Consider the following 144,179-nt stretch of genomic DNA (forward strand, 5'->3'; position numbering starts at 1 on the left):
TACTTTTCCACACATTTTCAACATCAACTGAAGCAGGGGATGACGTCAGAAAAGCACTCATTTTAGAGTAGGCGCATCCCACAGTGTCTGCACTTTGCTTGTAGGTTTCCACTGCACCCCTCCACAAACCTCCTGCACTGGAGGCAGGAACCCATCTTCTCCACAGCCAAGAGTTCTCCTGCTCCACCTTGTGCTGGGGGCATTCTAAACATGGGCATTTTTCAGGGGCATTGCCTGTAGATGGAAAAAGGGGTAAGGAGGACAATTCAGTGAACTAAAATGTCAGATTCTGATATTCTCATTATAGCACCTGGTCATTTAAGGGTTTATTTGGACCCGATCCAGCAACCCTATTGTTGTATTGTATTTATTAAGGCTATTGTGCACTAAATAGCTGGAAGATTAATAAAAACATCTTTGTTTCCAAAAGAAAAAGGAAAATTTCAGTTTTTCAGCAGCCTTGAGGCCCTACAATTAATGTTCTCCAATTCAAATGCAGCCTTTACTCATCTGTCCTTTACTGTAAAAAATTATAATAGAAATAGTTGGATATTCTTCAGCTGCTTCCCACTCCAATTTGCTTTTTAATTAGCAAATGATTCCAGGAAATTATGTGACTATATTTCTCAATACTGTATGCTTTTATGAGATGTGACATTATACAATGACATGATCAACAAATGCCCCGTTCTGGCCCTGGAATACTGCACCCACATCCTTCATGCTTCCTTTCCACCAACAAATGCAATTAAAAAATGAGTAATCCTATTCCTATCCTAGTCATGTCTGTGGCCACAGATGAGGCACGGAATCTAATGATGAAGTTTAAATGAGATTCTATATGACTCCAAATAACTTGGTCAAAATCTGAATAAAGTTCGCTGTGTTCTCAGACATTGTCCATTTATAGAAGTTTAGTTCCATTCAGATGTTTGCCTTGTTATCCTCTTACCCTTTCTTACCTGCTAAAGAACTCCCCAGCAGTTCTTCAAGGTCTTGAAATTGTGCCCAAGCTTTAATATGGTGAAAGTCAAGAGAATTTTACAAATTTGAACTCGACTCTGCTTTAATCCTCGAGCATTTTCAATCCGCTTTTACAAAAAACTCTCTAGTTTTTTTCCCTCTTCCTTTCACACATACTGAAATGACTGTCCACTGGTCTAGAAGAAAGTGTCTAGATGTTAAGAAGCTCTAGAGGTAAGACATGACTCACAGCCATCCAGCTGTCTCTGGACTCCAGAAGCAGGGAGGGTGTTTCCCTCTGACCCATCCCTGTGCTAATTCCCTTATCTCCACAATGACTTGTGTTACACAGCCCAATAGCTCAGAACATGACAGTGTATAAGATGCAGGCCTTTCAGACTTTCAGTGGCTATTTAGTTAGGAATAATAATTCCTTTTGAATGACAATGCACACAGAGATGGTGAGGATTTATTGAGTATAACCTACTGTAGTCGATCCATCAAAGTGACACTCAGTCACTTGCAGAGTTCTTGCTCTTACCATACTTAATGAACACTTCACAAATTTCTGCAGTATTATTTTTGCCTAACAGAAAAGTCTCTCGTGTAATTCTTAGGGCAAAGATCTTCCCTAAGGAGTAAAGGGATCTGCCTAAGCCCTTGGCAATCACAGCACATGCTGATATTTGATCGATGTTGCTCATTTATCATTTCCCACTTGCTCTTTCCACAGCACACTACACACACTTTAGAATTAACATTTCCATGGCTATTTTGCCGTGCAATCTCATTACACATTTCGGAGTAACAGGGGAACACAATCCACTGTCCTTTTGACTGCCAGCTTCTCTTGAGCGGGCATCTGAAGAATAATTCCTGTTTTGCTTGAAATGTGAATGACAGTAATGATTTAATCCTTCTTTCTAGGGGATGAAACCAGTGTCTTGTCATTTTCAGCCATGTCTTTATCAACAGTCCTATAAATAAACAATAAGTAATACTTCCCCTGGAATCAGACAGAGACAAAAAGCAAGAAACTGCTTGTCTTCCCTTAATCTTTTTCTGCATTCCCTTGAAGATGTCTCCCATCTTCCCTTTATTATTCTTCAAGTTCTGCCATCACATACTTGTCTACAGTTTTCCTCTGAATGAATGAGTCTGTGACCACCTGTTCTCCCTCTGAGCTCTGTCATAAAGCAGAGATCAATCCTTTTGCTCTTCCTTACTCTTATGCTTGGCCACCTCTTGTTTTCATTATTAGCAAAAGCAAATGCCAGGCCAAGTCAAAAATTCTCCTACCTACAAGTCCTGAAACCAAATGTCCATGCCACTTTTTTCTCAAACTTATTCTAAACATGCAGTTATTGAGACTTGTGCCAGCTTCAAAAAGTCCCTATTCAAACTCTAGCAATCCCCTAGCAGAACCATGCTGTGTCTGCCCCAACAAGGGACAGTGATCCTGGGAAAACATGGACAATACCAGAGTTCAGAGACACTTGGAGGAGAAATTCCCATTTCATCTGAAGCACATACATCCCCAAACACCTGGAGAGGAGTGGTCACCTACCACAGTGCTGATTATTCCCAGAGATTGGCAAACTCCTTTATCCTCCCCAATATCTTACAAGCTCAAAGACAAACCCAAATTCTCCCACCACAGTCAAAATGCCATTCTCCTGAGGAAGGAAAATAAGCCTCTTAGGTTTAAAAACTTCTCCTTTTTCCAAAGTTTTAACAAATCACAACAGTTTTCCTGCCTGTTTAGTAAGACAAAGGTTTGAGTGGCACAGATCACCTGAGAAAACAGGTCTATGGCCCTGCTCACACAGCTTAGTAATTTACACTTGCTGAAGATGTCTCAGCAGCTTCTCTCTGTTAAATGCAGAGCACAGGCTTTGACAAAGTTGTTCTAGTGAAGGGACTAATTACTGCTCATGTTTCTCTGGCATGTGTAAAAAGCAGCGCAGCTTCAACAGGGATGTTTCTTCCAGACTGCCCAGTGGCCTCTAATCTAAACCAGGGAAACGTGATTCCACCTCTCTCCTGTGTCCCCAAGTGTCTCTGCCTGCTCTGGTGAAACAAGAGCACACGCTGCCACAATTATTGCCCTTCTCTGAATGGCATCTCTCTCCTAAGGCATTCTCTTTTAAAATAAACATTTTTTGTATTTGATGAATTAAACTAAAGGTTTTTTTGCCTGGTTTCTACACATGAACATGGTGTTTTCCAGTAAAAAATCCACTAAAAAATAACCCATCCAAGCAGCTTCCAAATCCTCTCCCTAGTCAAGAAACAGGGGAGGTAACACCTTTGTCTGCAGAGAAAGGTGTGGGTCACTCAAGTCACATAAAAGATGCCAGCTAGAAAAAGAATGTGCGTGTCCTGGAAATACTTGTATGTAGGTCAGAGTGTCTTTAAATATGCATTGAAACCATATTAATGTCACTGACCTGTCTGATCACAAGTGCAGCTGCTGCCTTAAACCATCTCAGGATTGTTTCTTCTGAGAGCAAGTACCTGCTGCTCCCCCGGACCCTTCCTTTATCTGTAGATGGGTGGAGGGAAATTATTTACTATCAGATGTTCGGTTCTATTTACTGATTTTAATAAAAAAAGGGAAGTTGATAAAGGACATTTCATTTCCAGTTAATGGCCTGCAAAGGTTTATCATTGGAGACATTTGGCACCAGAGCTGAGGGGAAGTTTGTATTGCTGCTGTTCAGCTGTGCTTTGCCTCAGGTTAACTCATATTTTCTGTTCTGGTGCAGCTAATCTCTTTTTTTTCCCCACGAGCATGAAATAGTTGTTTTCCTTGGGAAAAAATAATAATAAAGACAAAAAAAAAACCAGCAAAAAGCCCCATATGTACAGAGACAACAAGGATTACTTGTAACTGCCATAATTTAAGGGCAAAAAGAATCCTCTTATCTCACCGGCAGAGTGGATTTAAAAAATGAGAGCAGGAAGAGAAATGACTTGCTGAAAGGAAGTGTTGGAGGGCATTATTAGGGTCCAAAAACAGATTTATGTAGCCTCCATGCTATACTCTGATATCTTTCATGAACTTTGGCTTAGACAGATACTGAAAACGAAGTGGAGCAGATACAATTTCATCACTGACACACATTCTGTCATGACGTCTCTGTTACATGTTTAGTCACTACTAGGTAAAATAGTAACTTCTCTCCTGATTAGGGTCCTAATGTACAGCAAACACACTAGGAAGTTATTTATATGAATATTTGCAGCAGGGAGGAAGTGTCCACATGTCTGTCTGTCTATGCCCTGTGCTGGCAGAAAGCATGCTGCAAAGGAGAGGGCCTGTCTCCCCCTTCCCAGCATCATCAGTCCTTTGCTTCTGTGCCAGAGAAGAGAAAATGCACTTGTTCAGGAATGGTGGTGTTTTATGTGGGACTGTTCACCTCAGTATCTCCAGGTACTGTTGTCTCTGTGCTAAACTCCTTCTCAAGGGCATAAACCAGCCTGCTCAATGCAAAGATGCCAGTTCCATGACACTGCTAGTGGTGCAGGCACACGAGATCAGCTGCATTGGGTGCACACGATCTGTAAAGAAGATATCCCACAAGAGCAAAATCACATCAAAGCCACTATGTAAAGAGTTTCTGCTGGTGAAATGAACTTGTGCTTACACACACACACACTCTTGTATATGGGCTGTGGCAGAGCAGAACAATTTTACCTCCAAATATCCCCGGAAGAGTCAAGCAAAACCACCTTTGTTCTTGTTCCTAATCCTTCCTCAGGAAAATTCCAGGCTACTATATCCGTATGCAAATAAGGAAGGTGGCAATCCTGCTCATCTAACTGTTCAATTAAGATAATGTCATTTTATATTTTCACTTCTTAAAATACTTTGAGATCCTCAGAAGGAAAGCTCTGTCCCACTGCAAAGCATTTATACCTTCATCTGTGGAGCAGATGGCATGTGGTAGACTCCTTTGTGTGTGAGCCCTGTTGTCAATGCTGTTGTAATTAGTTAAGAACCATCCTTTCCACTGTTTGACAATGCTTGGTAGGGACTGGCATTTCCACAGGAGCAACTATGTCTTGGTGGAATGTACTTAGAGTATTCCATCACTTTTGAAGCTGTATAACTATATTTTGAAAAGTATTGAAAAGCCCCTATAGGGCTGAAACACAGCACAGCAAAGGTGTGCATCAACTAATGAAGACTAGAGGAGACATGGAAAGGCAACCTTGTCCCTTGCTCTGCACAGAGCAGGGTGAAGTACTCCTAAGCATTTCCCAACCAGTTTTTCTAATCTGCTTTAAAGACTGTCAGTGATAGAAGCCCATATCTTCCTAAAGAAGCATTAGTTTGTACTGCATAAGAGGTTATCTAACATCCAGTCTCAAATCCCCTTGGGCAAATACATGCCCATTATTTCTAGTCTTCTTCCATCAATAATGTTTTCCAGCCAAGGCCCTTACTCTTTTCAGCTATCTTCGTATACTTGCAGATTATTGTATATGTTACACTGTATTTTTTCATTGTGCTGAGGGATATGCAAAGAATGTACCTCTCCACTTCATCCATCTTTCCACTGCAAGCCCATGGCTGAATAAAAGGAACTCTGGAAAAGAAAAAGAAAATTTTAAAAAGCACAGGAACTATCTTTCAAAGTAATTGCTGTTCAGTGGACCAAGGCTGGAAAACAAGCATAAATGTGTTCTAATAATATCTGTCCCTGAGTTTTGTTTTGGGTTTATTCATATGAATGGGAGTTACAGTGATTCTGCCTTTGCCAACAGGAATAAAGCACCTTGAAACAGGCATGGATAGATCTAGCTAAATGAAGGTAAATATATTACTGATGCTGACTGTTGGTAATCCACGAATAAATGCAAAAGAGAGAATTTGAAATATATTTGAGTAGCTCATGTAAACATCATCACATGCAAAGCCAAGGAAGAGAGTCAGCTGCAGTTCTCTCATGGCACAATGCATCCATGCAAAACACTCAGGATTTCTTTTGCATCTTGGGGCACCCATACCCTGTAATTAACTTCTAAATTATGGAGATTTTTCTATATTTGAATTGTTCTCAGCCTCACTTACAGGAATGTTACCTGTATTTGTAATTCACATTCTATGGTTGCATTAATTACTTCTCTCCTAGAAGAAGCAGTGACTAAGACAAAGGAGAAGTGGCAGGGCTTTGCTCTGCTCTGTGCTCTACTGGATTCCTACAAAGGAAATTAATTGCTGGGCTGAATCACACAATAAATCTGTCATGCTCCTACCTTTTTTCTGACAGGTACCAACAGCAGGTGCTTCAAATCCTTATAGACAGTCAGACAGTAATGTCCCCATAGAGGATGTGTCTTCCAAAACCAAGGTGCTTAAGACTAGTTTATGTCTTGAAGCAGAAGGGGTCGAATCTTCAATATTTTATTTCATCCCAGCTACTGCAACTATAGACATTGACTTGAGTGGAATCCCCTGCAGTCAAATTCAAAACCTCAGTAGTAATGTTCAAAAAAGTGAGTTTTGTAAGTTAAAAAAAGGCAGCAAAAAAGAAAAAAATCAGATAAGTTCATAGTACCATTCTCTATTTTACCAAGTTATCTTAATCTCTGAAATAACAATAAATGGTAGAGAGGTTCAAATTACACCTTTAAATATTTATTTACTTTATATACTTTTATTTTTCAATACAATCCATTTGATCAAGTCCTAAAGATTTCTGCGATTTCCTTAAGATATTTTACATCTTAAGTGGAACCTCTGTAAAGAGCTAGTCTTACTATCTTGTGGGTAATTTACTAGAACAATTTAACCAAGCATCAAGACCTCAGGAAACCCTCCAATCTATCTTCTAGCCAAGTACAGACCAAGTTAACCAAACCCGCTCTTTGTTTATTTGTTTCTAAAACTTTTAGGAAGCAGAATGTGAGAAGGTCTATGGATAGACCATGCCGGTGCTGACCTGCTGGAAAGCTTGTCACAGTGTTTATCCTAAATTTCCCTTGCTGCAATGCAAATCTATCCAGATTTTCCCTATTAGTGTGTGATTACATACCTGCAGCACAAACCAGATTGCCTTCGACATCCTTGTCCTGAGTATTTTGCCTATTGAGTGGTTTCAAATGACCATTACAAGTGGAGTGAGCAGTACAGAGAGAGAATTGCATGCCCACAAGCTCAATGTTGGCAGTGATGCCACAACTACAGGCTTAAATATGCACAATGATCTGACCTACATCCAAGTGCAATTTTGTGCACCAGATCCATCTCCCAAGATGATCTCCAGAGAGCCACACCCACTGGTTAGTGTGAGGGCCAAACCCAGGCTCTTCAGTCCTATCCAGTGGAAACCCAGTGCCATTGACCAGAGCAATGAAACAAATACAAGAGTATCATGCTTGCCTGAATTGTTCTCAACATATAATATACATATATACATAGACACATATATAGAGAGAAAGATATACAGATACATATGTATACATATAGTGCATCTAATGGGGAAAAAAATTATCACAAGGCAAAAATAATTCTTTCAGGATGGTGTTAAAAAGGCTTATTCTATTTTAAGTTTTCTATCTCTTCAACTCCTCCTTATTTTTCTAAATAGATATATCAAAGTGCCAAAAAAGAAGTTGCTTGGGACTAAAAGATAGCATCTTCTTTCAAGAAACAACATATTCCTTAGAGAATATCAAAAGAAAGTACTTGGGCTTTCTCAAAGTTTTCTTCAGAAATACAAATGTATGACAGAATGGTCACAAAAAGAAGATCCTTTGTCACCTAACATATTTAGAAACAGCATTTGGCAGAAAACGTGTGATAGGAAATAAGTCTGTCAAGTTTTCACACTCTGGCTCAGGCTACCTGCTCACACTAAGCAGGTGACAGTTCTCTCTACAACACCTAGATCACCATTTAGCAAGAGGAAAGTACCACAAAGACACAGTCACTTACCAGCCACAGCCACTGCTTTACTGGAATGTTTTGGTATCCATGTAGGCATGTCTTGGCCTAGGTGACATTCCCATGTTGATCTTCGAGCCCAGTGTAGTTAACTGGCCCTACACAAGTTCTCCACCCTTTTGAGTTTTCTTTCTCTCCCATGTGGAGTAGATAGTCCCCTAAGAGGCTTTAACCATCACCCAAAGCAAAGCAAGGGTTGATGTCTGCCCAATAGCAGCAGTGCTTTGAAATGTGCTGTATTGTTATTTATGTATGTACATACCACAGAACAGTTTGTGTTGGAAGGGACTTTGAAGCTCATCTAGTTCCAACCCCTTGCCATGACAGGGACCCCTTCCCTTCCTTGCTCAAAGCCCCATCCTGGCCTGGAACTCTTCCAGGAATGGGGCATCCACAACTACTCTGTGCAAGCTCTTTCAGTGCCTCACCACACTTGCAATAAAGAAATTTTTTTCTGATATCTGATCTAAACCTACCCTCCTACAGTTTAATTTATGTGTTATTGGCAATTTTATGGGAGAGATGAGAACAGATCAGAACAGGGAAGAAAATGAGATTATGCTGTCCTCCTGGGAAACTCTGAAAGTCTTCAGAAGAAAGACGTTACAGTACACCATAATATCATTAATTTTTCAACATATTCCCAATAGAAGTGAGACATTGTCAAACACCTGAAAAGGCCTTGACAATTATAAAGCTCCTTAAATATTCATGTGAATTGAGTGGGTCATTTTATTTTTTTTGCTTAGCAATATTTTACCTTCTATTACTTTGAGAGTACTCAAACATGGAAACAGGAGCAGGATGCACTGTCAAATGGCTAAAGTGCCAGAGAGAGCAATATGAAGAACAAATTGGAATCCAAATCTCATACACAAATTATTATTAGCACTAATTTCCACATATTATAAAGCAGCTTCTTTGCATGTATGACATTGCCTTTTGCACCCAAACATGACTTTAATTAAGACCTAACTTATTCATGACTATAATTCAGATCTTACTGCTACTCTAGTCAAATGAGTATAATTAGTCCCAGAGGGTAGATCTAAGAGAACTAGGCTTTCCTTTTTATTCTACATTTAGGCAGCACAATAGATGTTGGAGGATCCATGCAGAAACCTGGAAATGTAAAGACTTTTACAGGGCTAGTAGGGAAACTCTAAACAAAAATGTTGTTAAAAAAGACTTTCATAAAGGCTCATTTAGTTTAATCTATTCTTGCTGACTACACAATAGAAGTGAAACAATAGAGGTGATTAACCAAAGTAAAGCTGATAAACTTTTTGTAATGATTTCTTTGTTTCTTAAGAAATAGAATCACAGAAGTTTGTTTAGCCCATCCACACATAATTTTTAAAGGGATTAATGAGGTGGGTATTCATTTTTATTCTTTTCCTGCACAGAATACAAATCAAAAAACCTCCTGCATAAATTGTCACTGGCATAACCAAAAGTCCTAACAGATACTCTAAAATCAAGCATTCAAATATCTCAGTGTCCCCACTCACAGCATACTCCATCCGGAAGGCAAAACAATGAACACAATACAGTCCATATGATTTGTTCTTTCTTCTAGTATGTCAATCCCTACAGCTGCTTTGCTTTTCACCAAACTCCTCCTCCCCACATGCTTTCTAGCACCTTTGTCCCTTGTCCGCTGTCCTGGTTTGTAGTACAGGATGTATTCTATCACCATCTCCATGACCTGATGAATCCAATTGTTGGAGCAGTGTCTTCCCAGGCCCCCTCCCTCTGGGGTGCCTTCTGTTCATGGCCCATCAATGCCTTGCCATGACTCACAGATAACTCCCTCCAGGAGCTATCTCTCTTTAATGGGCCGTCAAGGAGCCCCTGTGTGACACATCCCACTGTGAGATGCTCCGCCCAGGGGGAGGAGCCAAGCATTCTCACCTGGATATAAGCAGGGATTTGAGACAGTAGAAGCAGCCCTCACCCACTGGATTCCCCGAGGACCAGAGCTCCCAGACCTTTCTATGGGATCACTGCTTCAGGAAGACCACCTCACCTGGACTGCTTCCATCACTCTGCTCAGCTTGTATTCTGACTCAGCAGTCTTTTTGCATTATTGCATTTATTTTATTTTACCTTTTTTTCCCTTTTCTTCTCATTAAATTGTATTTCTGACTTGGAGCCTCTCAGTTGTTTTATTTTCAAGCCACTACATCCGCAAGGCACTAACTTCCCTTTTCCCTGCCAAAGTAGTCCTCATCCAGTTCCGCTATCCTGAAAGAAAGCTGATAAAAACTGGTTTTGCAGCAAGGACCACCTCATTTCCCAGATGCCCCAATGTCAAGTCAGCTTCTAAAACAAGATATTACTGCTGAGGCCCAGCTGAAAATTTTATGTGTTTTGCCATGACACTGTGCTTGGTGACCCAGTGCTTCAGAGAATTATACTTGCATTGTTGTACCCCAAAACTGTCCTCTGGCGTGATGACTGATCACATCTGAACTGCAAGGAGGAGTGTGAGCTTCTACACACTGAACCCTGGTGACTGGTGCTCCCCGACTTTCACAGCTGGCTTTTAATCTCTCTGTAGCTGGGACTCCACAAGGCACATGATGTCTCCAAGCTGTGTTTGAGAAAAAACAGACTCAAGAGACCTTTAGGTGGAAAGCACCATCATGTGACAACCTCTGGTTCAGCCAGAGGACCAAGAGCTGAGGCTCTATTTTGCTGTTCTTACCAGAGATAAAGCAGCAGTTCAGGTGCTAACACGTGCAGTCAGACAACTTTGATTCTCAGAGTGATCAAAGTGGTCATCACTCTTCGCTAATAGCAAATATTTTTCTTCTTACATTCAGTACAGATTAAACTTCACATTTCCCAAGAATAAATCCATAAATTCAGTTCCCAAAGCTCAGACAAGCATTGCTTTTTAGAAACAAGCACATGTTCTTAATATTAATTTAAAGTAAATAGGTCTTGGTACATGCTTAGCTTCTACCTTATGGTAACTGTGTCCATAAAGCAAGGCTTCTTTTAGAATCTGTAAGTAAAACTTGTTTCAAAAGGATTCCCAGAGCAAAGAAAAAGGAAAAAAACAAACAAAAACCCAGTCAGTTTCACAAGGAAAAAGGAAAGTTAAACTCACAGTGTTAGGATGGCAGCTAATGCATAAGGATTGTAAAGCCACTGTACACTGGTGTGGTGCCTTTATGACAAAAGTCAGAGAGTTTCTTTCAAAACTATGTTTCAGAATAAATATACACAAGGAAAAAGAAATGGTTGGTAGCCAATATTTTTGGAGTGAACTCACTTAACCAGGTGATAAAAAACACGGTTTGATTCTGCTCTCAACATGTCTTTCCAACTGTGTGTTTCCATAATTTTCACTAGTTTTCCCCTTGGTATGCAAAAAGATAAACTCTAACAAGTTACCATCTATTTAATTGTTTTCCATTTCTCACAAGGTCTCTCTTAGGAATGACATAAGAATGTTCATTCAGTCACAAACACAAGGCAGTAACTTTTATCTCAATCCCAACCCAGAGAACATCCAAGATTTAAACGGAGATGGAAGATTTGTTTAATTTCCAGAGGCATTTCTGAATTTTTACATTAGACACAACCTCACCAAGTGAAGACAATGTCACTTCAGGAGGAGTAACTGGATTGCCCTTGCTGAATTGGTTTTGACTCAATCAGGTCTTAAGGTGATGTACTGCTTCAAATTACGTAAGTGTTTTTATCTAAGAAATATACTGAACAAAGCATGTGTGAAGTCCTTCACAATAATGGACCCTACACAGTGCTAAAGAAAAGCTAAATTTGAGCCAGGACGCAGAGGCTGAGAGACCAGAAATGCAATTTGCATTGCTTTGCAGCAGGTTCAAGGCCAAACTGTGCTCCATGCACCCTTTACCAGGTGTTGTACCACAGACATGTGCATAGCAGTTAAGCAGTGTTCTGCTGGATATGGAGAACAGCTTGTGCTGCATAATGAAAGACAATGGAGAGTCAGCTCAGAGAGGAAATAAAAACCTATTAGATTGTCTGTTTCGTCCCTTTACCACTATACGACTTCACTGTATAATAATTTCTTACCATTTATTTTATTCTGGTTTCAAGTGCCTGGGGTGAAGAAGCTTCCCCTGAGATATTATTCACAGCTTGATAGATCTCAGCATGTGGAAGTCTTTCCTAATACACAACACTCATGTTTCCCTTTGAAATTTCATCCCATTACTCCTGAGCACCCCCCCTAAATCAATATTTCTTTTTCCTCCTTTATTTGTCACCTTCAAGTGGCAGCAACTCACCCTTTTTGCTCCCATTTAACAATCCTGTAATATGCAAAAGGTTTAATCTATTCTAGGAGCATAGATCAACTCCTCAGCACCTCTGTTACTCTGCCTTCCCCTCACAACATTTCCTACCTGCAGCTGAGGACAGGGTAAGAGGGGCTCTGTGAGGCCGTGGATTCAGTCCTGAATCACAGCCACGGCCTTGGCTGGGCTCAGAGTACTTCACCTTACAAATGCATCCTGCTCCTTTGCACAGTGTGTAAATGCAAGGGCAGAAATCCCTGTGTAAATCCTTGACTGCAGTTTCCTTTTTAAAATGGGTATCTCTGCAATTTGGGCAGTCAAAGAACACTACCATTAGGAATGAAATCCACTTTCTCTTCCCGTGCATTTTGCTCAAAAGCTGGCAGGTGGCAGTGCATCTTTAGGAATTAGCCATAGAAACATGGCCACTGCAGTTGTCATTTATCGTTTGTTTGTTTTCAGTTGGGGGGGTCATCTTTTTTTCTTTTCTCCTTCCTCTTTCACTTCACATTTCTTCTTTTTCATATTTAGTTTGCTTCCTATCTCAAATAATTGTTCTCCCCATCCCTGCTTGGAAATGATTCAATACAATGTGTTTCACGTCCTCTCTCTGTGTGTTCAGGTATGATGACATTTTTGGTTTATTCCTAAAGGTCCTCTATTCTCATGGACATTCAAAAAAGTTAACCTGCCAGGTCAGTAAGAGAGACACTGGAATGAATCAAGCTGTTTTGGGCAAAAGCTGGAAGGCAAAGAAAATCTGAAATAACAATCTTGCTGATGCAAAGGATATCAGCCAGCCAGCTCAGTGTGCCATGAAAATATGCATTGCTGGTCTTTGATAAAAGAGCAAAAACTTATCTGGTTTCTTCAGGAAGCCCAGATGTGACTGAAAACACTGCAGGAGAGGAGAAAAAAGCAACACTGATAGCATTTGTGTGTTGTCTCACCTCAGGCAGAGAGGCCCTTTGTGCTCCAGGTGACGGTAAAGAACGGTGGGACATTCCAGCAGCATCTCCTGCATCATAGACCACTCCCATGTTCCACAGGCTCTGTTCCTGGGCCCCAGTGCTGGATGGTGGGATCAAGAAGAGCTCCTCAGACTATGACCTGAAAGGCACTGTGTGGACAGGGCTGTAGAGCAGGGACACTCCTGCTGCCCTCAATCCAGCCCAGGGGGGCAGGGGGAAAGCAGTGCACTGAGCAGATGCTCAGATGTTTCAGATGCTGCCCCCAGCTCATGTGACTGTACTGAGTTCCAAGAAACTCCCTTTTCAGGTTTAAATCACCTTGCTCTTCATCTTCCCCCTCCTGGTTTAGTGCACAGAGCAACAGCTCCAGCACTGGGCTGGCCCCTAGAGCTAAGAGCAGAAAGATGTGAGGCAGCAGTTTTGGGACAAGACAACACGAGGGTGACTTTCTGGCAATGGAGGAAGCCAGTAGGATCATGCCCAAACAGGAAAATGCTGGAAGAAAGTGAGGCACAAACAAGAGAAAAAGCATACAACTACATGGCAAGAGCAGAGGCATGTCCAGAAGGAGAGGTGAGATCAGAAATTCCTGAGAAAGATGTCAGTCCCCTTCCCCTGACATCTGAATGTCAGACACACGGGCAGACAAGTTAGCACTGCTGGAAATAGCAGCCTAGTGGGGAGGAAGAAGGCAGGACACTCCTGAGGCAGCCCTGTCCTGCAGGCAGTCTCTTCCCATCTCTCATCTGCACAGCCTTTTGCTGAAAGAGAGATTCACAGGGGTCACTCTGGCCTCCAACCCCACAGAAGCCAAACCCCTTGTTTTTCAGGAATGTCACCAGCACTGGCCTAGCCCCATCACCTGTCTTTCCAGACAGAGCTCTTTCCTCGCCATACTCAGGGCAGGAGTGCAGACTGGCTGGCTTCAGGAGCAGAGACAGTCCCCACTGACCCCCTCACCCCAGTCACAACCCTCCCAAAGCTGCTGCCATCCTGCCAGCGCTGCAGACTTCTTTTTACTCCTACCAAACTCCAACAAAAGCAAACCATTGTCACACCACTGTGTCATCTCGTGACCAAACCCTCCCAGCCCTGAGGGAGCCCCATGGCTCCCCATCCTGCCCCACAGCCCTCTCACCCCAGACCCCAGAGGGACCACTGCCAGCTGCACTGCTCCTAGCCCACCACTGCCAAGTTGAGCTCTGCCCAGCCTGCCAAAACGCCTTCAGCCTCCTCCAGCCACAAAAATTACTGTGGCCATTTATTTTTACTGGTTTTAGGTTTATTAGGTAATTGTTGCTGCCTCTTGGTTATGGCTGTGGAAGACCTTTACCCTTCAACTCTTCAATCTTTGCACTGTGATGCAGACTCACATTTCAGCGCTTTAAGTTATGGGCCATTATCTTATTCCCTGGTTCCTTATTATGGTACTGATCCAAAATCAACGGAGGCTTTCCTCTGGCTTCAGCACTTTCTGGATCAGCCTGATAGCCCTGGCACAGCAGCAGCTGGCACATTGATGGCTGTTTTGAGAGCTGGTATCCAAAGAGAGATGAGAAGAAAATGGCCAATAATATTTGGAGGCAAGGGCAGGATGTTACTGAAGAGACTGGCAGTGGGCATTTAGACAGCATCATGAGGTGGAAAGCAACTGCTCCCTGAAGTGGTTCAGAAATCCCTTGCAAGGAGATGCAAGGCTAAAAATATGCTCAGCTTGGCTGAATAAGCACCCAAGTGACAGACCAGGTAAGAACAGAAGGAGAAATGCAATCAAATTTTAGACCAAACACCAAGAAAAAAGTCCCCAGACAGACCTCTGTTTAGCTTCTGGAATACCCTCCAACAGAAAACAATGCCAAGCTATCAAATGGTGTATTTAAATGCAGATTTGACAAAGCACCAATAAATACCCTATTGAGAACAATCTTACAGTGACAAAAGCTATGGATGCTTTTGCAGAGGCTTTTTTCAGCATTAGGCTATGTGATTTTTAGGATACTAACTGGAAAAATGACAATCCTTCCCTCCTTTGAGATAAAAACCAAAGGAGCCGTGCCAAATTACTGTACCATATATGCAAGTGCCTGAATGCAAATTATGTTGTTATCCTTGTGTATACTCCCAAGGAGCCATAGCATCTTTTAAACCCTTTCTTCTTCACATACAGTGGATGCAGCCATCCGTGACAAATTTGTGTTTTCTTTTCTGAGAAGTAATATACTGTATTCCTCAGTGGCAGAGAAGTGAATGGAGCTGCCATGTACAAAATTTAAATGTTTACACCCAGAGGGCAATTAAGTCAGTTTTATATGATAATGTTATAAATGAAATGCTAATAAGTACTGTAAATGGCCATGTAATCACATCCCATCATTTGCCAATTATTAACGGGGTGGGGGAAGAGCTGAAAGCCATCAGTAGAACTGAAGAAGACATACTACTTTAAATGAGAAAAAGCAGGTACTATGTGATGCACAGCCCTGACAGAGGCATTTTTATAACAGAAATTCAAATTTCTAAGCAATGCCTGATTTTGTCTGGTGTTATCATTTCAGCAGTAGTAATAATTTGCTCTGACACTGGCATTTTGTTACAAGTATTGCCAAGGGATTTATAGAGATGAAAATCTGTATTTCAAAGGAAGTGGAGTGCACACCTACTTCAGGAGCTGCACAGTGCCCAGGGGTGGCTTTGCCTGGGCTCCAAGGCTGTAGTACAACATTGTGCTCTGGAAAACTGTTCAGATGCTTTATTGTTCACCTATGTCCCAGTGAGAAGTCCTTAAACAGAACTCATTAGCTCTACCCCTCTGCCAAAATGGTTTCTGGACAATCCCCATTTCTAGCACCTTCAGAGACAATTTTAGCCAGCCCTCAACAGACTAAGCAGGAATTTACTTTCAGTAAGGGCTGAGTCCTGAATGTGAGGGGATGTCAGTAAAACTTTCCTGAACGTCATAGATTGAAGGAACTCAGGCTGTGAACTACTTGGCACATAAAATCTTAAAGACACTGGACTCTGGTCCCAGAAGATCCATCTCATGGAAGAGGGTTTGAAACTCATATCAAACTACTGGAAACTACTGTTGACTCCATTACACACATGACTGAACAGAAAAAGCTCACAAAGACCTCTTCTCAAACCAAGCCTTCTCCCAAAGACTCACGTGGGACCCAGAATTCTGCTCACAGCAGTCAGACGCCACAAAAGCAGCTCATCAGTTTGATGACTGAAGGTCAGAATTTCATCTGTTTCAATGTTTTCCTGGACAGTCTCCCTGGGAGACAATGGGAAGGGAAATTGCTGGGTAACTGAAATGAGAAAAACATAATCAAGATTCACCAAACTAACAATTGAATGAATATACTTCACCGTAACTATTACACCATGAGGCCTTAAGTAGAATAGAAGGTTCCTTGTCTCAGACTTAGGCTTCTCCTATATGAAGGCACCATTCCCCAGAGCAAAGAAACCAGCAGAATGCTGAGGAAAACCCATTCACACTGACACAGGCTTCTTTGGTTCCACAATAGTAGCACACACCCACTTTACACCAAAAATTCAGATTCAAGCGCTTAAGTGTCAAGTCTTTTTGCTAAAGCAGCAGAATCATTGCCTTTTCATCATAAGGGAAGTGTGTCAGGAGCTTTAAGTCTGTAATGCCTTCTTCAAGCCATGAAAAGCCACATCAGATATCAGAAGCAAAACATTTAAATGTAATACCTCTGACATTCATGCTTTCAGCCTTTGAGCCCTTAGAAATCACATTTTCAAAATCCTATCTACCACTAAAAGAGATCAGGAACTTTCTAAACAAAGCCTGAGAATCTCACTTAACCATGCAACTCCAGAAAATGAAACTTTTTTTACAGAAAAAGGAATCAATGGGCATCCAGCAACACAGAGCTGGCCAGACTGTCCCTAGGTAAAGACTAGGAATGAACAGGGAGACTCATGTTCAGAGCCGCCCCAGAGGACAGCGAGTGAAACAGGAATTACAGCACTATCCAAAGAACTATACCAATTTTATAGACTTACGCTATTTCACAACATAAAAGGCCTTCAGACACTCAAGAGAGTTTTGTATCTGAGAACCTAGGACAGGATGACAAAACTCACAATACTACCACGTTATATTTCTCAGTCTGAGCTAAACTGCGGTGCTTCTGACTGGGCTTTGCAGGTCAGACCCTGATTTTTCTACATCCTCTCCTTTAATGGGTATTGATCATAAGCACTGGCCAGAAGACTGCAATAAACATGCATAATAAACAAATATAACTACTGCGTAGGAGAAAATGACTTGACATTGATGGTAATTAGTGGGAAATTTCCACGCTTATATTTGGTTTTAATCAAGACCGTGAGACATTTTTTGTTCTTATTGTGACAGATGAAGCATGACAGACAAAGCAAGCCATGAGCTTCACCTCTGACTCGGTGTAAGAAAAGATGAGATTTCATTTATTATGAGATTTCTGCAGAATACAATTTGCTCTGCAGAGCACAATTTTGTATTTTGTACAACTCAGCAGCTTTGGAGAGTAAGGTACCAAAGGTTCTAAAAAAATCACAGGAAATATAAAGCACGACAGAAGGCTAGTTCTGCCTGCACGACAACATCTAGTAGGACATTAGTACACACAAAGCCTCACTTATTATTTAGCAGTGAAGTAACCAATTCTGCAGCCTTTGCTGTCTGGATGAGTACTAAAAGAGTGAGCAGACCCCTGGCAACATCACCCAAAGCCTGAGGTTGATTTTGAATGTCACCAGCCCTATGAGTGGGGTAAAGTCAGGGGGAAGGTTTAAAGTTGGCTTTTTGCCTGCACGTGTGCAGGATGCCTGGGCACTGTGCTGGCTCTGCTCAGAGTCTTCCTCACACTGACAGGCTGTAGTTTGAGCACACATTTGATCCTTGGAGTCTGCCTTCAACTGCATAAGGGAAAACACTTCTCTCTCCTGAACTCCAGTAATGTAAATGAACTCAAATCTACGAGTACCACTGGAAGGACCACAAGGACTATGTTGAGGTTTTGATTTTCCTTCCAGTTCTCCTCAGCCTGCTCTTCTCCCCATAGAGAGTAAAATAAAAAAAAAAAATTAAAAAATTGGAAAGCTCAGACAAGCATTTAAAAGAGCAGCACCATGTTCATCATCCTTCTATTCATGACCAAGCCAGAAACCAGGACCCATCCATACACTCAACATGCTTTCCACTGACATATTTTGCTTATCTTTATGGCCCAAACTCTGGCCATACTTGTCATGAGGAGCACCATCCTCCACACACAGCCCAGGCTTCTTTAGCTGAGTGCTCCTGGCTGGAGAGGAGCAGCTTTTTTGGAAGGCACTACCTCAATGTTTTCCCTCAGGGCAACTACCAGAAAAGAGCAAGACTGCCAAGGAGAGGAGCACCAGCACACACATCTACACCTCACCATAGCCTGCAGAAATGCCCTGACAGCCAGGAGCTGATGGATTCCCCTGGAGGACTGCCTGCAGTGGGCACAGTAGGGAAAGGTACAGGACAAGGAACTGCAGTGTGTTTGGTCTATTGTGTTTAAAGCATTCTGAAGGTGAAAACCATGAACTGGAAATGGGAATTAGCAGTACCAAAGCTTTCCTTGCACCATGTTTGCTCACTTTGCATTCAGGAGCAGCTTTTTAAATCCTTTCTCCCTCTGGAAAAAGAACTCCACACAGAGGAATTAAAAGAAATCCCTGGCATTTCTCAAACAGTGTCGAGGACCCGTGTTAGACTTGGTGATCGTCTTCCAACTCTGATGATTCTGTGATTACTCTGCCAACATGTGAACCTGTTTGCTACTTGAAACTTTCTGATTTATTGCATGAAACACTAGTCAAGTTACAGAAGGAAACAAATCCCTAGGAGTTGACTGGAGCCGTGCATATTAGGGGAGAAAAAGAAACAACGAACAACATGAAACAGGGAAGCCATAAATCCAGCACGGATATTAAACAATTGATTTTCTTAAGCAACAATAGACAAATGGGAAGAAATTTTAAACAGGTGAAAGAGATGATGAAGATGGGTTTATGGAGTTAGGAAGCATGGCTTAGCACCTCTCTTGCAGATGGGAAAACTAAAATATTATATAAGATTTATGTAAAAGGCATTCATGTCTAAATATGATTCACAAATTAAGCATGACTTGCAAGATGAGAGACTCCCCTTTCACCAGTTTCCCTTTCCCATGGTGAGGAAGGATCTTGAATGCTGAATTCAATGACATTACTTAAACCAACAGTGCAGGGATGGGACAAGGATCTAGCTCCATGTTCAGGAGAGAGTTTTCTGGAACATTAGCTGCAAGTAAAAAGAAATAAAAGTCACAACATTTAGTTTTACTCACAAAAGGATGTAAGTATGTCTCAGTATGCCCAAGGAACAGAACTGTTGCACAGATAAATGCTATTTCTACATATTGCTATTTCTTTCCAAAATGCACATTTTTCATGGAACAATGAGGAATAGCAAGATATGCATAATATGCATTAAATGCATAAGAGGTTCACATTTTCAGTGGTTGAAAAGCCTTTCTAAACTACCTTAATTTCTCCTGAAAACATTTCTGGAATAACTAAAAAATATTCCATGGAATCAGAATACATCTACATGCTTGTAATGCAATCTGCTCTAGGTGTAAGTGTCAGAAGGAGTTGTAAGGTGAGCAATTATAACTGAGCTCCACATAGCCAGTGGCATAAGTACAAAAAAATATGCAAGACTACAGGGGTTTAGAGTGAAAGGAGAAATATATTGTTTTTATTAAAATGCATTAGGATCTCATTTGTCTAATTCCCAGTTTAATGATACAGCCTCTTAGCAGAAAAATAGCTTTGCCATTAGTTAACTTGATTGTGTTGAGGGGGGACCTTTTTTGTAAATAGAAGAGCTTTAACATCAAATTGATTTTTCTCTCTTTTCAAATGAAAAAGCACAAGCAGAAAGATCTTTTTTGAGGATGTGTTTTTACTGGGGAGAGACGTTTTTGTCCGTTTTCTTTTGGGAAAAGATTTTGTGGAATGGATCATCACTAATCTAAGTTACTTCTAATTGTAGCAGCCTATTTTCACTAAATTATTCCTGAGTGAAATGTAATTTCAATGGAAATGCCTCATTTATTCCTATTGATTTGAAAAACAGCCAGAAGATCATTGTTCTGAACCTTTTGCAAATTTGTTACTTTACATAGCAGTAAATTATTGATGTAAACAGCCTCAATATTAACCAACTAGAAAGTTAACTCTAGGAAGGTCTATTAAGAATTACTTGACCAAAAAAAAAAAATAATTAAGTTGGGAGAGTCAAGATACTATATACTTATCTCTTCCTTTTTTAATTTCTCCACAAACTATTTCATATATTATTTCTCTGTTTTGTCAGGTTTAAGAGGAACAAGTACTAGAACCCAGTTTCCATCTAAAAATCAAGAAACTTATTTGAAACTATCAATAGAGGTTCATAGATCCATCTTTACTCAGGGTTTGAAGAAGCAGGGAAGGCATAATGATTACAAGAGAAGTAAAGAAAATTAGGGAGTGGGTTGATGCTGTGAGGATGGGAGGGTAATGCAGGGAGTAGTGAGAGCAGCTTTTCCAAATCAGAGGCAGAAGATGGAGGTGACCAAGCACTGTGAGCAGGATCAACATGCCAAGCCAGAGACACACACAAACTGCCACCACCCCTACACCCTGCTCCAAGGAGAACTTCACTTGCTGTACTGTGGCAGCACTTCTCACATTTTGTAATATCAGTCAGGGCTCACTTTCTGCACCATTTAACTCATTGCAGACTCACTCGTTGGAAAAATCTTTATATTTTGCACATGTTTAGTTAGATACAAAGGGGCAGAAATGAGATTAAAATTCCCACCAAGCAAATGTTTTTGCAAGATGCAGCTGTTCAGAAGCACAACCCATTGTGGAGCTTCTTATCAAGCTGTTACAAGAAGCAGGTCACTGCAGCTTCAGCTATTCAAATGTCACTCTTTCCTTCCAAGAATCAGTCACTGCTAAGTCTTGGCCAATAAAAGGCAAATCTCCAGCAAGGGAAAATTAAAAAAAAAAAAAAAAAAAAAAAATCAGAGAGAATAATTTCCTATAACAGCAATGGCAACTCATGAAATGGGTTTGAATCTGCTGTCAGAAATTGCTGTAAAAAGTCAAAGGAGTGTAACTGGCAAGACATCTGTCTTCAAATGATACTTCAGAGTTTCTCATACATCATTTAACATTGAGGGAGTTTTATTGGCTTGAGCAACCTATCCCTAAGATTTTTTTTTTCCTTTTTGTTGTACAATATCCTCTAGGTTTGTTTCTAGACATAGATTGCTATTGTGCTGAGGCTTTTTGTTCTCCTTTATTTCACCCCTCACTGTCTCACAAATAAACTATATTCCTGTCTTCTCCAATGTGGAGAGGGAGGTTGCTGCCTGCTTTGTGGAGAACATCTGATGATATTAACAGGTCTCCTCTGCACACTGGTTCCCTCCTGCCATTCTCACACAGGACATCAAGAATATGGGAAAAATGTGAAATGCAGTGGGCTCACATGTGTCATCCTTTCTAGCTAGGGCAGACTAACACCAGAAACCAAACCAAACTAGAGACTATTACCCAAAGTCCTGAGGCTTTCTGCTTGTGTTCTGAGGAGCTCAGGGTTTAGCAGTTACTGACTCTGTGTAGTGATGAGTCAGTACTGAGAATTTCTTTGCTACAGCTGTACCTGACACAGGGTGCTCAACTTTCTGTGAGTTGATGCTCTGTGTCAGGGCAGTAACACTTTTCTTTATCAGCTGAAACTTCATCACTCTTCTGCTTCAAGTTTCTGCTCATTCTGGAGGTGCTCTACAGAACACGAGAGACTTGCAGGTTAAAGAGACCAAAGGTAATCTGGGTGGCCCTGAAATCAGTAAATACAAGAGGCAATAAAAAGGAATGCTCTTCTTTCCTTTTCATGTTATCATTGCTTGGCAATGAACTATCTTCCCTATTTCCTCTAAAGTTGAGGGATCTTGGTGGTTATTAAAAAATTTGAAAGATCAGGCCAGTGGCAAGCAAGACTCCTTAAATCTGATCTACAAAGAGTTAACTGAACTTTTGAATGGATACAGAAGTACTAGCTGTTTAAAATGTCAGAACTTTCTTTAACTCTTTTGATACTTTCACACATCCTGAGCTCCAAGAGAACAAATCAGAGAAAAGCAGAGGCAAAAGGTATTTACAGGAATTCCATCTGAAACAGAATGGTCAATGAGCTCCTGATCTGTTAGGCTTCCAGCAGTTTTGGTTTTAACCTACAGCAGAGCAGCAACCTTCAAGAACACCAAGGCAATGGTGGTGCTGCATCCCTCTCACACTCAGGTAGGATCTTACCTGAAAATCCATGGCTGGCCTGAGTTCCAGAAGAGGGCTTCTAGGAAGGTCCACCTGCTTCACTGTGGAACAAGCACAGGACTTTGCCTTGGCCTATAGGGATATTGTAAAGCATGAAATTACAGCCTTTCAATCTATCCATGCAGATGAGAGTGCCGAGCACTGCTTGGGCCTCTCTGCCCTGGAACATCTTCAGGACCACACAAACCTTCTCTGTGGTGCACCATTCATTTACTGCCCCCACCTGCTCCATGCAGAGGGGAGCCGAGCCCTCAGGATTCTGACTAGGATGTCACTTACAGGTATTTGACAATTGTTCTCAACAACTCCAGGTCCAGCAGGGGCTTTTCTGCCTTTCCCCAGAGCCAGGGGATCCCCACCTTGAAAGCAGCTTACTCCAGGGCTAATTTTGGAAGGACAGATCTTAACATGAAGACGATCTTGCTACAGACACGTAAGGATTTTTGTTCAAAACAGTGCTGTACTCTTCAAAACTGCAAGCTGCTTCTTAAGTTCATCTCTTTTTGTGCAAAACCAACACACATTTCTACAGAGAATATTTTTTTTTTAATATAGGAGAACAAATATCTATTTGCATTTTCACCTGGCTTTTTAATTGCTCAGTCAGTACTCCTGAAAAACCCAACTTATTCCTTCCTGCTTCCAAGGAGTTTATTGCACATGCAAAGGGCATCTGTATGGCTTTTGCCCATGAAAAAAAAAAAAAAAAAGGCACTAGACAATAAGAAAAAACAATCTCCTCATATTGCAGTACAACAACAACAAAGTCAAGCGTTATGAAAGCAAAACATGATATTACTCCTCAGCACAAAGTCATTTTCTCAGAACTCATCTGGGTGATGTGAAATGGCCTCGTACAGTACTGTAATGATTGACAGACTTGATATAAAATATCAAGATAGGTAATATGAGCTGCAGGGCTCTGATTTCTGCCACCATTCGTGGGATGACCCAGCAGCAATAGGAAAGAGGTATTGAGCTGTCACCAGAAGCCACAGGACAGAAGCTTCCCATCTCTCAGAAGAGGGCAAAAGATAGTCACGAATTTCAGTTCATTATATACAGGTATATAAAATCCTGGTAAATACCATATATTTATATTTTCAAATGCTGATCTTTATAATCACTGTGTGCCTTCTCTCTACTGGTAAATACAGAGTGTGACAACTGCAAGAGAAGTATTTTTCCCAAATCTATTCCAAGAAACCCTCTGGTATCGCTGGTGCTATCAGCAGTGTTTCTCTGGGCACGTTCTCATCTTACATGACCATCACAGACACTACAGCATTAAGTGTCCTAACCTGAATGGTTCCCATTGGCTCCTCAGTAAATTTACTGACATTACCATAAACTGAGAGCAGCTGCTCATCAGTCCCTCATGCTGCCTTGACTGACTTGGAAATGTGCTAGTTCAAAAACAAAACCTGATCATATCTCTGCATCTATCACACTATTTTCTTATTTTCCAGTGTGATTCCTTAATCCCTGGTCAGTAAAACAACCTTCAAAGCATTTCTGTCCAGGGCTATACTCCATCTAGCTGATGTGTTCATACAGGGAAGGTGCTGCAATACATCCCTAAAACATTTCTAGTCTGGATTTAAGGAACTGATTCAGGCTTGACACATTTTCATTGTTCACCTGCAAAACTTCTTTCATACTTGCTTCTTCATCTTAATTCTGCCTGCTTCCTGCTTTTCCATCGTTATCCAGTGTTAAACATTGGGATAAAAATAAAGATGCTCTACAACATACATAGGTGTTTTTTCAGTATAGCAGGAGATGGGCACTCTGCACTCCAAAAAGCCAGCAGTTGTCCCCCCAGTGCTCCAGGAGGAAGTTACACCCTAATCTGGGCATGGATCTGTGTTTTACTTATCTTTAGGTATTTATCTTCTGGTAGCTGCCCCACATCAGCTGTTTTACCCAGCCCAAAGAGCAGATGAAAGCTGCCCAGGTACCATAACATAGTTCACAAACCACAGCTTTGTACCTCAGCTTTCCTCCCAGTCACTTGCTCAAGACAGATGCTACAATATCAACAAATAATCCCTCATCTGAGGACTGTACAGGCTTGTCTCAACAGAATGGGACCCAGAACACTACCAGATGCCAGATCTCATTGTTGAGGAAATGGACAAGTCCCAGATGACTTTATGTTCACATTCTTCTTGTTTGGATATCAACCAAACCTGCACAATACCACCATGTCCAAACACCTTCTTGCCACCTCAAAATCACAGCTGCCAACTGGATTTATTTTCATTCACCACGACTCTCTGGGCCTCAACATCCAGCCAGATTTTTACCCAGTTAAGAGCACTCCCATCCAAGCCATGAGCCGTCAGTTCCTCCAGGAGAGTTCTGTGGAAGGCAGTGTCAAATGCCTTACTGAAGTCTAGACAGACAACACTCACAGCCTTTCCCTCATCAGGAAATGTCATTTTGTCATGGAAGGAGATCAGGTTGGTCAAACAGGACACGTGATGCTGAGAGGTCTCACAGGAACATCTATCCATTTCCTCAGTTTTACAGGGCCATAGCTCTTCAGAAGAATGAATGGTAACAACTTGTTTTATAAGGTCTCCTCACAACCTTCACAGTTCATGTGTTCTTTCTACATTACTATCCCACATTATGTTTCACTGGAAGAAACCCTGATGAGCCAAGTCACACAGTTACAATTAAAAGCAAATAAAGCATTCTCTATAGCCCAGGAAGACAGAGGAGCTATTTCATCCAAGATGGAAAGATATACAGAATTTTTTCTTTTTCAAATAAAAGCCTACATAAAGGCTACTTTGCTAACCCTGACTTTCATTGCTATTCCTCAGCAAATACTTAACCGAAGGTATCTTGCATAAATCAACTGAGAAATAAATTCAGATTGTTTTTTATTATTTTCCTCTTTAGATATCTTTTCTATTGTCCCTTGTAGCTTTAAAAAGAACAGAGAAACAGAAGTATTATTACTGTAAAAGATACCAATATGTTACAGCAGAAGTCAGAGGGTGAAGGAATATTCCAACAGTGCCAAGGAAGGGATTGAAAAATTACTATTAGGGAAGGAAAGTTTTCAGAGAGCTTCTGAGATTGGGAAACCAAAATTTCAAAGGAAAGGAAACCATGTACAGAAGTAAAAAAAAAAAAAAAAAAATTAGGAAAAGGAAGCATGCAGCTTACACCACAAAATTTACACCTCTCTGTAAAATACACTCATGTCACAGAATCATAGACTTATTTACCAGTGTGACTCCTTAATCCCTGGTCAGTAAAACAACCTTCAAAGCATTTCTGTCCAGGGCTATACTCCATCTAGCTGATGTGTTCATACAGGGAAGGTGCTGCAATACATCCCTAAAACATTTCTAGGCTGGGTAAGGCTGAAAGAGACCACAGTGAATCATCTGGTCCAGCCTCCCTGCTCAAGCAGAGTCATCCCAGAGCACGTGGCACAGGGTTGTGTCCACATGGGTCTGGAACATTTCCAGTGAGGAAGACCCCACAGCCTCTCTGGCCAGTCTGTTCCAATGCTCAGTCACTGTACAGTAGAGAAATTCTTCCCCATATTCAGGCAGAACTTCCGTGCTTCAATTTCTGCTCCTTGCCTCTTGTCCCGTTTCTTGGCATCACCAAGAGGAGCCTGGATCCCTCCTCCTGACGCTCTTCAGGTCCTTGTAGGTACTGACAAGATCCCCTCTCAGCAATCTCTTCTCAAGGCTGGACAGGCCCAGCTGCCTCAGCCTTTCCTTGTAAGAGAGATGCTCCAGTCCATTATTCATTTTCACTGTCCTCCACTGGACCTGCTCCAGGAGCTCCATGTCTCCCTTGTCCTGAAGAGGCCAGAACTGGACACAGCACCCCAGATGTGCCTTGCTAGGGCTGAGTAGAGGGGCAGGATCTCCTCCCTCGACCTGCTGCTCTTCCTCCTGTACCCACTTCAGTGTTTCTTTCAGCAATTCAAACAGGAATTGCTTGTGAGGCAACTCTGTGAGAGGCCAGACTCTTTTTACCAGATTGAATCAGACACAGACACCATTAGCTATTCTATTGTATATTCACAGCCTGGTAATCATTACAAAGGTGTTCCTCACAGAGGGAAGCTGTTTCCAGACAGCAAAACAGCAACAAAATTCAGCTTCTCTACCTGCAGGCAGCCGAGGACAAGTGATCTCCATACCTACCATAAAAGGGATTATTGGTGGTTCCAACACAGCTGGAAGCAGAATTAACCCAGTCAATCATAGAAACAGAAACAAGAAGCAGGATATAGTTCTCTCTCCAGCCTTATTCCATGGCAAAACATATAAAACAATGAGATTGGCAAATAGCCTCTGTATCACCAGAGCAAATCTGTATGAATTGTAAGGAGAAAGAGCTGAGGAAGAACTTAAGAGGGATACCCTCTGAGAACACAAGTGTTTTGCTGCTTTATTTTATTTACTCTAGAATGCTCTCATGCTGTATGCAAATACATGTAAATCAGACTGTAGCAATGACATTTTTTGCACAACTACTCCAGTCCAAAACCAGAATAGACCAAAAATGCTACTGAAGCACATAGATTTCAGTTTATCTTTTAATTATGAGGCGTATTTTCCTCATGTTTTCCTTCCTCTTAATACTGTTAGATCTTCTTTCCAGTATGACAACATCAGTGGACCGTGCTCAATATATTGAGCATCAAAATTTATTTCCTTAAAGTTTACCCAGAGGAACAGTAAGTTTGACATTTACCAAAACAAGAACTCATTTTCTAGACTATTAACCACTGTATGCTTTCATTACTGTAACCAGGAGTATCCTGTGCCCTATCCCAAGTAGATGGAAATTGAAAAAGCAACAGTCACCTAAGAAGAGTTCAGTTTAACCACCTGGAGGAGGGACACTGACACTCAGAGCCAGAAACACCATGGGGTAATGCTTACCTGGCTCCCACATGGTCACAGCTTAGGGCTCAGCTGGGCTGGGCAGGCAGAAGCAGAATTGCATTGAAGGCAGGCTGGGGAAGGCATGAGGGAAGGCAGCACCCACCCCATGGGAGGAACCTGGGAGAGCACAGGGGTCACAGCCCCTGGAAGCCCTAAAGCATCAGGCTTTAGGGAATCAGAATACACACAGTGGTAGAAAACTGCACCAGGAATGATGCCAAGGATCAAGGCTTTGGCTCAGGTACCCTGGATGTCCAGCAAGAGACTGACCCAGGAGAACTGTCCAACTGGGCAAACCAGAATCAACTGAAACTTAACTTCTTTAGTAAAGGAGACAGGGCTCTGCTCATCAGCAAACTCCTTGTCAGACATTGCTTGAAACCACCCTGGTTCACTATTCACCCTGCAGCTAGCGAGCAAAACAAGGTTCCATGGAAAACGTGTGCCTTTCCAAGAAAACACACTATGCCCGAGCATAGATCCTTGGTGCTTTACTTTGTATCATTAGCTTTCTGTCAGGATTGGATTTCTGATGTAATTTCCTGATTAAAAATAAACAATACAACAACCTCTGCTGGGTTGGGACAATCATCATTGTCCCTATCACACAAGATCAGCAGAACATGAAGCTTGAACTGACAGTGACAATCTCTTCCAGCTGTGCAAATGGAGGAAGGATTTACCTCAGTGGGTTGTAGTCCCTGTCTACCTGGGTACCAGCAACAAAAGGAGTACTGTGGAGGTCTACTGGAGATTGTCCTCTTTAATACCTTTATCAATGATCTGGAGAAGGTGACAGAGCAAACTACAGTAAAATTACAGTAAAGTAGACTTTCAGATGCCACAAATTGGGATCTCCACCCAGTACTCTTTAAGGCAGGGCTGCCATTCAGAGGGACCTCACCACGCTGGAGGAATGGGCTGATGCTGTGAAATTCAACAAGTACAGCTGCAGGGTCGTGTCTCTGTGTGGCAGCAGCCCCTGCAGTGGCACAGGCTGGGGGCTGGCAGGTTGGGAGCAGCCCTGGTGAAAAGCAGAGGGGGCTCATGGTGGATGGAAGGCTGCACAGGAGCCAGCAGCAGATGCTGGCAGCAAGGCAGGTCAGCAGTGTCCTGGGCTGTATCAACAGGAGCGTGGCCAGGAGAGGGAAGGGGACTCATTTCCTCCCACTACTCAACACTTTTTACACAAACTAAATATCCTATGTCATTTTCTGATCCCCACATCAGAAGGAAAACATCAATAAACTGGAAGAAGACTGATGGAGGGCAAACAAGATAGTCAGGGGCTAGAACAGCTGCTGAGGGAATGAAGAACCTAACAGGCTTAAAAAATTTGAAGATCTGAAAAATGCTTAGAAAAGACGTCATCATAAACTATCAGCAATTTCCACTCTAAGGATTAAAATTAGGGTAGCAACTAAAACAGGACAATACTCAAAGCATATCTAAGTTTCACATTAGTAGTCAAGGCACAAGTCCCATGCACAGTTCGGGTCTGACAGACCAGAAACACTTTTAATAAGTTAAATTAACTTAGTAGTGGCTCCCATGAAGAAGTTCCTATCTGAGCACAGTACCTGTGCAGTGTTCTTGCAAGTGCTGACAAAAAAGAATTGAGAGCAGCCAAGTGCCACTGAAGCAAAACACATATTGCTGCTGTAGAAGTGATCTGTACAAGAAAGAAGCAGGTGAGTTCTTAAGTTTTCAATCTGAGCACTTATGGTCTTGGTGTATGCTTGGTATCAAAGCAGATTTCCCCAGGATGACACAGTCCTTCCTGCTTTATACCACAGACCTACATTATGCACTAACTGCCCTGGAGTGTACCAGGCCAACCACTGATGTTTAGTTGCCCCTGGACACCATTAACATTAAAAATTCCTGTCACAAAACAGATGGAATAAAGTGCTTCTCTTCCTTGTGGCCTGACATCTCGACAGCCCATTCTGCAGGGGCTGCTGCCCTCACACCTGGGGCCACAGTCCTGACACCTCCCCATCTCCCTGCCCTGCCTTCATTTGTGGAAACAAACATAATTATCCAGAAAGGGGCTTACTCAGTGATTTCCCACTAACTCACACACTTCTCTTTCTGCATTTAACCCGTGTTCCCAGCAGGGCAGGTCTGTGTGGAGCTCTCAAACCTGCTCAGAATACACACCTGCTGTCTGTGCATGGTCCTTTGTGTCATCCAATACAGACCCTACTCTGAATTTTTGCCCTAACAGTCATTTGCAATTACTCTTTGAATTAACAGGATCATTATTTTAACCTGTTAGAGGGCGGAAAGGGAAAAACACAAATCAGGAACATCTGCTGTATAAAGTAGCTTGTGATTGTATTGACTGGTCCAGTTCACTAATTCATCTTCATAAAGTTAAAAAAAAAATAGTTTAAAAAACCACATTAAAATGAGGTCTGTTCCTCAAAACAGTTGCTGAACAGAGAGATATTACTACCTGATAAAAGTAATAAAATTGCCTGAATAGAGCTTGGTTCAAGCTCAGCTTGAATCAAGAGACAAGGGATTACAGCACTGAGGAGAAAACAATCACAAGAGCAGATTCTTCTTTACCCACTCTGAAGAGTGTCTGTAATGGAAATAATTCAGCCTCCCTGTCCTGATGAGAAATAGAGTAGACTGCTGGCAGGAACACTGGACCTCTCCTGGTTCAATCTTCAGTCCAGAAAAAGGGATTGAAAACATGCTGAAGCAAAGCTATTTCTATTTTTCGTTTCATTTATGCAAAACAAGCAAGTTTGATAAACACACTTCAGAGACCTATAGTTTATACACAAGCAGTTCAGGATGTGAACAGAACATTTGATGCCTATTCAGGTGGGGACATTGAATGTCTATACCACCACCATCTTATGACCTCAAAAGAGTGAAGATTTCCCCTTTTAGCAGGGGATTGCAGCAAACATTTCAGCTATGGCTGGATGGTATTATTTGATTATAAAGACAGGGGCAGATCCTGCTTTAGCACAAAATATTTTTCAAGTTACACCCTGAAATCAAAAACGGAGGTTACAAATGTAGTAGCAGCATTTGAAATCTGGCTGGCCAGCATGTTCCTTAGTTTACGAAAAGTAGATTAGTTTATCTTCTTCACAAAGTCATTTAAGCAACTTTTCCACTGTCTATTTTCTATTTCTCTAATCTCAAGGGTGTGTTTCCTAATTGTACAAACATACCTTTTTTTAAAGACCAGGAATGAATCCTTCTAAAACTAATAACAGAAAAATGAATAAGACATTTCAAAAGAGACATTATGGCAGAGTCATGACAGCACTGAAACCATGGGTCCAGCCTGTGCAGAGCTGTCCTCTGATGTCTCTACCACATCCATCCTCTCTCTTTCATCCTGAAAGGCATGGTGGAAGGTCCAAGTGGCATTGAAACAAAACCTGGGAGTAACCTGAGGAAGGATCATTTTGCAACACTTGGAACATTTCCTAGTTCACTACAATATCCCCACCTATGTCTCCTCCAGAGGAAGAGTAGTTTAGTCAGGGCAAATTTGCTTCTTCTGGCCCATTTGTGGAGCCTAAGAGATATCAAGAGTAAGGAAAATCTGTCTGCTGAAAAAAAGTAGGAAATATGATTTACTTCTAGGTTCCTTGGCCAAGGCCTGTTTCTCAAATATCAACTGACTTTATCCCAATCACTGGTATACACAGCTCCAGTTGGATACAACATTTACCTCTTCAAAAGGGGACCTGGAAGTGTTTTCACCCCTTTATAAGTTTATTAAATGCTACTGGATTTAGAACTGAGCTTAAAATTTCAGTTTCTTTTCAGTCTGCTTCACAATCTGGGTTACAGACCTGAGAATATTTCAGTACACTGTGCTTACCTGCAGAAGCCTGACCTCTGTGCAAAAATAACATTAAAGCACACATAACAAGCACCCCTAAAAGAAGTGTTTGAGTTACCAGTGCCACTACTCTTTTAGCAATTCTGTTTCACTTAACACCTGCAAGGCACCAATTTTGTATCAAATCAAAGCTCCTTCATATAAAGTAAAAAGTGTCTTCTTAATTTCAGTGCTTCATTTAAAACTTGGTATTTCGAGTGCCCACTATATGTAATTTATATTTTCAATACATTCCCCATTCCCTCTCAGCTGATGTCCTGCCCTTCAAAAGGTAGAGTGTAACCTTTATGCACATCCACTCAACTTCTTCCTAACCTGTTCCTTGAAACTTCTGAGGTCACAAGTTATGGATTATGGTGTTCATTAGTACCTGTATTATTTCTTTTAAACAAACCAGGATGGGGACATTTTTACAAATTTAGTCGGTCTTCGCCCTCCTAGAAATATTTTGCCAGCCTGGCTCAAGTTTTCAGCTCCTCTAAAATTCATAAATCATTCTCATGTCAGAGCTGTAAATGGATAAGCCTTGGTTTAGGCATCATTTTTCATCTGTGGCTCTCCATGTTTCTTTACCAAGAAGGAACTTGTATTTATCTCTTTTAATGAATTATGGAGACAAATACATTCACAATCCATAGCAAGCTCAGTAATGACTCCTACTGATGGCTGTTGGAACTCTGTCACTCATTCAGGAGGGAGATCATCCCTTGGTACCTAGAGATTTCCACATGTGGAAAAGTTACACAAATACCTTACCTGGTTCTTCACAAAAACAGACCACTCCAGAAATTTTAACAAATAGAAGGATATAATTCTGCATATACATTACTGAGTAGCAACTCCATTTTTGTAATAGGTTACCCAGGCCTCAAAAAATCCGGTCAACAAGACTTTGTTAATTACTATGAAATACATTTCCTTATAGAAAAGCAACAAACTGTCTTCTAGAAACACAGAAAAATCAAATAGGTCAAGTATGCTATTGTATCAGCATCTTTTTTTTACTTCCAAAACCATTCACTTTCTTCTGTGGTTTTAGCCAAACTGTATGGGATTTCTGCTAGAAAAAGGGTCTCTCCCTCTCTCTAGCAGACATAAGCCTGACATTTTATAATGGCTGGTAAATTTAAATGGGCATGTTCACATTAGTAAGTATTTTTAAAAGTACTGAAGATAGCAATTAACTGCTGAAACAACTTTCTAAGGATGATAATGGCTATCTCCATCACTGGAAACTTCCAGCTAAAGCTGCTCCTTACAAAGTAGTAATTACATTAATGGGATTTTTGTGGTTGTCTTTATTAGCAAATTAAAATAGATTATCTGAATTTATTTATCCCCAGGCTGGAATATAAATCTCCAGAGTTTACCACACTCCTTTAAAGGTCAGTAAATCTATAATTATATTAATTTATCCTGTATATTGAAAGCTCTTACCAAAAGAACTTAAGAAAGCAGGTCCTGTTTTCCTCTTTGTAGAATGAGATCCCTGGAAGCATGCACAATACTAACAATTGGACAGAAGGAGTAAAACAGTTCAGACAAAGCACCCACTCTGAAATGTTTAAAATAATTTTATTAAACAATCGTGTTTTACATGTCATCAGACCTAACCCCTGAAGTGCAAAAATGTTTCTGAGGTATTAAGACTGGAGGAAAACAGGCACAGTATTGGTTGTTAGGGATACTGCCCTACAGCACAGTGGAATTTGCAAACAACAGGCCTTTATACAGCATTTGCAGGATCAGAGAAAACTGAGAACAAGACTGTATTTGTCTTTAGCCTTGAGAGCAAAAAAGCCCTGATCATTAGCCAGTTCTGTCACATCGGTGAAGACACAGACATGGTTAACACAGGAGGATGATAAATATCAATGAGGTGTTTCTAGGCCAATATGTACAGTACATAAAAAAATGAAATTTAACTGCTGTATGTGTGACCAAAATCCCAACTGTCTATCCAGTCCAGCTTAATATGTTGTGTCTGTGGTGGCCTCTCTATACCAGCATTTTTGTCTACTCTACACAGCTAACCACTGCCTTGTGCTCCTGTTTGAGGGCACCTGTCACTCACACTCACTTCAGGTAACTCTGGTTTTCATCAGATTATCTAGAGGCCACAGCACAGTCCTGCTTGTAGCCTCTTATCCTTCTAGTTCCCCTCTTCCCCTCATCTGTGCAGTGAACAAATCTAACTCACACAGAAAATCTGCTAAAGAAATAAGCACTGATTGATGACTCTTCGTGTGGGAATGAAAGCTTTATCTGAGAACTGAAAAACTCGTGGGGCAAAACTTGCCCTTAACAATTAGTGTTTCAGTGAGAGTTTTACTCAGTTGCCAAACTGCTCCAAAAAACAGTTTGCTGTGAGGGGAGCTTAGGTGATACTTGATACGTGATGTCTCCACTAGCCAATGGAAGATATATTTAAGAAAATACTTCCAAATTGCAAATAGGTAAAAGTCACTTGTTCCAAGATTCTCTTAGGTTATTTTTAGCCAAGACAGCTGAAAACAAATTCCCCCTGAGACACACTTGTTTTTTTGTGAAAAATGTAATAACAAAAAAGAATCCTTATCCTTACTAGGTGTTTATGAACTTATGAATTTTTCTGAATATGTCAGCCTTTGTATTGAAGTGGCATACTTGGAAAGGGTCCCATCTGCAGCCTCGACAGCTTTTAGACCTTACTGAGCAGATGAAGACATGAGCTCTATTGTCAGCACGTTCATGGGCAAATGTCACACAGTCTGACCGCAAACACAATTGAGATTCTCAACCTTTTCTAGGCTTGTTACCAACGCCGCTGCTGCTTGCCTACACAACATCACTAGCAAATCTACAAATACAGAATAGCTGGAACAGAAGCTGGATACCACTGGAGTGTTGCCTTAATATTACTTTTTAATGGAATCATATTTCACAGCCGAGAAAGGCAACCCCGAACAAAAAGTGCAAACAAATCATCACTTTCAGTTGAAGACTGGGTTCCGGATGCCGCTCAGGACTGAACTGCTGGGCCAGTTTCTGTGCAGGAGGGTTAGAGAACATACCAAAAAGAAAATGCTTGAAATTCCTAGGACCACAATGCCTGAAATCAGGGCACTGGTGACTGTGTTCATCTGGAAAGGAGGTCCGTTTGGGTGAACTGCAAGGAGAAGAAAAATTCTCAGGTAAGATCTGGTTTTATCTCTTGTGAGTGCCAAACATTTCTTGCCTTGACCTTCCAACATTGAATATACTGTATCATTGCAATGAAGGAACTATAACTAACTGTACCTCAGAATGAGCACCTGTCTACTTGGATAAAGCTTACCTAAGTACATTTTGAAAACAGCCATTAATTCTTTCAATATCAATCATGCTGGGAAATAAAGAAATGTGCCTTCTAAGGCATTGTCCCTCATCTGCTAGTGACTGACCTTGACCTGTGTTCTTCAAGGCAAGACTATCATTATCCAAGGACTTATCCAAGGAGGACTATCAAGGTAGATGTATAAGGATTTGTGGACTAATCAAGCTAATAAAAGGATTTCTTCCCCACTATCACTATCTACATTTCAATTCAAAGTTTATATAAATCAGCAGACATGTCTGGCACGGGATATCAGACATTCTGGAAGCTTGTTGCACACCTTCAGAAAGGGTTTCTTAATATGTTTATCAATTCTCAGGTAGAAAAGGTGACATATTTAATACATATTGCAGTTCAGCAAGCTGTTCATGGACCAGTTCTGAGAGAATGGGCCACATACATCCACAGCTGTTACTATGTTTTCCAGCAGGAGGGGATAAAATGAATATTTGCCATTACATGTGGTAGAGAGCGAGGTGAAATGACAACAATCTCCATGTGAGAAAGCAGACTGCTCCTCCCAGAAGCAGCCACCTGCCCTCAACACCATTAATCCTACCCTCCTGACCCAAGCTGAAAGGAAATCTGCAGTGTTGATGTGGTTACCCTGCCCTTCCAACACCGTGCTGCTTTCTGACCACTGCAGCAGGAACCTCACCTCACTCCATCTCTGTGCTCCCCACAGGGGCAGCAACAGGCAAAGGAAAGGCTCTGGATGGAGAGAGAAAGGAGAGGCTGCTGCTTTTGTTGGATGGGAAGGAAAGGTAGCCATTAACACAGCAAACTGTGTGCAGCAAATAAATAATTTGCTTTTTATTATTTTAATTATATCCATGGGTAGGAGCACAACAGGGAGCAATTAATTACTGGGAGGACTCTCTCTGACAGACGAGAACAGTAGCTGCTTTAATATGCTCTAAATTGAGTAAAGAAAGGAACAAACAGTGTTAGATTTCAGAGGACAGGATGGATTCCCTGTTCCACTCAGTCCTGTTATGAAGAAATACAAGGTGGAATGGCCCAATGTACCACCTGATCATCCTTTCGTGGCCATCAGCCACACCTTGTTACCAGCAGAGAACAGTAACAGATAGGCTGAAACAAGTGTTCCAAGTGCCCAAAGGAAAAGTACCCTAAAACTTAAAGAGCTGGTCTCCCCTGCAGCCTATTTCCTTCACTGCTCTAGCAGGGCACAAGTTCTGTCCAAGTTTCTCCACAGGTTCTTTGTGTGGTTAAATGCTAGGAGAACAGGAGCTGAAGCTCTGACTTTCTGGATTTGAGATGTGAACCAAGCCAGACTGCACATTAATAGCAATTTTCCTGCTCTACTTCTGTGTGGCATGGCAAATTTTCCTGCTTAAGTCTGGTTTTGCATCTGGTGGCTATAAGGTACCCTTCACCCCCATATGCTGTAGCATCAGATCTTCAATTTCATCACAGGAATTAGAAGTTTCAGTGTAGATGGTACTGGGTGCACAAATTAAACTGAGAATGCCATACTCACCAATTGCTTTCCTTTCACAGCATGTCGGTATTGACTCATTTAAGCAAAAGAAAAAAAAACAAATCCCAGTGCATAGCTATTAATCAAAAGGGTTCGTCCTCACTTCTGCTTCCCTCATAAACCCTCTCTTATGTTTCTTGGAATTCTGATTAACTTACCAAGCTGTGAATTGTTGGTTGGTGTCTCATCTATATTAAAAAAAAAAAAAAAAAAAAAAAAAAAAAAAAAAAAAAAAAAAGTTATATTTTTAAATACCTCTTCCTACCTCCTCCCCTCTTGCAACACAAAAGCAAATAGTTGTAGCTTTATCTTAAAAATACATCAAATCTACTTGCAACATTGACCAGCAGCTTTTAGCATCTCTGTTAAAATATGGACAACAACATTAATTGCATGTCATTGCTTCATTTTTAATATCAGGAGATCTTAAAATATTAATTAATATTTTAATGTCTTGTGGAAAAACAAACCAACACCACATTTAATCAGGAATCTCTTAATTGAAAAGGCAGCCAGTTCTTTTGTCTCCCTCAGTAACAACACAAGCATATCACAATGTTATACATAAGCCCCTTCACTTAATCATATTAAAAAATAGCTCTACAGGAAAAAACTTGCGTTTTACAAGAAAAAAGTACGTCAACAACCATAAATTATTACAAAAAGGCTCTCTTTGCCATGTTCATTTTCCTCTTGGCAGTTACTAGTGGCTTTATATTCAGGGTAACATTTGTATTTTGTCTTCAGTTATTACTTACTTACCAGTGTCCAGTTCCGAATTACATTTCTTGTCATTGTTTTGGGGATTTTTTGTGCAATGAGTAAGCACAGTTCACATATACATTTGTTTTGAGCAGCTGTCTCCCAAGCTTAAGTGGGACATCCATCAAAACCTACATAATTTTAACTTCACAACCAGGTACCTGCTTTGCTTCCTTACAGAGACTAAAGCATTTTCCTCTGTGTACGTCTCCTGTAATGGCTTGTTTTAGATTAACAAAAAAGAATAAAGTTTCTCTGAAAAGAGGCGAAAGTCAGAAATATGAGTTCAGAAACACACAGGGGAAGGAGCAGCACTCTTGCAGCAGCACTGTTCAGCTCCCACCTGGGACAGCTCCCCCCTAAATGAGGGAAATGTGGGGTTTCTGTGCAATCCTACTACTGCCATGCCGTGGTGAGCCAGGTGCAGCAGGTTTGGTGGGCTCTGGACAAATGTGTGCTAAAGCTAGACCAGAGCTGGCCTTCAAAACAGTGTGAACACTTCCATCAGCATCACATCAGAGCAAGCCAGTGCTACACCCTGATATTCCTCACCCAAAATTTACCTAAAGTTTTAAAAATTTGTCAAAAATTATCCAAAATTATTCATCATCCAGACAGTTTTGGTCAAGTTCTCATGTGACTTTCCCCCTTTTAATTTGTTACCTGTAGTATTCATACACCTCCTGGTTCTTATGAGCTTATTTTCACAATGGGAATTGACAGCAGGACTAATTCCTTCTTTCTGATTCAGAAGAAAAACAGAAATGCAAGTCAGATTGAGGGACTTGCCCAATGCCACTCGTGAAATTTGTGGCAGAGTTTAGAATTGGATCCTGTTTTTTCCAAGTACTTCCCATTAAACCATCCTTCTATCAGCATGGGTGGAATGCTCCAAAAGCACACTATTAAGATGGAGAAATCAAAAAAGCTTTACCCATCCACTTTTAGAATGCACCTAAACAAATATTTTCCTTTTTTCACCCTTATTCATGTTTTCATTTAAACAACCTCAACAGTTGTCATGAAATTATAAAGTTGTTTATCCTTTCTTTGAGACCATTAAACATCCATCAGATCTCTTTGCTTGAAGCTACGCAGTATTTAAACGTAATTGATAAGTATCCCTTTTTTTTTTTTTTTTTAACTGTAAAAATAGCATTCGCAGCATTTGAATCATGAGCTATATTACCTAGCAGAGGCTGCTCATGTAAGAATCTGTATCTAGTTTCCACTCCTTGCCTAAGGCAGCATTACTCCAGCATGCTTGTTTGGCTGAGCAAATCCATCATTCATTTCCCTCGTGTACTCATGCATACAACTTTGAAGTCAGTTCTCCCCACTTTTCCTTGACTAATCAGATGGCAGCAACTCAAATGGGACCATGTATAATGCAAAAAAAAAATCACTCATTTTCATTGCAGAAATGCTGCTCATAATGGAGCCTGTTTGTTCTAGAAATGGTCTCTTGTTAGGTGATTCCCCATTCTGGAGGGTCAGTTGCTCTCTCTGTATACAGGTAGAACTAACTGGCATTTAAAGGATTTAATTCTCAAGTTTTAAGTTAGTTTTGCTAGACCAGGTTCACTCCTATTCCAAGCATCCTAAACCTAAGACTGCTGAAATCAGTTGTTTAACTACAACTACTTATAAATATCTGTAATTTGTAAAACTTAAACAGCAGTCACATAATCTTTTTTTTTTTTTTTCAGAGACTGAAGGTTACATTTAGAGCTGCCTTTTGGTTTTTTTCCTAAAACAATTGGTAATAAAAATGAAAATCATGGAATTTCACCCTCAATTTAAAGCAGTGGATTTTGGCCCACTGTTTAAAATTTACAATGGTTTTGTCTTATTTCATTCTTATAGCTGAATCTAAGAATAGTACGCATTAATTTTAAGCCACATGTAGATAAAAACTCAGAGAGAAGCTGGAAGAAATGGTGAATAGAAAGTGACAATGAACATTCATTATCCATCCAGATTAAATTGCAACACTGAACATAGTACCTTAAATTCTATTATCTCCAGTGAACTCTGACAAAAAAAAGAAGTCAGCCCATGGAGTCTGGACTTTATAATGGTCTTATATGTATAACACATATATCTCACAGTGATTTCATAGGAAAAGTAAGCATTTGAGAGCCAAACAAAAATACTAGCTCAAAATTTCTACCAAAGTAGTAAAAAATACTCAGCAGTAGTAAAAAAATACTCAGTGAACTCACAGGTAATTCACCCTTTAAGTCACCGCAAATTTACGTTAACCTGCAAAACATTTCCCCACGTTTCTGAAATTCCTGCAGTCCATAGAGAAAGATTGTTTATTCTTACCACTCCTCGTAATGATGGGGCCAGCAGAGATGACAGCATTGCCAGATGTGCTCTGAGGGCGCCAAGTTGTCCTTCCACCAGTGTCTCTTCTCTCTCTGTTACTGCAGATCTGAGTGGTCAATCAAAACAACCACAGATTCAGAGTAGAACAGAATTGTGGCCTTTTTGTGCTTCCTGATGTAATGTGAACTCTTTGGTAAGCAATACTACAACTTTGATTTTATTTCTTGGTATGCATTAAATTACTTTGCAATAAAAACATCTGCAATATTGCCTAGAAGTGCATCTTATAAATTCCTTGCTTCCCATTTTATTTTGCCTCGCTTTGTTTACAAAACTGCATTGCTGTTGAGTACAAGATCCATCTTATAGTATATTAAATTTTCAGTTGTTAACTTCCCAAAGCTGTGTTTACGGACAGTTTTCCCCCAAGAAATCCATTTTTGCTTGACAACCCCTGTTCTAGAAAGCTTCTCGAGTGAGAGTTTGCACATCTTCCACAGAGTTCTAAATAACAATGACACATCAAAGCAATCCCCAGCATTCTCATCTGGAATCCACCTTTAACATTTGTGACCTATCATCTACATTAACCTAGGATACTCAAGCTTAAGTTTCAAGCAAGAGAATTTGCTTAGGTTCAGCTTCTTGTGAAAGAACTTTAAGAACATAAATGGAATGCAAAATGAATTACGTAAATGTGCAATATCAAAATATGAAATAACATAAAAAAATTGAGGACTATACTGAACTGACTACACTTTAAAATTCCAGGTGGAAAGTCATTCAGTGGGAAATAATGCTGTGCTCTGAAGACATCACAGAACTTTGTGTTTATATGTTCATTTAAATGTTTCCATTTCCAAAATATATTTGTTATTCCTGATACTCCTAAAATTGGTTAATTTTAAATAGACATAACCTCATGAACTTCAACAAATGAGCACTTTTCAGATGATAAGGGAGATGATAAACTCTAAGGGGCATCGTAATTTCTTTTTCACTATAAGAAACTTTCACAAATTTTTCTTGTCAGTATAACAGTAGTTCCTACAGCTTTAACTTTTCCATAAATTATATCCTAAGATATTTCTCTTCATCCATTGTGATGATGGATGTCTTACTAGTATACTAAGAATATCAACCCAAAAACCATCTCAGAGTTGTTACTTTTAAAACTTAAGGACCAAAGGCAAAGAGGTCATTTCTCATATATTCAATAACGTGTTTTGCAGGTCTAGTATTATTTTATCTCCAGATGACAGCATGCATTTCCATATTCTTCATTCATCAGTTGTTTCACATTCCTTCAGACACAAAAAACATTCTTACTTCAGTCTCTACAAGTCGCTTTCATTCTGTGCCATCCAAACTTCCGTAACACTTGTATGCAGAACACCGTATTTTATACGCAGATAATTACAACTCTTTTATATGCAGACAATTTATTTTATATGCAGATAATTACAACTTACTGGCACAAGAAAGGGACAGTCATCTGCTCTGCACAGCTTCGTCACACAGTGCAGGAAGACTGTGGACATCTTCTGGTTCTTGTGCTTCACAAAGCGGAACACCTCGAAGGAGAACCGGCCCATTTGACTCTTGCCATTCTCAATTATGGTTGTCTGCGGATCCTTGTCACAGCTAGTTTTTGTAGGGAAGAGTGAAACTGGGATGAGAAGCTCTGTTAGTATTTTGAGGCTCTTAGCTGAGAATAAGATAGCTTGAGCAGCCAGTTCAACACTTTAGCTCCTTGGAAAAGAACACAGTGCAAATATCTGCGGACACAATCTGCCTGTTGGGCTGCAACTTGCTCTGCTGAAACACATTCTTACAAAAACACAGCTTTGTTTTGCAGCAGCACAGCTATAACCAAGGTACCTTTTAATTCCAGTGCTCAAAGAAAATTGAGACCTGAAAAAAAAAGCAGCCAGGTATGCTAACCAGAATAGACAGTTAACTCCAAATGAAGACAGTACCTCTCCAATAGATGTCACGGATAAAATTTAATCTGAGATGTTGCCAAGTTGTTTTTCAAATTTTCAATTCAAATAAATGCTATTACTGGGAGTAGATGTAGAAGCATCTATTTATATTTAATCATTTGCATGACTACTTTCCTGGACTGAAGTCTCTGATGTTTTACATCACTGTCATTCACCACATTCCCCTTTGGGGAAATAAAGGCCAGTTTGGCCATTCACTTCAAGTGTTTATGTTATCTCTAGCAGAACTGCTTTGGATATATGCTTTTCTACCTTCATAATTCTTATGACTTATGACCTGATTCTGTGTTTATGTTCCCATACAAAGAAGTTCTGACATGTTATCTATAAGCCTAGCCCTTGGTCCTGCCTACTAATAATGCTTAAACTTTCCAGGCAGTTTAAGAAACCCCTATTGAAGAGATTTATAATTTATTTTTTAAAGAAGTACCAACAAAACACTGGGTTTGCACAGGACCTACCTGAGGAAAAGATCATATCGAATATCATCACTGGGATTGCCAGAGGGGGTGGTGTAACAGTAGTCCATCAAAACATTCCACCTGCACAGGGAGTAAAGGCACAGATGAAGGGAACTGGCAGTGCAAGTGTGGGGAGGTGTGAATGAGGTGAGATAACACGACAGTACTAAAAAGCATATAAACAGTTAATGCAGGCTGTTACAGCAAAACTGAGTTACTGTATTGAACAGGTCACATACAATTCATCCTGTTTCTTCTACTACTTAGAAGATTAAACAGCACAACAGAGCAGCCGAATTTTATAAATCAAATCATTTGGTCCCATGTAGGTCAACCATGACACCAACACACATTGGTGTGTTGCACATCTCTCAGCAATTATGGCCACATAGGACCAAAAATCAAAACCAGCCCACTTTTAAAAGCCCGGGATTTTCTCATGTGGTCCAACAAAGGCCTTTTCCTTTTAAAAAAAAAAATCCTATAGTGCATTTTTTTCCTAAAAAAGCAATATAGGATTTAAAGTATAGTTCAGGAAATCTTTCATAACAAGAACTGCAGCAAAATATGCATTCACTGCCAAGGGCCTGACACCCTCCAGCTGAGAGCAGGGATTATTGAACACCAACCATTATTTTGAAATACAAAAAGCTATGAGGAAAGACAGATGCTTCTAAATCAGATAAGTAACAAGAGCTAAAAAGCAAGCAAGACAAGAAATAACACCCATTATGGTACCTGCCATCAAGGTTGGTTGCTCTTACAGCTGCATATATTTTGGTTTTCAAAGGTAAACCTGTACTTGGAATAAGGAGTTGCTGGCTGTAGGTTGAATCCTGTAAAACAAACATTGCCTCAACTGTAACAGAAATTTCACTCCAACAACCCATCTGCATCCAGACTGAGCTCTCAGCAATTTTTCTGCCCCTTCTGTGTAGAACAATTGTTTACTTTGTCCTCTGTAAGGGAACAAGCAAAAAGCAGTGCCAGAGAATTTGCCTACAAGTTTGTCTAAAAGACTGGCTTTGCCTCATGCAACAATTTGGGAGAATATGTGATTTAATAAGGTGATTGGATCAGTGATTAAAGAAAACATATCACTCGTTGGCCCTTCATCAAGCCTCCCAGAGCTTACAGGCAAACATAGGAAATGCGCTGCTCTGGTTTTCTAACAGAGAAGCTTAACTGGGTAGTCACACTGCACTCTTTCCCAGGAAAGGTTGCTAAGGTTATTTGAATTAGTGGAGATAGCAATGCCATGAGATGTTGTATATTTTTAGCTATAGTCTGCGAGAACAAAGACTTTCTGTGATGCAAAGTGTATTTTCCACGGAAGCTGGCTTGTGGAAAACTACAACAAACATTTTCATTTAAATTCTAGTATTTCAAAAGAGCTGTTTCAAGAAGGCTGTATTCAACATAAAAGTTGGGAATTCCCCATATACTACTACTTAAATATATCTGTTTTATTTGGGCTTTTTGTTCAAAATCTAACCCTCACTTTAGCAACAAAGCCATGAAACAGATCTGTGTGACAGATAATGCATTTTGATGTTCTCAATTGACATCTGGTAAAGTCACTGTGGCAAACACATTGCTAATGCAGGTAGCACAGTGACCCAGCATTTTGAGACCTCTTGTGAAAGGTCAAAACTCTCAAAACACACGAAAAAACCTGGTAAACGGGATTCCAACCAGGTTCGTTGTGGCAAGCGAGGCCATGGCAAGCAGCAGCTGACAGCAACAAGAAGGTTTATGCCAGAGACCCAAGTGATTTTTTTTCAAAGGTAACAATGCCCAAATTAACAGCATGCCCAATATCTAATCTGTGCAATGTCAGAGGCCTTCAGGTAGGTCAGCCTCCTTTCAAATTAATTATACATTTCTATAACACTTAGCTCTGCCACATTTTGCAACTCATTAAAAAGTGTAAGACCCTCACTATTACACTCCACGGTTGCTCTTTTATTCTTTAAGAGTAGTTTTTATTCATTTAGACAGACATTTGCAAAAAGGCATAAAAGCACATAGCCACTAAGGCTCTGTGAAAGCCCATTAAACATTTTGCTATTAAACTCTGAGTCTATTGTAACAGCTGGTCTTATCTTTCCTAACAATGACTTGTACTAGCATCACAAAGTAAATCTAAACAAGACTCTGTGATGGAAGACAGAGGTAAGCTAAGAAGATGAAAAGTCAATATTAAGAAATAACACTGCAGCTAAATTTGGAGAAGGCAGCGGCTTACAGTCAAGAAACACACCTGTACACCTCCCCTCACTGGGGACATGAGGGGAGACATGAGCAAGGGTGTACATGAGCCTTGAGGACCCCCAAAACCAGGACTCTTAACCAGGATCAGGTGAGTCCACAACACAGCAAGAAAAAAAGGGAAAAAATACACTCCCAAAAGAGAAAAATACAGGCAGTGCACAAGCTGTCCATGTATTTATCCAGCCCTGGGAAGCAAAGCAGAGGGGCATATCTACCATTGGAATCTGCCAGCCTTAGCAGTATTATTCATGACAGTGCTGCTCACTAGGGCACATAATGTGACTGCCATCAGGATGAAAAGACACCACTGTTCATGGTCAAGCTTACAGGGGTGGGCAGGACAAAAGCATATTTTGGCATGGGATAACTGAAGAAAAAATTTGCTCAATATGAGCATCAATAACATTTATTCCTGACTGATGAATTGGGCCCTGAAAAGCAGTCAATATGCAGTGGTCAATGCTTGGCTTGACTGAGAAATTTGCCTACCATCACTCAGCCCCATCTTTTTGATCACAGGTTTATTTAAAAATGAGAGAACTATAATCATCATTTTAACAGATTACAGGTTGTTATTTGGAGCTCTGCTCTTTCAAACAAACATGATTTTTTAGACCATGCCATTGAAAAATGTCCTGTTGCAATATTTATAGCTCATTATGTTCAAAGCATAAAGCATTGACTTTTAAATCAGTTGCATGAATTATAACTCAGCAACACGATGGCATGAATAATAATGCAAAAAAAATCGGATTCATAATTTACAGAAATGATGCTTGATAGATTGAAAAATTGATATTTAAATCAGGTATTTAAAATGTATGAGTAAAAATTTTAATCAACACAAAAATATAATTTCAGGGATTAATGTTAAGTAGAGGTCCTTGCATTTTTCATGTTTTAGTGTCAGCAGCCCATTTTACATGTTAAAAGGTTTTACAATAATGCGTATTCAGATTATCTAAAACATAAGGAAGAAGCATTGGATGAAAACTGTTTTAATTATTAACCCTTAAAATCTTTAAAGTCCACACCATAAGGCAACATATGCATCAGGCTATAGATTTGGAACTGATACATCCTTCACAGCATTCACAATGATCAAAACACTCTGATGAGGCTTGAGCATAAAAAAACCCCAGGCAAAGTGATGCAGTTCATTGCTATGGGAATAGGTCTGGAATAATTTTAGGGAATACTACAGAGTAGTCTCTGTTTCAGCACAAAGCACCTATACACACACACAGAGAAACATAATAAATGCAAACAAAATATGCACTCCGGAGTATGATCATTATGGCTACAATTGATTAGTCATGTGGCATTACCAACTGGAAGCCAGAGCTGTAAATTGAGGAACTGTGTAAATACAGGACAAAAAGACTCTGTCTGTCCTCCATGACCAGCATATAAATACAAGAGAGCAGGCACATGCAAACAAAAAGGAAAAAGGAATTCAGAGATGAAAGATGCCTGGAGGAAAGGTTTGGCTCATGGGAGGAGTGGGAAGGAAACAGCAAATTATCTGGAGAGGAATCTATACTTTGGTCTGCTAAAACAGTTTCTATCCACATAGCACAGAGATTAATTTAGTCCAGGTCATACTGTGTTTTATACTCACATTGTAAAGCAACAAATTCAAAGTGCTGATAAATGTTCCATTGTTTTCTCTTACAGAAATAGCAGCTGATGACCTACAACAAAACCAGAAACCAAAAACCATCATGAAGAAAAATTCCTTATTTTTGTTTTTGTATACTTCAGTGGGCTTTATCATTAAAAAAACTCAATGAGTCATATCACGAGGAGTTAATTTATGCATTTGGGTTATAAACCTCAGAAACAGGAATTTATAGTGGAAATACTGACATTTTTAACTATGCAGAAAATAATGGATGCTACTGGTAACATGAATCAGAAAAATAATTAGCAGAGAGGCAAAGTGACAAAAAGGAACTTACTTTACATGATGCACAAGGCTTACTCATAAAAATATTTCCTCTTGCATTCTATATTTACAAGCTTGCAAACTATTTAATAAAGATTTTTTTTCCTTTTTTTCTTTTTTTTTTTTTTTTTCTGCTATAACTTTTCAGGAGAACAGCTGAATTTTAAGGGAAATTTTACATTATCTAAGAGTCTCTCCATAACAGTAGTTCTTCATAAACTATATTATCTCATATAATAATGCTACAGAGTTTTCTTTTTCCTTGCAACACTTCTTCTTTTGGTGCTTCTTCTTGTTCCTTTACTCTTAAACAGCCAAAAATTGCTACGTGGACAATGCTGTTATGGCACGCACATATACATGCTGTCCTGGGTTGTAGTACAGGATGTATTCTATCACCATCTCCATGATCTGATGAATCCAATTGTTGGAGCAGTGTCTTCCCAGGCCGCCTCCCTCTGGGGTGCCTTCTGTTCATGTCCCATCAATGCCTTGCCATGACTCACAGATAACTCCCTCCAGGAGCTATCTCTCTTTAATGGGCCATCAAGGACCCAGCCCTTACCCACTGGATTCCCTGAGGACCAGAGCTACCAGACCTTTTCTACAAGATCACTGCTTCAGGAAGACCACCTCACCTGGACTGCTTCCATCACCCTGCTCAGCTTGTATTCTCATTCTGTCAGTGGTCTTTTTGTATTATTGCATTTATTTTATTTTACCTTTTTTCCCTTTTCTTCTCATTAAATTATATTTCTGACTTGGAGCTCTCACTCATTTTGCTTTCAAAGCACTACACATGCTTACACAGATATGGGGATGAAACACATAGAGATGGAGAAGCACACTTACGAAGCCAGCTGGGTGTTGTTGACCAAGTACTCCAGTGGGTAGCTACAGCTAAATTTGTACAGAAGCCCAGGCAAGTAGCTGATAATCGTTGGTGGGTCTGGTGTGTCAATATAGCCTGAAATATTACCTATCTGTACCACTGAGGTATTTCCATAAGCATTGATACCTCGGGCTGAGGATACCTGTTGAGGAAGACAGAAAATTACTATTAGCTGAAGTTAACAGTGGAACAAAAAAAACCTTAAGGAGACTGATGGCAATTTACCCTGAAATATCTCTACTAAAACCTTCAAAAATTAATTCAGTGTAATATCATCTTCCCTGTGTTCTGTTTTTCACCTCCTTGGAACCACGTGTATGAAATTCACAAGCTGTTTCCCTGTTCTTAGAACAGACTGGAACAACATTTGAAAAGAATTATGAATCTTGGAAACATATTTTTTGTAGGTACTTTTTTTCCTCTACATTCCCAATGAATTAATGCCACTTATTGGGGAAAACAAATGAATTTTTCAATTACAGTTGAAAAATATTACTTTACAATGATCTTTCATATCCAATAGAAAGGCCTATACACAAGCAATTTCATTCACAGAAACAATATACTCTCATCTCTGAGCTTTTGTTTGGACACATCAAAAATAAGGTACTTTATAAGAAGACACAAGTCAAATAGTTGAACTTTGAGTGTGTGGCTTTTGTTTATATTATACATTTCTAAATATTAATTAAAAAACTATAAACTGTCCGAAATTACAGAGCTGAAAAGTAATATGAGCTTATTGCCAGTGCTACCCAAATTGCACGTGTGGGCACGTGCTGTTGTGGATTGCTCAGCTCACAGTATGCACAGAGTCTGCAAAATCACACAGCCCCCAGGAAAACTGAGAGACACTTCCCTCCCAGGATCAACCCAGCCCCACTCCATCTGTAGCTACTGATTTGCATAAAGGAGTGGTTTAAAAACAGCTGAGAAGCAGCACAAATTCCTTTCTCTGCAGGCACATAGACTACAGGGCAAATTAAGAGGGCACTGGACTTCTATTGCAGAGTTTCTCTTGTATAACTCTATTAGCAAAACAGATGTTCTCAGTAGCTTTAAAACACATGGTTTCTCAAAAAAACAACATTCCATTATGGAAGAATCATCCTGAGGTGCACGAGTTGTAACTCTTTTCAGCAAATAGCAAAGAACACACAGGAAGGAATTTTGATTTCTTTGTCTACCAAAAACACACCTAAAAGACAGAAGCAGGCATTCATTTTGCCCACAGTCTACTTAGCAACTTTCTAAATGGCAAAAAAATGTTGAAAATAGAATTTTCCAGGATCTGAGTTTTGCCTAAACAGTACAGGCTAAAGTAGTACAGGAAACTACAGTCAGTTTTGTCATCTTGCTCACCACCCTACCCCCATAAAGTAAAAAGCTGAGCCTGATGTATTACAAAAAGACCTGGGTTTTACACAAATTCTGCCTGAACTGTTCCCTTTCCTTTTCTTTCATTGAAAATTAGCTTGAAGGTCTTTGCTGTGAAACCCTGCCAAGAAACGCAGGGGATTGTAAAACTCCAGTGCAGAGAACATGATAAGAAATGCTCCCTGCTCCTTTTTTGTCTTCATTTGGGGCACAGCACGAATAAACAGAGAGGATAGGGGGAATATTTTTGGTTATATTTTTAGCAGCTGCTATTTCATCTTTGTATTCAGCACAAGCTGGTGGGGGACTTCATGGGGAGCTCCAAACATCTGGATTTATCAGATTGGGGTGGGTCTTTTTGTTTTATTTTTTAAACATCAAGCTCTTGTGATCATGATCAAATAGTAGTTAAGGGAGTTTACAAGGTGACCAGCTACATAGGAACAGGAAGAAGTTGCTTCCTGGAAAATTCTTCTACTGCAGATCATGGAGGTGCTGCAGTTGGAAAAGAGAGTCTTTAATTTGCTGATCTGGCTTTTTGTTTAAATTTGAAATAAAACTCAACCTAAGGCAAAGAGCTCACAGAGCATAACAAGCATTTTATTGCAAAATTATGCAAAATTATTAGTAAAAAGCAGAGGGTTTGTTATAAAAACTGACAGGGATCAAGTACAAATAAGAATTCTGGAGAGAATAAAAGCCTTGAACAGAATGCATTTTTAATTTTGTTTTTTAAAGTCTTTCATAGGTACTTCGATATCACTCAGTGTGGTACACACAAACTGAAACTCTCCACTTCTGCAAAATCTAAGGCACGGTCAGCAAGAGTTTTAGAAACACCTTGGGAAAATCTCATTTCTTCCATTGAAAAAACACTTAAATTAAACTTACACTTTCCTATCAGAGGACAAATGTGTGTCCCACCATATTTTCTCAATAGCAATCAAGATTATAAATTGCCAACTTTCTCTGGTTTTCTTTGATGTATGTAATATATTTCTAATTGGGTAAGACAAAATAAATAATATCTATGAAAGATACAATGCTGTCAAGAGCATTCACTTGATCCTGTGAATCCATAGCCATGCTATAATTTCACTTTCACTTGGTCTTACCACTAAAGTGTTTCCACAAGATTCCAAAGTACTCAGATTGATGATGAAAATGACCACTGCTGGGAAGGTGTTGTTATTGATGAAGCCCCTGCAGTGGGCATCCCCATGTTTCCCATTCAGTGCCAGGTCTGTCTCAGAATAACCAGAAAAAAGAACTGTGCAAAAATTTATCTTCATAGTAATTGTCTGTACTCCACAGAAAACATTGATATCTCGCTCAGCTGCAAGAAAAATACAGGGAAAGACATTGTAAGAAGATTTGAAATAATCATCAGACAACTTTTGTAGCAGTTAGTCTAACCGTGTGACTTCCAATCAAATAAATTTTTAGATTTCATCGCAGCAAAATATTAGAATATAAAGGTAGGAACTGCATTAGCCGGAAGAACAGATTTGACTCTAACACCTCACTAAAGAAAAAAAAAAAAAAAAGAATTGATGTAGTAACATAGTTTAACCAAGCAAGAAATACATTAATCCCACAGCAAATCTTTCAGCAGCGCATTCATAAAATTAAAAACTGCAACAGAGGAGAAAACAGCAAGTGGTTAAATATTTGGAGTCTGATTAAGCAGCCTCCTCTGAAACAGAAATTTCCAGCAATTTGGAGAAATTGAGAAGGCCAAGCTCTGCCTCCTGGCCCACTCTGGCATTTTTTCTGAGTTGTCAGGAATCCACTTCATATGAGATCACAGTCTCAGGCTGTGCAGACTTTGAAGTACAATCAACAGCATAGCAGAGTAATTTATTTTGATCTCTCTAAAGTTGGTTTTTCAGTTTGGGTTGGTTTTGGGTTTTGTTTTGTTTTGTTTTGTTTGTTTGTTTTTTTTAGAACTATCAACTTGAGCTTTAATGAAAAATCAGTTGCCTCTTGAAAGACAATGATCAATAACACAAAGCATCTTGCAATCTTTCATTCTGTGCATTATGACAACATCAAAGACCTAGAAAGCAGCAGCTGTTAAAACTGATCAATTTTTGAACAGCAAAAAAGCCATCTTCAGACAATTTGACCTTTTATTCAAAAGTTCTGAAGATTTTTATGCACTGAATGGAAAAGCATCAGGTTCAGATACAGCTACAAGCAACAGATTGTTTTGCTTTAAAGCTCTAACATTGCTCTTTTTTAAGGTTTTCTTTGCCTGTAGATGGTTGGGGAGCTGTTCTGGTGTTTCCCCCTAGCGCTTTACAAAAATATATATACTGCATTGTGTTTAACACAGACATTACCCCTTTGCAGAACTAATTTATTACACCTGCCTAAAGATTAAGGGCTATTAAAAATTGTAGAACAACTTCGGTCAATACTGTACCATTAAGCCTGCTAAAATGAATTGTTTCACTGCGTAGTCACAGCAGAGAGGAAATGAAATTTCCATTACAATGAACTAGTTCTCCCCACATGGTACAGGAGCACAAGCAGTTTAATTTAGACAGCTTTAATGGTGGCTTTCAAGCCAAAACAATCAAGGGCAGAAAATAACAGGCCAAACTGAGTCCTGAGCTCATGCCATGATAAATGCATCTCGCTGGGTGTAAATCTGGGCAGAAAGGTACTGGAGGAAAGACAGGAGCTGAAGTGATTTGGCCTGAAATTCTCCTGGTTTGTACACAATCATAATCCCACTAATGTGACACACAAAGATCAGGAAGCAGCATGCCTTGGTTTTCACTGCAGGAGGACTATTATGATCCATTTAATGAGTGTACTAAGGTAGAGGGGCCAGTACAAAAAGGGGACTGGCAAAGTGCATTTACGCTTCCTTGGACTGATGCACAAACAGTCAGATTGTAACAAATTGCAGGATGCAACAAAGTAGATCTGTTAATTTTATAACTCACTTCAAGCCTTTTCAAAAAGCAGCATAATAACTCCACCAATTAAGTTACCATTACTGCTTGCAAAATTATCATTTGACACTGTGGGAAATGAGACCGTATGATACAAACTAACTTTTGCATGATACAGAAGGATAAACAACCTTTCCAGACTTAACCTTTTCTGCCCACTACTTCATGAGGAAGTATTGCTGCCAAATTAGTCCATTCTGGAAATAAACATTTTTTGTTCCGAAATTTATGTGAAGCCAGTCCCAAACGGATCTTATGTCTCCCTAGATGTTAAATATCTAGCTCATTTCTTGACAATTTGGGAAGGTAAATATTATTCCTGTACAAGTTAAAAGAAAAAAAATTTGCATTCCTGCATTAAAATTTCTGGTTTTCTGAGTCAGAGGAGTGATGGTTTGAAGGTTAGGGCACCCAAGTGATATAATGGCCTCTCTGTCACAGAGTTTCCACACAGGCAAACCACTTGGTTTCTTTCTGACCCAAACCATGTGAGCTGTCTGCAGCCAGCAGTGCTCATGGACATCTCTTAAGCAAGAGAGTAAAGCTCAAGAGTTACACAAATCCTACAGTGACAGAGACCATCTTGAATTATGGGCAGACTCATGGGGGCAAAAGCTGGCAGCTCCACTGCCCACTTCTGCTCTCTTACCCCTCCACACACTGACAACTCACTCCAGGTCAGGCAGCAAAAAAACCCTCAAGACAAGAGTTTTCCACAGAACACCACTGATAAAAACCATCCCATCAGAAGAGGAATGAAAAGACCTGTGTAGCTCAAAAGCTGTTTCTCCTTATGAGCCTCCTCTTTGATCAAATCACTGCTTTGATATTGAATTACAATGCAAAGTCTTTGTGAAAAACCTTTAAAGTTTCCTCAGTCCCCACTAAGTTCTCAATATGTACTTAAGACAAGAACCTCCTGAATCAAAACTGCATGTCCATACTGGAGACAGACTGCTGTGGCTTTATGCCCCAGAAGCCTTCTAAAAGCTATGCTTTACTGCAAGGCAGAACTGAAGATTTTGCCCTATTTACGCTCACCGAATGATGGCAAGATCTAACCTAATTATATATTCTCAAGAACACATCTAGCTTTTGGTACAAAAAAAATCACTGCCTTTTCAGTCTACTAAAATTGTGACTATTTTTCCTTTATTCCCCATGACTATTGCATACCTGCAGTCAAAAATAAACCTGCAAACCGCAGAAACAAAAGTTCTGTGTGATTTCCATCCTATTTATGCAGCACAATTCCTATGCAAGAAGTCACCTAAGTGATGAATGATAAAAGCACAAACAAATGAAAAATGCATGAGCTCCATGGTACCTCTAGGTAGGCTTCATTTGTCCTCTTTGTTGAGGACAGCTTCTGTTTCTTATCAACATTTAAAGAAGAAGAGGAGATAACTTCAACACCCAATGGTTTCTCTGGTGCCTGCACATCATTCTTGGAATTTCAGCTGAGAGCAATAATGATTCCTTGTCTGGAATAAGGACCAGGAAGAAAATCTATCCATAACCAGGTTCCGTGAGTTGTACCTGGAAGATACTGGGTTTAAAATGTTCTTTCTGACCTCTCTCTCCCCTCTCCTCTTACATTTGAAGCCCAAGGGCCCTGAGGCAGCATTCCCAAACCCACAGCCTGGGCCAAGTGCTGGAGAAGCCAGCAGAGGAACACTGAGCCCCTTCTCCCTGCAGAGGCTCTCTCACCCATCTTCAGCAGCCTCTCAGCTCCACTAGCCCCAGCCCACTACACAGCAGACCCTTCTCCATAGTGAAAATAACACCTGTCAAATTTGGGGGGAAAGGGGTTCCTGGCTTTTACTTCCATCTCAGATGTGCAACTAACAAACAATTCTTTTTCTTTCCTAGCTCTCAAAATCAACAGTAAGACTGTTGATTAAATCCTGGCCTTTCAGTCTTTGCTGCCTTAGATGACAAACAAGAAAAAGGAGGACTCTGCTCTCAGCTCCTATGGCCAGTAAGGGGTGATTAGAATTTACTTTAAAAATCTATTTACTTGTAACCTAAACAGATTTTCTCCCAAGTCAAAGAGATTTGGCAGACATGGAATCTGATATGACTCATTTTTATGAGGCAGAACTGCAAGAGGCCCCTAAATAAAAGTAAGTGAGTAAAAGATTAATTCAATTCACAGGTATCACTTTGCAGATATAGATTGGCTCAGAGTAGGTGCAAAAAATGACCAGAGAAAAAGTTTAACACACAGAAAGAGGAACATAAACTTCCCTCTATCTATTGCAAACTTCTTGAGAAGCCTGAAACAGGGACCAAAAAAGCCATAATTATACAAGAAACTCAAAAGGTAGCTCTGAAGCAGGTGGGCAAAATTCACTCACACTTCAAAGACAAGCCTGTAAAAATCGATGCTAAGAAGGGGAATATATATGCATTTATTTATATATTTATATTTTATATATAAATTTCTATTATATATAATATAATATATAATAGAAGGGGAATATACATATATACACACACAAGTAGCTTGTGATATACCCAGTTAAAATTATTTTCTCAGGAATGGAGACAATATATTTGATCTTCTTTGCAAGTCTTATTTCTCTGTTCTTCATGTTCATATTGATTAAGCGGAAAAGAATCAAACTCACTGTTGGTCCTTATGTCAACAAACCACCTAGCAGTGTGATAGTAACACATGAATCAATGAACAGACTTTCTGCCTTCTGCTGACTTAAATTTAATAAAAGAGCTGACCCTTCCTGGAAAAAAATCAAAACTTTTCTTATTCAGAAAGCAACAACAGGAAAGGTATTACAGTGTAATGCTACACTGAGTGTTCATTATTGAACTATTCAATTCAATCACTATCTCAGAAAAACAAGATGGGAGAGAGACAGTATTCACAGCCTTCTTTTTATTACTATTATTCTGCCCAAGATACAACTGAAGCAGGAAGGATAAACAATGTAATAGAAACTAAAAGGATCCTTTGACTGAGTAAATCCTGATATCATGCCACTAAGACTGACATTTCATTTCTATTTCTCGTTGTATTAACAGCTCTGAACATCCAATGTCCCCAAAATTACTTCATTCCTATTTTCTTAGAGGAAGGAAAATATATCATCCATAGACATAATACCATTACTTCACCTGTCCCTAACCAATGACTTAATGCTGAAGTGAGGCACTAAAATTTTGCTATCAAGTTAATTTTGCTTAAAATAGATACATTTCTTTATTTTACTAAAAAAGATATAATTATATTCTCTTACCCAGGGAAAGAAAGCTATGAAACACAGACATGAAAGAAAATCCAGTTAGAAGTATGAGTGTTAAATCTCTAGAGAACCTTTACAACAGTATGAGCTCTGGTGAGTGTCTTGGGCAGTTTAAAGCTCTGGCAAAAGCAGGTCAAGCCCCACCAGTGTGAGGGGAATTGTTTCCCTTGCTACCAGGCTGAATTTGACCCATTGTGCAATTAAGAAGAAAGTAAAGTGCAGCATTATGCAAGTTCATTGTCATAAAAACAGTTAACTCTCACTTAATGTGGAGTCCTACCCCCAGGCCTTAGACAGATTTAAAGCTCTGTATTTAAAAATAAGCACTGTTTTGAACCAAGACAATAAAGAAGCCATTAGGAAAAAAAAAAAAAAAAGTCTATTAAATACTTACCAGGAAACCTGCTATGGAGGTTAGCATCACAGTTGTATCCATTGAACTGAGCAATCACTGGAAGCATTTTAATCGTCAGCAGGAGCAGCAACCATACCTGTTCCATTGCAAAACCTAGCAAAACATTAAGTGGTTATTACACACATCTGTTCACTGCATTAAAGATGCTTACTGCAAACATTCTATCGCTCTGGAGGCAACTGTCTCCAGCAAAGGAACTGGGGATAAAGCTCACAAACTTGTGGGAAAGAGGTCACAAGCAGCAGGGCCCACTTCTTCACTCCTGAGTAATGTGCAATTTCTATAAACCTCTACAACTTTTAATCATAACTTGTGGTAAAATGAAAGGTACTCAAGGACAATAGGAACAAAAAAAAAAAACACTAAAATATATTGATAGATCAGAATTGCTTGAATATTTAAATTTCAACTGGTTTTTTTTGACATTTCAGTCTAAAAATTCCTTGAGAAAGATGTCTTGCCTAAAAATAAAACTATTGTTCCAAGTAATGTAAAACCATGAAGATAAATGGTTAGCTGAACAATTCTCAGGCTCAAGATCCTAGAATAAAAATTTGTTCATATCTATTTGCCAAACATTTGTTCTTTGCACCACAAATGCAATTAAATTGAGCCTACACAAAGAGCTGGTACAGACACTTGCATCTACTTGAATTGTATTTGGCAATCAGAACACATGAATTTGTGGTGTTCCCAGTAAAGATTCCTTTTGCAAGGAAAGCTCCAAGGTCAAATACCTGTGGTATTTGCCACAACCAAAAAACACCCCAACTTCTTATACATGTCCATCAGAAGCATCCCAAAATATTGAGGTTTTTGTCAGTGAATCCATGGGCATTAATTTTTTGTTTGGCTTATTTTGTTTGTTTGGGTTTCTTATATATGTAAGATTTAGTCATTCTAGAGAATATAGCTATTGATATAGCCCCCAAATGTAGCAGTGCTCTCCATTTACTAGACAGGAACACAGTAACTCTAAGATTTAGGAAATTGCTCCCTCTAAAACTACAGATCACCGCTCTCCAAGTGGACAGGCGTAATAAATGATCAGCCAATTTTATCAGAAAAGAAATTTATTAACAAATTAAAATATGAAAGTCCAAGAAAGCCGCAAGCAAAGGTCAGCACAGAGCCCGGGGTCGCTACTGGGTAAACCTCAGATCCAGCCTCTGTCTCACTGAATCCCCCTCTGTTCATGAATTTGGTTTTTACAGGGTCGGGTTTTATACAGTTTTTCGACTGGACAGTGGATTGCCTCATCCTTTTGTCCCTCTTGTCTTCGTTGCATATTCAGATCTCTGCTTCTCCTCGCTGCCGATCTGATGAATAGTTTTCCGGGCAGGGATGGACACTTGATTACATTTATGGGATCCAGGTACTGGGATCAACACCCATGATGATGTAGATAAGATGTCCATCAGGTGTTGATCGCTGGGTTGTTGGCAGACCCATGTTCAAAGGAGACCCATCTCCTTTTGGGGCCATCTTTCTGTCACAAGTGGGTCGCTTCCCGTGTTCCCAGCAGGGGCAGCACAATTCCCAAACACATGAATGACTTTATACCATATCTTACAATAAAACATGGATTATTTCCATAGAATATATCACAATAGGGAACACGTGCAAACTCCAGAGATGTAGAACACCTAAAGACAGCAATACCTGGCATTGCACAGGACTGTCCTGCATTGCTGAGAAGAGCTGGCCACAGCACATGGAGAGGACATTTGAAACAAACCCTCAGTCTTTACTGGATCTTTCAAGGCTACATAGCAGCCTCTGATCTACCTCACCTCAAGAATGCAAAGGCATTCACTGGTTTTCAAACCATCCTCATTTAATGCTCTGTGTGGAAATAAAGACCCTTAGAGGACACTCCCACGTGCTTTGTCAACGAGCAGATCAACTCCAACAAAACACTGACCCAAATTCCTCTAAAAAGACAAAGGTATGACCAAGTGTACAGCCAATGATTCCTGTGTAGTTCTGCTTGGAAGTTCACGGAATAAAATGCAGAATTGGAAACACCAGCTCCCAGCTAAGCATGAACACTTGGGAAGTCAGGTGTAACTTCTGCTATTATCACATCCAAAAGCAGCTCTCCTACCTAGTTCTTAACAACTTTCTCAATGTGTGAGTTACAGCAACAATGCAACCTTCTTTTTTGTTTCAGTTGAATACTGAATTCTAAACAGAAGCATTCTTTGACCCTTTATGCTTTTTCTGCTAGATCCCTGTGGAGGTTGACAGTGCTTGCATCTAATGTTGATGAAGAATTGTGAAAACATAAGAAAGAAAATAAAATTTCCAACTGGGTTGCTATGAAACCTCTGTATTTTCATGATCTCTTCACCCTGTCCATCACTCTTAAGTGGAGAAGCACAGCAGTGTTTTGCTTGCTTGTTTACTATGAAAATTCATATGTTATTTTGAAGGAAACATCTTTTCCTTTCAGAAAATTGGCATTTCTCCAGTGTCCTGGAGCCTTACCTCTCTGCTTGTACAGCACTTATATCAATAGAGTGGGTATTACTGTTCTCTTGTATATGGGCTGGCTTCTGATGTGCATTACAGTGGGATATATCAAGGGCAGTTTACCAAGATCTAAATCTGAGTTTAATTTTCTAACATACACAGTGATTTTCTGCCAGCAAAAAAAAAAAAAAACCAAAACAACTGTTTGAAAGAGTTTAATGAAAGATGCCACTGATAAAGCTGTAACTATTATTTTAGATGAAAAGCAGAACTTCACAATAAATTCTAAAATTTTAATTATTAAACATAACTTATACTGCCGCATTTTGGAAGAAGGATAGATGATTGCTAAGGAACAAATCTGAATTAAGACATTAAGTATTTATAGCATTATTACTCTAGCTGTATTCAGAACAATTCAGATTTTAACATGACCAATAATGTCCTACTTGCTTTTTGACTATTGACTCATCTGCATATGGATCAACATGCAGATCCACATCACCAACTGAGCTGACTCCTGCTGCTTTTGGTTAAATAAACTAGGAACATGAATTATTTTTCATTTCTCAAGAGAACTGCAGGGCTAGAAAGCACCCTGAGGGGCCAACATCATTGATCTGCCCACCCAGACACAATTAAGGCAGCCATTCCTGCTTCTCCAGCCTGGTCATACAGGCCCCTAGCAAGCTATTTCTCAACAGAAATTTCTAAACTTCAGTCCCCAAAATGTATAAGGCATCCTAGCCAAAAGATCTGTACCATACTGATATGGCTGACCATTTAATACAATTATAGAAGCAAAAATTTTTACCAAAATAGTCACAGGAACATGATATTATGGCTGGCATATGACTATGAAACTAAAAATCCATGTACAAAATTGTAAGATAGCATGAAAGTCCCAAGAATGGGAAGATTTATAATCCAGGAGTTAAATTCATGAGGAAGATATCTGCCTTTTTTTCTCATTTAATATGCAATTCTTAGTGTGCTTTTTGGGGGAATGCAGCTCTTGGTGGTCTCAAAAAAAAAAAGAAAAAAAAAAAAGAAAAAAAAAAATTTCCTTGATCTACAACAAACACATTTGGCTGTTAAGAAGACTTCCAGGATTAAAGAGATACCAACACATACTTTAAGGGAAATCTGACCCTTTCTGTTCATTAAACTCTTAAAGAACTAACCTGTACCATGTTTCACCGATGTGCCACGACTCAGGCCCTCCTGTTCTGTGCTGCACATCACTAAAGAGTGCAGAGAGGTCAGAGTTGCAACACGCAGCCCTCACTTTAATTGTCATCACTTTACAAAGCCCTCATCTCTGCTTTCATAAACTTCACCATGTCAGAAAACCTGCAGAGAATTCTCAAGTAAAGATGTTTATGATTTAAACATGACAAGCTTTTGCAGTCAATTTAGGAATTTAATTCCTCTGAGAAGCTGTAGTTTGATTTAAATCCCCTCTTCTTTTCTCTGTCATGACCTGCTATTCACTTCTGTTCTTTCCCATCCTCTCTAAAAAGATCTTCAAAATTTTTCCATTGTCAACAGCATTCACTGATTCAGATCTGCGTTTTCATTGAAATGCATTTGTGAGCCAGTTGTGACTTCTGAGTACATTATTATTTCAAATATTCTGCCTGTATTTTGTGGGTGTGGCAGTTCAGCAGAATAATATGGTGATCTTTATGCCTTCTGTTTGGATATGTCTTTCAAAAAGAAGAGTTAATAGTAATAACAAAAATTTCTGAAAGAAAATCATAGATGCGATGAGCACATAATAAGCTGGTGGCATTTACAAGTGTTTTCATATATATCTAGTACACCTAATAACTGCGTAAATGTTGTCTAGCAATGTACATTAGGTACCCACAAGTAATGGAATAGGAACATTACTTCTCATAGACATATTTTCAAATTATCATTACATAGTTCAACAAGATGATCTCAATACCTCGTGATGAAATAGCTCCTTGTCCTTCTGGCTTGCATTTATCCTGCCACACTTGTTTCTGCATGTGCACCCAAGATATGAATAAATGTGGAGTGCATTTACTGTGCCACTGTCAGGTCATCCAGAGCCACTTTGCCTCTAAACATACACGAAATCGTTTGCCATCACTTAAAAGTAACTCAGTGAACAAAACCAGAATACCTCCCTATTTCAAGTTCTTCAGTGGAGCTTTCTCTTTTAACTTGTACATCCTATTGAAATAAATTATCCAGATGGTTTTCACTATCGCTGCCCACTTTATATTCTTGGGTCTTATGATGCAGATAAAACGGGACTTGGATCTTTACAGCAAGTGTTTTAAAGATAAGCCTATCAAAAGGTGATAATTGCCTTTTGTTAAAAGGGTTCTTATAGAAAAAAGGGCGACCGAGATGCAAAGAAGTTTAAGACACATTTCAACTACAAAATTTCTCTCGGTTCGTGGGTAATCCTGTCTAGCAAATTGGTTCTGAGACTTTGAAACACTTATATATTTTTTTTTTAGAGTGTTCTGTGATTTCAGACCCCATAGTGCCATCACATTTCTGACACCTAGGAAAACCTGCAAAATGGAAAAATATATACAGACATGCATGCACATATATGCGCATGACAAATGCAAACGCACAGAGGCACACACTTATACCTTGAAATTCAACAGTTTCCTATGAAGCTAAACTTATGGACAGCCTATATGTTGCCAAAATTACTTGAGAGCTCACAGCAAGTGCAATAATTGGACATATATGAGGAAACAATAAAGCAAAAAGCATCAGAAATCAGTGCACCTCAGAATGTACAAAATCAGCTGATTTTTCTCGCACGGAAAAGGTGAGAATGTTTTTGTTTTAAATAAGTAAACTACTCTCTCTCTTAGCTATTCAGAACACAGCAGCTGTGGACTGAATGAGAAAGACCATGATTTAAAAAATACACATTAGTCAGGGAGATACTTGCCTTCAGCATCAATTATGTGGCCCCAGAATGACCTGTATGTATTTTCTAGTCATATTTTCTCCCTCAGTTCTTGAGATTTATAAATAAGAATCCTGAATTAGCTCCATAATACGTTCGATTTGTAAGAAAATATTGGGTCAAAGCTTGGAACACCTCCTTAATCAAAATACTAATAGAACCAATCAGGAGCTTTCCCTGACCAATTCTCAATCACAGATAAAGTCTCATATGCCAACAGGTTTTGTGCATTAAGTAGGTGCCCATACTATTCAAGCAAAATGAGACCAGAGAAAATTTTGCAATTTTTGAAAAACAAAGCTTTTGCTTTGGTTCAAAAAATTCTAGTGTAAGTTAAAAGAATTTTGACTTATTTTCAAGTCTTTTTACAATAACCTCTTTCATTGAACAAAAAAACCCAAAGGGTCCGAGAAAGAAATGTGAAAGTTTCCAGAAAAGGAAGCCACATCAAAATCATTAAACTTCAGTCTGAAAGATCTCAAATTTTCACCAGCACACTACAATGGGCAACTCATACTCACAATCTTAAATTATTTATATGGAAGCAATACATAGTGTGCTCATGAATTGAAATGAAATAATAATTTTAAACCCTGGAATGCTGAAAACCTACATCTGCTTCCAGAATTCACAGCTCAGTATTTTTAGTCAATCTTATTACTGTCGTGAGAAATAAATATGTATGTTGGGTAAATAGCAGAAGCCTTATAGCCAAGCAGAGCTCTTGAATCTATAAAAACAGGTGTGTTTAGAGAGAGGCACTAGCACAGGTCCATCTGGAGCTTCCTCTCAGAACCTCAAATAGGAAAAAATCCAGCTAAGAATGTTTTTCTGTCTGCCTAATGACTAGGGACATTTAATTGGTGTACCGTACTGCCAATAGGCTGTTAAAAAAATCCAAAAGCAAAAACATACATTTTAGTACTTCAAAACATTCCTAACAAACTTTTAAACATTTTACCTTAGTATACATGTTTGTCTTTATTTTTTCAACCAATCCTTGGATGCACTGAGTTTTTTGTTAATCTAATCTGAAAATTAACTAAATTAACTGCATATTTACAATGTAAGAAGAGAATGAGTGAGCAAATGAATGCTGTGCCTTTATGAAATATTTCCAGTTTTATACAAAGCAGCATACTCTCTTCTTCCAAGGAGACAGACTACTGTGAAAATATAATTAAATAAGTATAAATAAACCTAAAAAACTATTTGTTCAACAAGCCAGAGATCTTGACTTACTAGGTCTATTTAAATACATTCACTTTCAGGTGCTGAGGTCATAGAATAGACTGTTTACCCACTATTCTGTGCTAAATAACAGATTTATTCTAGTGTTTCCTACATCCATTAGTGAAATAATATTCTTTAGATGCAATATCTTCCCCCTACACTGGCCCGTATTATTTTCACCATAGCTCTGCTTAGTGATGGAACAGTTAAATTTTAGTTTAAATATTGCCAGAATACTTGCTTTGCAGTCCCACAAAAGCAACCTCAACAGTATATTTATATCTCTCTTCCAGATATTTATTTTAAAATGCTAAGAAAATGCTAGCATCTTTCAAATCATGCCAATAATACCATACAATATAAGTACATAATTATGTATCTGAAAGATAAGTTAATGAATGTAAGTCTCTGTTTGAAATTATGCTTTCAAATCCATGGTTCACAGACACCTCAATAAAGTGTGAAAACACATATCAGTTTTAAGTTCTACATATAGAAATGCACCAAATGACATCTCCTGAGCCTCACAGAAAAGACTCATTTCTAGTCTATTCTTCCAATCTGCATGAACTAACCCGTGTTTCCCACAGGACATTTGTGCAGATACAAAGCACGGAATGCTGCTGGCAAAAGTAGATTTGCAAGGAAAACTGGTCTTAGGAAAGTGATTTTAGTCAAGGCCTTGGACCTGAATTAAACGATTTTCAACAGATTATCCTCTCACTTTTACACTCTTCATGTTGTCTACTGCATCAGAAAAACTTTGACATCAGCAAGATAGCTGAGAAAAAAAAAGAAAGGAAATTCAGTATAAGATTTGGAGACTATTGCAATGAATAGCCTGAAAAGACAATTTTAGCTCAAATTTGGATGTTCTTGACAAATCAAGACCTCCTTTTAATCATTAAAATCCACATAATTTGGCTTGCTGTGGTCTGCTTTTCTTTAAGTTTGTGGTTCATAGTTAAACTCCTTAGTGTGACTTCAGTGGACTCAACTGAAACGCCAAGAACATAAAACCAATTAAAAACATTGATCGATTCCCTATCGAGGTCACTGCATTTCTGACTCACATCACAAAATGAAAATAAAAATCTTGCTGCATTTTTCCTTATCTAACTTCAGCTACAAAATACTATAAACAAGCTGATTACAAAGCAAGAGCCATCAGATAAACACCAGCTGTGCCATTCACTTACAGACTGGCAGGCACACATAGAAGTATCTGTAACAAACACAACTACAGTGTTTAAGATATTGTCTAATTAATCCAATAGTGAGAAAAAAATGGGACAATTAAGCTCTATTGCAGCTGGTCTACATCATGTTTCTCTTTCACTTTCAGTGGAGACACTGCAATTTGACAATCACTGAGACTAAGCAAGTCCAGGATCATGTGGAACTGAAGCACAAAAGTAAAAGCTGTGTCATGTCCCCTACACAGGTAGTGTACGACAATTGTCCCTAAAACCTGGAACTAAGAGACTGTTCCTAAGCTTAAATACATTTTCCATGCATGCACATTCAGTCTATAGATTTCCTTCTCAGACCACTGATCATTATAGGGGTTCCATCAGCTAGCAAATTTACAGAGACTGTCAAGCTATCTGATATAGGGCCCTGAAGTGTCATCACATTCTACTGGCCTTCAGTCGCCTCTAACCATGGTCTGGATTCAAACACACTGATCTAGTGATGAGATGCTCTTAATCCTATTGCCTGGCCTCAGAGCCCTGCAATCACACAGGCAGATAAGGATCTAAATGAGTCTCATTCTACTTAATTAGTCTTTTTATGTTTTTGAAGAGAGCAATATAAATATAAATCTTCAGTAAAATAATGCTTGATGTCACTAGCAAGTAGATTATACTACAGCCATCTGTTTGCAGCTTGAAAAGTTACCAATAAAACAAGACTTCCCTGACAAAAAGCACCAAGAGTTTATGCCATCATGATTACTTCAATTTCCTCACTTCTAGAAACAACAATTAAGCAGTAAGGATGTAGAGTAATGCTGCTGTAGAGTACAGCCTTATCTATTCCTTGGAAGTTAAACAAATTTGCAGTAAATAATGCTGCTAATATCTTGGTCAAAGGAAGCGTGTAATAAGACAGATTTCATAAATTGTGAAATCAAAGAGATTCCGTCTCCAGATTTATATTTAAAAAGAAAAACTATTTCTAATGTTGAATAGAAGAGACTCACTTATGGCTATTTCTTTCATCATGTTTTGAGTCCACGTTGTGGCCATTTGGGACTTAAAATAAGATATGTAGTAATTTATGACCAACCTGTAAAACAAGTCTTAGGGGTACTGCTTAAGATCTAGCTGAAAGAAAAGAAAATACCATGCATTGGTAAAACCATTCTTTGATCAATAATATGCAGTCAGGGCCAGCATTCCCATCTTCTGCAGCTCTTAAGGTTTTCCTCCCCTGGGGACATAAGGCAATTACAGTAACTATGTCAATTTGGACAGTATCAGTTCATCAGCTTAACGAGGACTTGATTTCAAATCCCCACGATTTTCATTGAAGAATATATCGCTGTTATCATTACTTTAAAAATAAACAAAGGTGGTGCAATTACCATGTCCAGCCAGCTTTGTGACCGGAAACAATGAAATTTCCAATCAACGAACTCTTGTCATTCAATTGCAGTGGAGCCAGATAAGAAGTGCTGCTTATCAAAATTTTCCTCCATCAATGCAATGATTGTGGGAACAGGGTGACTGACACAAGTTGGATAACATCGTCTCCTTCAAGCAATTGATTGTTCCCCTCCTGAAAGCAACACGAGTGGGTTTGACATACATTGGTAGCCTCTACATTGCACAGGGCTTATAACCTTCCTCCCCTGGCATTATTAATGCAAGTCTGGCCTGGGTACACCTAGGAAAAAGCTAAGTTGCAAAAGTCACTCACAATTGGATGCTAACATCTTCATGTTTGCATCAGCCATTCCCTGAATACTTCTTCCCCAACAAACTACCACTGAGATTTCCTGGTGAGGTTAAATTTGTCTGACAGGTGGTAAAGAAAGAATTTTCTTTTAAAAGTAATGAATTCTGTGATATTAACCAATATTTTAGTAAGTTCTAGTTGGCTGACATGGTGGGCACTTACCGAAATCCCCTGTAGTTGTTGAGTCAGCTGTACTCCATCTATTCCGTGCTCCTGCATGTGATCAACTGTCCAACCCCTCTGCCCTGCAGAACTTTTTCAGAAAATACTCTAAGCCTGTGGATGGAGGAAAAGAGACACTCATTATGAAAATTCTTTTTAAAATAGGTCTGGGTTTCTGATGGGAAAATTTGACAGGTCTCAGAATACTTTACAAGCCTGTTCATCATCAGAATGAAACCTGAGTAGGTTCTTTATGGTGGCTTTTTTTCAATCCTCTGCCTGTTTTTTTCTTGCAGGCTTTTGATCTGCTTCTCTCCACTTGTATGAAGAAATACAGAGGACCATGTGGGGCAAACAATCAACCTGGAGAAATTCTTCTGTCATCAGCTTGTTGAGGGAAAACCTTGTCTGCTTAAAAAGAGGGGTGGGAGGAAGGAGAGAGACGGAAGCATTGAGATAGGATCAGTATCTAAACTGCAAGTTTATCAATGTACCGTTGTGTGTTGTGAGAAGTGTCTATTTTTTTTTTTTCAGCTCCAGGCTAAACTCATAGTACTAAACAAAACAAAAGCCAAAAAGAGCGACATTTCACGCTGTGATGAAAATGTGATATAGGGGTGTCATCATGAATACAGGTGTCAACAGAATGATAATTACCAACAGGACATCAATGCACACAAAGCCAAGTACACACAAAAGCAAAGATCAAGCTGCTAGAAACTAAGCCTGCTTCATAATATCTACTCCTCTGTTTCTGGGATTTGGAAGGGGATGTTTCACTCCCATTTCTGGCATTAGACTTTTTCCTCCTTCTGCTTCTTCAGTTTGTATTGTAACCATCTATGCCTGGAAGCTTTTGTTATGCCTTTGGCCAGGTTTGTAGGCTTTTGCATCATAGAGACAGCTTTGAGGTACCCGGATTTTTGGGATGTGGGGCAGCTCTTAGAAGAGAAAAGCCCTGCCTCTGCCATGTCTTCACTTTGGCCAGCTCCTCTTAAACATCGAAGTGCTGCAGAGCACACTGTGTACATTGATGGCAACCCAGGCAGGCCCCACAGAGCAGCCATGGCAGAACCAGCACTGACATGATGCACTGACTGGCCTCCTCCTCAGCAGCCTCCAGTGTCAGGGCAGTGACAGAGGAAAGCAGATTTTCCTCTTAACACTGAAGCATCGCACCAATCTAAACTAAAATTCCTCTATGTTACATCGGTTTCACAAAAAAGTGCGTATAAAGAACAGTCTAACCTTGAGCAGGTTTGCAAAATGAGAATCTCTATTTATGATGTTTTTTTTATTTAAGACATGTCCAATACCAAAAGCCATCACTTGCCTTTTGGTTTTCAGATGAGATTATTGAAAACATCAAACCATCATAGATCACAGTGCAATTTCTGTTTCCACTGGCAGCAATCACAGCTTCTGCAACATCTGAGTTTCCTTCCTCTGCAGGAGTATGTACACAATGAAATCCTGACAGGTGTCATCCCACCTTTCCCTTGCTGCAGACTGTTTTTCAACCAAAAAAGGAGACAAAGCACAAGACTGTGGGACGGTCCTTATTACATGAGACATATTCAAGGAGCTGGTCACCAGCAGCTACCCACAGAGGACCTGTGGTTGTGCTCTTCTTGGAGACACAGCTCTCCCCCAAAAGCTGCAGGAGCAGCTTGGCTGAGGTGAGCATACTTCTACCTGCTCATGTGTGTGAGCAGAAGCAGTTCAAAGCAGCACTGTGGCTGCATCACCCAGCAGGTCACAGCATGCCCCCCTACGAAAGTCCTTGCTGGCAAGCACCTCTCACCTTATCCTGCTCAGGGAAACAGTGATTACCTGGATGTTCCCAACATTAAGCAGCTTCTGCCACCTGGAAGGGCAGCAGTTTTCCCCTTAAATCTATTAAAACCCCATAGCAGGGTGAAAAACCGCCCAACATGTTTCATCATTATTTAACTGCTCTTATTTATAGGAAGCTATCAATCAACAAATCCCTGTTCTTAGCAAAAAAATGCCTTTCACTGCTATAACACTATAACTTTAAGAGGCTTGAAGGATATATCACATGCCCTCCAAAATCCAAGTTTCCTTTTTAAGTTCTCTATAGAGAACTCAGCAATTCCCCTGCTATATAATGTGTTGTTTTTCTATTCTTTGCATTTAAAATAAAATAAAATCCCTGAATTCTTTGACAGAAAAAAACCTCGACCTATTTCACCATTAACTTTTGAGAGAAAGTGCCCCTAAATATTTGATTCTCTAATCTAAGAGTCTATTCATAAGGAAAACTATTTTCACTCTGTATAATATTCAATGGTTCTGAAAGTTTTCAGTATGACATCAAACAGTTATTCTGGACAGAACCAACATAAGACCATAGTTCTATGAATAGGTCACAATAAACTTTCCAAATGTATGTCATTATGAGGAAGAGACATCTTGCTCATTTCCTGATTAAAAATCAGTCTCCATTCCACAAATCCCTCTGTCTATCTCACTCACATTTTTTGTATTATTTGAAATGAAACAAACTGATTCTTCTAAATCATAATTTTTTGAGGCGATTTGGGCACAGCTTGATTACTAAATTTATCAATTAGCTTCTAAAGAACTTTCTCTTTTCATATGGAAATGTATAATACATAAACAAAAACTATTTTTCCCTCTTCTTCAAAACTTGGAAAGTTTCCACACCTTCCTACCCATTTCTAAATATCTGTGAGGAGACAGAGAAATGACAAGAAAATAGAAAACCTCAATAGAGGAGAATAAATTTCATACAAAAAGTTATGTCCAAAGATTTTTAATCAGTCCATATCAAGCCAAATTCTACTGCTGTTTTGCCTACAATGTAACTACATATTTTGCCAGATTTGCAATTATTTAAATAAAAATGAGATGGATAATAAAATCCTTTATTATTAACCAGAAAAAAAAAATCTTGGGTTTTATCACTATTATCCTCTTATAGATAGCTCTGAAATTATCTTAAACTTGCTTCTACCAAACACAGAGCACATCAGAACTTCACTGCTAATATGAAATTCTAAAAACCTCAGCTAGATTGTTAGCTGGAAGCACAGAGGCTATTTCAAAACAAAATATTCTTCAATGTCCTAAGCCATATGAATTTCCCATTCCCAGTTTAAAAGTGAAATGCTTTGCCCTGTGAAGAGGTATTCTGGGTTTTTTGGAAACGAGCTCTGAAGGTGCACAGTGATTGCTGGAACATCCACGAAATGAGTTCTGCAGTGGAAATGACCTTCTAATGGAACAATTCAGCCAAAGCAGCACATCTCAATTGTTTAGGAACAGAGGAAGTTTTATACACAATCAGATAAGTAATTTTTCTAGTCATATGCTTTTTGTAGAATATATGTCAACATCAAATGTTTAAAATATGTGTGGAAAACAAGAGGCTAGTTAAAAGAACAACCTCAGCTGTCAAAACACAAGCAAGCAGATCTTTCTGACAAAATAACCTGTCAAAGTCTGGCGTATTTTTGGAACATTTATCTGTGTATATAGGCTTATATTTGAGAGCATTCTTATGGATTCCCTCAATAGACTTCACCACATCATCTACATTCAGTTCCTCTGATAGTGAAATTTTTAAAGCCTCCAAACATCACCCCACTCCTTCTCCAGCTGCTCTGTGTTTCACATAGCTGTATCCATCTGCATTTAAACCCCACACACACTTACTTTTCTAGGCATTTCTCAGTATTATGTCCACACTGAGCCCCCTGATATAAGTAATTCACATTACTTCCCAAATTTCTTTTAGGAAAGATCAGATTTAATTCAAACCCCAGCTAAACTGGATTAACAACGTATATAACTCTTACTGTACCTAATCAATGCGTGCTGTAACCACAAGGAAAAAAAGAGTAAAAAGTCAATACTACATGAGAGATTCCTCCCTAGTTATAATCAAATGTACTCACACAAACACATGGCTTAAAAATTGTCATGGCTGTTTACATTATCGGCTTCTAAAGAAAGTGCACACCAATTTTAACTGAATAGTATTCAACCTCAAAACCATCTAGCTCACTTTCTATCTTGCCAAAGCAACTGTAATTTAAATCTCTCTAATGCAAACTGTTAGGAGAACAGGGAGCACAAGGGAGGAAAATGATCATGAAGTTATACTTGCACTGAAACGTCACAGAACCCAAATCCAGTTTAGGCAAAGTTTTACCAAAGGCAAAAATGACCTGAAATGATTGTAAATAACCCTGACATGAGTTTTATCTTGGTACAGACCACACACCTGGGACAGAAAAAATCCCTTTTAGTTTTACTAGCACACAACAACATACATCAAAAGATCAACGTGTTTCAGTATTAGCAGAGGTAAATATGAATTAGAAATGACTGTGGCTACAAATTTGGAATTGGAATAAAAAACACACTCAAGACTCCTTCAGCTTCTCTGGATTTATACAAACCTGCCTGCTCGGTGGTAACAATCACATACTCCCTATGCTTTCAAACAGCATTAAAACCAATTCATTTCTTGATTGAAAACTCCTTTTTATTTCACAGCTCTGCTCTTTAGTTTTAGATTTTTAAGCCCCTACTTGCAGAATCTACATCTACACCATAGATGACCTTAGCTTGCCTGTGGCTGCTTTGAAAATGGATTTTCATGTTGACAGTTACAGACTCGACAGCTCAGTGTGAAAATAAATCTGGAATTCAACTTCCTCTTGGATAATACAATTTTTTTTTTATTTTGTACCAAAAAAAAAAAAAAAAAAAAAAAAAAAAAAAAAAAAAAGTACTCACCATGTTACTATTTGCTATCTTATCTCCAGTCACAGAGAGTTACCCTTTTCACACACAAGACACAAGTTTGTTTTTAAGGCTACAGTTTCCAAATATGCACACTCTTTGGTAGCATTAGATGAATTCTTAAACACTACACACTTGTGTGTAACAACTGAGGCACCCTCCTTCATGAATGCATTTCCACCTCCCAGCCAAACCCACAGTCTTTATTCCTATCCTAGATTATACTTAATTTTTCAGTAGTTAAAGCATTTTTTTCTTCGGCAGAGGCCCTCTCATCCCTCAGATGAGAAAGAAAGGGCATTTTTGACCTGAAAGGAACATTCACCTGGTCCTCTTGCTTTACAGCATAGCCTTTTTCCTTGTCTCCCTCTGCCATTAGCTTCTTCAACTAAATGCAGATGTCACCAGCCTTTCTTTAGAAAAGGGAAATAAGTGTCCCATTAAGTACTTAGAGGAGTGGACAGATTCTCCCATTCAGCTGGTTCCCTACACACTTGCTGGTGCTGAACAGCAAATCTTCTATTTCTGAGAAAGGGCTATCACAGAGAGGTCATTTTCCTCTAAGTGGTTTCCTTATTTCATCTGTTCTCAAGTTTAGTGTTAAGTTGCTGAAAGATTACCTCATTCATATGATTGCGAGCCTGTTCTCCTCCAGAGTGTAGGGTGAACGAGGCAATAATTATTTGTTGGAAAAATACAGGTAGTTTAGCTTGCATTGCAAAGAAATATGCCTGAAGTTGACATTATTCCAGGGACGAATCCTGAGACCTTTATTTCCTTTTCAGAGAGTCAGGCCCTGCTCACAATGGTGAAAAATTACATGAGGATAGTCCCAGCTTCTGCTCCAGTTTAGTGAGAGCCCAGAGTGAACTGGGGCAAAGGGGCTGCCTGACCAAGCACTGCTGCAGATCATGTGTGCACCCACAGCCTGGGGCTTCTCCAGAAAGGAAAGAATTCACCAAGTAAGGTAGGATGAGAGTTTAATGTACTTTAATACACCAGTGAAGTTCCCCAAGCCAAATGGTTCCCCCTGCCTCCTTTGGCATAAGTGGGATTTTTTTGAGATTTAGAGCCTGGTTTACATTACACTAGAAGTTTCTTTTGGAGGTCTCTTATTTTTGGAGGCAGAGGAAATTTAGGCTACTTATTTTCAAGAAAAAAAAAGCAAGTGCAGCTTTAGTGGAATAAATGCAGTTTCCCATGATTAGTCAATTTGTGGACAGACCCCCAAGACCATTTTCTATAAGATTTTTCCCAGTCACTGCTGTAGTTACTGGGACAATTTTCTATCATTTAATGCAAAATTAAAACTTCAAAACAATAAGACCGTTAAATGTCAGGAACCTCTAACAAAGGAGTAGAAAAGAGTGACAGAGATCAGAAAGATTTTTCCACAGAAGAGCCTTGACCCATTCCTCCTAGGTTGCACCTGCTCTCAGAATACAAAGGCAGCAAACTGCCTCTAGGAAGAAAAAAGCTTGCTACACAACCTCTATGAACTGCACTTAAGATGCATGTTCATTATTTTGCAGAAGGAATGTTCAGCAGGATCAATACGCCACCAAGATAAAAGAAGAGTATAAATTGTCCTGAGAGTTGGCCAGAATTTTCTTTACTGTCAGCCAGGGAATTAAAAACAGGGCAGGAGGCATATTAAAACTGTGCTTTTATAAGCCTAATCAGTAGGCTGGAAAATGAGTTTCACAAAGCGATAATGAGCTCCCAAATCATAATTTGCCAAGGGTGCATCGATTTTCACTCATCTTCAGATCATTTACGAGCACCCAGCACAAGAACACCTTTCTGCCCCAGGCTCCCACCAAGCAGGGGCATGTGCCAGAACAGCTCTCCCTGTGCAAGGAGGAGTTACCAGGATTAGTGGCTGCATCAGCTAAAAAGGAGATGACTTTGCATCCACTCAAGATGGATATTTCACGGCCATTATCAAAGCTGAGAATGAAACCATTTTTGTGCCCTGTTAAATAAATATTTGCTTCCCATTTTGGGCATCTTCACAGGTATGGCTAATCATGATAAGCTGATGATAAAATCAGTCCCGCTGTCGTCCCTGTGGTTTTACCAAGACTGTGCTCTCATCCCACTTCATCCCCAGGGCGTTTACCCAATGCACAGTAGAGCAGACTGAATGTCCCTCCTCCAGCTCCACCTTGGGGACCACTCCATTAGGTCAAAGGGTGAAACTCACACCCGGGTTAGTGGTAACAGGTTTAGCCCCCACCAGTTCATACTGAACTGGTTATACAAAGATTTTAATGTCAATTACAGCAAATAAGAGAATAATCCAGTCCAGCATACATTCTAGATTAGTGCCTAAAGCACTGTCCTGAGAAACAAAGGGAAAATAAAGCTCTCGGACTAGAGAAGCATTAAACCTAGGTCTTCTAGGTTTTAGTCAAGCAGTCAGATCCCTCAATTAATGGAGAGGTGATACTGCAGAGGCAGCTTTCTATCATGGCCATCAAACTTTTTACAAATAACATCACAAGAGGGATACCAGAAGTTAAAAACACGGTCCTCTCATTCATGACGTTGATTTCTTCTTTCAAGGCAACATACAAAATCCATATGCATATCCTACATTCTTGCTACCACGAGTCAGGCTTGTTTTCCTCTCCCACCCATACAGCACCAATCCACAAATGCCCTATGCTAAAATAACTCACTGGATTTTTTCAGGAGAAAGGCTGGAATCAGAGGGATTCCATATGCATTATGTTCCTTTAATTCCTCTATAATTTGTATTTAGAGTTAAGGCTTAAATGTACAAAATTCAATGTTAACTCCTCTCACTTGTTTCACCCTCTAGTGCTTTCATTTTATGTGATTGCAACCTGCTCTTGTCAGCAATTTAGACTGACTGGGTATTAATTGTCTATTACATCACCTCTTTACTTCATAGCAGGCACAATTTTCTCTTCTAAAGAGTTATCTTCATCCAAGGACCTGGTTGGGTTCCAAGGGAGCTATTTGTTTGTAAGAGCAAAATTCAATAAAAAATGCTGTTTATCTTCAGGAGCTATTTATCTTCTGCTAGAGAGTAGAGTAATTAAAAAATGGTATAGTTTGAGGAAAGTGAATAGTGCTGAGTTGTTTTTTTCTGATTAAATTTGGTGTTATACTCCAAAGTTCACTAGTGCTTCAAAATCATTTTTGCTCTAGCAAAAGGCACAGAATTATAAGGGGGAGGAGTGCTCCAATGTTTGGACATATTCTTTGTTTTTTCTGTTCTGTCACATCTCTGAAATGAGTTAGACGTTTCCTAAATTGCTAATTTCAGTGGAGAAAGGGGATTATGTCCCTTACCTTTGGAGTCAGTCAAATAAGATCAGATATTTCGGGGGGGGGGGGGGTGGGGTGGGGGTGGGAGGGAAGGAATCTGTTTGATTGTTTGAACATGTATTTTTAATAGCACAGTTTCTCTCCCAAGGCAAGAAACAACATACCCCACATTTTTCATCAAGAGAGCTGGAAGCTGATGCTTCCTTCCCTTGTTCACTAGCTGAACATGCCCATCACCAGATCCTAACACATTTGTTTGAATTGGTAAAACTAATCCCCACTTTCAAATGTCCTTCTCTGAATTTCTTTACTCTGCAATGGACCGAGACGCCATAACCCCTCTGTGCAACTCTCTGGAGCAGGTTGCCCAGAGAGGTTGTGGAGTCTCCCTCACTGGAGATATTCCAGATCAGTCTGGACACAACCCTGTGCTCTGGGATGACCCTGCTTGATCAGGGAGGTTGGACAAGATGATCCATTGTGGCCCTTTCCAACCTACCCAGTCTGTGATTTTGTCCCTACTTTGCTATTACGTTACAAGGGGCTGCAAGGCAACTTCTCAGGACTACAAATTAAAACATACTGGTGGTTCAGCATCACACACCTTAATTTTCATCTTTCTCCATGTAAAACCAGCACAAAGAGCTACAAAGTTTAAGCTCTAAATTTCATCCTCATTTTCTAGAGAAAACATAGAAGAAATGAATGCTTGCAAATCTTCATTAGTCTGTACATTATGGAAAGATACTGTAGGCTAAATATCAGAATTGCCTATTAAATACCATAGCAACAGATGAAAGCCTATGTTAGTACACTAAACAAAAACACTGCAAAAAAATCTAAGAAACAAAAAACATTGTGATCAAGTATATGTCAAAACAATCCATAAAAACAAAAAAGTGAGGAAAATATATCCTTTCGAGAATTACAGCTCTACTTGATCTATTTCTTTTCTTACTATTAAGTCCACTGCATTATTTATTCATTCAAGTGCTTTAATCAAGATAACCACTCAGAAGTCATTTGATTTAAAAGTACTGTTACTGCTAAATGCAGCAGTAACAGATCACAGCAATTTGCAGCCCACATTTACGTGTGGCAGCACAAAAAGCTTGCTGTACTGAGGACACACTGCATGGCTGCAGCAAAGACAGACATGCGGGGGTGTGAAAGGAGATTTTTATCTTTCCTTGATAAAGAAATATTTTTGTGAGAGACATTCCTCCCCCTTCTGCTCAGCCCCAGGACCCACACTGATCACACCAAACACGGTTTGAAAGTTGTCTTGGTTTAGATAGACCGGTATCTGCCAGGGAAGATTGGAATTTCCCTTGGAATGTAAGCCCCCCTCCTCCCCTTCTCCAAATTATTATAAATCTGCAATTAAAAGGCTGTCAGGCAAAGATTTTGGGAATAGGTATAGCAGTTCCTTACTAGGAATATTAAAATACAAATGTTGTTATACAGAAGAATAAGTAAGAAAGCAAACAAACAAACAAGAAATCCTAGAAAACCCTGACAGAGTCAGAAATACAACCTGACACCCTGTTGGTCAGGGTGTTGGAAACAGTCCAAAGTCATCCCTCCTGGCAGGTGTGTGGTCCTGTTGGAAGCAGAGATGGTCCTGTGGAGAAAAGGGTCCAGAGATGGGTCCACTCTTCCTTTGGGAGTCCCGTGGGAACACTGGGTGACAGGTGACACTTGTGGCTCCTTTTTATCTAGGTGAAGATGGTTTGGCTCCTCCTCCTCCCTGAGTAGAGCATCTCACAATAGTATGATGTAATGTGTCATGTCATTGGTGAGCTTTAATGGCCCATTAACAGGAGATATCCCCACGGGGGTAATGTAAGACTGAAAAGAGATAAGCAACACTGCACCATCTGATAAGCAACACTGCTCCACCTGTTTTTTAATAGCTGGCTTCTTATCAGAGAAGGCAGTTACCCCCTTTCTAACAGATAAAGAAAAAATCTCCCCAACCGGGTTTTGGCCACCTCTTTGTTTCAGTTAAGTACTCTTAAATATCCAGCACTTGGTAACCCTTGGTAACTTATGGGGAAAAAAATTCTTTAGAGTGAAAAAGGGACAAACCTAACTCCCAACAAATATTTATCCTGCTAGACAAGACAGTGTGTAACTTCAGCATGTTTCAAGCATACAGCTCTACCCATGGGAGCCAGGCTACAGCGACTGGACCCCAAGTATTTTTAAAAGTCTGTCCAGGAATCAGGTAAATTCCCAGCACATTTACAAGGGCAAAACACACTCCGTTGTGCCTACACAACTTGCACAAATATTGTTGGGCTTTTGAATGCTGAGCAGTGATGGCTGAAACGATGCAGGGATAGCCACAGACTCCCAGACAAAAGGACAACAATCCTTACCAAAACATGGCTTCTTAGGCAAAGCAATGTTCAAGAGATGTCTTACTTATCTTTATATGTATTCTCACATTGTGGCTGGAGAGTCTCCTGTACTTTATAATTTGTAAAGGCACTTATTCTTTTCCCTACACTTTTCTGAGCAGTCAAAACAAAATCAGACTAAAGGCACCAAAACATTAGCATGTTGGTCATGGAAAATATCTCAAGTTAAATGGTAAAGAAATTATTAAAACAGCATCAGAGTTTGGGTTTGGGGTTTTTTTTTTAGCTTGATACATCGGAAAGATTTTTTTCAGAAACTGAATTCCATTGAACATTTGAAAGTTCATTTCCATTTCAAATCGAGGTGCTGGAGAAATAAAGAGACCATTTTTCTAAAATAAGTGTAGGGAAGTTCTGTGAAATGGAGAAATCCATTTCTCAGCCAGCTGGCTCTATCAGATCTCTTTCTGAAATCAAGCCGCTAAGAGATACAAAAACTTTTAAGTAACATAAAAAGGAATACATTGAACACTTCAACTATATTGGAACACAGACGGTTTTAAAATTAGAACAGAGAAAAGAGCATATGCATAACAATGGGTCACAAAACAGAGAAGAAGCAAGAACTTTAGCAATACTATTCCTGAATAAAATACAAGTCATAGCTTCAAGAGCTGCAGACCTCAAATTAACTTAATACTGGAGAAAACCGGAAAACTCATATCAGGTTGTAGAGCTGCAGAAAATGAAGATCACGTTTTTAAAATCTGCCCAACACATACACACAAACCCTACTTATGTAATAAATCTTTTTGTACATAAAAAAATTATTGTTTCCTCGACAGGACCCTTGCACAACCTTGGAGGGAATCACGTAAGAGACAGAGAGTCACATTTTTGATGTCAAAATAAATGTAAGCTCATGGCAACATTATCAATAGTAAAAAATAGAATCAGAGTAAAATAGATGAAAACTCTCACTATAATAATCTACAACTGTAACTACTAATGATTATAACAATCTTTGAACAGATGCATCAGGATGTGATCTTGTATCTGTTTTAAAGAAGTATATTCACAGACTACAACAATACATGTAGCTTATAGCTTAAGCTAGTCCATGGGAAGGGAGATCATAAACAAAGCCTAGTGCTTCTACACTTTTTCTATACAGTCCACATAATTTTTAGTTTTACTTTCAAACAAAAGTAACTACTATTGCTTTTTTTTATTCTGTGTAAGAAGCTGCTCTCTCAAGATGAAAGCATGCTACTTGCAAGACAAATACATTTGGGAAAACAATTGTGCTTTGGAGAGTTTACTGTCTAGTTTAATGCCAAACACTATAAGTGGGAATAAAAATAATATATGGAAAGAACATACAACATAAAGCACTAGTTAAAAAAAGCCCATACTTCAAATTAATTTTTCTTAAATAAATAACATTTTCAATTCTCTATAAGCTTTGTATTTCTACTTTCTTTCAGGTATAGCTCTGGTTAAAGAACTTTAACTAGATAAAGCACTCCCTATAAAAATCCATTGATTATTATATGCTGTTTCTACTGTAACAATCCCACATTTTTTCCCAGAGACTGCATAAACACCAAAATGAGAGCATCTGTCCCAAAAGCTTAGTAATTATATTTGCAGTACATGAGAACATGGAGCTTACAGACAGGACAGCCAGTAAAAGCCATGAGACCCCACACAGCAGCTCCACCAGGAGCTGTGGTCCTCAGGCCCTTCCCTTGGAGCAGCAGGGAAAACAAGCCAGATAAATCCCATCCCCAGCCATAAACCCAGCCCCTGCTCACATCCTCTCCATGCTCTTTCCTGTCACGTTGAAGCATCCTTTCTGGGAATGGAAGAGAAATGTTTTAGACCATGAGCAGTCCAGCCAAGTTGTGTTCAGGCCTTAACATAACAGAGCCTTAATAGGGAGGGGAACAGCTGTATTTGGAGGTATTTGCTAGGATTTCTTACCTGGTATGAGAAGAAGCAAAATAATAAAGATAATATTTTAATTTTTAAGCAGGACACATCACTGATTACAGGGAGAAGGCAACATTGTCAATATTAAATGAGGAAGGAGCTGTAACATCTAAAGCCACAAAGGATCTCGTAAAGAGCCCAGACACAAGTCAGCGCAGAAGAAGGCAGCAACAAGTGACCAAAAAACAGGCAACACTGACACAACAGGCTAAACGTGTACTTTCACATCCTGTACAAGGAGTACAAGCAGAGTGTGAACACACTCAGCAAGCCAACAGACAATGAGGCAGAGCCACCATCTCTGGAACAAGACAGAGTCTAATGACAAGAACAGCCTCACCTGCTTGCACAACTTAGATTTCACAGAAGGGAGCTGCAGCACTTGGGCACTGCCTAGAGATAATCACATTAACACAGATCAATACACTGAGTGTGCATATCAATGTTGGAAAGTAATTACTTCCAGAATTCACTTATTTCTACTTACACTCACATTGTTTCTATGCACACAGTAAGCTGTAGGTTTCATTACTTTATTTCAAAAGTCTACATTATTCATAGTACCAGACAAGGGCTCTCAGCTTGTAAATAACTCAAATGCTCATATTTGGCTAAAATAAGGTCCTATAATGCCATTATTAAAAAATACTATGAACTATGAGCAAGAGAAGAATGAAAATTACTATCAGCATAAATACTTGGGCCAGATTTATAATCCATAACTTTGCAAGGACAGATGACCTTGCAAGCAGGTTCTTTCACAGTAGAGATGCTTGTTCTAGGAATATAAAATGTCATGCAATTAATGATGTGGACAAAGTTAGATTTTAATAAGTTTCATCTGAGTTCATTTATCGACTTAAGTTAGCATAGTAAATTTATGAAGAAGTATGGCAGCTAAAATACACCAATAGGAGTAACAATGAGGTCACACAATTTTCCCATGCCCTTAAGAAAAAGGTTATCAGCCAACATAACACTTCAGGCCACTTAAGTTTTCTGTCTAAATATTTATATTAGGAAAAATATGGGCAGAGACTTAGCTGAGACTTCAGTCTATTTTTATGCATATGTATTCTTAATATCCTAGTAAATAGTTGATGAATAGATTTAGTGGCTCTACTAAATTAGCGCATCTTATATTTACATGATTATTTCATTACTTGTACCTTTAGGTTATTTGTCTGGGAGAAAAATTACGTCAGTTTAGATCCAAACTAAGGAATTTTAAACACTAAGTAGGAATACAGTAAGCTGGAAATGCCTATATGTCTTGTGTAGATCAGGACAGAAGGTTAAGTGTTTGGAAGCTAGCATAGAGGGCAAAAAAAGGGATATAATCTACAAGCAGCCATGGTACAGAGAAGCTAGCAACACAATCCAGTACTCTGAAAAGAAGAAACCAGGAAGGCAGTGCATTATAAGCAGTTAAACAGGTTGGGACTACTTTCCTCAAAATTCACCTTTCCCAAGACTTTCCATATTTGGCACATTAGCTTTGGTCTCTGCCACAAGCATCTCCCTTCTTCCACACAAGAACAAAAAATAAAGGAATCTCAAAACTCTAAAGAACATGCTGATGGGAATCAAGTTGAGTAGTTTGCAGAATTTGCATGGTTTGTACATTTCCCTGATACACAAAATCTTGTACCACTGACTTCCATCAATTTGGTTTCCCATTTTACCGCAACACATTAATGCAGCCATTCTTCTTCTCTCCACTCAGGAGATGCATGCAGCAGACTTCACTGAAGGGTGAGATGTTATGTCAATGTGGGTAACATGAAAGAAATTTGTACAATTCCTCCCTAATTTTAAAATTGTCATAGAAAAAGGAAAAATAAAAAGAAGCCTCCACCAGCTGAAACATTTTTCAGCATCATCATTTCTCCACGCTTTCATACAGCTGAACAACTTAAAACCATTCCCAGCCTTGTTCCAGCACCTCTGAAACAGTCCTGCAGCATGATGACCTCAAGATAAACCACTGTTTCCATTGCCTCTACAGCCAGCTTTTGCTTGGTGGCTGTCACCTTCTCCCCTCCCATCACAAAGCAGCGCATTGCTTCATCATTTTTTACATGTAGAACTGTTGCAAATACCTTTTTGGTTGGCACGGCTGGTACTCACATTCACAAAATTTCATTAATATCTGGCAAAAAGTCTTTCATACCACCAGCACATTTCAGGTTTGTAGAGATGCATTCAGTAGTTGAAAATCCATTTTTACAAGTGCTGCATGTCTGTCAAAAGAAATGTCATATGTACCACGTTTTAGACCCCACTGTGCAGAAAACCACAGTTATTACACTACTAAAGGTCTTGGGCCATCACGGCATTGTTTCATTACACTCCGCAAGCAAGATATCAAAGAGATATTTTCTGTCACAAGCTACCAGAAATACTAACATTATTTCCCCTGTAGAGCTAAGACCTTAGATAAACAAAGAGGCAAATCAAACACTGTGGTTTCCAGGACCTGATTCCTCAAGAAAGCATGGACAAAGACACGGAGTATCCTCAGGCACCTGAGTCACCCAGTGACGGGCAGCATCAAAGGGCCAGTTGCTCGCCAGGGCAAAGCAAGCCAGCAGCTCAGGGCCTGGGGACAAGAGGCACACTGGGTCATGGGATTCATCAGTGGACCTCGACAAAACAAAAAAGGAACCAGATCCAAGCCCCCTCTGGATCCCACAGAGCACTGCCCCAGACTCTGCCCTGAGCCAGGCAGTGATGCCACTGTGCTCACCCAGCCAAACAGAGGGGAGGCTGGGCTGTCACAGGTGGGACAGGGCAATCTTTCCACCCATCAACACAGATCTGGACATTCCTTTGCAGTAACATCCAAGGAAATAAGCCTGGCTTCCTGCTGCCCTTCACTGCAGCTGCTACCCATGAAAGGCAGCAGGCCTCCCATGGCCACAACGCACATTCAATTCTCTCATGAATGGGAGATGCAGGAGCCCATCATCCCATGGACTGAGTATAGCACAGCTGTTGGCCTGCTCCCAAATTTAAGATGCTTATTTTTCTCATCAAATAAATACATAAAAATGCATCTCTAAGACTGTGAATAAAGTTTGGTTTTATCAATTGTCCAAAAGGCCGTTTTTGGAATTAGCTACTCTTCATTGATTTTGATTTCTTAGGCCAGATTATTGAATAATCAGAAATATTCTTACTTGTTTTATAAAGCCCAGAAGGATATAAACACATCAAATGTCATGGACTTCTAGTTATGCTGACTAATTACCCTAGTCATCAGCCTCTAAATGAATACTCCATCATCCATTAATTTTCACCTGTGAAGAACCTATGACAGGGCCCTGGAAATGCACTCACAGAAACCAGTTAAACAGGGAAATTGTACCATGTCTTTGCCAAGTGTTCTTGCTGAGAAGTCTCTTTGCTGGAGCTGTCACTAACCACCTCCATGAGAAACAAACACTGATGAAGGAAAGGCACAGTAGAGGGAGAACACCACCAGCAAAAATATCTCATGAAAACCGGTATTGTTGCAAACCCTGCAAAGCACTAAAGTGTAGAAACCATCAAGGCAGTGGCAGGCAGAAAAATGACCAGCATCATATTTTATAAATGCCAAAACCAAACTGAGTTCTCTGTATCATGCTCCGTAGCATGAATTCAGTTACTGGTATCTCCACCACAATCAAAAACCTTTTTATGTTTCCTCTCTAGGCTGCAATTCAGTCTCAGAACAGCATAAATCTGACATCTAACTTCAAATCTGTATTGAAGACCAGAGGAACCCCTGTGATGTTCTAGTCTGAGGTTTTGCACAACAGAAACCTCCTCTGCTCTTTCTATTTCAGGTTCTAACTCCTGCTTGAACAGTTGCTAGATTTTCATTTTGTTTATTATTATTATTATTATTTTGTTTTGCAATCTTAGTGCTGTCAGAAAAAAAGAAAACAGTAATCAGAGTTTTGGATCAATGGCCAAGAGGGGGTTTGATCTATGCATTCCCTTTAGGGAATTTATTCACCTTATATAAATGGCACAAGTACAGAAACAAATGTCTTTACTTTTACACAATTTTTCACAATCAGCTTTGAGAACAGCAGTCTCCTTAAATTGGTATCCCCAACAGCACAATATTTGTCAAATACTCCAATATTCAATATCAGATTTGTAATTAGATGAACACTAACAAATACACAATGCTTAGTCATACATTATTAGAGGGGTAAGGCACACAACACTTAGTCATACCTCATTAGTGGTTAATTATGTCCCTGGTTTAAGTTCCAAATCAGCAGAAAAGCTGAGTGTGGCCAAAGATACAAATGGTAGAACAGTACATTCGATCAGGAAAGAGGAAATGTCTCTATTTTGAAGGGACTAAACATGACACTAACCCCTAAAAAAAAAAAAAAAAAAAATCAGTTGGCATAAATTAAAATGAAGACAGCAGCCTGCTATGTAGGGAGAGAACTTTTTTTTTTTTTTTTTTTTTTTTTTTTTTTTTAATTTCAGGCAATAGTTGTCCAACAAAGCTCAGACTTTAGTATTAAGTATAATGTCTTTGTGGAACAGCTTTCCTTTGTGAAAGGGAGAGGCTTAAGCAGCAATGTCTCCCTACAATTTTTGCTTCTGTCCCTAGAATCTGAGAATTCTGCCTAATTCTGAAGCATTATAGGAGAATTTCATGCCTTATTTAAATTTACTCTGCAAACCACAGCATCACATTTTCAACAGCTGACAAAGTGATCATAAAACTGATCAGTCTTTACAGCAATAAAACATTGTCTGCTGCATCTAGCAAAACTCACTTACTCCAAATCTTTTTCAGGCACCAGCTATTAAGTGCTCCAGCTCCATGGAAGAGATAAGAGTTCAGACACACACACAAAAAAAGGAGATAATTGCTAAAGGAAATTCATGTTCTTAGAGATCAAAAAGACAAAATGAAAACACCTGATTTAAAAAATTGTACTTCATTATAAAATACCTATTTGAAGCTGAGAGAACTTAAATATATTATGAGCAAATATCCTGAATTTTGATACACTTTAAATTGGGAAAATTAACTAGAAAAACTTTACTGCATTTGTTCTTGTTTAAATTCCATTAACTTCCAGACACAACTGTGCTCTCAAGCAAGCAGAATACATGAAAAGGATAAGCATTCAAAGTGCAGAGAAAAGCCCTGCCAAGCCTCAAAATTAATTCTGTAAACCCAAAAGTGGTTTTCAAAACATGCCTAATTTACAATGCTGTACTATTTTTCCATTTGTGAAATTGTACTTGTAAGACTTCCATATGATAGAAATACAGCAATTTGAACTAGTTCTGGTGCATTGCCTAAGAGAAGGCAGATACTTGAATTCAATTTTCTTAAAACAGGATCTTCCAAACACCATTGGAGCTGTACACACAACACCACACGTGTGACAAACAGCAACAACTCCAGACAGAATTCTGACAGCTGCATTAACTAGAAAGGTACTTTAAAGGTTACTTGAAATTTAAATTTCTTGGATAAAAATCACATTTTCAAACAGCTATTTTGAGGGCCAGGTTTTTCATATTCAGGTTCCTTTCACAATACCATCTATTGAAAGAAACCTAAACTGTGGTCAGTAAGGAGCATGTATTTCTTTACAAAAATATATGGTTAAATATAGGCAATTACATAAATTAACTGTATATAACTGTACATACATATATACATGTAAATACATATCAAGTACAAGCTTATATGGGTAAATTTATACTTGTTTCTTATGCTTGGCAGCCACTGCTCACGTACCCTTGTCATTTCATAAGTGTATTTGTTTTCTGTTATTTCAAAGAATAAAAAAGCATAAAATATCCAGAGAGGCACCAGCCACCAGTATCAGCTGACACAGAACTTTAAATACCAGGGGAAATCCATTCAAGTAAAAAAAAAAAAAAACCAACACAGAAATATACCCTCAAGTATTAAATTTCTGCTGAGTAGCAGAGGAGTGTGGTTCAGTAGCCTGATATTGCTTTAAACCCTACACCACTGGACTGGAGATTCACTTATCTCTTACTCTCCACACTTATTTCACAGCCTTAACACTCTTTTAATGTAGATGTTTGTTGGTGCTCTGAAAACAAGCATGTGTGCATTCAGCTGCACTGAGGAGAAGATTCATACTCCAGGTGAAAGACAATTTGAAATTCCATTCCCACTTCATAATTACACCACACATAAACAGAACAAAACATGAAGCAACTCTCCGCCCTGCACAAAACATGGCAGTCCTATATCAACAAAATGCATTCAAGGAAACAGAGCAGTAAATGGTCTGAAGTACATTTCCATTTGTCAATATGTTTACAATGCATTCTCAACGGGAGGGCCCATCATGCACTCCTAGCATCCCTTTCATTTTGATTGCTATTATTATTGTCATTATTACAATATGCTTTTCCCAGCCTGGACAAGCAGCACAAGCACTGATTGATGAGACTGATTGAGCCCTGCCCAAACAGAGAAATGATAGCTGTGCCACATGCCAGCAAGAAATGACACAGCCCTTTTGTAACCTGAAGAGTCTAGAGACATAACTACTTGCCTCAAGGTGTGAAGGCTGTACTGTAGCATTGGTACCTCCACATGTCTTTCCCTCCATTTTTCCTTAGGAGTAAAACAAAAATCCATGATGCTGTTCACCTGCAAACCAGGCAGAGAAAGGTGTTTTTGTCACACCTCACTGAACTGCCCAGTGTTTCATTATTTATAAGCTGTGTTTCCCCTCTGACACTCAGAGCAAAGGACAGCCTCCTTCCCCCCATTTTCCTGCTACTAAACACAGAAGGCAAAGCCAACATTTGCAAGGTCTTTCCCAAGGCTTTTCAAGATGCTTGTAAAGAGAGGACAGCATTTCCTTCCGCAAAGAAAGGAGGAAGGAAAAATTACCTCCTCTGTAAGTAGGTTTTCACAGCTCTCCCACTCTCCCTGCTGGTCTCATGCAACTCAGTGCAAGTTGAGTGCAAGTCAAAGCAGATGATTGTTTCCATGGGAAAATCCTAGCCCCAGAGATCCAGAACTGGGAAGGTAACTACTGAGTTCAGACAGGCACTCAAAACCTGAATTATCAGGGCTGAGACCCACAGACAGCTTGTCTTTTCCCCATTAGCTAATGGGAAGTGGGCCAGATGCATAACTTCAATCCACAGAGGGACCAGGCAAAAGCCCTGTCAAGAAGTTGGCAAGATGGGCCCCTCTGTGAGCTCTCACATGAAAAACAAAAAGCAAATATGTAAGAAACACTATCTCTAATGCAGCAGGGACCCTCCAAGGCAAAGCCTCAGTCATATTTTCTCTCCACTGCCTATTTTCAAGCCATATTCATGCTTCACACTTGGCTTGGACGTGATGGTCAAGTTTTTGGCCTGAAGCACACTTCTCAAGTCCATTGATTTCATCAAACATTTGGAAAATATATATCTGTTTTCATGCCTATCAACAGGGGCTTATACAAGCAACATTTCAAATCAAAACTAGACAAATTCAAGTTACAGAATGTTTGCTAGACACTTATTCCCTATTAAAAGTATTGTTTCATAAAACCCAGTTAAGAGGTGAAACAAGTATATTTAAATGCAATAATCAACCACTTTGAATTTTAAAAAAATCCAGCACATCATTTGTCCCATTTGTTACCTGAAATAGTAGTGATGATTGTAAGGTATTTTTTGTTTATTTATTTCAACATCTCCCATGATTAACCATGATTAATATGTGCAGGTAGTCCCAATATCTGCACATAAGAAAAATTCATTATTCACTGATTACATTCCGCCTTCAGACAACACCAGTCTCTCTTAGCAAGCTAAATATTGATGCCCATCATTTGGCTTCTTTTGGCTACCAAAAGCAGTCCTTTAGAATTTCAAAATGCTTGATTTGGCTTAATTGTGGGGTGGGGGTTTTGGGGGTTTGTTTGGGTTTTTTTTTGGGGGGTGGGTGTTTTTTGTTGAGTAAAGAGCTGAAAATGTGCAAGATTCCACTTTCAAAATCTGAGTATTAATCAGGTGTGTGGAAGGTGTTATGTTGCAAACTGTGCAGATGGAAGAAGATGAGAGAGGAATGAATGCTAGCCATGGGGCCTTCATTACCTTCTTTGTGTTAGGATCTAGGCTTCACATGTTATGCATGGCTCTAATTCCTATGAAAGCAAATAAAATGTGAAGAAGAGGAGAATTCCCTTCACATATCAGTGCTACTCAAGCCAACACATGATACTAAAGGAGGGTAGCAAGTTTTCACTGGCTTTCTTTTAGTGGTTACTGAAAAATTGCTTACAGAGCCCCAGATATGAGCCAAGATATGAAATGAGTGACAGCATGTTAGGGAATAAGTGGTCCGCTGGGAATCAGAATGAGCCCCAGATATTTCCATTTTCTGTGTCATTGTATAGCAGGAAAGCAAAAACTAAGATTTTCAAATAGCTGATATTTAGCCTAAATTTCTCTAAGACTCCAGTTTTAGTAACTCCAGTAGTTTAAAGTAGTTTAGAAACAGCATCATCTTAATTCAGAAGTAATCTGAGAAAAGACAGCACTAACTGAGCAGCAAGACATTGAGTTACTTCAATATTCCTAATCTTTTTAATTTCTTTTTTTAAATATAACACAGGACACCACCACTTCCTTAGTTACAAACACCATTCTATTTGGAAAGCAAAAACAGAAGAATAAGAACAGTTTTAAAGATCATTCTGATTTGAATTATCACACAGAACAACTCTTACAGTAGTCTTGGACTAATACAGTAAAATATTTGGACAGCAATCTGTCATTTTCCTGTGACCAGTGAAAGCAACAGCTGTTTGTGTCAAACTGCTGTCTGTAACCCATGCAACCACAGAGAGCAGTCATGGCACAGTGCTGCAGTCCAGCCTCTTCCACAGCTGCAGGGGCACCTAAAGATAACAGGATTTTGGTACTGAGACAGGTAAATGCAGGGCTTTTCTCCTCTGTTCCCCCCACTCCTATGACCTTCTGTGAGTACTACGCGCATCACACATACCCACACTCCAGTCCTTTATATTGCCCATAATCATTTAGGCACCTCTGCATCAGCTGGAACCTACAGGAGCACTGCTGAAGTATCTATCTTTGTCAGTGTTGTGGCAAAAAATAACACTGGACAACATAACACAACTGCACCCTGCTGTAGAGTGATAATTGGTGTTGCAAGTATTCTTGTTTCTGTGCTTATGATCCCCTGGTAGCATTTATGGAACTGACAGTGCTGGAAAAAAAAATGAAGGTACATAGCAGCACGTTCACTGAAGGACCTGGATAAGATCAATAACATTTGTGTCTCCTTTGCAGTACACAAGCTGCTACCTATGGCAGTCCATCCTCTTGGCACAAAAAAAAAAAAAGGGTAACTAAAATAAATAAGTATACCTAGAAACTCTGCATTATTGATTAGGAACATTTGTTTAAACAACTGTTTCTTTGGGATTGTCAAAACTGATGACCTAAAGTAAAGTGCTCACTTCTGAGGCAGCATGTATTGATAAAAGTATAAACCAATAATGCTATTTATATTTCTGTTTTCTCTACAGTGCTATTTAATGACCCATGGTACTCTGTAAAATGGTTATTTTAATTACTCAGATCTTATTCCTTTAAGAAGAAATGTCCTTTGTTGGCAGCTGTTCTAGCTTGGAAAGGTGGAGAAGGAAGATAGGCAGGGAAAAAAAGAGAGAAATAAACCTAGTCCATTTGTGGAAGTCCAAGGGAAAAACCAGTGTCAGTAGGTTAATGTACTTGAGATTAAGTATACCATTCATTACATTGCCTATATGGAGAGTAATTTTCATGTAGAACATTCCAGGCAGCCAGGACAGCTCTTAAACAACTTTAGACAAACAAAGATCAAAACTAGGAAAGGGCATTTAAATCCTGTACCTACATGATACATGGAAAAGTTCTTTGGGCAGCTTGTGCCATGCCTCATGACCATCACATTTCCTAACATCTAGTCTAAATTTCTCCTCTTTCAGTTTAAAACCATTTCCCCTTATCCTCATATTCTATGCACACGTAAAAGGTTGTTCTCTCTCTTTTTTAATAAAGCCCCCTCTAGGTACTGGAAGGCCACAATGATATCTCCTTGGAGCCACCTATTCCCCAGATTGAGTAATCCCACTCTGTCTCTCTTCACAGGAGAGGTGCTCCACCCCTCTGACCATCCAGCCCTCCTCTGGACTCACTCCAGTCTTTCTTGTGCTGAGGACCCCAGAGCTGGATGCAGTTCTGCAGGTGAGGTTCTCACGATGACAGAGTAGAAGGGGAGCATCACCTTCCTACACCTGCTGGCCACGCTGCCTTTGATACTGCCCAGGGTGTGCTTCACTTTCTAGGCTGTGAGCACACAGTGTTGGCTCATGTCCAGCATTTTATCCATGAAAACACCCTAGTCCTAGTCCACTCCTTCTCCACAGGGCTGGTCTCAATTCCCCTACCAGTCTGTGCTCATGTCTGAGATTGCCCCAACCCAGATGCAGCACCCAGCTCTTGGTCTTGTTGAACCTCATGAGGCTCTTGTGGGCCCCCTTCTCAGGTTCGTCCAGGTCTGTCTGGAAGGCACCCCTACCACCCCTGAAGCATCAAGAGGCAATATAGAAAATAAAACTGAATGGGTATTCTGAGTATAACAAGCAGTCTGTTTAACTTATGTGGTTAAAACCCCCACATGCCTGGTATTTTTCAGCTCAAAAGAAACCAAATAGCAAGACACATCCCAATCACCACATTTATCCCAAACAAATACTCTTTGTTGCTTCAGCCAGTGGCTAATTGCCAATTTGTTTCATGAACAAAACCTGACATAGAAAACAGAACCCAGCTACTAAGTATAGAAGGCTACAAAAGAATTCAGGTAGCTTTAAGCTTAAGGCAGAACTGCTCTGCTAGCAAGCATCAATGTGCAAAGCAAAATCCCACCTTCTCTGCCTCCTCTTTTGAATTAACTTTTTTGCAGTAGGTTATCTCCCTCAGCAAATGTATTCCAAACATTTAAGGGCTCTTACAAAAGGCCAGCACTGATCTCTGTGCTTGAATAATATCCCAAATGGACCCTCATTGGTAACACGATAACAAAATCAGTGTTTCAGTCAAAAGAGAAGAGTCTTTCTGCTCCTCTGTTCTTCTCCTCTTTTTGTGCATTGATATGAAGATCAGAGTCACCAGCATGAATAAGATTTAGAATTCTGATGAAAACAATAAGAGATACTAAACACTTTCTGGCCCTCACAAATTTGTATTCAGCCTCTCCCTTTGTTAAAGCTGTAATCACACTCCCCTCGGTATTCAAGGGATTTATGCAAACAAGGTCTCTTCTATCAAAAATCATAGCAATTTAATGCAGTCACAGCCTGTTGGGTTGTGTAGATTACTGGCACCAAAGACACAACTTCATATTCTGATGTGTGTCAGCTCTTTATAATACAGATCAGATGGTCTTAGCAGACTCCTCTCAGCCATTCTAGCATAAGATACTGCATCTACATGCAACAGAACCAAGGGAAAGTAACAGAAGGTGACTTGAAGCCACAGTCATAAGGAAAATTAACAATTAAGCTAAAACTCAGCCTGTTGCTTAATTACAAAGATGATACTTGTTGAGTATCCTGAATTTTCTCTCCATGCTTATGGATGCTTTCATCCATTGCTTAAGGATGGACCTAAATAAAAGCCTGCTATCTTTACCTCTATGTAAGTGCTGTTTGTACCTATTACACATCCACCTTGCACATCCAACACCCAAAGGAGGAAAACAAGTCCTAGACACAGGACTTGAATTGTTAAATCCAGCTGGAAAAAATCAAAAAATCAACACTCAAAGCTCCAGTGGCTTTCTGCCTGACATTCTCACATATAATACCAGCTCCTCCACCAGTCAGGGACACATCCTGCTCCTCTGCACAAGCTGTGCACTTCGTTTCAGTGGGCACAATATAATCCCCTTAAGTGACATGGAAGCTGTTTAGCCATGACCTACCCCCATCCTGCTATTATCTATAGACAAATCTGGCCATGTTAGAGAAATTCTACCTGCACTTGCACAGGGCATCATGCCTGTGCTCACTGTCATCTTTTCAAGAACAAAGAATGGATTCCTCTTGCTGGCTTCACACTTTTTTTTCTAAAATCAGTTTGATGCTTGGAGAGAAAAGGGGGGGAGTGAGAGTTGATTAAAAGCCATAATGAAATGCAGGCAATAAAGTGGAGTCCCTGCAGTGCTCTGTCACCTCCACCCACTTTCTCCCCAAGCAACCGATGGCCATTACATCATCAGGGCAATCTCTAATTGGCTGCATTTTGGATACAGCTTCTAACCAAAAATACACAGATTAGATTAAAAAAACAAAATGACATTCCCAATGTATGTTTTAATTTACACCTTGCAAACATGTGGTACCTTCAGCAGCTCCTCTGAGTAAAAGAATAATGAGTTAAGATCTGAGTGAATACTACATACAAAATTTTAACACATATATATATTTAAGTCTCAAAGGAAGAAGGCTTCCTTTTACCACATGGACCTTTTTTACATTCACTTTCCAATATGTTTATGCCCCTGAGTCACACCAGTAGATACAGCTGAAATAAAGAATTTAAGGTGCTTATTTGCAAAAATCAAGGGTTACACTTACACAGCTCTTGGTGCCAAGATGACTGTACTGCTCATGGATTTTCCAAAGGAGAAAAACAAGATTCTATTTGCAGGATAAAACACTGATTGTGTGTTATTTACTCAACTGTAATACGTTAATAGCTGGTTGCAAATAAGGACATTGAGGTATATATAGCACAGAGCCTTAGTATAGAGAGCTCATTCTGTCAAGTGAATTGGGGCCAAATACTTGACTTAATAAGTATGATTCAAATCTAGAGGGACCAGAAGGAAATCAGGTTCTATTCCTTACTTCATTCTAGGCCTTATCTCCTCTCCCCAAACACATGACATAATCCAAACACAGCATTCTGCAAAAATAAGCCTCATAACGTACAAAAAGAGCCACATTAGAGAAATCCGCAGAAGCGGATAAAAAAAAGTGATGCTCATCCTTTTTTGTTGTTGACTTACAGCTCCTTAGAACAAAACTCTCATCTGAGTTCTGTATCCACAGGCTGCATATTACTGGTCCCCTCACTGGCTGCTCAATGCACTGATGTGATCTAAATAAATCAACTAGTGAAACACATAATATATAACAGCTGGTGTCTGTTAAGAGCTGTTATTGGGCCTAACACTATAGAATCCCCTTCTTCAAAGAGAAATAAAAAGTTTAGCTGGTTTTCCCTATTAAGTACCTTGTCTGGAATTATAAAACATTAATCCAATCCTGCAAACTTTCATTCTCTTCACTGGTGTTGAGAGAAGGCAGAAGCTCTGCCTTACAAGTGCCTTCATCACACTGTATTTATACTGCCTTCATAGGACCCTGAAACCTCAATATTCATCTACTTGGCCTCAGTTTCACTGCAGAAGTTCCAACTGCTTTTTAACATTCAGTCTAATTAAGGAGACAGAAGAAGTTTCCTTAGATGTGTAAGTCAGCTTCATTGGTGAATAAGATGTTAAAGAGTAGGTGATGGACTCTCTAAAACAGCTTCTCTGATCTCCCAGTACTCCTTTCAAGATCTCAGCTGGTCTGCCCCACTATTAACCTCCCTGCACACTGAGAATTAGCTATTTATTCTCAGCCTTTGTTCCTTCTCTCAAAGGGCCCCCTCCTCTCACACTTTACCCAAGAATTATCAGCCATCTTTTATGAATGTGTATAACAAAAGCCTTTTGAAAGTCAAAATAAATTATATCCACAGGTTGGGATGCAGAGAAGCCCCTATTTTGACCATTTACAGCACACTCTGAAAACCTTGGTCTTGGTGCAATGCTGTTTTTACTGCAGTCTTATGACTTGACAGTGGTGTTAGGAGCATATCCAAATGACCTCTCCAGCCTCAAATCTTTCTCTCTAGCAAAGAGCAAATTCTTTGTCCTTGTGGTGTCCCAGCAAAGCAATATTATACAGCTTCAATCTTTAGCACAGAGCATTCCAGCAATTTATCTTTTAATTGAGAAATAGTTCCTTCTGTCCCGGGATCTCTGTCAAAGAGGTACAACAAGGAAAAAAAATCAAAAACCATAATTGGAAACCTATTTAACTTTATACATCCTTAAAATATGTGTACATGTAGGAATAAAAAAAACCTCTTACCAAAACATCTAAAAAATGAAACCGGAAAACTGTGAACAAACCCAACAAAGTAACCATGTGGAAAGCAAGCTCTGTTAAAATTGGCAATCTCCACCAAGAAAGCAGTAAACTGCCTGACGTGTAACCCCTTCCACGCCCATAGAATGTTCAGTAAACTCGGACTGAACTTTATTGACCACAAAACAAATGTAACAGTTAACTAATTCAGTGCCTAGGGACAAAATCTCATTCCCAGTTCACACACATCACAAAATGTCACAACATTTGGCTGCCTCCTATCAAGCAAAAGCAAAATACCATGACTTCTCTCAGGGCAGGATTAAAGGACAGTGTCAGTGCTTCATTAGAAAGCTGGCAAATGTCTTCTTGATTTGTTCAAAGTCACCCTGCCAAAGCAGCATGGTGCTAAGAGGCTAAATGAAAAAAAAATAGGCACAAGAGAAGCAAGGAACATATTCCATCTGCCTATCAGTGTGTGAGAAATAATTATTCAATAACTGAGTTTCTAACAGAAAGACACATTGTATTTAATACAGCAAATACTTTCCCATCTTTCAACTCCCTTAGAAACCATTTCACTAATCATTAAAATGAAGCCAGGGGACAATGCAAGATGGAAAACACCTTAGTTTAACTTAAAAAAAAAAAAAAAAAAAAAAAAAAAAAAAAAAAAAAAAAAGGGAAAGAAGTGGAACCACAAAGCCTATTTTAATGGTCAATATTTGGCATGAGTCAGAGCAGTACATAACTCCTGAAAATGGAAACTGCATCAGACCTTAGCTTCCTTAGCACTCTCTCAGAGACTTTGTTTCGGTTTGGACTAGGTGGGATGATGAGTTTGAGTCACCAGGGCTTCTCCCTATGTCACATAAATCCTCTCCAGAGGTTCCACCCAAGCACTGCTGAGGCACAGTCTGTCAGATTTGATGAGACAGGATGCTGCAGAGTGAGAACTGCTCGACCAGATCTGAGGGCAATCAGACTTCCTACAGCATGACACGGTGTTACAGTAAAGCAGTGTTGTGGAACATTGCATCCAGGCTTGGCAATCAAATAAAACTGTCATTCAGGACTTACTGTACTCCTGTGCATAGTTATCCATTATCTGCAACAAAACCTGAACTTACTAAATTACTTCATATTTTCAGTATTATGCTGTTGTTTATTACAGAGCAATATGAAGGAATGCAGAAAGAGTCATTTTCTACTAATACTGAACAAGGAACATTATTAGATTAAGGACAGAACATTACCCTTGCAGCTTTTCTCACAGCTTTGTGCCATTGTAGAGCACGCAGTTATATACTTCTCCCTGATGTCTCCTGCCACAGATCTAAAGAACCAAGGAAAATCACTTCCATCACTCTTCTAATGCTGCAGAAGAGGCAGACAAGGAAATATGTTAATTTCGGCAACATACCAGAAAAGTACATTGGTGTCATATTCCTTCCATCTGCAGAAAACAAAAGGCTAGTTGGTTCCCACCACACACCTATAAGATGAGACAGGCAGAAATGGCCAATGATAAAAGGGGGTTTACAAAAAAGAAAGAAAGATGAAAACTGATACACATATAATAGCAGTACCTGGGTAATGGACAGGAGGAAAATCATGTTTCAGACAAGGCCCCAGAAATCCTTTTCAGTGTTTCAGAGACAATGCATAAGTTGGGGGTGAGGTACACACAAGAGCCTGGTGTCTCTGCTATTATTCCTCCAGTTCCAATCTCGTATGAGCAGAAGCCCCAGGGCAGGAGTTTAGCTACCAGCTTTTGCCCACAGGTTACTCCTCTGGCTGTTCATCAGTCTGTCATAATTATTTAGTGCTTGCAAAAGCCAAGTGCAGAGAACGGACAGAAGTGCACAAGCGTTGCAGGAGCTTTGCAGGGGATCTCTTCTCCTTTACCTCCCACAATCACACCAAGAGTGCAACAAGTCATGATACAGCGATTTTCTGGTCCCCTCAGCCTAACCCTCTGAGAAAAGTGGGAATAAAGTAGAAGAAGGGCACAGAAGCCAAACCAGATCTACTTTCCCAAGTGGAAAACAGCAAGGTCATCTCAAACCCTGACAAACTCTGTTCTACTTTCCTCTGGGAACTCAGCCCATATGTTTATGATGAGGAAACAGCTCTGCATGCAGCTGCCAGTTATTTTCATTTAACCCCATCATTTAGCAATGCCCACATGTGAGACTGTGCAAACAATCTTTTCACTGAGTCTCCATGTGTTTACAGGGTCATTATTCAGAAGCTTTCTGATCAGACAGCATTGGGAGTTACATCACTTGCCAACAGTATTTGGAGTGCTCAGCATCTGTGAAGAACAGATATGAGGTATAGTCAAAACTCCATAGAAACAAGAATTACTTTTCAACCTTAACTAAGCTTTTTTTGATTTCTTGCCACTTTTTTTTTTCATTGAACAATGAGAGAGTTCTGCGGTTGATGCCTGAGAACTTAAGGCATCACAGTGAAAATCTCCATCCTCCAAGTTCTAATGAAGACTTCGTATTCCAAGATCTTGGATCAGAAGAAGAGAGGCATACCCAGGTGAATGTTGCCTCAGGACAAACACAAATTTACACTGCTTTTCTCGCTGTGAAGGACACAGGAGGAAGCCACAAAGACAAGCTAGCAAGGGCAAGTCTGATCAGCCTCTGATGTGGATAACCTAAAAAGAAATAAAGACTTGGATAACATTTTAGCCTGCAGGCAGAACAGGAGGTTTAAATGGCTAAGGATCCAGAATTAGATTTAGCACATTATAAACACAGCCTGCAATGTGGGCAACACATCTTACCCACTTTGGTACTGACTGCTGCCACCAAAGTACAACAAAGCTGAATTCAGACAACAGGGCTCTTACGAGATTTACAATACCCTTAGCCTGCCCTCAGTCCCTTAAGGAAACTCAGAAGTGAGGGAAGTCCATCCTTCCAAGAGACCTTAACAGAATAAAACTATTTCTGCCTTTCACACAGGAAAAATAAAAAGATCTTGCATTGCTTCAAAAGGGACCAGAGACAGGCAGGGAGATATCTACAGCTACTGAATTTGTATCGCGAAGAACATAAGTGTGTGAAAACTGTAAGAGCAGAGTTTCTGACAAATGGAAGTAATATGAAGCTCTTAGAGATGAGGCATTCCAAAGCAACAGACAGAAAAGCTGAGAGAGTTGCTTTGTGTGCTATCAATATGCTGCAAACCCTAATAAAATATGAGCAACATGCACTCTACTGTCCTCTGGACTTTTCTGATTGCACCATATGTTGGAAGTGCACAGCTGCTCTTTACATGAAATGGATAGGACATACTTTAAAAGCAAATGTGAGGAAGCCACAGGGTAGAAGCTGATTAACATTGAGCTGAGAGCATGAATTTGTTAGTCCCGTGCCACGTGTCTGACTCACACAGTCACACTGGTGCAACATTCTTTAGCTCCATTGCTGTGAGCCTGGAAATTGGACATCCATCCAGTGCTAACAGAAACAACATCTCCAACAAGTAGCTCCTGGGACAAATGAACACTTTGCACTGAAATATTGGGCTCTTAGAAAAAGCATTTCTTCCCTTTGACCAGGTTATACATATCTCAATCTCGTTTGTATTAAGAAAAGAAAGAAATTTGGATTGTGCAAGAATCTTTCAAACAAAACTCTGTTACCATTCTGCAACAAAAAGTAGATGCATGAATCTGTGATGAGCTGCTGATCAATTTTTGACAAATTGATATTCTCATAACAGATTAAGAGGGGATACATTTCACAATTTATAGCACTCACAATGCACAGACATAGCAATGAACACTTGGAGTACAGTTTTCTGCCTAAGAAGATTTTCACATAAGACTTTTTAAATGTTTTCTACAAAATTCTTTCAAAATTTTTTTTTATTTCAATATTTTCTTGTCAATGATATATCTACCCCCTAATGTTGGAATTCCCTAAAAGTGGGTGTTTCAGCAGATCACTATTACGGTCAAGTTTTCCTTTCCTAAAATATTATTAATTCTACCTCAGGAAAGAGGAATTGCCAAATTTGTGTAGAAATCATAACAGAGGTTATCATTATTATTATTATTATGAAATAGACATATCAGACAATAGAAACTCTAACATGAGAGTAGACACATTGTGTCAGGTTTTGGTGGGTTTTTTTCTTGATTTGGGATATAATCCCATGACTACTGAGTGTCAGGAAACTACTTCAAAGAGATATATTATAAAAGCAATCCTCTCTCTTCAAACAAACAAATGAAGAAAACACCACCAAAACCCTCAATATTTTGCAAAAATATAATTCCTTCTCTTCCTGTTTCCAACAAAACTGTTTGAAATCCAAGGTTTAATGAAGTTAATCCCAATTATGCAGCTTCTGGTTTTCAGCTGTATTAATTCTGGACAAAAAATGTTCAATTGTTTCATGTTTTTTATCTAGCTACAGTTGTTTCTAAGGTACATATAGGTAAATAGTAGCAACCACTTTCTTTGCACTTCTCAATATTGGATGCAACATTTCATTTTAGGAAAATCTCTGGGTTGGGACAGCAGTGAAGAAACAAAACAGTCTGGCTTTCTTACTGTTTCTCTACCCAAACTTCTGATAAGAAGCCTGGATTGAAAATAATCACCTGTGCAGGAAAACTACCTTGAAGTCCAGAGATGAACATTCAGAGAAGGAAATTAACTTGTAGACAATCAAGGAAAACTACCTCTCAGTAGTCTGGCTCACATCTTGTGGAATTTGCAAGGTATTGCACAAAAATATTGCTTTAACATTTAAAGAGCAAACAACCCAAATTTTTCTAGATAGAAGTTTTCTCTTAAAAAAAAAAAAAAACAACAGGTAGATGGAGACACGATGGGGTGGGATAAAAAGGATGGCAGGAGCTGCCAAAGCTTACAGTAGCTACAACCACAGCACCATCATATTAAACTAGTTTAGCTGATCTAATTTCATCTTGTACCATGATAAACCTGAAATAACACCAAATAATAGCCACACTTGAAGCACATTTCACTTTTCAAAGCATACCTTTCAGGATGTTATACCTACAGAAAGGCTATTTGAAGATGAACTGCCAGGATGATTAACAGTGGAAAAGATAGTATTGCCTTTCTTATTATTGACAGGTACTTTGTAAAATGTATTTTATAGAATTACCTCAACATTTTTTTGTTGTATGTGTACACGTATATACACAATACAGCACATGCAAAGTATTTATATCTACATCACCCAAGTTATATTCCTATTTAAGAGTTATTTCCTAATTAAGAATTGAAAAAAATATTTTTGCAAAAAGAGTATGTAGACTGTTTGGTAGATAAGTAGAAGTTAGTGCAAAAAGAGGAGTCTTATGTATTTCCAAAAACATGTGAATTTTGAAATTTGCAGGCTATCCTAAGAGAGAAAAGAGTCAGTCCAGTTACTTTTTGTGAGTGAATGGTCCAGTGTTTCCAAATTTATTTTTATTTTGTTGAGTCATTCACTAACCAAATCCATTCTCGACAAATATCTTTGCAGTTTGTAAATTACTCACTGAATAATTTATATGAAGGAAATACACCCTAAGGGTTTCCCTGTGAGCTTGTCCACTTTTACTGTTCCCTGCCTATTATCCAATGTGTTTGAGCAAGTTCCCAAGTTCACACAACTTTATTTCTACTCCCCAAGTGAATGAGTGAAGCTTTAAGCTGCTATATCCATACAAGAGGAATAACAAATCACAAATCAGGAACAGCCAATTTTGTTTTCTAGTGAAAAGCCATCTTTACCTAGCTGTCTAGGAGCTGACAATATTCTCTCAGAAAGCACATCAAGAAGTGTGGCTCATGAACCACAGCAGCAGGGCTGGCAGGGTGCTTCATCAGAAGGCAAATCCCATTTCAGACACAGGCAGCAGGGAAAATGCTACAGGAGGCTCTCAAAATGGCTTTTGCTTTTGTTTCTGAAGCCCAGAAGCACCCTTCAGACCACTGAGCTCCCCAGGACAAGACTTCACCTTTTGCATTCATAAGAGGCGTTTTGGCATCACTGTGACCCCGTGGCTCTTTTGTGCCGTATTACTGCTGAACTGTACAAATCATGAATTGCAAGAGCCCATCCAAAATAAGTTCTCCAAAAGCCCATCACTGTTTTCAAATGGCATAGCATCCAAAACTATGGAATAGTCATCAAGTAAGCTGGTTTCTAAGATTTCTACACAAGCTGAGATAGAGATGGACCAGAGAAGAAGAGATGAACAGAGGCCATGAGAGGGACAAGCAGGGAGCAAGATGACACAAAAAAAAAAACCCATGCAGTGTTCCAAGCCATGGTTCAATTAAAAGTCAGGTAATTGTTTAGGGAGACTGACCAGAAGACCTGCACAGACCAGTTTACCAGCCAGCATTAGGGCAGAACCTGCCTTGCTGTAAGAACTGTGGCTCTCAAGCCTGAGAAGCAGCAAGCACTTAGTTATTCTGCAGTGAGTAATGACAGCAACTCCAACAGACTGCTGTATTAAAAGGACAATATTTAGCACTTGTCAGGGTTATGCCCACCAGGTAGAAAAAACTTTTGGGTAGTATCATCTATTTGTCACCCTGTCTCAGAGCCTTCCTTTGTTTTTATCCAAATTCAGACTGTACCCCAAGAAAAAATTACATGTAAAAATTACATGTACTAATAATAGAATATTATCAGTAAAATAATCAACTTTTATGACCTGAATGCTATGCATAGGGTCCATTGAAATAGCCATATTACATTTTTGGATTATCCTTCCTTTTTTTCCCTTATATATGCATATAAAAGAAAAAATTATACTGGAATAATGTAATATCACCAATACTGACTTCCTTTTCAGTCTACCAAGATTAACAGTCCCCTGAGGATTGTATTGACCCTGGCTTTGCTCTCACCACTATCTACCTCTCTGGTCAATGAATCTTGATGCTGATTACAACAAAGTCAATACCTGCTTATTACAGTTAGAATAAGAATCACTGAGAAGGCTTATGAACATTAGTTCGGTGTCTGCCAAAACTACCCTAGTTAAGGAGTCTGTCAAGGTTCCATTGTGCCTGTCTTCTTTTCTAGTCTTGTCTCAAGTAACAATGAAAAAATGTCACTTGAAGACTCAATAATCCTGTCTGTTCTTATAAAAGGAGCCCTGACAAGCATATTTTAACATTTAAGACATATGCAAGTATTCGTTAGTATACAAATTCAAACACATAAGCCCAGAGTTTATACCAGATAATTATTATTTGGAGGTTGTGAGTAGTTATTGTGGGCTTTTCAATAGTTACTGCAATAGGATTTAATTCAAGTCTTCTTTGTAGTCAAGTGCTGCTCCCCAGGGTAGGTAGCACATTTAGTTCTCTCTTCCCACTTAATTTTATTTTTATGATAGATTTAAAATGCACTCAGTTGTTGATCACAAGTTTCCAAATAGAGAGCTCAGAAAACTGCCCAAGTAACATCTTTGCAATCCTAATGCCAGAATCTACAAAAACCCAGACATACATCCAAATCCTGAGGTAGTAGGAAACAAAATGATAAAAGTTTATTTTGGAGGGAGGAAGTGTAGCTCAGTAAACCTGGAGAAGAAATGTGTGATGACCGTGCAGCTTTGGCCAAATTTGTGGCAAACGTGCAGACATTCTCAGTTGTGCAAACCTGGGGTGTCCACCCTTCCTGCTCCTGCTAGCAAGATCTGTCCTTATTATGCAGTTAAATTTACTGACAGGTTTATACTTGTTCATGTTTTTTTCTGTTAAGGTATCATAAGTGTCTCAAAGCCATGGACAACAGCTAAACCTACATTAGACATCCTACTTCCATGCATTCATTGAATGCAAATTCAGACAAGCACTATCAGAATTCTGAAGAGCTTCCCCCTTTATTCATCCCACAGGCATTTTCATCTCCACTGCACTCAGCAACGCTTGTCTTGGCCCCCTCAGCCAAACCACTGAGAAATCCTTGGCTTCACAGCTGAGCTCTTGTGAGCATTAAGATATATAAGACATTGAAGCTTAAAGTAAAGGTCACCAGCACAGCTTTAAGAGAAACATTTCAAATATTTTCTGATTGCCCACTTCCTAACTGCCTCAAAAATCTGAGACTCTACAGGGAAAGTGAGGTCTATGCTTAGTCTTAAAGCCCTTGGATAGGCAAGGATATTAAGTGTGGCTGGGCTGCACAAGGTCTAATACCTTTCCAGAGGTTGCAGTGTTTCTGCAAGGCCTGGTGCTTGCCTTTTGTTTAGTCAGCTGCCCACTCTTCAGCCTTTTACCTGGAGGAAGAAAAGGGTGTTCCTAAACTGTTGGTTATAGTGAAACATAAAAATTCAGAATAGATTTTTCTAGTCAGTTAACCATATTCTTGAGGGGAAACATAAGGTAGTATGATTATTAAAGAGCACTCTCAGTAATAGTCACATCTTTATTGTGTCAACCCTTTGCCAAAAAAAAAATAAGATTTATAGTAAACGCCACTTACATTTCTTCTTTGCAGAACCAAGCCATCTGCCTCCAATATACCATCAGCCCCCACTAGATGGATTCACACATATTTTAAAGCCCCAGAGTAACCATTAGAATGGAAATTGGACACTGCTTGTCATTTGCAAAGCTTTCTTAACTGGAGAGGCTTCCCATTTGTTCAATTAAATGTTTGCATGTGCAGTACACTTTATGAAATTTTTCCCAAAACAGTGAGGGCTGAAATAATATTGGAGGCAGATGGCACAGCTGTTGCATTTAGAGCTATCCTCGGCAATATATGAGGTGATGGACAGGAAGGGGAAGTGGGAGTGAAAACTTGGTACTATGAAGAATATTATCCATGGGTTTTAGCAATAAACAAACCATTCCAGTGCCAATCTTCCCTCCCCTGTCGTATGTAGCTGTGTGACTCACTTGAGCTTACCCAATTAGGAAATACTCATTTAATTCAAGAAGTCAACTGCTGAAGCCATGTAAGGCTTTCCCCTAGGAGCCTTGGGAAGCTGAGGGTGTCTGAAAATGTGTCTCTCACACTGACACAAGGATGCAGACATTTGTATGGGCTGACAAGGCAGCCTGCATGCAGAAGTGACACAGATACCAATAGGAATAGGGAGTAAATTTAAGCTGCTGCTTATTTGCATGCCTGTCACAGAGCAGAAATCATTGCACCATGCTCCAGATGCTGCAAATCTCAAGATGCACATCCAGGGCTCATAATTAAAACTGGCAAACGTTTTCACTAAGGAGAGGGAGGAAAAATCCCAGAGTTATCTGGGTAGCTGTTGCTACTCTACATCTATTTTGAGACTTCTGGGATGCTGATCTGTTCTACCACCTCAGTATTAGGAAGTTTCAAGGGAAAGGGCATGCCAAAACCCTCTCTCACAGATGGAAGACCTGAAAGAACCTGATGAGAGCATACCTACTTCAGTATAGCACCTAGACTGGGGCCAGAGGTTCAGGAAACTAAATGAGGAAAGTAATCTAAAATTTCTTCAGATTTTTTTTCCAACCATCATGGAAGAAAATAGTATAACATGTAGACACAGATTTGAACCAAAACAGGTTGGCAGGAAAGGTGTTAATCTCAGAAAGCACTGCTTTACTGGAAAACAAGGAATCAGTATCACAATGAGTACCATTGCAAGCCAGCACATATTCCACAGAATATTTTTCTTAGATGGAGAACAAAAACCACTTGGGGTGAGAAGACAGATCCCAATCCTTATATCCACAAGCAGGAAGTGACAGTAGCTCTGTGGGACTCAGTCACCTTTTCTGCAGATTTAACAAAACATCAACTGTCAAAAAAAGTGACAAGACCAAACCCAGTTATGAAAGAATCACAGAAACCAAAGGACAGGTCTCACCACCTCCTTTTCTCCCCAAAGCCTACTCTTCCTGCTTTCCTCTTCAATCCTACAGCCTATTAGAGACTTTCACAGCTGGAGGGCTGCTGAAAACAGAGAAAATCTGTTTTGTATGCACTGTCGGTGAGATGAAGATAGTTCTCCATAGGTGACATGTGACAATAAATGGCTGGGCAGAGAATGCTGAAAAGCCAAAAAGTGCATCCCAGTTCACCAGAACACCCATGCTTGAATAGGTTCAGCTGGAGACTCTTATGCCTAATGCCTTAAAAAAAATTAGATGGAAAAAAAAATACTGCCAGTGCACAAGTAAGGGAGGTTAGAGGGCACTTAGGAAATGAATGGCACTCTCCCTAGAAAAGGATTTCTTTGTGACAGTGAAGGGGCACCAGGTTGTACATTCAGTAGTGTATTACTTTGAAAAATATTTCTTGACCTTGCTGCTTCAGTACAAATGCTTCCCTCCCAAACACCTCTTTCCCAGTGGTAATACTATGAAAGATGTGCCCCAAGGGACAAGTTTCTAATAATGTCCTAATCTTGCTTTCCAAGCACTTACAATGACCGCAGGAGCAATTTTAAAATAAAAGAAGTAAATTCATAAGACACAACCTCTTCTTTATTTGCAGGAAGGTTTGGCTGTGCTGAAATTATTGCAAACTGTACCATCATAGAGAAATATATTTAGTTGCTAACTCTCATTTCTCACACTGCTGTAAAAAGCACAGTACATGGAAACTCCACACAAGGGATGAAAAGTAAGTGTCCTAATTTAGTGGGTTTATACCCTGGCTTCATTTCAGCTACATCTTAAAAGGCCAATCAATACCCATATATGATTCCAGTAACCCTAATGACATAAAATAGCTATTCATAATTAGCTATTTTTCACCTACGTTGTTTTTTGGTTGGTTCATCGGTTGGGTTTTTTTAAGTGACAACTAAAGCAAAGGTTCAGCTCTTCAAACAAAACAGAAATGAGCTTTCTACCATAAAAACTATAGATATCAGAAACAAAGAAATATAGCAGTTATATTTTTTCATTCCTGTAGGGGTTCATGAACCCTCATGAACCCCTACTCCCTTTAAGCTACAGGATGAAGCCTCAGTATTTCAGGGGATGGATGTCCTATTTCTAAAAATAACAAAAGAAACCTCAGTAAACAGTCAAATTCCAGGCTGAGTATGTATGCCTGAAGTTTTCAGAGGAACAAGACCATGCTTTTACAACAATTCCCTTTCTGTAGTTCTGGGATATCTAAAACAAAGGGAAATTCTAGAAGTGAAAATTGAAGATGGTTCTTCAATTCACTGATGGCATGTGGATTCTGTCATTATAGAGAATTCAATGGACATCAAGTTGGTCTAGACTTAAGGTCCCAAGGCCATGTACCTAAGCTGACCTTAAAGGCTGAAGCCTATGTTAGTCCATAGGACCCCCCAGGGAATTAAGGCATTCCTCACTTCTACCCAGAGAATATAACCAAGCTGCTAGTCATCAGACCCTCCCTCTATTTTACCTTCTGGGAAATTGTGTGACCTGGCTTTACCTTCATCCTTACTGCCTCTGCTAAAAGGCTACTTCCAGGTTATGCTATTTTTGCTCCAGCATCAGAGAGTGACACATTAAGCTCAGTTTCAGCAATGCTCAGAAGTTATGCTACCCAAAGCACAAGACGCAGTTTTTCTAGGCTCTGGTGTCCTCTCCAAACCCTCTAGATTAAACTACAGGAGAGTGTCCTACACCAGACTTCCCTTCTGCGTGGTACTAAATAACTCCCATTGAAATACATACAAGTTGTATCGTTTTTGACATAACCAAAACAAAAAAATAAACAAAAAAAAATTCCATAAGAAGGATTAGGTCTGTTTAAAATTTTAATACCTATAGGTTGGCAGTGGCATTATAATGGTGCCTTTAAAAGGTATTGATTTGCATGAATGGTGCTCCACCAGCAGAGAAAAATAAAGCCCTTTATTGCTCAAATCAGAAGTGTGCAAACTTACAAATTTTCCAGCATTTACCCTTAACTATATCACAAAAAGGTCTCAAGCTGGGGACCACTGCAATCTGCCAGAGGTTGGAACAACTTCTAAATCCTGCACTTCTCATAAATGATTATCTCATTCCTTGAACAATGAAGCTGCATGAATTTTGCATGTTACCTCAAGCACTTTACTTTATTCCAAGAATAACAGTTCCATTTCAAAGCATGTTAAGCTGAATCCCCATTTTATGACCCATACAAAATGGCTGCCAAAAGATAAGATAGGCAATGAGTACAAGAAACAGATGTTAACACTTAAAGCACCATCATAAGGAAATCCCCAATTAATTTCAAAGATATTGATATTTCCCCATATATATATATATATATATATATATATTTACCAAACTAAATTGAACTTCTTGCATCTCTTTTAGGTGTCTGTGAACCATTCCATACAGCTGGAAGGACACTCCATATATATTTAAACCTTTTAGTCTGCATCTTTTAGTTAAGTGAGAGAATTTATCACTGTCGCTGAGATAAGGCCCTGCTTAGAAATTAGTATCTCAGTTCACCAAACTATTAGAAACTTGTTCTAACCAGCAGAATAAAAAACTTCTTTAGAACAGCGCAAAAATGCAAAAGCAAAACTGACAGTGCCTGACCCATGATGGTTTGCATCTGACCCCCATTTTTCACCTCTTCTCTCACTAATCCTGATTTTAATTATCTACAAATTTGTACTTACTCAAGGCTAGCACCTAATTTATCTATGGAAATTCAAATCATCCCATGTTAAAATAAAGTTTCTAAAACTGACAGGTTTGTCAGCCCTTAATGAGATCGTTATTATTCATATTAAGTATAGTTGAAAGCGAATTAATAGCAAAATGCTTTCTTTCATTTGCAGGGAACAAGTGGGATTGACACAGTTTGCAGACAGCTTTGCAGTGTGGAACCAGCTTGCAGCCAAACCAAAAGGTCTTTCAACCACGCAGAATGCTGCTCTCAGAGACCTGGAGTACATCCCAAACATTTTTTTTTTCCTAAGACAAAGCCACATAACAAACCAAAACAACAGAAACCTTGAGGACTTGCTCCCAGACCCTGAGAAGGTGAAAGGGCTCCTACAAAATTGCATCTTCTCATAATATTGAGCAATAAGAGTTAACTGTGTCACCTTGCATTTGAGATTGTCACATGCTAAGCTACTCAAGTGCTCAGTATAAAGAATTCAGAGCAGGAGTGGCCAGTAAACGGGGCAAGTTTACTCTTTCAGTGACTAAGTTCTCAAATTCATCTAAGGGATGCTTCAAGTTTCGTTCTAAAAGAGGACAGAAAAAGTCTAAAACATAAAGGTGTGAAAAGGTGCTCAGGTACCTAAAGTGACAGCTATGTAATACTCAGAGGCCTAGACAGCTAATTGGAAAAACAGGACTAGCATTCCTAATGAACTTTGGGTCTTCAAGGAAAAAAAAAATTAAAATATATATATATATATATATGTATATATAAGGCTGGGAAGGATGACCAGGAGAGCACACTCCTGCTTTCCAAAACTTGGAAAGTGAACTGACAGTAATCAGCAAACCTCCTCTTACTGATTGAACACGCCTGTCAACAGAGAGCTCACCACTCAGCAGCTGGGAAAGGGCAGAGGGCAGAGAGCAGCAGAAGGCAACTGTGCAGGAAAGAGAGGGATTGCAGAGTGTGGAGGTGTATTTCATAAGGGTGGAGGGGGAGGAATATTCAACAAATTTTAAAAATACGAAAGATGGAGACAGCACTCAAATAAAAAATTATAGAGGCAGCCCAAAAAACAGGGGGATCGTGGGTTTCTGGTATCACTCTTGACAAGTGCTTACTACATTCCTGAAGACCCCCAAATGCTGAGTGTGCTCTCTGAGTCCCTCTTCCCATCCTTTCCATCTTAATCACCACAGATTTCTCCTAAAGCTTTGCCAAAAAAAAAGCAGCAATTTCAAGCCCACCGTGACTCATTGTACCCACCACAGAGACAGAGAACAGATCACTGCCCTCCTCTACAACACCACAGAGGAATCCCATTTTCTGAGCCAAACACCATCAGTCTGCTCCAACCTGTACCGGGCTGTGTTTGCCAGATGGCTGAGCTCTCTGATGGTGCTCTCTGCTGGGGAAATCACATCTTTCCTAAACACTCCTTACAGAATAGCTCACGGAACTCCAGCAGTGCCAGGACAGCCATGCGAAGCAGTATGTCTGCTCAGTACATCTGATTGACTGTAATCCTGTCTACTACCCATTTTAGTGACATATTTTCAGGGTGTCTGTGTGAAGAGCACAATCAGCCTCTTTTCATTTGTCACAACACTACTGATGCATATGCTACTTGTTATAAATTACCTTTCCCTACCTCTTCTTTTGTAGGAGTGACCAGATTTACTCCTTTTCCAGAATTATACCCACTGAGTTACTCCCCCATCCTGCTTCTGTGCACTTCATTGTTCCTGCTTAAGTATCTCATACTTGTTCTGCTGAGTTATATTTTTCTTCTTTTATTCTATTCTATGCTATCTCTCTCTATTACACACAACTTTTCTGGTTTCTCAAGCTATCTGTCGTTTCCAAGCTACCTGCAGTTCTTTTAAGAGCCCAGGAAATTTCACATCCAGCACCAGTACACTCAATGACCATCTTCTGTAACTTCTCAGTAGTATAGGTTCCAGAACACACTTTTCAGGTTCTCTTTGTTCTCCCATTTTGGTGCCAAACCACTGAAAAATGTGTCAATTTCATTTCCCTTCATCTCTGCCCATGTTGTATTGCTGTTTTCATCTAAAACACTTCTCCGGCTCAGAGAGCTCATTCTGTCCTCACTGAGATGGCCCACACGATCTCAAGGTCCCTCTCCACCTTTTGTAACCTCCCCTCCTGCAATGGTCCAGTACAAAGATGCTGTGCAAGGAGAGGTAGAACAAAGGAGTCACCCAGAAGTCTTGTGGAAACAGTGAATACTCAGGGAAGTCCTGTTACCTTAAAAAATTCACTGACAGTAACTCCAATGCTCCTTGCCTCAGTGCCAACCCCTGCTAGCAATCTTTGCTAGAAATTGCCAGTATTGCTTTTTCCAGTCAACAGTGCCTGAATTTACAGATACACCTCACAAACAAAAGAACTCACCTAACACAGAGTTCCTGCATCTTGTATGCCAGGCTACAGGGACAGATACCATTGTTATCTTCTGTGGCACACTGACATCTCTGCAAGGTGCCATATCAGCTTGTTGTCTCAAGCCAAGCTAACATGGAAAACAGATTTTGGACGAGGAGTAGCTCAAGTCGAGGTGCTGCAGCACATGAGCAACACAGGCACACAGCTCTCACTTCTACAATGATTACATTCACCCACAATAATGAATAATCACCACAGACCACATGGACAGAGCCCAGTTTCCATGAGCTTCAACATGAAAGCTAGCTAAGCTTCTTCGAGCATTCAAGGAAGGTATTTCAAGGCCTGGGTCTAAAATGAAGGGAACAAAGATGGGAATATTACTTCAGAAACATTTCCAAAAACAGTCTTGCAAAGGTCACTCAATACTTCATTCAATTCACAGCAAGTCAGCCATTCCCCCCCCTCCTCCCCAGCTGATGGCCACTTTCAGCAGAGGCAAAAAGCTGAGCTCAAAGAATTAAAATCTTGAGATTTTTTGTGACAAAGCAATGGTTTCAGTATGATTTCACTTGTATAGCCTAGGGTGGTCCCGTGTTTGGAACAGTTACAGAACGCAAAACACAGCTAAGCATCTCTGGATGTAGGGATTCTTGTGACTAGACCAGCTTCCAAGAGAAGTGCCTAACTGCCAGCTAATGTACAGCAGGACCTGCCTTCTGTAATTTCTGCTGATCTGCTACCCTAAGCACAACATTTTGGAATTCCTTATCAGAACTAAAATTCGAATCCAGATATTTCTTGTGCCAAGAAGTGCTGTCACCACTGCAGATGTCATTCTCTCAAAATCGTAAGTATTTTAAGCAAAACAGATCAAGATCAACCATAAAAGACTGCTGGTGACATCCTTCAAGCAACAGGTTCTATTCTGAGACAGTTCTTTTTTCTACTCTCTATCCAAGCCAAACCTACATGTTTAAACTACATTTCTCATAGCACAGGTGATTTTTTGTATTGGGATCCACTCTTTTTGCTCCTACACACTGGTACAGTGACAGCCTCAAGTATGAAACCAACTTGGATCAGGAAACAAGTAACATGATGACACTACTGAGATATTTTATTTGGCTAGAAGTACTTGACTATTTTGACTTGACAGTGCTGCAAAACATCAGGAGCCAGATGAAACTTTTTGTTATTTAAAAGAAATATATGAGGGGAAAATATACCCTCCCAGCTGCCTGTCTGGTGCTCTAGAGGTCAACAGGGCAGAGGGTAAACACAAAAAAAAGCACCCATCCTGCTACTCTTATGCTAAAAGCAAACTCCATTTTGAGCTCGTTTTCAAGGCAGCAAGTACTACATCCACAACTTAGAGTTATTTGGGCACACACAGGTTCACTGGGCTGTGTATTACTGTTCAATATGCCTAATAAACCCCATTGTATAGAACACTGCCCTTTTATTCAATTACTATGGTGATTGTGAGAAACCACTACCAGAAACATGACTGCAGACAAGATCCGTATATTGGCATGATTTTTGAAAAGAGTGCAAGTGCACTGCTTAATTGCATATTTTCCAGAGGTTATGTACTACCACCTGAATGTGTATAAAAATACATAATAAAAATGCTGCTGAAGAAGAGCTGTGTTGCATGGGCAATAGCCTTTTCTCATAACAGTCTTATTTTGATTGATATCAGAACACTAGATCCATTGCTGAGAGGGCTTTTAATAACAGTAAAACACACCAACAAATAAAATCAGCTGTTATTATATACAGTAAATGGCCTCTTCAGCCTGCTACAATGATTGCATTCACCCACAATAATAAATAATCATAACAGACACCCAGAGCTAGATCCTGGCACATAAGCTAACCATGCAAAACAGACTTATAACTAGCTCCAGCAGCTGGCTGAAGATTTTCCCAGAATAAACTTCACCCTGGAAGGGATGGTAATTCAGAGCTGAAGCCTGCCTCCCACCTGTATGTTACACATACAGGAGAACAGCAATGAAGACAAGGTATACTGAGAGTCCTACAGCTTCTGCAATTCACCCTTTAGCTGCAGCAGCAACAGCCCCTGCTACTCAACAGTCAAAGAACCATTCACTATGTTACTTCATCTCTTTTTCTGTCTGAGGGCTTCTGATCTTATGTATCAAGGAAGAAATTATTAAATATTAAGTTAGAGTTACTCTGGAAGTAGGTATCTCCCAGTCTGTATTGGTACCCTGTTTCTCTTTGCCAAAGGCATCCCTGAGCTCAGTCTGGCAACAAGAGCATTCATCATAACCACAGTTAAGAACCCCACGATGGGAAACAACGCCTTCATTTGAGTTCCTTTGTCAGTATTTACCCAGGACAATAACAGGACACACCGAGAGGACATCATCTTATAATACATTATTAGGATGCACTTTGTGTTCAAGGATTTTTATCTCTTTATAGTTTGCTTTCTTCCAAAGCGTTATATTCTGTCAGCAAAGCATTGAACTCCAACACCTTCGCACACGGCTTGAATATCTGAATTCACTGCCCATGAATGTGAATTCACAAGGAGTGAATTCAGTGGAGAAAAATTCAGCGGAGAACGCCTGAAGTTTTCCATCCGAGGCAGAGCAGGGGATGCTCTAGAGCCCAGTGGACAGGGCTCTGCTTTCTGTGCTCTTCTGCTGCCATCTGCAGGGCCTGGCTGGGCTGCGGCTGCCAGCTCGCTCCATCCCTGGCACACCAGAGCCAGCCTGGGGTACACACCAGCCTGGACCTGGGCGTCTGCCAAATACCCTGACAGGCACACCATCTGCTTCTGATCTGCCACGATAAAAGGGATGCTCCGGACCAGGCACGCGAGGGGTTTTGTTTTTAAAGAGACCAACACACAACAACAACAACAACCACAACAAACTTTCTTTGAAAGCATTCAGTTTTACATGCACTAGGTTAGAACACAAAAACTTTCTCTGGGTCTCTTATCACATAGCTACTGGGAAAGCAAGTTGTGGGGTAAAAAAACAATTGCCAGCTTGGATGCACAGAAACAATCTGCAGGATTCTCTGCCTCTGACAATTAAAGAGTACTATGTTATGTTGCCTCAAGTTTGCCCGCTTTTCACTGTTTGCATTTTGTTCTCACACAGCTTCAAGTAAACTATGTATGTTTTTAGAACTTATCTATTTTGTTTACAGATTTCTCCTCTGGGAGGAGAAAGATGATTGATGGTGATGTTCACCAACGAGGTCGAAGAGGTGACTACCTGTGTAGCCAATCTTTGGCCTGTTTGTAAAATTGTATCTAAATGGAGTCAGAGAAATAAAGTCGAGAGGTTTCCTGCTGACCTTTCTGCTGCCTGCTTCATTCTTTCGTGTCCCTAACAGCGACAATGTTACCTGGGAAAGGCTGAACCATTTTATTTACATTAATAATGCTTTCAGCTCCACAACCTACAATAAAGTTTGGAATAAGATGATAACCAAATTTCATGCTTCACTGCACAGGCAGATCACCCTTGCAGACAAGGCAGCATTGCTCATGCATAGCTCTCCACACTTCATACACTTGTACTACATTTTAAGGTGTTAATTTTATTTCTTTGCCTTTCCCTGAAGCATCCACTCATATAGAAATTAGAATACCAGATGAGAACAAACAAGATCTGAGCTAGCAGAGAAAAGGCACACGTAACAAAACTTTCTTCAGTTAAAGGACTTCAAAGGTACTATAGCTTCTTGCTGTAAAATAAGTTGTATATCAAGTTTAGGCCTGTGAGGAGCAGATAGGCTAGAAAACACTGCTCAAACAAAGGTCTGCTTTCCTGTCTTGTGTCCTATTTCCCTATCCTTTTCTTGCACAGATCCTTTTCCCAGCCCCAGACGGATGGGTGTTATCCTGCACACGCAGGATAAAGCCGACTCCATCCTGCCTCTCCTGAGCGTGCATTTGCTCACAGAAGGTGATGAGAGCACAGCTTATTCACCAGGAAAAGCAGCTCCATCAGGAAGGCTAGACAGGGAGGCAGTTTTTCCAGTTTGCCAGTTACTAACACTTTAAAGTCAGCCATTTGAATATTTTTTTTCCACATATAAAGAAAACATGATTCTTTACGGTCAAGCTCCTAAGCTCTGCAGGAATCAGTTAGGGAAGATCTTTGTGGCTAAAATACAGTTTAGCAATTTCACCCAAGCCAGCTTTTGCCAGCCATATCTTTTCAGGGTTATCTGAGACATCACTATTTCCCAGTCTCGTTACAAAGAAAAATAACAATCTGCAGATGTTAACATTAAGATGGTTCCTACTGTATTTTTCAGGTAAACCCAAAAAAGTTCTTTTTCTTGGCACAACCTTAAAAGGCAGAGATGAGGGAGATTCTGTCTAAAGAGAAAGAAGCTGTTGAAGAATTTACTGCACCCTCAAACAGAAAGAAAAAACAAAAAAGGCAAAAGGTATGCTTTTTTAGAGCATCCTCACCTCACCTCTCTCCAAGGATGACTAACCTCACCAGTGAGAGCATCCATGTCCCTATTAGACAAGTACAAAAAAAGTAATTAAAAAAAATCAAATCATTTTTATATGAAGAAAAGAAGTCAACTGACATGATTAGAAGCCTTGATAGACAGATACTCAAGAGCCAGTTTTTAGAAACCCTGTTATGGGTTCTGTGTTACACACTTCAGAAAACTCAAATGTACCCTTGTGATGCTCACAGGCATGTGTTGTTCAGCACAAATCACACTAAGAGACCACTGCAAGCAGGTGAATTTGCAGCAGATAGAAGAGGAATTAAGCTCTTTTCTATTTGCCAGGCTTCTGTCTCTTGCAGGATGAGGAGGGCTCTCACCAGCAGCTGAGGTACTGAAATGACACAGGGCTCTGGTGGGGGAAAGGAGGAGTGTGAGTTGCAGCATGCCTGATTCCAAATTTCCTCAGACTTTTCTGGGCCAGCTGCAAGCATGACTCAGCTTCTGACAAAGTAGCTGCCTAGCTGCAGCATATTAATATATAATCAGTGCCAGTTTCAGCTTTCCTCAGTAGGCCAGGCTGTTATTTGTGCTGTTCAGTGCCACAAACAGTTGAGTCACTGCTGAAGCAGGGCCAGATACCTCAGAGGAAAATAACATCTGAGTCAGGGGCATGGTGGATGTGCAGGGAAGGCTCACATTCCACCAGCACAATTTTTCACAGTTCACTCATGTTTGTGAGTCAGCACCACACATCAGAAGTACAGAATTGTGAAAGTTTCTTACTGCAAAAAATGTTTTGTACTTAACAAACACAAGTAATAATTTTCTTCAACATTAATGCATCTAAGCACCTCAAAGTTGTGGGCAAGCACAGCTGTGAACACATCTGTTGCAGGATGCTGTGAAAGGTGGGAAACATATTCCCCAAGCCCAAAGACCCCAGAAACTACAGGCAAAACAGAAACGCCACTTGATTTGCCTTATCTGCTAGATGTTTATACTGCTTGGGATTAAAATGAAAGATAGCAGAAACAAATAAGCTGATTGGTGGCATAGTTCTTGCTTATCATTTAAATTTGTGCTTCAGGGAATGGATCCTGTTGGGCTGGGGCTTGCTTTCGTTGCTATTACACTTAGAGTGAGCAGTTTTGCTTCTGCAGTTGTCTTGTGGAGAACAGTACAACATGCTATTGACCAAGTGAGATGGGCTGGAGATTCTGAAACTACATCCTCTGACACCCAAACCAGATGTCTGTTGCTAAGAAAGTACTGCACAGATTATAGGAAAACATCTCTGATACACAGCGGGTCAAAGACCCTATAACAGAACTTAGCAAATTAGAGAAGTAAACATTAATGAATTACAACTACTGTGGTCTAATATTTACTTTGTCCTTGTCTAAACGTTCTCAATTAATGCAGCTTTCAGATTACTGAAATCTTCTACTGTATATTTAACAAAACTACCAATGCTCTGGCAGTGAGATCCAGTTGTGGCACCAGTTTAAAAAGCTTTCACGTGCCTGATAGTGGCAGCTCCTTTAGTGCAGTACTGATGCCCACAGTGTCTGATGTTAACAGACCACTAGAGGCCACACTCAGCTCACTCGGTACCTTTGTACCAACAGAGATACGACCTTTCCCATGAAAAGCAGGGCTTAATGACTAGTAGAAGATACAAAGCAGAGGCAGCTCTGGATACTGCAGTATAACACTGATATGCGCCTGGGTGAGATCTGAGCAAGAGGAAAACCTTTGCTTGCCCTCACTGTTGTCTCAGCCCGGGTGCTGACCTGCCCTGCCATGCTGAGGGCACTTCCCCTAGCCCAGCAAACCCCACAGCTATCCTGTCACCCCCACAACAGCTCACTGCCCATGGCAGGGATTCTGGGACAGCCCTGACCGACACTCACCTACGGAATTCAGGAGACACTCTTTCTTTTAGACAGGAGCCCTGCTAGAATAAAGCAGCAGGCAAGTCATCCTAAACATTTGCTTCAGATATCAAATGGTAATTGAATAAGAGCAAGATTATTACTCACCATCTTTCCTTGGGTTTTGGGGTGTATCATAGAATAGTTTGAGTTGAAAGGGCCTTTAAAGACTATCTAATCCAACCCACTCGAAGTATGAAGTGCCTAAAACAAAGGACATTTTCAACTAGATCAAGGTGCTCAGAGCCCTGTCCAACCCAACCTCTGATGTTTGCAGGAATGGGGCATCTACCACTTCTCTGGGCAACCTGTTCCGGTGGTTTACCACCCTCATTTTAAAAACTTCTTCCTTACATCTATTCTAAATCAACTCTCCTTTGTTTAAAACTGTTACCTCTGTCCTATGCTGAAGCCCAGCACATGCTCTGAGGTCACCTTCCTGTAGCCTTTCAGTACCTGAGGGGGCCCACAAGACACATGGGGAAAAACATCTTACAAGGGCAGGTAGTGATAGGTCAGTGGCTTTAAACTGAAGCACAGTAGGTTTAGATCAGGTATGAGGAAGGAACTCTTTACAATGAGGGTGCTGAGGCAATGGATCAGGTCACTCAGAGATGTTGTAGACTCTCCATCTCTAGAAGTGTTCAATGGCAGATTGGATGGGGGTTTGAAAACCTGGTTCAGTGGAAGGTGTCCCTACCCATGAAAAGGGGTCTGGAACAAGATGAACTTTAAGGCCCCTTCTAACCCAGGCCATGCTGTATTACCCTGGTAACAAGGTGGGTGCCAGCACTGTACTACAATCCATCCCACACAACTCGCTATAAAGTTAAGAAAGAGGGAAGAGTCTTTTGTCAGGTGCAGAGAAACTACTTATATTTGACTCAACCTGTGGCCCCACCACACTAAACATAGCCAGGGGCTTCAGCAGCCAGTGCTAAAGTGGTGAGGACAAAGCCAAAGCAGCAGTGTCAGGGCAGAGCTGGGCCTCTGCAGAGCTGGAGTTGCTCTGATGGTGGAAGGGGAGAGAACATCTGCTAACCCAAGAGGACAGTGGGCACAGGTGAAAACCCCCTGAGGGCCCAAGCACTGACCAGTTATGGAAATAGCTTGTGGTAGCATGGAGATTCACAGCTTGAACAAGGTCAATGTGATTTGGACAGAGCATAACAGGGATGCATCATCAGAGGTTTTTCCTGTCCTTGTATTCCTCTCCAGTCACCCATTATCCATCACTACTGCAAGATCACAAGCTGGACCTTTTGACAAAGTCCTGTCCCTCCTTTAGCTTTTTTGGAAAGAGCAAAACCATAAAGTGGACAAGGCCATTCTGGTGCCTACATATAGGAAGTTCTTTAAATCTCCTGCACCCTTTTCACAGCCACAGAAGGCTAAAATACAGGCTGGATTTACTTAACAGAATGAAAAAAAAAAAAAGTCCACTACATGACAGGTGCTGAGAGAAAAATCATTGTTAAAACCTGCTTTCTTTATGTGACAGATAATGCTCATAAGAAAGAGCGAGTGCTGAAGTTAATGGGAGACAATGAATGGAAATGGCACTTAGCATCAGCCATTTCAGCATGTAACAAGGGAAGACTGTTTAATTAAGAAGGTTCTTATTAATCTAAGTTAAAATTTATTATTGGACCAAGACATAAATGAACTTTTGTTGCCAACACACTCTTACATACTATAGTTGCATCTTGATCCATCTAACAAGCTTCTGAACATACATTGTAAAGTTAATTAAACACCAAGTACGCAGTTTCTCATTCTGTTATTTCCTGCAACATTTCAATTAAAGACTGTCTTGGGCATTTTAAAATCACTACTGAAGAATTTTGTGTTTTGGTTTGATTAATAATACAAATTGTTTTCATGGAGCATTTTCCAGCATACAGCCTTTATGTTCGTTTAAAAAAATACCCAAGAGTATCCCATACCAGATTAAAATATTGTAGAATGTTTTTATTACCAGGGTAAGATACACTATATTGAAGTTATTGCTATAGATTGGGGGTATTTTTCTCATTAAAAATGTTGGAAAAATTGAATTGATTATAAATTACAGACAGCTCAAGCACACCAAGGAAAAACATTAGAGACACAAAATATCCAGATGTCTTTCAGGGACGTTAAAAGAGTTCCGTGTCTCACGTGTTCAATTACCCACTCCACCTCTTAAGTTTAAAAATCCCATGACAGCCTCGGTATCTCTTATGATAAATATTTGGGCAAAGAGAACTGCAGCAGCAAACAAATTCAGTTTCACAAACCACACTGCAGCAGAGCAATTGTGTGGGGAACAAGCAACGCTGCCTACAAAGCTCACAGTGGCTTGCTCAAAAGAGCACGTGCCATGGCAAGGACAAGAGAAAAGTTTAAAAATATTAAATATATTGTAAGGTGGGAATGAGATCAAAACACTGCTAGAGAATGAAAAAGAGAAAAGATGTGTCAAGCAGACAAAATTCTATGTGCCTTTACCAGAAAACCAGGGTGGGGTTTTTTATATTAAACTCTTCCTCCAATTGCTTTCCACAGCCAGGATCCATAAGACACCTGCTACTCTTTGTGGTATTACCTGTTTTCACTTATTCTCAAGCCTCACCACTGAGGCATAGTTCCCACACTCTTCCCCTCAGGTTGACACATATTTTGCATTTTCCAGAGCAGCTCTGCAAGCTTTTCCATCAGCCTCCAGTCCTACAGACCAAACCCACCAGAAAGTCCTAACACTTTCTTGCTCTTCTGCTCCAGAGCAGTGCAACAAACTCACAGGTATCCTGTTTTCTGCCATTCTCTACCTTCCAAACGAGATCTAAAACCTAGATCATGTCTAAATGGCTGCTTAAGGCCACAGTTCCCTCCATACTCCTTTCTTCCCCACCTTCCCGAGCTGAAGGAGGACCTCACTCTACATTTTCTCCTGAGCAGGCAGCATTCTGCCAGCACAGTGCCAGCCTGGGTCAGGGGCAACCCTCCTTCCTCCTCATCCTCACGTGTATTGAAGCAGGGCTGATAAAGTCTCATGATAACTAAGCACTGCCTTTCTCCCTGCCTGTCCTCGAACTGGGTAGCAACAGGTACAACCCAGGAAAGTAGGGGTAATTCAGCCTGAATTTAGTAGCTATGAATTCATCCTTGAAGAATGTTTTGATCTTGAGTTATCTACCAGTTTATCTACTCTTCTCCAAAAAGTAAACCCCACAATTACTGCAGCAATGCAGTCTTACAGATCTTGATTTCTTTGGGCTTGGAGATTTCTTGGTTTTCTGGGGGCTTTTTTTGTTGGTTTTTGGGTTTATCTGGGGGGGGTTGGGTTTGGTTGGTTGGGGTTCTTTTGGGGGGTTGTTTTGTAGCTTGTTTTTTTTGGGTTTTTTGTTTGTTTGTTTTTGGTGGGGTTTTTTGGTTTTTGTTTTGTTGGTTTGTTTTGTTGTTGTTGTTGTTGTTTTGCAAGAACATCTTCACTTTCTTACCATTGCCAGGGCGCTGACCTCTTTAAAAGTTTAAGGAAAGAGTAGTTTAGTTCATGGGGAAATCTGACATCATTTCCAGTTCAGTCAAATTTTCCATGGGGCATTTGTGCTGATTACTCTGTCTGTACTCTCCTTCTTGTCACGTTTCTCATTCAAAAATTAGGGCTGAAACCTCCCTATTGAGTTCTGTTACCAAAGATACTTGGAGGCACACCCCCTAAGGCTTTAAATCTTTAACAAACCAGGTAGCAAACCATGATCTGAGTTAGTTATGAAGGTCTCCTCCTTCCTCCCCTTGAAAAGAAAAAAAACAAACCCTAAAATATTTATCTTGTTTTCTTCTTTCCACGAAAATAGATTTAGATTTGAAATCAGCAACAGCAAACATTATAATACTGTCCATTTCTGGCACACCTTTTTTATATTGCATGTGATATGTGAGTCCTTCCTGCAAGGCATGCTCATAGACCATCTTCTGGAGAACATAAAGTATGTATTGACATTCCTTACATATACAGAATTATTTTTATGTTCTTTATATATATACAGAATACTTTCTATTCTGGAGAACATTAAACGTGCCTTGCTAGCATGTTTGATGCTATCTTAAGCTGTTATTTGCTCTGCCCCCACTGAGAAATCAGAGTGAAATGGGGAAGTGATAGTTTAGAAAAACCCTCAATCAGCTCATTATTTTTCTTTCACAACCAAAGGAAGTTTCATTCTGTGGCAAAAAGAAGTGTAAGCCTGTTTGCCTTGTAAAGAGAAACTTCTCTTCCACGTGCCATGGGCAGCTCTCTATGGCTCTGGTAAAGCTACAAGGACAGAAGGAATATTGTGGCCCAAAATGATTAAGGTCGTTGTAAATAACACATCCCACATTTCATCCATAGAGCTATGCAAAAGCCTTTAAAATATTAAGGAATGAATTTCTAATTCTTGAAACCAGGAGAACTGAGAAGGCAGAGCTGCAATTAGAGAAAGCATAATCTACCAAAAAGCTCACCTTTTCCCTAGCTCCACATTTAGGCAGAAGAACCTGTTCTCCCCAGCCACACTTACTTTCTAATCTTCCTTTTTCAGCCATTTATACCCTTTAAAAACACTCAGGAAAATTTATTTAATAGCTCCCAGTAAGTCACACTCTCAACAGTAAAACCTCTACATATTGGTGATTTCAATTTGCATCTAGCCCAACAACTTTTAACAATGCAGTCTCCTGCTTAAAATTGCACTGAAAGAGCACACAAAACAGCATAAACAGCACCTTTACTGTCTTTTTATCAAAACTTCTAAGAACAAGAGCTGATAAGGCAGTCTGTATGAGCAAATGGTCTAGCAAACCTCAGGTAAGTGCATGTATTACCCTTTATATTTAACAATGTAGAGCCAAAGAAATAAAAGAATCTTCCCTTTTGGATAGAAGCTGCAGAAAAGCATCTACCATAGAAAGGCAGAGCCTGCATTCATGGATCTGCAGTACTAAATTCAATTAGTCTGATTTTCCTGGGTCTACTCTAAATAAAGAAAGCTTCCCCAGGAAACTGCACTTATATTCCAAGTGATAAAGGAGAAGGAATTTAGTGAACCGCTTTTAATTGTCACCTAGATGCAAGAATATTTAACTATCTGTTTTATACTATGCAAGGCAGAGGTCCAAGTAACTCTACTATCATGGATTTTGGCATTTTGTATCCTCTTCCCTGCTGAAGTTTTGTCAGAATCCAAGCTAGATATTTTAACAAAGACTGACAAATCTGAACAAGATGAAACATTACATCTCGATCAGGTCAGATTAAAGATTTCCTGCCACCTGAACACACAGTAAAAGGTTCATAAACACCATTAAGACAGCATCATAACTATAGTCAATATTTATTTAAACAAATGCCTGCATTGATAGAGCAAGCACTGCATACTTTGGAGTAAGGAATGTGTTTCCTAATAACTGATTTTCCACTTGCTGTTATCAAGCATCCAGACACATGACACTTATTTGTGACTGAGACTGGTTTAACAAGGTTGAACAGCTCTACCATTTGTTCTGCATTTTATATTTCCATTTCTTTTTTACCTGTATGAGATTTTTTTAAAAAGCTTCATAAAAAGAGATGTGTCTGTGCATATGTATACAAGTGTTTATAAATACAGATATACAAACATGCACCACTGCCCTGTATATTTGTCTTGTGTGCAATTATCCGTTTATTTTGTCTTATAATAAATTTAATCTTGCTGCATCATCTCTTACACAATCTGAAATGTGATTGGGAGAAATATTTTCTAACTGTTTATGCTTTTTGCCTAGTTTTCCACTTTATCTGGATGCACAGAGCTTTAAAGAGGAACTCCTCCAAACAGATTCTGTTCCTGCCAGGTTATTTGAGATGCACATGAACAAGCTGGTAGTATCATTGATCAAAGCTGCTGTACTCAAGCATTATTTACTTGAGCTTCAGGAGCATTTCTGCAAAGTTCTTTGAACTCAGTCAGTGTAAGAGGATTCTACTTCAAATAATATTAGACGCTATTCTCAGGTTTCCATTCTTCAAAAATACCAGTAGTATTGCTGTAAAAATACTTCCATATAGGATGATTTATTAAATTGATCCACTCAACTCAGAATTACATGCACAGGTTTTTTTCTCCCAGCAGCCATAAAAGACTCCTCTAAGATCCTTAAACAGGATGTTGCTCTTTAGCAGAGAACACACGAAAAACAGCACTTCAGCTCTCTTTCCTCCTTGTTCTCACTTCTTTTTTCTTGTTTAGGTATGTCCTGGCCCCTGCATCATCTCTCCTGCTCCTGGTCTTTCAAAAATGAGCTTTACCTTTCCTCTTGCACCTCACATTCCTTCTGTTTGGGAAAAAATGCTGTTTCAGTTTCTTTCCCACCCTGCAAACCTACTGTACTCTAACACTCCTTACAAACATCCCTACAGTGGGAAAACACTCCCACGACATGGCAATTTCTTCCTCTAATTTAGATTCGAAAGCCAAACACAGCTAAAAACTGTTCTGTGTGTTAAAAGAGGCAGACTGATCACTTTCAAAGCATGATCAGTGGGCAGAAAATAAAAGATCCCAAATGACCAATTTTAGACTCCCTGCGTCTTCTGGAAAATAGAGATAATGTCACAGGACATCCAGGCAAGGCAAGCAGCTGAGTTTAGCAGTCACAGTTACAGAATATTCTGAGCTGGAACGATCACTGAGTCCAACTCTTAGCCCTGCACAGACATTCCCAAGAATCACACCGTGAGCATTTAATTGTGTGTGTTCATGAGCTTTGTTTTTAGGACTCTCAACCAGAAAGACTTTGAGAAAGCAATTATTTTTCAGAAATATTTTAGTACAAGGCAAGCTAAATAAAGTGGCCACATGATGCCAGCATTGTCTAGGAAACACCAGAAAATTCCATTCCTAATCAAAGTATGTGGATTCGTTTCTTTTTCATTCTAACAATTATTGTAAGTTTTCTTTAGTGTGGACACATCTCATCCCTTTCACTTCTCATTTTGGTGCAGCCTTTTCTTCAAGCCTGCTTGGATCACCCCACGAAGATCATGAAGCCCTCACGTTGTATTCTTCCAGTACCACAGAGTTTCACCTTCAAACCTGTGCTGAGCCATCTCATGACTCTCACCTCCTTCACAGCCTGTTTCGCCTTTCTGCTTTGCATACCAAGCACCAAGTCAAATTTTCTGCCTTTATGTACAAGGAAACCCCACAGAATGATGCATTGCCACCTCACTACTTGGGTTTGCTTTTAGCATAAGTCTGATTGGACATTCAGGTTGTTACAAATTTTGATCTGGATTGCAGGACAGAAGAGCATAAGGACGGTTGTTTCCCTCCAAAACAGAGTCCTCCTGCCCACCAGAGGTTTCTCAGTTCAAAATTGTCTTGCTAGAACATCCCGAATATATTCTTGCTCCCTTCCATGAGACCTTGCTTTCAGCTTTTAGATGTAGACACACTTTCATCATTTTCCCCCCAATGTTGAAAATCTTCAGAAAGAGCACAGAAGCAGAATTGTAGAATCATTTAGGCTGGAAAAGACCTTTAAACATCATCAACCATTAGCCCAGCACTGCCAAGCCCAGCACTGAACCACGTCCCTGAGTGCCACATCTACACATCTTTTAAATACCTTCAGGAATGATGACTCAACCACTTCCCTGGGCAGCCTGTACCAGTGGTTGATAACCCTCTTCATCAAGAAATGTTTCCCAATATCCAACCTAAACATCTTCTGGTGCAAATTTAGGCCATTCTCTGTCGTCCTATCGTTTGTTACATGGGGAAAGAGGCAAACCACCTTGTTACAGCTCCCTTTCAGGTTGCTGTAATGAGAGGTCTACAGTACCACTGGCTGAGCCACACCCTCTTCTTCCAGCAAGCTAAACTTTTCAATCATTTGGTCCCTCTGCTCTGACACCATAACCTAAAGAGTTCTGAAGACACTTTTAAACAGAGGCATTTTTTTAATAAAAATGAAAAAGACTAACCACTTCTGGTTTCTCCAGTGATATCCAGCAGATAAAGACTTTCCCCACAAAGTTTTGTATTTCTGTGTGTATATGTCCACACTTTTATAAGAACAATTTCTAGGTGGAAGAGTTCTAGCTTTCATTTTTTAATGCAATTGCAATACATTGATTGGCAGGCCAATTGCACATACCTTGACCTACCCAAATAAAGTCACTCTAGGGTCTAAAGCTGTAACTTGAACTCAAGGCAGAGCCACACTTGTGATTCCTCTCTCTCACCCCTCAACAGGGCTTTGCTTTGCTTGCCTTCACTTCTCACAGTGGTGTACTGAAACAGAGCAGAAGCACACCCACACCTGCTCTTCTCAGGAAAAAAAACTAGCAAATCAGAACAGCAGCATTTCAAATCTCACAACTTTTAGAGGAGAAATACACAACACCCAAGGTCAGACGTATCAGGTACAGACATTTGGCACATGGATAAATACTTCCCTCTGAAAACCCTCAGCAGAGATTAACTGGGATCTTTATTCAGCTAGACCTGCCATACAACCCTGGTATTCATCTCTCCTCATACCAAGTAAAATATTTCCAATGGCTCACAGCCATGCTGATCTCAAGACTCACATCCTGGCACAACAGAAGTTGATCCCTGTTACCTCAGAGCCTGAGGAATTGTGTCAATGCAGATTTCAAAAGTGCATTCAAATTCCCTTTACCCCAACAGGAGGATGAGTACACACCTCCAAGAGATATATTTACCTGTTTCATTTCCTCATTATATCCCCCAGTGCCTTGACAAAAGAGGTGCTTTCAATGAGAAAGGAGCTAAAGAGAGCTGGCCAACAGCAGCCTCCAGCACTCCCAGCCTGTTAGCCCACCATGCAAGGGCCAAAGGCATCTGAAAAGCCAGGGCTTTAACCCAGCTGGATCTCATTTGGTGTTACCACTCCCAGTTGCACCACTCTTTGTCCCAGTACCACACCTGCATTTCCTATACCTTTGAAAATGCAACCACCACATTATTTTCTATTTCTTCAATTAAAAACCTCCATTCTTTCTACACAGTAGGGTGAGCCCATATTAGAAAATGATCAATATGAAGTGAGATAAAGCTCTTTGTGCAGAGTCTACTCCAGGAGCTGAACATACAAGGAATGAGGTGGAAGAGCTGGGTTAAGTGACATGAGGCAGGAGAGGGCCAAGTCTGGGTACTTCTCTTTGTCAGGACCCTCCTCTAGCTATCCCAGCAGTACTGGTGAGGTGTAACAGCACAGCTGCTCCACTCTCTTTCAGCCAGACTGATGAGGACAGGAGTGATGTCCATGTCCTGACCACCACACCACAGGTGCCAGCTTGCTGCTGAGACTGAATCACAAACCTTAGAGGCTCTGGGTGCCACAGTGCCAGACTACTCATTGATTTCAACTTTACACAGTGTTTTGGAAAGCCTCATTGTTTCCCTACAGCCTGACTATTCTGCCCTGAGGGCAGATCCCACCTCCCCTGGAGAGCCACAGTACACAGTTATGCCAGAGCCAGGCAATAAAGCCAAAGGACCTTTATATTCTTGGCCATTGCTCATCATTCCTTCATATCAGAGTACGCCCAACAGCTCCTCCACAAATATTATTTTCTAAGTTAAAAACACAAATGAACTTTTAACACATTCAACTTTCACATGATGAATGCCTCCTGCCCCAGAGGTATTTGCTGTGAAATCGGTGCACTTCCAGGATGATGGGGAGATGACCAGTTTGTTCATGATACAAGAATCCATCACAACTTTATTCATTTCATGATAAGCAAGGCATCTCTGCTATTTGATTTACCCAGACATCCTTGGGTCAACATTTAGAGCATTTGAAATAACTTCACCTTTTAAGAAAACTTTTTAAATGTGGGGAAAGGGAGGAGGATGGCTGCTCAAGCAGGCTGGATGATCCTGTTCCACATCAGAAATCTGAAAAAGTGACATAATTGAAGTGTCTGGAGAGTATTACAATCACTTGGGGTTCATTGTCTAGCACTCAGTACCACATAAAGGAAGCTGCCTGTTAAGTAAAGAAAATTGTTTTGCATCAAAAGGAGCATCAATATAAATATCATCATACACAAGTATCAGCTTTTGCCTTTTATTCAGACAATGAAGAGAGCAGAGAGCCTATCTTAAAGTGAAAAGTTATATGTTTTTGTCAGAAAGACAGAAAATTTGGAAGTCACAAAACAAAAAAAATTGTAACATGGACATTCTTTGCATGAATTGAATTCAGTTACATCTTACAAGATGCATATTTAGTTATTCTAAAAACCTCAGAAATTCAAAGTAGTGCAAGAAATTTCAGGTGATTTTTTTCCCACTTACTAACATCAATTGTTGAAGCAGATAGAGCTCTGCATCTCTGCTTTTCTTTTAATTTACCAATCTGTTCCTCCAAAAAAGGAATTTCAAGTAGAATTTCAAGTCTTTACTGAATGCTATATAAAACTTATAAGCTGACAAATCAGTACCAAGGGGTTCATTCTTACTTAAGGAAGAGACGGGGCAAATAACAAGAATTTCATTTTACAACTGAGATATTTTTCTTACCCGTAAAGCTAAATCATTTAAAATATTTGTATCTTGGCTACAATATGTCTTTCAACAGCATTGAAATGGGGAATACTCAGAATGCAACTGAAGTGTTTCTCTAACAATTATTGTGGGCCAGATAGCAACACATTGTTAAACTTAAGGTTATGACAAGTGTCTGCCATCCATTACACACAAGCATGTATTTGATGTGTATCTTTTCATACAGCTCTGTGTCAGCTGGCTATTTGTTCATATCATGTTGACACTGGAAGAGAGTTAAGTGTCCCTTACCATATCATGGTATTGCTTCAGTTTCCTGGCAAAGATGCCTTCAATTATCTGCCAAAGCACCTTTGCAGAGTCTGGAAACTACTTTGCTTCCTTAAGTGACTTGGTAAATCTTTGCTAGCTAAGCCAGAGAACATAGATATGTCTGTTTGGATTTCTACCTGAGTTCATGGCAGAATTCTTTTATCTTACAGCTTGCCAGGAGCTGGGACATTTGTTTGTGTGTCACTTAGCACAGCAAGGTCCCAGATCTGTAGTGCAGAGCAGCAGCAACATCTAAGAGCAGAGGTTTCTTCTTTGTCTGTCCCAAAGCCCACCTGAAGGCACTGCATCATGTGCAATGGTGGGTTTGACTGAACCACTTGAACAGCCCACGGCCAGCCTGCATCAGAGACAGGAGCTGAGGCTCCTGTCACTGCCAACCCAGCGCTGAGGGTCAGGGACACAAAGCAAGGGACAAGGGAAGTGGGAAACCTTGTATTGTTCACAGAGGTTATTTGCTGCTTAAAACCTTGACTCATGGGGAATTCCCCATGAAGGTAGATAAGACTGTAAAACCACATGATCACATAATATTGTAAAAACCTGAACAAGTGCATGGCAGAAATTCCTGGGTGACTTTGAGGAAGTTATTGTGAACACCCCCTCACAAGGGGAGCAGGAACATGCACACCTGACTTGCTCTGCCTTCCACCACAGTGCCTGTTTACATGGTCACTCCTGGAGAGAGGACAGGGTCCAGACAAACAGCTCTTCAGGTGTGCTCACCATGGCACTGCTGGAGATACTTGCCCAGAACAGTGTCCAATCCTGACCTTCAAGTGAGCTCCTGATGACCAACATGCACATAACACATAGACAAGGAAGGTGTAAACAGTACAGCTACATGCTGAAGCTCCACATTTAAAAGGGTTCCATCTCTCCCAGATGCATCCAGACCACAAGGTATCAGCACAGTTTCTCTCCCCACCATGTACTAGGTAACATAAGCACACACACAGTACATCTGATCTGCTTAGAGCTACCTGGACTGACGAGATCATCTGCCACTGAGAAGGGTGTGTTTTCACTCCAGATAATCAGATAATCAGATAATATTCTCACCATGGTTGAGCAAGCACACAGATTTGTGTATTTAGGTCCCTCAGTGTGTTCATCCAGCACTGAAGTATTTTGATTGCCATGCATTAACACAAGGAATGTGTGTCTTAGGCATGAATGTGTTGACACCATTCAACAGAATGAAGAGGCAGTATTGATTATTCCTGCCAGAATGAATTCTTGTGACTGGCAGTAAATCCAATCAGATTCAAGCTGTGACTTAGATAGCCCTAAAGCATGACATAGTTATTTCAAGCTCAGATAAAACCTGTTTCTATAATTTATATCTTCACCATTTTTTTTATTATGTTTGCTGGTATGGCCATGTAGCCAGTGTTGTTGGTGCAGGAGCCCCCCAAAACAGCAAGATATCCTGGGGTAATACTACCACAGTATCATATAGGCACACCACTTGCTTGTACACCCTCCTACCCACCAGCCATGCAGCAGGCAAACTGGCCAGTCTCAGACTGAGGCAGCCAGAAGGACTTTGTTCTCAGTCAGTGGCAGTGGAGTAGTCCAGGTGATGTAAGAAGAACGACACTGTAATAATTTCATGTGGGTGCAAAGCATTTCTTGTTTCTAGAAAAACAGCCCTCTCTCTACTTGGTTTGGAGCAGCCAAAGGAGACCCTGAGCCAAGAGAGCCCGAGGCATCCATGTGGCTCATGCCTGGCCGGGATCTGAAAGCCATGGAGAGTGTAGAACCAGTCCCCCAGCAGTGCCTTGCTGAAACTGCAGTGCTTCCAGGGCCAGCACCAACTCCTGCAGAGCCAGTCAAGGCATCTCTGCATGCACAGCCCCATCACACCTGTAACTAGGCAGGCCTTGTCCTGCATTAGATGTGTACCACAGTATTTCATGAACTATGACCTCTTTCTGAAGCGTATGGTCATGAGTAAGCCTACAATATTTAATTTGGAGTGTCTCCAAACCATCACTGGTAAACCTTTTGTTAAGGAGGTAATTGGTGCCTGTTGGAACAGCAAACCCCCTCAGAGCCCCACCAGCACACAGCCAGCTGCACAGCACCAGTGGGTATAAAACCAGACACGACTTGCCAATGCAGCCTTACAGCCTAGAAAGTCAACCATGTCCTGGGCTGCATCAGAAGTGTGGCCAACAGGTTGAAGCAGGTGGCTCTGCCCCTCTATTCCACTCTCATGAGAGTCCACCCTCAGTGCTGCATCCAGCTCTGGGGTCCCAGCATAAGACAGGTCCAGAGGAGGGTCACAGAGATGATGCAAGCCTGGAACATCTCCCATATGACAGAGTTGGGGTTATTTAGCTTTTAGGGAAGAGAATGTTCCAGGGAGACTTTATAGCAACATTCTGGTACTCAAAGGGAGCCTAAAGAGAAGACTGGAAAGGACTCTTTATCAGGTAATGTAGTGATGGGATGAGGAGTAACAATTTAAAATTGAAAGATGGTGTTTCAGATTAGATGTTAGAAAGAAATTCTTTACTGTGAGGATGCTGACAACTGAATTGCCCAGAGAAATTATGGATTCCTGGAACTGGCTGCTCAGAGAAATTATGGATGCCCCAAGCCCGGAAGTGTTCGGGGCCAGGCTGGATGAGGCTTTGAGCAACCTGGTCTAGTAGAAGGTGTCTCTGACTGTAGCAGAGGGGCTGGAACAAGGTGATGTTTAAGGCCCCTTTCAACCCAAACTGTTCTACAAGTCTATGGCATTTGCTCCTTGTGGAGAGCAAAGGAAGAAGCAGAAGTGCTGACTTGGTCAGGGAAAAAAAAAATAAACAGCAAAACTGATGTTGGTCATTTCTTGGTCAAAGACAGAAGTTTTTTTAAGTGATAGTGAAACCAAAGCATGCTATGTGCCTCAGCCATATCAGCCAAAAAACAAATTCTTTCAAAGACCTTCCAGTCCTACTCCTTTCACATTCATAAATACACTCTGTCTAAACCAACACATACAGGAGTTTCTGTGCAAGAGATTAGTAAATCATTAAATATTTTTGATTTTATTAAGTAACGAAACAAGTTGTTCTCCACTGAATACAGAATTTCCCAGTAGGATGGTCACATTTTCTTTTGGTGTAGTTGCTCCAATTGACCTTTTTTGTAGTTCAGGATTGAGTCATCACAAATAATCAGCCCAGAAATTTGCTCTACCAGTGAGTGAAGCTCCTTCTACAAACAACAAACTACTGAAAGCAAATTTCAGCTGGGGTTTAGAGTATAACTCAATCCTATTGCCACAAGTATTTACCCTACACACTGTCTGAGAAATATCAGAATCTTCATTATAGCAGTTATTTAGGGTTTAATATAATTGATTAAATAAAAATTCTAAAAACAGCAATCTATTCTTGCTGGTTTTATGGGTATGAGTGAGTTGACATCAGCCTGCAAAAATTAAGACTTGTGATACTTTCCACAAGTGCTGCACAGCAACTCTGTTTGGTGTCCGTAGAAGGCTGGATTCTGGCAAGCTTGCACATCCTTTCACACCAAGGACAGATGGACAACATCCCTGTGCATGGAGCCCACAATGGCAAAACAAATGTTTCAAATCACATCTTGTCAGAGACATTCCCCACAAAGTGAAGTATTGCCTCAATTGGCAGTTAAGCAACACAAAGTTCGTTTGTGTCAACACAAAAGGCCCAGAGGAAGCCTTTTGTGTGACAGCAGCTGAGGTCTGCCCCAGCAGAGGAAGGGGCTCTGAGTCTCACTGAGCACCTCCACCTCTGCCCCTCACTTCCTTCCAGCTCCACTTCAGATTCTGTGCAAACGCCCATGCCCCAGCAAAACTTGGGTCAAGAGCACTCTAGAAACAGGTCACCCACTCTTCACATCACCCTGATGGAAATGGCCACATTTAATGGCCAAAATGCTGAAAGCACAAATTTCTTAAACCCAAGGAATAACATGAAAAAGTGCACAGACGTGCTCAGTGCTAAAGCTTGTGAAAGAACCCCAGTCACGGAAATCATTTGCAACTCTATCGCAGGAATTGACCATTACAAATCACAACAAATATGATAAACAAAAAAAAGGTCCATGAATAAACTTAGTTTTCTCCAAAATATTTCCTTAATGATATTTTAGCATTCAGAACCTAATGTCTTTTTTTGATAGAAGACTTCAATATAGATCTGAACTTCAGTATATCCACCAAGCTGTTCCTTTGAACAGTCATTTTCAGAGCACTAGGTTTTGAGCTGCTTCTCTGACATTGTGACAAGGAGGGAGCATGGAAAGTGGGCAGGAAAAAAAGCAGAAATGAAATATCAGGGTTTGCTTCATCAGTCAGTTAAAGAGCTAGAGTGTTCTTAATGAAGAAAATTTAGGGTAGCATCCCATTTTAAGAAATTACTGAAAATAAGATAGATGTCCAGTCCTGTGGACAGTGAGTGACACATCAGCAAGTGATGTGTCCAGCCTGTTCAGGTGGCTTTAAAGCTTGAACCAACACAGAAGATTTGGTTAGGCATTTCAAAATTCCTGTAACTCCACCCCTGCAGACAATAGACCTGGAATAAACAAAGGAGGAGGTAGACAAAAAAGTGAGAGGGAATCAGACCCTTTACTGAGGAGATGTGAGCAGAATGAGGCACTGCTTACCAAGGATCACCAGCATCCTGCCCCTGGAGCCAGGCACTCCTGGGACTAGACCCTCTGCATCCCTCCGAGCTCAACCTGTGCCCTCCCTCCTGCACTGTGATCACACCAACCTCCCCAGCCTCTCACATGTGCTCCAGCAGACTCCTGTAGCTCCCAGCCACCTATTACCAAGGTAATTCAATATTATTACATTTAATTAATAAGTTCCCTCAGAAAACACACACACATATGTGCATGGTTTCTCCTGCAGCCTTGTACAGGTCAACAGAGTATTGGTCTGGGCTGATTAGACTTTCAAAACGTGCTGCCTGATGGGCTGTTCCTGGCAGGGCAGGAATAGACAGCAGTTACGAGAATCCAAGTCAGCAAAGCCATTACTTAACCTGGCACTGCTCACACCCTTGGCTGCCTGCCTCTGAGGTCCCTCCCTTGCCTGCCCTCCAACGCCACCAAAAGGAAAAGAAAACAAAGAAAACTCCAAGAGGCAGCGGGCAAGAAAGCTTTGTGACCCTGAAGGTTCATTCGTTGACCAAATAAACAGAGTGGGAAAGGCTCTTTAGAGTAAGTGGAGAAATACAGAGGGTCAGAGCATAAAAGAAAAGCTTGAGTTAGAGGCACTGTTTCTCTCTAAAGAATAGGAACATGGCCTTTGGTGTGTTTTGTGATTTTTTGGGGGGTCTTTTCTGCTCTTTCCTTCTGCACAGGGACCCAGCCTTGACGAAGCTAAAGCTGGCACAGAAATGTTAAAGTCATGATTCAGAAATACTGGGTCTGAAGTTATGGCTCACACAGAGATTTCCTGCATGACCTCGGGCAAGTCATTTGTCTGTACAGCACTTCAGCTTCTAATCCATAAGGCAAAGTCAATGCCTTACAGGCAAGTTATGAGGTTATTAGTGACTGCAAATAACCATGATGATGGGAGGCAGAGAGGCAATCAGGCAGATATGGAGATCCACCTCCTGCAGGATCCTCATCCCTTGGGGACTCTGTCTGAGATCAAACCTCCCACAAGTAAAATGGCCACTGTCTAATTAACACTGATTTCCAGGCATGTCTCAGCCTCTCTCACTGACCTTGCATTTATTACTGAAATATGGTAAATCAGAATAAGATGGACTGTGGGTTCCTCTCTACACAAAAAAGTTCTTCAGCTGCCAGGGGGAGAAAAAGCCTCACCGAGCTCTTTAGTCTTCACCTTCCTGACTCTACACTCACTTTTCATACTTGCCTCTCTCCCTCTCCATTTCCCCTCCTGCTAGAAGGGACACAAGCTTTCATGATGCCTTGGTTATAAAGAGTGGTTAAAAATAAATTCTGCAGGCTAGTGGCGAAGCAGATGCTCTTAAATCTCTAAAAAGTGACTTTGAGGTTTAGAATTCCATTCAAATTGCACAGCCTGGTTTAAATAAAAGCACAGACAAACGTCCATCATCACAAGTCTCCTGGGGGTCTCCCATGAGGGTTCCCACCTTGCCCTGCAATTCCTTGGGCTTCCAGAGCTTGTCCTAGTTAGTTCAGCATAACAATGGCACCAGAGCCCTCACCCACACCTGGAGTAGAGTCACACCAAGTGTCCCTGAAAAGGATGCAGCTGATTTCTGTTTTGTTGAATGGATTCTGACCTGCTTCAACCAAGAAGAGGCTTTGCTAATTTGTAGCTGCTGTGTTCTAAGCCTTTTTTGTCAATTCATACTGTATGATTACTCACTGGGCATGTTTATGATGTTTTACCGAAAGAGTTATAACACGTGAAGTCATAAATTAGGAAAAATCCAGTAAGTAGTTGTTAATTAATAACTTCAATCCATTGCAGGCATTTGACCTTTGCCCCCTTGAGCTGAAACCCTCAAAATAATATTTGCTTTCTCTATTTTTGTTAGTTTTAAGAAAGCGTCCAAACTTGTGCTATTTACTTTTAAAAATTAAAAACAAAGTGAGTGAGTGGACTCCAACACTGCAATCTAAAACCTACTATGCTCTGTGCTGATGAAACATCTCATGCTGTAAGTTACTGAATCATGACTAATTTAACATCATTACTTCAATGATGGTGTTGACTGAGGCAAGAAAACATTATTCCAGATTGTAGAAGACAAGTATGCAAGTTAGAAGCGATGGCTGAAAACATTTCCAAGTGCAAAATGTCTTTCAGATTTTGAAATGCCAACCTTCACTTGAGTTTAAATCACTGATCAGCCAGTTGTAAGGCAGAAAGAAAAACCTCATTTCATGTTCCAATTCTGAAATCCATGTTTCCACTCTGAAAGCTTAGTCACTAATCAGGCTAACACAGCAGTAATTATGGAAGATCTCACCATAAACATGAGCACAGCATGTGAATGACATTTGCTTTTTGAAGAGAGCTTCATAACATATGTTGTTTGCATTTCTGTGCTGCCTAGAAGACCACACTAGGAGCCGCAATATAGTTGTCTTTCAAACCTTCATGTCCTTTTGGACAGCATGTTTTAAATTCTTAGGCCAAGCTTTTGGGACCAGCTAGTGATTTTGCTGCTCTTCTGAATGTATCTTAACAGGACACAAGTTGTAGGAGCTGAGTATCAGCTCTCCGAGACGGGAGTTCTATCTAACTAATAGGAAGACTTAAAATTCTGCGGCAGGTTTTTCACCAGCACAGCACTGTCTTACTTAGAAGCCAAAAAAACTGCACATCTCTTTAGCCTCTTTTATTCAAGAAGCCAAAATAAAAGCGAAAATTTAAACAGGAACCCAGAGACTTCGGCTTGGCGCATTCCTGTAGTGTTTGTCAGCGAGGAGGGGAGGGGTGCGAGACCTGGAACCGGCGCAATGTTCAGGAGGTGTTGCAAGAACAAACACCGAATGTTGCTCATTCGGTGCCGCAGGCTTGCCCTGGCTGCCAGCAGCTCCTGTACACCCCACAGCCACTCCGGTATCGGTCACGGGTGGAGCAGCTGTCATAAACCTTTAGAGTGAAAAGTTTCAGTTCTGAATGCCTAGATATGCATCCTATATGTTTCCATTTCCGTTTGTAACTTTGTACATGTCTGTCATAAATGTTTATGTATCTCATAAGTGTTATTTCCAGCTGTAGCTTTGTAGGAGTTGTTATAGAAGTGTTGTATAGTCGTGATTGCAAGTTTGTATAAATTGTCATTATAAGTTTTAAATAGTAGGAGTGTAAGAAGTTACAATTAAAGAGTTGTTAGAGTATTTGCCAGGTTGTCAGCAGAGAGGGAGAGAAGAAAGAAGGGATCCTTCCTCCACTGCAGCAGGACCCGAATCAGGACATCACTCCGGGTCAGTAATTGGTGGACCCGACTGACCAATCGTTCAAAGGCGGGAAAAAATGATTGGTCCAGAGTGGACCTGACTGACCAATCATTCAAAGGCGGGAAAAAATGATTGGTCCAGAGGAGCTCCTGCTAAAGACCAATGAGACTCTAGAAAAGGAGCCAATCACCTTGAGGATCCAAAATCCACCAATCACGGGAAGAAGGGAGAAGATAAAGGCGGCTGACAGCCTGAGGGATGGCCTATTCTCTGAGGGACGCTGTTGTCTGAAGGGAGAAGTGCCCATATGGTACCATACAGAGTTTGTTACTCTGGTTTGTCGTAAGGGGTTCGGACTACCCTGACCCTTTTGCTGTTCCAATAGTCCTTTTGTTACAATAAGCAATTGGTCAATTTTCTTTCTAATTCCGCATTTTCGGCCTCGTTTATAACACAACCAGCTGCCAGCATCCATGAATGGCTGAGGAGGGGGGAGAACTGGAGCTCAAGGGGCTTGGGGGCGTCCCGGACACCGTGCTCTTGCTGACACCACTGTCAGGAGCCTGGCACAGAGGGAACAACCTCCCTTGCAGTGCTGGCATGAGGCACCATGTCCCCACGGCTGGCCAGTGACACACATGGGTACCCAGACTCTTGTGACACAGTGATGTTACTGGCCAGCAAGGCTGTAACAGGAGGACTGTAGTTAGCAAACATCCTCGCCCCCTCTCCCACAGCATTGTCAGGTCATGCACGGGCCCTGCCCTGCCCTTCTAGCTGCCATCGCAGGCTAAGAAAGCACCATGATTCCTCCTCCTGTCCTCACCTCCAGAACACAGACAGATAAAAACAAGCCAAGTGTGTGTCAGCAGCAAACTGAGCAGCGCACCACAAGCAAGTGCAGGGTAACCCTTCAAAGGCATGGGAACACCTCAGCAACTGAAACGAGATGCTAAAACACAAAGGGTGACTTCTCCACAGGTAAGGGAAAGAAAACAGAACAAAACAACCCCAAACCAACAGTTCTGCCACTTGCTCTTTTGTTTACATCTTGGTTTGGATTTCAAGCTGAGATCGTGTTCCTAGGATAATTAAAGCCTTAGGCAAGCAAACAACAGCAGGAGAGATTACGCTAAAGAAGGGAGGAAGAGCACTTGGGCAATGGGAAGGAATAGCCACCTTTGTAAGCACAAACACTGAAAAAAAAGCTATGTATGATGAGTCCTGCATGCCAGGGCTACAAGCATTTGATAAGAGATGGGGTAATGGAAGGCCAAATCAACTCCATTCTGCTCACATTTAGAGGGACAGAACTTCCTTATAACTGCAGCCAAGCAGCACTAAAAAAAGTTATTTAACACCTGTATTTGGTGTCTAGACCTGAAAAATTTATTTGCAGATCTGTAGACCTAACAAATCTGCAAAATCAAAGTGGTTTTGAGGGTCAGTCCCATTCATGTTATTGTCCATAATTAACAGGCTGACTAGCTCAGCTCCAGAGCCAGAGCTACAAAAATGCTTTGTCTTCCCTAAGCTCCCACCAAGTGCTAACTAAGGCATATTAAGAGTACACCTCTTTTGTGACAAAACCAAGGCCCAGGTTCAAACACTTATTAAACTGGGCTGGTTTTGTCAGAAGGAAATAGAACTATAATTGCTCAAGGAGGGCCATTAAGTCTGTCCATAGTTACTACCAGCTCAATGGGTACAGGTAGACAATAGAGGTAGATTGATAAGTAACAAATATTCTAACAGAAGTCATACTGACATGAATTATTTACCTCTTCATAGATGGAATAGAAAAAGCAAGAGCATTAAAGAAGCTGCAGCTGAGTCAAATGATTCACAAAAATCAGGAAAAAATAAATAAAGCCTCACTGAAATTTTGCACAGCATCAGCACAAGAAAAGGTACTTGCTTCCTGGAGAATATATACAGAAATGAGGAAAAATCATATTATCTGGGTTAGGTGTTTGTCACCACCTGCTCTCTTAGCCTGTAAGAGAATCAACATACAAGTACTCTCTTGGCCACAGCCATGGCAGAGAGGAAGCAAGTCCCATCAAATCTTTCTGTCTCTCTTCCACCCCTCTAGACCAGAAAATAAAAGCACGGCAATGCATTTTTCCAGTCCGTTTATAACCCAAAGAGCCCACTTAACTCTTCTTCACAGGTGATTCTCCCTTCTGCAGCATATCAATGTAACTATCCACAGTCTCTTCCAATTTCCTCAGCTCTGCTGCTGCCTCTCCCTCCCAATGAGGCCAAGATGGACCACTTGACATCATTCACCCCAGTTCCTTTAAAGTACTGGTGACTTACCAGCTAAGGGGAATTACACTGGAATAATGGGAAAGAGCCTGTAAATACTCAGCCCTGCAGAAAAATCTCACGGCGTTATAGATGGGGCCATTTTGTCTGAGCTGGAGGTGAGTCAGCCTCCACAATCTGTCTCCTGTGTTACTGGAGTCAACAGAGCCAAGTCCATTCACTCCAGTGGGCTTGAAGTCCACTGAATCCAGCTCCAATGGAGTATGACAAAAATCAGCCAGTTTCTTGACACATACCATTATAATTCAAACAGCACAAGTTTTCCAGTCCATGATTAATTATCATCTCTCCCTTCCCCCATCTCTCAACTTTGAACTAATGGACAGAGTAATTAGGATGGGTTGGGAAGAAGAAATCTGCTAGCAGTGATGTGTACCCACAGAAACACATGCTCACACACATTAAATGAACTGATAGGCCTTAGCACCATCATGATAAATACTGAGGCAGTCAGCTATGACAAAGCTGTTTATCATGTTATCCTTAAAAAATAAACAGAATTTCCAGGTACTGTGTGTCATATCAGATGTAGAAAACAAAGTTACTCGTGACTAAAGTTCATGTCCACTTACTGGAAAGAAGTAATAGTCAGCCACACCTGAAATCTGGGCTGGAGCATAAGACACATAAAAAATAACCCACAGGTTCTGGTGCACCTCTGGCAAATATCAAAGGTCTTATGATTGTTGCTGTTTTTCTTAGCAGTGCCAAGTATCATGCAATTAAGACAATCTGGACTCTCATTAAAACAAAATTAAGTTCCTGGAGCTCATAAGTGCTTCAAAGCAGGTATCTTTTAAGAATCAAAACCAAAGGCAAGTGAAACCTGAGTTTGTAACAACCTGTATGCTCAGATCAGTTTTAGAAGCTCAGCTGCTAATTTGTGCATGTGTATGGGTTGGTGTTAGGAATACTGCGTTATGGAAGTATTGCAGGATACACACTCACTGCTGATAAAGCTCAGAGCTAAACAAAGACATGAATGAGAAAGTGGATATAGAATCACAGGAGAGTTTGGCTTGGAAGACACCTTGTCATCTCATCCAACCTCCCTGCAATAAGCAGGGATGCTGCCATGAGACAGGTTGTTTTGAGCCCTTGAACGTTTCCAGGGGCATCCACCATTTCTCAGGACAAGCTGTTCCAGTGCCTCACCCCCTTCTTTGTAAAAAAAACCCCTGCCTAAACCATTACAGAGTTTGTTTTTCTAGCCCATTAGAATTGGCCAATTGCAAGAAAACTGGCCCAAGAAGCATCCTACTGAAAGTCCAGATGTGTTCCCATACTACTGGTTGGACATCCTAGGCATGGGTGAAGGAATTCTGGAAAAAAATAACAAGCCTACATCATGATGGCTTAGGAGCTGCGAGTCAGCCAGCAGGAAAATTGGTATTAATCAGTACATGCGTAGAAGCATAAGCCCTAACACAGGACAGCTAAATCCGCTCTGATCTTAGGTTTGGTGCTACAGAGTGCTCATGCTTGCCTGATCCTAAAAAGCCGCAGTATTAATTGGAACAAGCCCTTGTGCATAAGCATTTTCCAGTACTTCTTTTCACATACGGTCCATACCCTTTTCTCAAACCTCAACCACGCAGTTTTCCGAAGCAGGACATCTACCCACGCTGTCTCTGCTCTCAGTAGTGTGACTCACTGGTGGTGTGGAAGCCAAGGGCTCCCTGCCCACTGCCAGACAGCTGTGTCATGCCCTGTGTGCTGGCTGGTCAGGTCTCCAGCCCCTCAGCAGCTCCTCCCCACCAGACTCCTAGCACGTACCTTCACACAGCCTGGGCCTGAAACCCTTAAATTCAGACGAGTTCTGGGAACAGAGAAGCAGACAGCCAGAGAGGTATCTGGTAAAACCAAGGACTCTGGTTTTTCTTCCAGGGTGGATTTCTTCAGTTTAGCTGATACACTGATACAGCCATTAAAAGCACGGAAATAGAAACTCCCTCTTGGGTCATCTTGTCCACACTCCTGGAAGCCAGCTCAGAGAAGGACAGCATGGCCCATCTAACAGCTGTCGTATTTATTATTTATTAATTTTTTTAAAGGATTCAATGAGAATCAATTAATCAACACACAATGCCAAATTGGCACTCTTAATACTTTCTCTAGTCATTTGTTTAGTCTTCTATGAAAATCCTGAGAAAATGCACCTCTTCCCCCAGGACTTTGCCCTCCAGGCTGTCCTCAATAAACACTTTCCTAAATTAAAATTTTGTTATTTGGGGTACTGAGGGTTCCCTGTCTTTGTGTGTAATCTTCTAGACTCCTAAACACATTTCCCTTTCCTGTCAATGCACAGAGCTTTGCTATCAGCAGCTTTTCATTATTGGGACCTGTGGAAATGCAATAACTCGGGTTAGAAAAATAGATGATGAAGATCCTAAACCCAATACGGTTAGAATAGTAGGGCAATAGTTCTGGTCAGCCTGGACATCTCAGTCCAAGGGACTCTGGGCAGGCAGGGTGCCCACTTCTGGGATTTTGGGACACCCAGAGGCTCTGGCAGAGCAGCTACAACTCCTTCTCTTGCTGCACTGTCAGAGATCAGGAAACTGAACGGCAGATGCCCAAACTTCACACATTTTGGGGAGTCAACAGCAATATGCCCTATTCTTGCTCCAGAAGAGTGCAGATGAGAAATGTTTCAGGGTGGCAGTTTGGATCTGCCACTCAACCCACTCAGGGCAAAGACAGATGTCACTCCTTGGGATGACTGCAGCAAAGACACACCTGAGAGTTACACACTTCTGCCTGCCCTGTTACCACCATCTTATCACAAAACAACTCTGTGCCAGTGACACAGGGGAGGGCTGAAGGAAGAGATGGGGCATGCAGGAGCCACAGCACCTGCAGGTAGCACAAAACAGAGGGAGAGGAGGACCCTGCATAGCTGTCAGGAGCAGGGCAGGATTTAGTGTGCAGCTTCCCCACCCTTCAGAGGCAGCACAGATAGCTCAGCCCCACAGGGTGCAGGCAGCGCCAGCAGGACCTCACGCAGCAGGGTGGCAGCATGGGAACCCAACCCCAGGGGACACTCCTTTCTTTGTGCCCACGGCTGGCAGGGATGCCAGCAGCAATGCCAGCAGCAACACACCCATCTCCTGCCTGGAAGGGTCAGCAGGGCAGCTTAGCAGGAGTGGGGTTAATTCATCCCTCCCAGCCATGACTGGTGGCTGCAGAAAAAAGCCAAGTGGGATCACTATGCCCACGTCCTGTTTATTTTGGATGGCGGTGGCCAAGGTTCAGAGTTGGTGTTGTTTGTGTTCATTTCCCCACAATACTGAGAAGTCCCAGCATAGAGACAAGTCATGCCAAAATGAGAGTGTGTTTTCCAGCCTCTAGCTGAGTCTCTTCTGGAATAACGGCTTATTTGGTGAGGCAACGGCACTGAGCATCCTCCTTGGCCAGGCACAGATGGGAAGTGGCATCCAGCATCCATATCTCTTCGCAATGGGCCCAGCTACCCCCAGCCCCTGGCCTGACACAGGAAAGGAGCTCTTTGTGCAACTGAGGACCAGCAGCACCTGCAGCCCACAGCCCTGCCCTGGTGCTGCCAGTGCCTTCTCCATTCACAGGGATGAACAGCTGAGCACTGCCAGCTGGTCTTCGATGGATTTGGGGTGAGACTCCTCAGGGGTGTCCAAGACCATGCCCAGCCAGGACCTGTCCACTCAGGGAGAGCACCAGCTGTGTTTTATGCAGCACAAGCTGGAAGTGTTCAGCAGGGAACAGCAGCCTTAATTACCCACCCTGACAAATCTCACACTGACAAATCCTAGGCTAAGAGAGGTGTGGAGCAATAATTGCCTCCGTGGGCCTCAGGAATAAAAGGCACAATGCCCAGGGAGAGAGACTGTGCTCGTAAGATAGAGTTTATGAAAAGATTTTATCATCTTGCCTTGTGAGAAACTGAGTTGAAAGTATTGATGTTTTTCAAGCATCTCTCCAGAATTAAATGAGACCGTGTTAGTTGTCTCACGTACAGTCACAGGGATGAAAACTCTGCTTCTGAACACACCCAGATTTTGGGAAGGCTTGGGATTTTATGACTCAGTCACATTTTCCAGCCCCCACCCTCTCACTCTGTAGTGAATAAACACCACTTGCAGTTGCTCTGGGATACAGTGTTTCCTTTACACATTCCTGCGGATTAAAACCCACAGGCTGAGGCTCAGAAACACACTGTTAACAGCATCATTCATCCTTGCTGTACTGACCATAAATTCACACTGTTTTGGTAAATTTAAAGAAACAATATTTTAAGCCAAACACTGTATAGATTCACAACAGTTAGTAAATAGTTTCTGACATTTTAATAAGCACTAAATCAAAGAAAGGGTTACAGAGACGAGCACAACAGTTATTTTATAAATATCTGTGTCACGTTATCATCACATTGAGGTCTGGTTCACTTTTGTAAAGATCAACCAGTCATTCAGACAGATCTCGAGCCTCTGTTTGTTTCATGGTAGAGCCATTTGAACTGTGGTTTTCACTGTGGGTGGAGCAGTATGCTGACAATCTACCACCACCTTAAATATCAAAGGCATACCCAGACTTTGTGAAAGCAAAAGTAAAAGTCTGAGTAAATTATCTTGCACATTTGATACCGGTGCTGTCATCTAAAGGTAAATGACATTTGGGTTACAGTTTAATTGTCTCTATTGCCCTCATTTCCCACTTTCTGTTTCCTGGTCTCCCTCCCTGAATGCTGACCATGTGGACTATCCTGAGTTTGTCCTGGATTTGCCTAATTGTATGGTCATGCCACAGAACACCTTATATTTATTGTATATGCCAATGGTAATCGCTACATGGTAGACTGAGACTTGCATCTATGATCCATTATGAGAAAATTTTGCACATTCTTCCATTTTCCTTATCCTGATTTTATTGACTTGTGATCTAATTCTCATCCTATTCTTACTGTGTAATGAGTCAGAAACGCATATTCAAATAAACCAATGTGAAAAACATTTACAGCCTGTGAGCTGTTTGTACATTTTTTTCTAGTGGCGCCGAGACATTTCACATTGTGACCTGGTTATCTTAATTGCTCAGTATGGCTCCTGTTTCCCAATGGAATGCCACTCACGTGCATGAGAGGAGTTCATAAACGTGCTGTGAGGAGCCACCAGGGTACAGGACACTCATCCATGCACAAACTAAGAGATATCTTTACAACAGGGCAAAGCAGATGATCTTGCAGTATATGAGGATATGATGATGTCACTGATATTTTCTATGTGCCAGCATAACTGTTTGCCTGAAGGTAGCCAGTTCATTTTTGAAAGACTGCAGCTGTGCTGTACTGTCCACAATTGCTGCCCACAGCTCTCTAGTTGAGAGACAAAAAGAGCTATTTTCACACCCACAGGCATTCAAAATTCTTTGCAAAGGGGACAAATTGCACAAAATCCTGAAGTGACTGGGAGAAACAGATGTGCAGGACATCCTACATCGCTGGCACACCCAAGCATGGGTTTAGTAACAAGGGAAATGGGGACCTAGTTGCCTTTCCAATCCCTTATGCACCTACCACAGGATAGATGAGAAGAGTTTCAGGAAAAAGCAACCATCGAGGGACACTGGGATGAGGACACCACAGTGCTTGCCTACCAGGCACCCAAGCAGGTCTAAGGCTGATGGAGTTTGTAAGATTCTGGTGCAAACAGATGTGCTAGAGATGTGCATTGTCATGTAGCTGTGCTTGCAAGAGGAGGGGCACCCCAGCCTCCACCCCACACACTCCACAGAACGCAGCAGGGACCCAGCAGATGTTAGTTCCCCTCTGCACCTCCAGCCCCCAGGAGATGGTCCTAACACCAGAACGTGGGGCTGTGCAGCTGCTCTGCTTCCTTACCCAAATCACCTGTCCTGACCCAAGTCACCTCTTGGCTTCTGCCACTGCTCCCTGTGGGTGGTGGGAGATGGGAGCAGTCATCTTCCTGTGGCTCAGACTGGTTCAACCCCTGTGAAGGGAGGGAGCACAAGACTTCCTTCCTTCCCTCTGCCCCCAGAACTAGGTCATACCACATTGGCAGCTAAAGTAGAAAAGCTAAAAAATATGTGGCACTAAAGGCACACTCTGGGACTCAGCAATGCTGTCTAGATTCTGGATGAGACCTTCTGTTTATTTATTTTGTCAGATGCTTTAGTTGTCTTTGGTTTCCCTTGTGACTCACTCTAACCCATATCTATGACACTCTAGCTTGCATTATTCAGAGTCACAGGCCTTGAGCTTCGTTATTTATACCTGAGTGCAATAACATTTTTTTGTTATTGGTTGAACTGTAAATGCTATCCACTGAACCATGACAAAGGGGAAACTACAGTTTTGCAACAGGAAGTATCACAGAAACCAACAAAGTAACCAGAGTGATCCTGTCCATTGTAACAGCCCCTCTAACCCCTGAAATGGAGCAGGAGGTCCCATTTAGGAGACTGCAGGGGAACTGGACCCTGTTGCAATTTCCAGTATCTATCCCAAACCCAAACTGGGAGTCTGTAGGCAGCCTGCCTAAGTCCAAACACATGCTGGTGTTTCCAGAGCTAGAGCTAAGACACAGGCTTGGGAGATGCCCCAGTTTTGCAGAGACACCAAAACCCATAGGGCACACAGATCTCTGAGGGCAAGTGAGAGTGCCTGCCCACAACTCTTTCACCTCATCACAGTGCCAGGCTGAGGAAGAAGAAAAAGTGATACCATCATCTGGAAAATACCCAGTGCCCTCAGTGTGAAAGCCCCACTCCATGCATTTCGGTCACCACCAGGTGTTGAAGTAAACATCTGCTCCTCTGTTAGGAAATTATACCCCTGCAAGCTGGAAGGGCAGGGGGGAAGTGCCTGAAGTTATATTTATAGTTATATATGGCTCTTAAACAACAGGGTTTCCAAGTTGCACCAGGGCTGCTGCTTGCCAGTCGTGGCCATTGTTTACCCTCTCATGGGAGCTGATGGTGGTATTTCCCCAAATGTGCCAGGTTTGAAGGACAAGGCTCACACAGGGCAGCATGGGAGCACCAGCAGAGGTGCCATGCCAAGAGACAGGACACGTGTGCCTTTGGGAAGGTTGGGTCCAATCCTCCCCAATGGCACAGTGACTGGGAGCATGGTGCCTCGAGGAGTCCGTGGCACATTGCCAGGTGGTTTTTCCTTAACAAAGCGCATTGTCTCATCTCAACACCTTTCCCACTGCTGGCAGGTTTACCACTGAACACGCCTGTGACAAAGCATAGCTCTCCCTTTTCCCTCTGAAACATACCCAAGGAGTGTAAAAGTGACTTGTCAAACAACTAGATACAATCAGAGCCTACCAGAACATTCAAACACAGCTTTGATCTGAGCTTTTTCTCTCTCTTATCTCAGCATCTGCCATGCAGGGTTTGCTGCAAGCCAGCTGTCAGGGCTGACAGAAAAGGAAGCGATGCACTGCTCCAGCTGCAGCTGAGCTGGGAGGAGAGCATGTCTCCTGCACCCATAAATCCATGGAGTCCATAATACATAAATCCAGCTGAATTTCTGGTAAGCTTGGATTTTGGTTTAAAAGCAGATCTTTCTGGCTGAACTAGATGGCCATTTACCTGGCACATAAAAGCTGGGAGTTGGGATTGAAAGACTGAGAAAGTTGGGGCTGTTCAGCCTGAAAAAGAGAAGACTGCAGAGTGACCTTAATGCAGCCTTTGAGTACATAAGAGTGCCTAGAAGAGAGACAGAAGGGACTTTTACATTGACATGTAATGATAGGACAAGGGGAAATGGCTTCAAACTGAAAGAGGGTAGATTTAGATTAGATATCAAGAAGAAATTCTTCTCTGTGTAGGTGGTGAGACACTAGAAGAGATTGCCCAGAGGGATTGTGGCTACCCCATTCCTCGAACTGGTCAAAGCCAGGCTGGATGGGGCTTTGAGCAACCTGCTATAGTGGAAGGTGTTCCTGCTCATGGCAGGGGGGCTGGAATTAAATGATCTTTAAGGTCTGTTCCAACCCAAAACATTCTGCCAGAAAGCATAAATAAGAGACTGGGCTCATTAATACCTCACCCCATCAAAAAGTGCATTGCACAATGTCTCTACCAAAAAAGGTGAGAAACCAAAGCAAAAAAAAGGATAACTTTTATACTCACTATTGGTTGTGTTTGCCACAAAAGTGGCAAGTCCATGAAAACAGTTATAAGTGGAAACTTATCTCACCTTTTAACAGTGGGAAGCAAAAAAGAAGGCTGAATGTTTTACAGGAGTTGGAATTAGCTGAAATCAAGAGCCAGCAGGTCACAACCTGACCAGATCAGCCCTGCCAGATTAGTACTGAAGTCTCCTCTGAGGGCAGCACAGGGTGGTTACTCTCTCATTTGCCCTTCTCTGGTCACTGGCCCCAAGTCACAGTGGGCGCAGGGGCTGACTCAGGGTAAATGCAGCCTGTGCAGGGCTTCCAGTAGAGGACACGCTGCAATCCCATCTCCTGGAGCAGCCCCTAGCTTCAGGAGCAGCCCACACATGGACCAAACCTGCACCCACCCTCACCACATGGGGTAACTAGCAGCCCAAAAAAATCCCAGGTAGGAGCAGACCTTTGGCTTTTACGCCCTCTCCAACCAGCGGGACAGGAGCCAATGGGTCAAGAAGTGACAGTGACAATACTTTGCTAAGCATTACTTCGCTGAGCTTCCCAGTGCTCACAATGTATCTCATTGTTCCCCACATGCAGCTCTGCTGGTTAAACCACAGGTTTCACCAAGCTAGTTTCTGATACCTCTTCTTTTTCTGCTCCCTCCTTCAAGTGCTCAAGGAGTATCAGTTCACACACACCCAGATTGTTACACAACAGCTGTGTTGTTTCAAAGCAATCAAAACAGTGAAATCCATTTGATGCGATTATCGGTGGACATTGGGAAATTCAATGATCTTGTGATGAGCAGCAGAAATAGGTCTGTGTCAAACTGAATCCCCAGAGTGTTATTATAACCTTCTCTGCAATGTTTGCTTTGCGATTTAACTTCCACATCAGACTGTAAAACTCCAGTAAAGGCATCAAGCAACTTAAACCTGATAACTGCATTTTATTGTCAGAATGACAGTGGTAGAACACAAGCCAAGCCAGCTTTGAGAAAGGCTGCACAGACCGAGATAACAAAAGAAATAATTTCTTAGAAAAGATCTCTCTGGAGGAAAGAGACATGTTTTCTCATCCTGAATCCCAATTCAAGGAAGAGGGAGGCGGTCTTTGAAGGCAAGCTGACACGTGAAGCTCACCCCAAGCGGAAGAATCTCCACATGGGTCTAGAAGAGCACCAGGCAAAGTCATGCCTCAGAAGAACAGCAATATCCAACTTCAGCAGGCAGTCAGGATTTGTTTCTTCAGGCTGCATAACTCTACAGACACTCTGGTTTAAGCCTGGTTTCTCTCCTTTCTGACAAGGAGCAGAGCAGGTGCTCAGTCCTCCCTCATCTAATTTTCCAGGATAGGAAATATCCTAGGCAGCAGGCCTGGGAAAACTGTGACACTGCCACTGCTGCCCAGGGAGACTGAAAGTGAAGCTCTCACAGGAGACCACATCTTCCTGAGAAGTGAAAACCACAGTTTGAGAATTGTTGATGTGTGCTCCAGGTGGTATGGCTCAGCCATGCTCACCCAAAGAGCTGCTTCTTGGAGACATGCATCGTTTTCCACCTTATTTCCATGCAAAAATCAGGTGAAGAAATGGATCCAATTCTAACTTCAAATTGTAGGGGCTGAATGTAATTCTTCTGCTAACAGCAACAATTGTAACCAGTGGTGACTGTGGCTATAAAACAAGGCTGTGCTTTTGTTTTAATATACCAGTTGAACCGGGGTGAAAACTTTCCTTTTCTCCCTTTCAACCCATCTTTCACCAGGCTGACCTCCCCATGATCCAGTTCAAATGCATGCAGACACCATGGATGTAGCTGTCATCTAGCAAAGCCAAGAGAGTAATTTCTCTGGGGAAATGACTGGCACCTCAACAGCTTCAGGATGGAGTTCATTCACAGATGTAGATAGACTATAAAAGCAGGTTACTCCCTCCTACCTGAGCAGGCTGTATTGCACAGAACAGAAGAAACACACTAAGATAAGGAAATGTTTTCTGGTAGATGACACCTCTGCAGCTGGACAGAAGCACAGTCACCCACAATTGACCAC

At 40.5% G+C, this 144,179-nt stretch overlaps 1 protein-coding gene across 1 annotated transcript; it reads right to left on the reverse strand.

Annotated features, from left to right (window-relative positions):
- Nucleotides 1-33,012: 33,012 nt before the first annotated feature.
- On the reverse strand, nt 33,013-83,285 carry ZPLD1 (zona pellucida like domain containing 1). The gene is made up of 13 exons (XM_066340691.1): nt 83,179-83,285; nt 65,022-65,191; nt 64,784-64,897; nt 54,961-55,074; nt 49,450-49,670; nt 46,918-47,099; nt 45,739-45,811; nt 42,582-42,679; nt 41,844-41,924; nt 40,849-41,020; nt 39,374-39,482; nt 36,439-36,468; nt 33,013-34,569 (listed from the first exon to the last, which is right to left on the reverse strand). The coding sequence occupies exons 4-13, from the start codon at nt 55,064-55,066 to the stop codon at nt 34,394-34,396; spliced, it is 1,248 nt and encodes a 415-aa protein (XP_066196788.1). The 5' UTR covers nt 55,067-55,074; nt 64,784-64,897; nt 65,022-65,191; nt 83,179-83,285; the 3' UTR covers nt 33,013-34,393.
- Between the last annotated feature and the right edge of the window lie 60,894 nt (nt 83,286-144,179).

The sequence above is a fragment of the Sylvia atricapilla genome, chromosome 2 (assembly GCF_009819655.1).
Source record: "Sylvia atricapilla isolate bSylAtr1 chromosome 2, bSylAtr1.pri, whole genome shotgun sequence".
Lineage (NCBI taxonomy): Eukaryota > Metazoa > Chordata > Aves > Passeriformes > Sylviidae > Sylvia > Sylvia atricapilla.

What these genes read in the sequence shown, in the direction of transcription:
- ZPLD1 (XM_066340691.1), bottom strand. Translation starts at nt 55,066, where the DNA reads ATGGAACAGGTATGGTTGCTGCTCCTGCTGACGATTAAAATGCTTCCA. An exon ending in TGAATTTGTTGCTTTACAAT is followed by an intron (nt 42,680 to 45,738) that starts GTGAGTATAAAA and finishes TTTGTTTTACAG; the next exon opens with GATTCAACCTACAGCCAGCA. An exon ending in CCCCATCATTACGAGGAGTG is followed by an intron (nt 36,469 to 39,373) that starts GTAAGAATAAAC and finishes TTTTTAATATAG; the next exon opens with ATGAGACACCAACCAACAAT.